At 41.0% G+C, this 144,179-nt stretch overlaps 1 protein-coding gene across 6 annotated transcripts; it reads right to left on the minus strand.

The window, feature by feature from the left end:
* Positions 1-1,401: 1,401 nt before the first annotated feature.
* Positions 1,402-69,531, minus strand: lrrc3ca (leucine rich repeat containing 3Ca). 6 transcript variants are annotated; one of them, XM_063038015.1, is made up of 5 exons: positions 68,636-69,531; positions 59,756-59,851; positions 55,889-55,953; positions 44,178-44,238; positions 1,402-5,169 (listed from the first exon to the last, which is right to left on the minus strand). In XM_063038015.1, the coding sequence occupies exon 5, from the start codon at positions 5,081-5,083 to the stop codon at positions 4,301-4,303; it is 783 nt and encodes a 260-aa protein (XP_062894085.1). In that variant the 5' UTR covers positions 5,084-5,169; positions 44,178-44,238; positions 55,889-55,953; positions 59,756-59,851; positions 68,636-69,531; the 3' UTR covers positions 1,402-4,300. The 6 variants fall into 6 exon arrangements, with proteins under 6 accessions (XP_062894085.1, XP_062894089.1, XP_062894086.1 ...); XM_063038019.1 differs by lacking the exon at positions 59,756-59,851; XM_063038016.1 differs by lacking the exon at positions 44,178-44,238.
* Between the last annotated feature and the right edge of the window lie 74,648 nt (positions 69,532-144,179).

Raw genomic sequence — 144,179 nt, forward strand, 5'->3', positions numbered from 1 at the left:
AAAACTACGGGGGTGCTCTGTACTGGCTGCCTGCTCCCTTTCCCTCTCCTGACAGTCACCCAGGGACCTGCCTCTTACATCTTAGGGGTGACTACCACCCTGTAGCTCCTATCTATCACCTCCTCATGCTCCGATATGAGCTGAAGGTCATCGAGCTGCAGCTCCAGTTCCTTAATATGAGCTCTAAGGAGCTGCAGCTCAATGCACTTCATGTAGATACGGTTAACAGGGAGACTGGAAGTCTCCCAAATTTCCCAAACCTCACACAAGGAAAATACCACTACCACCGCATCCATTCTCAGCGCGCTAGCAATGTACTAACAAAAAAAACTTAATAGAAACTTTCTTACTTACTTACTTCAAACCTCTGCCTGTGCTTGCCCAAGCCTGTTCTCGCCTAAGCCTCTTGAGCCAAAGCTGAACTATTCTAACAATGCCCCTCTCACACAATAGCCACTCCAATAATGGCCGCTCTATTTACATCTATTTTCTTTGTTTTGCCGGGAATACTCCTCAGTATTGAGACAATTGCAAACATTGGCAGGATTCATAAATGAAAAAGTCGTTGTTCTCCAAGAGATTTGCTTCATTAATGTTTCATTTGCTCCATTTTTTCTTGCAACAGGGGTTGTCTGGTGGTCTGAGTGCCCTCCACGTTTTTTCTGGAAAAAAATGTCTAGCCAATTTCCCTTAACCATTCTCCTCATTGAACTTGTTCTTACATGAAACAATTTATCCTTCAACATTACTCATTTTTTCTAGATCAAAGGTCCAGATCCAGACCTAAAAACACTCCATGGTCCCAAGCAACATCTATAATTATGTGGGATATAGAGTCATACAGCACGGAAACAGGACAAAATGCTTATCTAAACTACTCCATTTGCCCACCTTTGGCCCATATCCCTCTAAACTTGTTCCTATCTAAATGGATTTTGGGTGTTGTTAATGTACCTGCTTCAATCACTTCCTCTGGTTGTTCATTCCATAAATTGATTACCCAATGGGTGACAAAGTTGCCCCTCAGGTTCATTCTAAATCTTTCCCCTCTCACCTTAAATCTATGCCCTCAAATTCTTAGTTCCCCTACTCTTGGAAAAAGACTGGAAAACATTTGTGGGCAAGAGTCATGACAAGAGGAGAAAATAGTTATGGATGGAATCCAGTAATGTGAAGTTTGAGGGGGGTTGAAGTTTCCATCCAGCATTTAATTAATGGGACTTCAGCTGAATTTTAACCTTATCAACTCTTGTCTTGGTTCAGTTTTTGCTGGAAGAAATAGGCTCTCTCGAGAGATTTGCAACCTAACTGATTTACTGAAAAGACTTTTTTTATGAGCAATGCACAATTTAAAACAAATAACGCTGATAATAGAATCTTTAAAAACTTTATTGATTAGCCAATTAGTATTACATAGGTTGAAAAATACAATTTGAAAATCACAGACTCTTTCACTGTAAGGCCGAAGTATTGGTTGCAGGGTACTGAGGGGAATGGTTGCAACTCAATGTTAGGTACAATGTCTGACTTTTATAAATAGTTTGTGCAATATTGAGAAATTTTCATGCTGCATTTTCTAGTATGTCCTTACAAACTATACAGTAAGCACAGAAATATTAGATCACATTAGATCCAGATGGTGCAGTTTGAGCTCATTGGAGAAATCCAGACTAATTCTTAAATGTGAAAGCAATTAAAACGGGGGAATATTTATTTAAATAATAATGTCATTTATGATTTGGAAATGCCCCAAAGCATTTTACAGCTGATGAAAAGTCATCAATGTGAAATTCTTACTTACTCTTTTTTTTAAGAGTACCACCTCTCAAAAGTTGCTCCTTGACCAGCAAAGTATTACCACCATTTACTCTTAATGAAATTATATCTTGAAAGGAAATCACTGCTGTAATGTAAGGAACTCAGCACCTTGTTCTATTCCCTTTAATGGGATCAGTCTGAAGTGGAGAAATCAACCTTGAGTCAGCAGCACTAAACACATCTATATGCATTAAAGTCAATGGGACTGAATGTCAAGAGACAATTAGGACCAACAGTTGGTAAATCTCACAAGTATTTAACACTAACAAGCAAAGATGAATTTTCCCAAATTATTCCAGCAGCTGGCTACAGCTTCATTAGTGAGGCTCATCTTCTGTTCTGCATTTGTGGAGTGTTAGTTGAGTCCACTAATGCCAAAGGTTTTTGCTCTCTAAGGGTGCAAGTTTGGTTAATTCTTTTAAAAGCAGAGCTGTTTCAATCTTGGTGCTTTCGCTCTAAAGAGGCGAGCAGGAAAACCATTCCAATGCTATTTGTTAGTTCTAACCTGTCTTCATAACTCATTGGTTAAATGTGTTACACTTGATTACCAAGTGAAACACCAGGTAGCAACAGCTCCAGGTATGGTAATGCCTTACTGCTTCTCTTCTCAAGTTCAAAGCTGTTGGCTTCACCTGTGACTTCTCTTTCCTAAGTTACCATCCCACATTACAGGTCTGCATTTCTTGTTTGCCTGAACGAGCTCTGTGCACCTGATCACTTCCATGACCTTAGATAGTAAACTTATTAGGTCATGATCCATGGTTTTCAGCAACATCTTTGTGTGCAAAAGCATTCTTTTAATTTCAATCCTCGATATCTCCAAACGTGATTTTGAAACCAAGGCAGTGGGTGAGGGTGTGCATGTCACAGCTTCCTGGACTGCAAGGTCATACAGGTGTCTGGATAAGAGTTTTAATGCTGCATGGTCCACTAAATCCTTTCAGCATATTGGTTCATAAACTCAGCCTCAGATTCATATGACCAGCTCTGCATCACTTCTGTCATGAGTGCTATTTTTCATCATCCTTTTCAGGCTGGCCAAAATGAAGCTGGCTATACAGTTGTATAAAGGCAGCTTCTCTGCTCTATTTGTCAGCTGTTCAAGCAAGGTTCAAGCAAGTTAGATGACATCTGGAAGCCATCAGATTTCTGAATGGACTATGAACCCATGAACACTACCTCACTATTTTTGCTCTCTTTTTGTCCTACTTATTTATATTATATTATATAATTTATACATATATATATATGTATAAATTATGTATATATACAATTTCTTTTTGCAATTTATAGTATATTTTATGTATTCCACTGCAAAATAACAAATTTTGTGACATATGTCAGTGATTATAAACCTGATTCTGTTTCTGATTTTGTGGCCTTCAGCTGTTTTGATTAAGAGATTAGGCCAATAGACTGCCAAAAATGTGTAAAATGATGGGAGTTATAATGGAAGATAAGAGTATTTGCCATACAGCGCCTAAGATCGTCTATCAGTATCATGTTCAGAGCCAATTATTACTTTGATGTTTGGTGGGCAGCACGAGAGCGTATAGTGGTTAGCGTAACACTTTTCAGTGCCAGATGTAAGATCAGGTTTCAATTCCCGCCACTGAATGTGCAGAGTTTGTATGTTAAACCCATGACCGCATGGGTTTCCTTCGGGTGCTCTGGTTTCTTCCCACATTCCGAAGACATATGGGGTTAGGGTTAGTGAACTGTGGTCATGCTATGTTGGCGCCAGAAGCATGGCAACACTTACGGGCTTCCCCCAGCACTTCTCAGACTGTGTTGGTCATTGACGCAAACAACGCATTTCACTGCGTGTCAATATTTTGTTGTATATGTGACAAATAAAGCTAATCTCTGTGTAATCTTTAATCTCTGATGCAGTGTGATCTTCCATAAAGAGACCTGAAAATAGCCACAACCTCAAGTGGCCACCTCTGGTTGCACAGGGTGGCTATCATCATCCTGTTTGTCTGTCCCTCAGAAGCATATCTGCAGATTGGACACAGTGGGGAGAGAGACTGGGAGAGAAAGGAGGCCAAGATATTAAACTTGGACTAAGTTAAAACAAAACAATATCTTTCAGGACACATTGAAGTCACAGGCATATTTCCTTTCAGCTACAAACTAATTCCTTATTCTTTCCTTGGTTCTGAGGAGCATATCATCAACAGTACACATTGGACTGTGACCTCTTAATCTGAGTACACTACTGTGCAATGTACTGCCATATCCAATGAATTCATTATTATTTGGTTTTGGCAACTAATTTTTAAATGATTCAGTTTGGTAGATCAGGAGAAGAGGCCAGAGTTATGATCCACTGGTCTAGAAGAACTGATCTTCCCCATTCCACCGTTCCAGTGTCATGGATCATGAGCCAATAGATAGTTGTGTTTTTATGTCACCTTCACCTCCTCCCCACCATTCCCCCACCCCACACACCTCAGTGGCAAGGATTGGAAGTACATTGTTACACCACTGTGCTGATAGTGGAGGATGCCTCTGACTTCCTCTGCTTACTGGGAAGCGACTTCAGGTACTCAAGGTGGCGCCTGGCATCTTCCTGGTTCTGCCTGACGTAGTACACCAAATAAGAGATGACCATGGTGAACCAGCCAAACATGGTGATCAGCATTGCCACGTCGGTCGTCTTTTTCTGAAAGTTACAGAAGTTGACATGGTGGGCGACCTCCAAGAAGGATTTCTTTGTGTGTTCCTCTGGGTAAGCAGATGCACAGATGATGTCATTGGTGGACTCAACCTTGACAGTAACTGTCTTGATCATTTCCTGCAGGTCACAGTTACAAAACCAGGGGTTGTCCGAAAGTTTAATAACTGCTTTCAGTTTGCTGAAGACCTCTTTGTTGACAGTCACCAGTTTATTGTGGGAGAGGTTCAGAAACTTCAGGCTTTCGTTTAGCCCTCGGAAGGCGCCCAACTCCAAGTGCTGAATGGCATTATTGGACAGGTCCAGTTCTTCCAGCTCGTGCAGGTTCTTGAAGACCTCATGCGGAATGGAAGTTATTTGATTGGAATCAAGGTAGAGCTTCCGAGTGTTGTTTGGAATGTCCCTGGGGACCTCCTTCAGGTGCATGTCGCTGCAGCGGACGGTCAGTTTCTTGTCCGGGTCCGAGCAGTAACAGCCTTTCGGACACGTCGTTGCTGAGTTAAAGCAGAAGATCATCAGGACAAAACTTTGTAGGAGCAGCCACATGGCGACAGAGTGCCGCAGGAGCAGGATCCTCAGCTCCATTCCGGGGCACCGGCATAATCCTGGAAATCCTCCAATCCACGACGGAGCCCACACTCTGTGGCACCTCTGGGAACCGCAGCTGCAATCTGAAAGGAGGGGAAACATGCAAGTTTAGTGAAGAGTGTTCCGCAATTGATATATCACAGTTTCGGAATGTTTAAAAGCACCTAACAATGATGCACCCTTGAAGTGCAAAGAAGGAAAGACAGTATTCAATTGTGGCCAAAGTTTATTTCAACCCCATTCTCCCACCTTCTCCCTTTAACCCCCTTTATCAATGAAGAACACATTAATCTCTGCCTTAAATATACCCAAAGATTTGGCATCCAAAACCCTCCATGGCAATGAATTTCACAGGTTCAGTAGGTTTCAAAGGTACAAACGTACATTTAATGTCAGAGAAATATATACAATATACATCCTGAAATTCTTTTTCTTCGCAGATAACCACAAAAACAGAGGAGTGCCCCAAAGAATGAATGACAGTTAAATGTTAGAACCCCTAAACCCCCCAGCCCCCCCTCCCACACGTAAGCCACAGCAAAGCAACGACCCACCAGCAAAAAGCATCAGTGCCCTCCACCGAGCACTTAAGCGTGCGGCAAAGCATCAATAAAGACACAGACTTGCAGTACCCCAAAGACTACTCATTCACACGATAATTCGACATACCACAGGCACTCTCTCTCTCCCTAATAAGGCAAAAGAGGTGTCTCCGTTTCACAGCAAGAGGGGAGACATAACAAAACAATTCGCTGATTTATGGTGTTATGTCCTCTGATTGAAGAAACTTCATTTCAGTTATAAAAGGGTGTCCATTTATTCTGACACTGCACATTCAGATCTGAGACTCTCCTACCAATGGAAGCATCTGCTCCACATCCACACTATGTAGGCCTTTCAATATTTAGTAGGTTCCTCCTCATCCTCTGAACCCCACTGAGTACAAGCCCAGAATTTTCAAATGTTTCTCATGTATTGGGATATGATAACTCTTTCAGTGATGTTGTTTATGGAATACTAATCAGAGTACTGGGGACAATTCAGACAATATTTGAAATAGGAACAGGAGTGGAGGGATTTAGACCTACCAGACTTCCCCAACAGTCAGTAAGATTATGGCTGATCTAACTGTAATCTCAAATTCACATGCTCGTTTTCCCACAGTGAGCTTGCTTATCAAGAATCCATCAATCCCTATAGAACGTTCGAAGTCTTATGTTTCCACTGCCTTTAATGGAGAGATTTCCAAAAACTCTCAACCCACTCATAGAATTTACTTCATCTCAGCTCTACTTGAAAGGGCGACTCCTTATTTTTAAGCAATGGCCCCTAGTTCTAGATTCTCCCACCAGAGGAAACATCCTGTTCATGTCATTCCTTGCAAGAGTCTTCAGGATCTTTTACATTTCAATCAATTCCCTTCTCACTGTTCCAAACCCATGTAGATAAAAGCCCAGTCAATCGAATCGTTCCTCATAAGACAACTCACCCATTCCATGTATCTGCCTAGTAACCTTTATCTGAACTGCTTTCAACTCTTTATTTCCTATCAACATACATGCCTTCTGTTCATGCCAAAACTTCACCTCTCAGAACAATAATAACCAAAAGCCCCAATTGTTACAATTGCCAACTAGAAAAAGAATGAAGACTGGATAGCTGTTGAAAACTTAGATTGTCTTTGCTCTGGTAAATCTCTTCTATTGGGTATACATTTTAAAATGGCTACCATGTATTATGGATCAAGAGTGCAGTTTTCATAATGTGAATATTGAACACAATCTAGACAATCACATTTGTTTGTGGACACATAATAAAATAGGATAGTCAATAATGTAACCATGGTAACTAGAGAAAATAAAATGAAAATACTGAAAAATTCTAACTTTGAATGTCCAAGCATACTGGTTTCTACCAATTTAGTTCCAATTTAGTTGATCTGTTTGGCTGAAAATGTTTTAGTCTAAGGATATTAGATTTTGCCAAACAATAATAACAACTTTACAATCAAGCAACACACATCAAAGTTGCTGGTGAACGCAGCAGGCCAGGCAGCATCTCTAGGAAGAGGTACAGTCGGCATTTCGGGCCGAGACCCTTCATCAGGACTAACTGAAGGAAGAGCTAGTAAGAGATTTGAAAGTGGGAGGGGGAGGGGAAGATCCAAAATGATAGGAGAAGACAGGAGGGGGAGGGATGGAACCAAGAGCTGGACAAAAGGGATATGAGAGGATCAGGGAGAAGAAAAAGGGGGAGGGGGGGAAAACCCAAGAGGATGGGCAAGGGGTATAGTCAGAGGGACAGAGGGAGAAAAAGGAGAGAGAGAGAAAGAATGTGTGTATATAAATAAATAAAGGATGGGGTACAAGGGGGAGGTGGGGCATTAGCGGAAGTTAGAGAAGTCAATGTTCATGCCATCAGGTTGGAGGCTACCCAGACAGAATATAAGGTGTTGTTCCTCCAACCTGAGTGTGGCTTCATCTTTACAGTAGAGGAGGCCGTGGATAGACATATCAGAATGGGAATAGGATGTGGAATTAAAATGTGTGGCCACTGGGAGATTCTGCTTTCTCTGGGGATACGAGAGGATCATGGGACAGGAGGCCCAGAGAGAAGGAAAAGGGGGAGGGGGGAAAAAACCCAGAGGATGGGCAAGGGGTATATTCAGAGGGACAGAGAGAGAAAAAGGAGAGAGAGAGAAAGAATGTGTGTATATAAATAAATAATGGATGGGGTATGAGGGGGAGGTGCCGCCAGAGAAAGCAGGATCTCCCAGTGGCCACACATTTTAATTCCACATCCTATTCCCATTCTGATATGTCTATCCACGGCCTCCTCTACTGTAAAGATGAAGCCACACTCAGGTTGGAGGAACAACACCTTATATTCCGTCTGGGTAGCCTCCAACCTGATGGCATGAACATTGACTTCTCAAACTTCCGCTAATGCCCCACCTCCTGTCCCATGGTCCTCTCATATCCCTTTTGCCTATCACCTGTCCAGCTCTTGGCTCCATCCCTCCCCCTCCTGTCTTCTCCTATCATTTTGGATCTCCCCCTCCCCCTCCCACTTTCAAATCTCTTACTAGCTCTTCCTTCAGTTAGTCCTGACGAAGGGTCTCAGCCCGATACGTCGACTGTACCTCTTCCTAGAGATGCTGCCTGGCCTGCTGCGTTCACCAGCAACTTTTATGTGTGTTGCTAGAATTTCCAGCATCTGCAGAATTCCTTGTGTTTGAACTTTACAATCAATCTTGAATTGAACTAAGAATAACAACTGAATAATTCAAACCATAGAAATAGAAATTATTTCAATAATAAAAATGTTTTCTTTTCAAAATATGGGTATTGGAAAATATCTTGAACTAAATGGGGTGGCACAGTAGTCTAGTGATTAGTGTAATGCTTTTACAGTGCCTATGGCCTGGGCTCGATTCCACCGCTCTCTGTAAGAAGTTTGTTTCCAAAGACATACAAGTTAGTAGGTTAATTAGTCACATGGGTGTAATTGGATGGCATGGACTCAGTGGGCCAGACGGGCCTGTTACCATGCTGTATCTCTAAATAAAATAGAATAAAATAAATCAGAGATTGTATCCTTTCTGAAGAAAATTGAAATCCAGGGTCAGCAACAAAAAGTGTTCCTTTTACCTTTGCAATAAAAGTTGCACATACATAGCAAGCTATAATGTAAGACAACAGCCAAGGAGCTTCATGGGAAACTAATCAGAAAAGTGTTTATACCAAGCCACATAAGACATTTATGCCTTGGTCAAAAAGAAAAATTTTAAGAACAAACTTCAACAGATGGGTAGTTTAGAGAGGGAGCTGGTAAAGAGAGAACATAGTTGTTCTGCTGATGGGCAAGACTAGATCCCCACCATTGAAAGCAGCCCTATCTCCACCCAGGAATGATCTGGCCACAGTACATGGATAGATTCTTGAAGCAGAAGGTTTAAATTGATTCATCTTGCTGTGCTAAGCATAGTTTATTTTTAATGTTATTAGTTTGCATTTCCATTTATTTATAGAATTAGACAAACCCCACCAACATCAGGATATGCCCTCCTCTCATTACTGCTATCAGGAGGAGGTACAGGAGCCTGAAGGCACACACACAACGTTTTAAGAACGGCTTCTTCCCCTCTGCCATCAGAGTTCTGAATGGACCATGAACCCATGACCACCACCGCGCTAGTTTTGCATTCTTTTTGCAACTTACAGTATATTTTATGTATTGCATTGTACTGATGCTGCAAAGCACACATTTCATGACATATGCCAGTGATAATAAAGCTGATTCTAATTCTGATTCTGAAATTGCCCAAAGAGTGAGCAGATTAATGTAGTTCAGAGATGTGAAAATGTTCAAAATAAAGTAAATTTATAACCAAAGTATGTATATGTTACTATGAACTGCTACCTTGAGATTCAGGCAAGAAAATAAAGAAATACAATAGAATTTCTAAAAAAAAATCTTTACATAAGCGAAGACTGACAACAAATGTGCAATAGAATACAAATTGTGCAAATTTAAAAAATACTGAGAACGTGAGTTGTAAAGAGTCCTTAAAAGTGAGACAGTAAGTCATAGAATCAGTTCAGCGTTGAGGTGAGTGAAGCTATCCACGCTGGTTCAGGAGCCTGAGGGTTGAAGGATAATAACTGTTTCTGAACCTGGAGGTGTGGGACCTAAGGCTTCTGTACCTCGGTAGTGCTCCATGTAACTGTACTCAATGGTGAGGAGGGATTTGCCTGTAACGGACTGGCCTATATTCTTCACTTTCTGTAGCCCTCTTTTCATGTGCATTGGTGTTTCCATACCAAGCAGTATCACAGCAAGATTTTAAATCTACTGACCCTTTCCACTTCAGATCCCCTGGTGAGGATTGGCTCGTGGGCCCAGTCCTCATGGAAGCAATAAGCAAACTTGTCATAAGCAAACTTGAATATGACATAGGAGCTCTACTTAGCCATGCTATCATAGGTATGAATTGAGTAAAGAAGGGGGCTAAGCACACAGCCTTGACTTCTCTAAAGCTGATTGACTGGCAGTAAAACACGGGGGCAATCGATGCCCAGTTGGCATCTGGACAGTAACTGATCAGGATGCTTCACAAGTATCATTACTCAAATTAGTCCAACACTCTATGCTCCTGGGTGCATAGATACTTGCTTTTCAATGCTGCTAATTTGCAAATTCAAACAAACTGACATCTTCCAGCAGTGAAATGAAACCAAGATGGAGTTACCAGATTGGAGATATGCTACACACCAACTTCAACGTGAAGCAAGCATTGGCTTCTCCATGTTGGAACTGTCCTGTCATCCCCATCAGAGTCCAAAAGAGGAGTAAAAGCCAGAGGCCATTCTCCTGTTTGTCCACTCTAACCCCAAAGGAAGCTCTTTAAGTAACAAGAAGGGCACATTGTATGTCATTAATGTAACTCTGTCATTGTACGTCATTGTTTGTAATTCTGTTTCTACCATATATAACCGTATAACAATTACAGCACGGAAACAGGCCATCTTGATCCTTCTGGTCCGCACCGACCTCTTACTCTCACCTAGTCCCACCAACCTGCACTCAGCCCATAACTCTCCATTCCTTTCCTGTCTATATATTTATCCAATTTAACTTTAAATGACAACATCGAACTTGCCTCAACCACTTCTGCTGGAAGCTTCAGCTACCACTCTCTGAGTGAAGAAGTTCCCCCTCATGTTACCCCTGAACTTTTGCCCTTTAACTCTCAACTCATGTCCTCTTGTTTGAATCTCCCCCACTCTCAATGGAAAAAGCCTATCCACGTCAACTCTATCTATCCCCCTCATAATCTTAAATACCTCTATCAAGTCCCCCCTCAACCTTCTACGCTCCAAAGAATAAAGACTCAACTTGTTCAACCTTTCTCTATAACTTAAGTGATGAAACCCAGGTAACATTCTAGTAAATCTTCTCTGTACTCTCTCTATTTTGTTGACATCTTTCCTATAAATCGGTGACCAGAACTGTACACAATACTCCAAATTTGGCCTTACCAACACCTTGTACAATTTCAACATTACATCCCAACTCCTATACTCAATGCTCTTATTTACAAAGGCCAGCATACCAAAAGCTTTCTTCAGCACCCTATCCACATGAGATTCCACCTTCAGGGAACTATGCACCATTATTCCTAGATCCCTCTGTTCTATTGCATTCTTCAATGCCCTACCATTTACCATGTATGTCCTATTTTGATTAGTCCTACCAAAATGTAGCACCTCACATTTATCAGCATTAAACTCCATCTGCCGGCTTTCATCCCACTCTTCTAACTGGCCTAAATCTCTCTGTAAGCTTTGAAAACCTACTTCATTATCCACAACTCCACCTATCTTAGTATCATCTGCATACTTACTCATCCAATTTACCACCCCATCATCCAGATCATTAATGTATATGACAAGCAATATTGGACCCAGTACAGATCCCTGAGGCACACCACTAGTCACCAGCCTCCAATCTGACAAACCGTTATCCACCACTACTCTCTGGCGTCTCCCATCCAGCCACTGCTGAATCCATTTTACTACTTCAATATTAATACCTAACAATTGAAACTTCCTAACTAACCTTCCGTGTGGAACCTTGTCAAAGGCCTTACTGAAGTCCATATAGACAACATCCACCGTCTATCCAGATAATTACATATGCCATCTCTAAGAATACCTTCCATCAATTTACCCACCACTGACGTCAAACTCACAGGCCGATAATTGCTAGGTTTACTCTTAGAACCCTTTTTAAACAATGGAACAACATGAGCAATACACCAATCCTCTGGCACCATCCCCGTTTCTAATGACATTTGAAATATTTCTGTCAGAGCCCCTGCTATTTCCACACTAACTTCCCTCAAGGTCCTAGGGAATATCCTGTCAGGACCCGAAGACTTATCCACTTTTATAGTCATAGTCATAGTCATAGTCATAGTCATAGTCATACTTTATTGATCCCGGGGGAAATTGGTTTTCGTTACAGTTGCACCATAAATAATTAAATAGTAATAAAACCATTAATAATTAAATAGTAATATGTAAATTCTGCCAGGAAATAAGTCCAGGACCAGCCTACTGGCTCAGGGTGTCTGACCCGCCAAGGGAGGAGTTGTAAAGTTTGATGGCCACAGGCAGGAATGCCTTCCTATGACGCTTTGTGTTGTATCTCGGTGGAATGAGTCTCTGGCTGAATGTACTCCTGTGCCCACCCAGTACATTATGTAGCGGATGGGAGACATTGTCCAAGATGGCATGCAACTTGGACAGCATCCTCTTTTCAGACACCACCGTGAGAGAGTCCAGTTCCATCCCCACAACATCACTGGCCTTACGAATGAGTTTGTTGATTCTGTTGGTGTCTGCTACCCTCAGCCTGCTGCCCCAGCACACAACAGCAAACATGACCGCACTGGCCACGGAATCATAGAACATCCTCAGCATCATCCGACAGATGTTAAAGGACTTCAATCTCCTCAGGAAATAGAAATATATTCCTTAAAAGTGCCAGTACTTGCTCCTTCTTAATCATCATAGTTTCCATAACTTCCCTACCTGTTTCCCTTACCTTACACAATTCAACATCCTTCTCCTTAGTGAATACCGAAGAAAAGAAATTGTTCAAAATTTCCCCCATCTCTTTTGGCTCCACACATAGCTGTCCACTCTGATTCTCTAAGGGACCAAGTTTATCCCTCACTATCCTTTTGCTATTGATATAATTGTAGAAACCCTTTGGATTTATTTTCACCTTACCTCCCAAAGCAACCTCATATCTTCTTTTAGCTTTTCTAATTTCTTTCTTAAGATTCTTTTTACATTCTTTATATTCCTCGAGCACCTCATTTACTCCAAGCTGCCTATATTTATTGTCGATCCCTCTCTTTTTCCAAACCAAGTTTTCAATATCCCTTGAAAACCATGGCTCTCTCAAACTTTTAACCTTTCCTTTCAACCTAACAGGAAGATAAGGATTCTGCACCCTCAAAATTGCACCTTTAAATGACCTCCATTTCTCTATTACATCCTTCCTATAAAACAAATTGTCCCAATCCACTCCTAAATCCTTTCGCATCTCCTCAAAGTTAGCCTTTCTCCAATCAAAAACCTCAACCCTGCGTCCAGTCCTATCCTTCTCCATAATTATATTGAAACTAATGGCATTGTGATCACTGGACCCGAAGTGCTCCCCAACACAAACCTCCGTCACCTGACCTATCTCATTCCACAACAGCAGATCCAACACTGCCCCTTCTCTAGTTGGTACCTCTATGTATTGCTGCAAAAAACTATCCTGCACACATTTTACAAACTCTAAACCATCCAACCCTTTTACAGTATGGGCTTCCCAGTCTATGTGTGGAAAATTAAAATCTTCCACAATCACAACCTTGTGCTTACTACAAATATCTGCTATCTCCTTACAAATTTGCTCCTCCAATTCTCACTCCCCATTTGGTGGTCTATAATACACCCCCATAAGTGCTACTACACCTTTCCCATTCCTCAATTCCACCCAAGTAGCCTCCCTAGACGAGCCCTATGCTGCCAGAGCACCACTGTAATATTTTCTCTGACAAGCAATGCAACACCTCCCCCTCTTTCCCCTCCGATTCTATCACACCTGAAGCAATTAAGTCCAGGAATATTTAATTGCCAATCACACCCCTCCTTTTTCTTGCTTCTCCCCTACATCTGTTCCTACGCTCTGGTTCCCCTCCCCTCTTGTATCTAGTTTAAATCCACTGGAGCTTCTCTAGAAAACCTACCTGCAAGAATATTTGTCCCCCTCCAGTTCAGATGTAAACCATCCCGCCGGAACAGGTCCCACTGTCCCTGGAAAACTGCCCAATTATCTATAAATCTGAAGCCCTCCATCCTGCTCCATGTCTTCAGCCACGTGTTGATCAGCGCTATTTTATTATTTCTAAACCCGCCTGCACGTGGCACTGGTAGCAATCCTGAGATTGCTATCCTGGAGGTCCTGTCCTTTAACTTGGTGCCTAACTCCCTAAACTCACCTTTCAGGACCTCCTCACTCTTTCTACCCACGTCATTGGTCCCTACATGGACTACGACATCCGGCTGCTCACCCTCACTCTTGAGAATACTGAGAACTCGATCCGAGGTATCGCAGACATTGGCACCAGGGAGGCAACAGACCATCAGGGATTCTCGATCTCTCCCACAGAACCTCTTATCTGTCCCCCTTACTATCGAATCCCCTATCACTACTGCTCTCCTCTTTTCCCTCCTTCCTTTCTGAGCTGAGGGTCCCGTCTCGGTGCCAGAGACGCAACCACTGCAACTTGTCCCTGGTAGGTTGTCCCCATCAACAGTATCCAAAACGATGTACTTATTATTGGTGGGGACGGCCACAGGGGTGCTCTGCTCATTCTGTCTATTCCCCTTCCCTCTCCTGACAGTCACCCAGCTACCTGTCTCCTGACTCTTAGGGGTGACTATCTCCCTGTAACTCCTGTTTATTTCTGCCGCTGCCTCCCGAATGATCCGAAGTTCATCCAGCTCCAGCTCCAGTTCCCTAACTCGGTTTGTCAGGAGCTGCAGCTGGATGCACCTTTTATAGGTGTAGTCATCAGGGACGATTATGCTCGCCCTGACTTCCCACATACGGCAAATGGAGCACTCAACTGCCCTAATTGCTGCCTCCATTGCCTACTCTTAAGGTAATTAGATTTATTCAAGGAACTAACCCCGCCTTGCCTCACTTGGAATGAAGCCCTTCCTCAGCCTCTGCTCGCCAAAGCCTTCCTACTCTGTCTCCCACTAGTTCCCACTACTCCGTCGCGCGCTACAACGTCTGTTTCTGAGACATAGAAGCAAATTCATACAAATTCTGCTTCTAAGACATAGGAGCAGAATTAAGCTATACAGCCCATCGAGTTCTTGATCATTCAATCATGACTGATTTATTATCCCTCTCAATCCTTTTCTCCTGCCTTCTCTGCATAACCTTTGGAGCCGTTATTAGAGATTTAACAAATAAAGCTGATGTTATATGTGTACAGGAAACCTGCTTGAAATGTTGTCTAAGTTTTAAGGTACAAAGTTATGTTGATAATAAGATGTGATCGGAAAGTAGGTAATGGAGGAGAAGTGGCTACCTTTGTCAAAAATGGGATAATACATAGAGTAATCGAAATTGGGGTTGTTTATGAGTCAATTGTGGTTTAAGTTTGGGGAAAGAAAAGTGTGTTGGTGGAAATGGAAAAAATAAGGTCATATGGTATGAGGATTTTAATGCTCATAGTACTATATGGGGTTGTAGTGACACAAATGTGAAAGGGATGGTAGTGGAAGGCTTTCTGGAAGCAAAGTGTTGGGTGTGCTCGAATGATGGTAGGAGCACAAGGATAAATCTAGTTAACAACACTGTTTCTGCTACAAATCTGACACTGGTATCTGAGACTATAGCAAGTCTGTGTAACCGGGAAGTGTATAATGATACAACAGTGGGGAGTGATCATTTCCCCTTTGTCTGTACACTGGGAATAGATGTGAATCAGAGGAAAGGTTCTTGTATCCCCAGATGGAATTTTAAAAAGGCAGATTAGGATGTATTTGATGATTTATGTGAAAGCAGATCTCCTGATCATTTGGTTTTGGAGGATATCATGTTGAGTAATAACACCTTGAGCTCTGTATTCAACTCAATAGCTCTGGAAGCAATTCCCAGATCACTGGGAGATAACAAAAGGAGAGCTGTTCCCTGGTGGACGGAGGAATGTAAAAGAGTTGTGACGGAGCGGAATAAAGCTTTTCAGAAAGTTAGGCAGTGTTACTCCTATTCATTGTTCATACAAGGTAAAACAGCTCAAGCTATAGTTAGAAAAGTAGTGAGAAGGGCAAAGAAAATGTATTGGAGAATGTATTGTGATAACATTGGGAAAGTGATCCAGGTAGGAGAGGGTTGGGGTTTGATACAGAAAATAGGGGGAGTTAGGGTGGGGAGAAGGTTGCAGTTACTAACTCTAAAAAAGCAAGATTATTAGCAAATACATATGTCAGCGTATATAGTTAGGAAAATTTAAGTAAAAAAAAGAGGTCTTATAGAGAAACAGTTTTGCCAAGCAATCTCAGACTGCTGAGAAAAACGGAAGTTCCAGTTCCTGTTTGGATATAGAATTTACATTGTCTGAACTTAAAAGGGCTATTAACAGTGCTGGTCAGACATCACCTGGGAAAGATGATATTTGTTATAATATGTCTACACAGTTATCAGATTCAAAACTTATGCTGTTTTTGAAATTCTTTAATACAATATGGGTGTCTAGGGAGGGGTACCTCTGGTGGGGGGGCCTGCCATGCCCTTTTTCAGGGCAGCTCATTCACCTTCGGTCCCCACCTGGTGCTCAGCTCTCACTTGTGGCTCCAAGTAGCTGTAACATGTGCAGTGGCCACACTCCGGTAAACCGCCTTGGCAGACAGGCCAAACCAGGTGACGGTAGCCACGTGTCTTCGACCCTCGGTGAGGTAGGGGCTTTGCCTATCCCACTGTGTGAAGTCTGGTCCTGGCAGATGGAGTGGAGGAGACCGATTAATTGTCCAACGGTCAAGAAGGCAAGCCAGCAGGTGTTGGTGGAGCGCTAAGAGCACGACAAGGCACTTAGACGTCCTGGTGATCTCAAGAGGTGGTGATCTCTTTAAACTCACCCGGCAATAGGCAAAGGCTACTGCTGTAACCTGCCACGTACAAGATTTCCCAATATGTCAGAGCGGCGTGGAGGGAAATTGTCCACCAACTGGAATTTCCAGATGAGACCTAAAGCGAGCGAGTTGGTACAATATGGGCTGAAGGGTGACTTCCTGCTTCCCGGAGGTTAGCAGTTGTTATCCCTACATTGAAACCTGATAAGGATCAATCAGATCCTTACAGTTATAACCTATTTCAGTAACTTCACATGTCTGTAAGATAATAGAACAAATGGTTATAGCAAGGCTTTCTTATTTTGTGAAAAGTAGTGGAAAATTAGCTGTATACTAATCTGGATTTCGTAAAGGGAGAATGACCAAGGACTCAGTGTTAAGTTTGGAATCTGATATTCCTAAGGCCCAAGTTAATAAAGAATCAGTGGTAGCAGTTTTATTTGATGTAGAAAAAGCTTATGATATGTTATGGACACAAGGATTGCTGCTTAAACTGGAAAAGATGGAAATACGTGGTAGAATGTTCAATCGGATTCGAGATTTTTTATGTGATAGGAAGATACAAGTTCGGGAAGGGACAACATTCTCTAAGGAGAATGCAATAATTTAAAAAATGTATTTGATTGCTTTGGCAACAAAGTTGGGATAAGGAAAAGAACAGCATTTATATAAAATTAGGAGGACAATGGGAGATGGACATAAAAGGAGAGAAGAAGTTATTCTTGCACATTTACATATTTGAAACACTAGGTTGAATAATTCCTTGTTCAGAATTAATATGCATGATGTGGGCATTTGTAGGGAGCACACTTGTTAGGGAACAGTGCAGCATATATTTTTGAATGCAGTTCCCATGAGGTGCGAAAGAAACACCTAATTGCTAAATTGAGATCTTTGCGACAGACACAGCTTAACATGGTAACACACATAAAATGCTGGAGGAACTCAGCAGGCCAGGCAGCATCTATGGAAAAAAGTACCGTCGACATTTTGAGTCAAAACCCTTGGCAAGTTTATTAAGATATCACTGTCATTGTAATGTATATACGTGCATATTTGACTTTCTGAAAAGCAAGCATTAGACTTCTTGATATTATTTAAGGTTTTTTTGCGGGGGGGTTGAATTTCGTGTGTATATTTCCTGTCTCTTTGTTCCATACTCCAGTCAGTAGGTGGCGGTAATGTACTTTACGTTGGTCTCCCAACCGCCATTAAACTTGACAAGAAGAAGAAGAGGTGAAGTTGTTGCTCAGACCAAACATCAGAATGAGGAAGAAATGTGATCTCAGTGACTTTGACCATGGAATGAACGTTGATGCCAGATGGGCTGGTTTGAGCATCTCAGAAACTACTAACCTCCTAGTACCTTTGCACACAATAGTCGCTAGACTTTACAGAGAATGGGGGAAAAAGCAAAAAATTCTAGAGAGCAGTAGTTCTGTGAGTGAAAATGCCTTGTTAATGAGAGAGCTCTGAGGAGAATGGCCAGCCCTGGTTCAAGCTGACAGTAATTCAAATAACCACATATTACAACAGGGGTGTGTAGAAGAGCATCTCTGAACACACAACATGTCGAATCTTAAGGTGAATGAGCTACAGCAGCAGAAGGCAACAAACTTACACTCAGTGGCCACTTTATTAAACACAGGAAGTACCAAATGAGGTGGCCACTGAGAGTATACCCCTTGAAGTGATTTCTCTCTTTATTGCTGTCCCTGATCTATCAACCAGAATCATCTCAGCAATGCTCACCTCATCCCAACTTTTGTCTTCTTTGTTCTAAACTTTTCTTTCGAGCTTCTCTGCATCTTAAAAGTAACTTATGTCCTCTCCTTCCCATTTCTGATGAGAGACCTTTGAAATGAAATATTTACTCAGTTTCTCTTTTCCACAGGTGCTCCCTTGCCTGCAGATTCCCTTCAGTATTTTCAGTTTTCAGAGGTACAAAAGACTACAGATACTGGAACCTGGAGTAATAAACACACCTCTGGAGGAACTGCGCTGATTTTGATTTTGTGGAGGCAAAGGAATGACTGATGTTTCGGGTCATGACTCCTGTATGAGGATTCTGCATTGTTTCTATCTCCTTTTTCCAGCATTGGTAACATTTTTAATATAGTTAAGATGTTCCAAGATCTTTCAGGGCATTTCTTTTTGGAGTGAAAGAGGATGAGAGATAACTTTACACAGGTATACAAGATGATAGGAGGCACAGAGAGCCTCTTTCCCGGGGCGGAAATGGCTAAGGTGAGGGGGCATCGTTTTAAGGTGATTGGAGGAATGTTTGTGGGGGAAATATCAGGTAGCTTTCTTAGAGACGTAGGAACATGGCATGTACTGCCAGGGGTGATGATGGAGGCAGATACATTTGGGTTATTTAAGGGACTCTTACATAGGCACGAGGATGGAAGAAAAATGGTGGGTTATGTGGGATGGAAGGATTAGATTGACCTTACATTGTGAGCCAAAGGGCTGATACTGTGTGTGTACTGTTCGATGTTCACACTTCACAGGAGTCTTAGTGAAAAAAAAATCACAACATCGACCAAGCTGTAGCTTTAAGCCAAGTAAACTTCATATCTAAACTACAAAATCTCAACATCAACCAAGCTGTAGCTTTAAGCCAAGTAAACTTCATATCTAAACTACAAAATCTCAATTTTTTAAAGCATTTAGTCCAATTTTGCAAATTAAACAATGTTAAATAGTTGGTACATTGCCATCAAGCATTTGGAAGCCAGTCCTCATTTTTATGCCCATAATTATAATATCAACAGCTGTATTGTCCTTGTATGTGTGCCAAATGCCCATAGTGAAGGGTAATTTCTAAGATGTAAGGAAAACTTTTTCTCACATTCCTTAGCTGAGACTTGGGTCATGCTGAACAGGGTCGTAACTATTAGCTCCACTTCATTGTCTAATAACAAGAGACTTTCAGCAGCTCCCACCAGGTTTATTGCCAGAAAGCAACCGCAACAGGAATAAACAACAGGAAAATGCATTCGGTAGCTGCACTCTGCCTGAGCAACTGCAAACAGCACCAGGTGTAGTGGAGCACCAATCAATCTGTTGGAGAAACTCAGCAGTTCAAGCAGCATCTGTGTAAGGAAAGGAAATGTCAACGTTTCAGGTTAAAACCCTGCATTAGGTCTGGAAATGGGAGGATTTACGGCCTTCATAAATCAAAGTATTGAGTACAGGAGTTGGCATCTTATGTCGAAATTGTATAAGACATTGCTGAGGCCAAATTTGGAGCTTTGTGTGCAGCCTGGTCACCTACCTACAGGAAAGATGGCAATAAGATTGAAAGAGTGCAGAGAACATTTACAAGGATGCTGCCAGGACTTGAGGACCTGAGTTACACAGAAAGGTTGAATCGGTTAGGACTGTATTCTCTAGAGTGTAGGAGAATGTGGGGAAATTTGATAAAAGGTATACAAAATTATGAGAAGTATAGATGGGTAAATGCAAGCAGGCTTTATCCACTGAGGTTACATGAGACTAAAACCAGAGGTCATAGGTTAAGGGTGAAAGATGAAATATTTAAGGGGAACCTTCTTCACTCAGAGAGGGTGGTGTGAGTGTGGAACTAGATGCCAGCAGAAGTGGTGGATACAGGTTCAGCATCAACATTTAAGAGAGGTTTGGATAGGTACATGGATGGGAGGGGTATGGAGGGACATGGTTGAGATGCAGGTTGATGGAACTAGGCAGGAGACCAGTTTGTCATGGACTAGATGGGCCAAAAGCCCTATTCCTGTGCTGTAGAGCTCTATAACTCTAGAAGGAGTTGTTTGTATTAAGAACAATTCAGTCAGGGAGATGAGTGTTGGTGGAGGGGAACTGGTTGAGTAAGTGGTGAGATCAGCTCTGATGCAGGGTTTGGACCCAAAGCGTTGATGGTCCCTTTCCTCCCGCAGATGCTGCTTGACCCTCAGAAGATACAAGCATCTACAATCTCTAGTGTCTCCATTGTACGCCTGGCAGAGATAGGAAAAAGAGAGTAAGCTACAGGCTGTGAATTCATGTTTGTTCTTGTATCCTATTTGTCCAGTTTTAGAAAGCTTAGTCCATAAAGTTCAAATTCATTTTCCTCTTCATATCCAAACATCTGAATGTTGACCTTACCCGATGTATCCACTGGTTAAACCCTTCAGAACCACAAACTTAAAAGGACAAACAGTTGAAGTAGAAGGTACGAATGCACAGGAATGGATCTTACTGCTTAGTGGATCATGTGCCCAGAATTTATTCAAACAAATGGGTCATAGGCTATCGCATGGACTATCCTTCAATTTCATCAATTTTAATGCAATATCCTAGATTTAAGTGGATTTCATCTGGCTGTTATCTATCTTACATAATGGAAACACTGGGTTGTCTGTGAAAATTCCTCTACCACACCACATTATCTTACCCCTCTATACCACCCCCTTGCATATCCTATGTGTGTAATTATGAGGGGTGCTTGATAAGTTCGTGGCCTAAGGTAGAAGGAGTCAATTTTAGAAAACCCAGCACATTTATTTTTCAACGTAGTCCCCTCCTACATTTACACACTTAGTCCGGCAGTCGTAGAGCATACAGATCCCTTCTTTGTAGAAGTGGTCCACAGCAGGGATCATTGATAAGTTCGTGGCCTAAGGTAGAAGGAGATGAGTTATTAACTTCAAACTTTCTGCGTAATCACTCAAAGAGTTGAACTGCACGTGCATGTAACAAGAGCATCTTGGACCTCCAGGTGGTCCACAGCAGGGGTGATTAATAAGTTTGTGGCCTGAGGTAGAAGGAGATGAGTTATACAGCTCTCGTTACATGCACATGCAGTTCAGCTCTTTGAGCGAAAATGCATGAAGTTTGAAGTTAATAACTCATCTCCTTCTGCCTTAGGCCACGAACTTATCAATCACACCTGCTGTGGACCACTTTCTGGAGGTCCAAGATGCCAACTTCTACAAAGAAGGGATCCGTATGCTCCACAACTGCTGGACTAAGTGTGTAAATGTAGGAAAAACAAATGTGCTAGGTTTTCTAAAATTGACTCCTTCTACCTTAGGCCACGAACTTAACAATCACCCCTTGTAAGTCATACTCAGAGATAAAGGAAGGGCTGAGGAAAACAAGTCACCAAGCTCACAGTTTGGGAGCTACAGTGGCATTGTGTGAAACAGGTAGGGTTTTATCATTGCACAGATTGAACACTGCAATTTTGCAGTGTTTATGCTGACTGTAGTTCTGCTCTTAAACAAAATCCACTACCTTATATCCTAAATGTGCTATTTGTTCTCCCCATCCTAATCTCCCAACAAGGAAATTAAAATTTCAAAGTTCAAAGTAAATTTATTATCAAAGTACATATATGTCATCATATGCTGCCTTGAGATTCATTTTCTTGCAGCCATTCAGAGGAAGATAAAGAAATACAATAGAATTTATGAAAAACCATAAATAACAAAGACTGACAAACAAAAGAATGTTCAAATTTCAAAGTCAAAGTAAATTTATTATCAAACTGCATATGCAGCATATCACCATATGCTACCCTGAGATTTATTTTCTTGCAGGCATTTGGAGGAAAATTAAAAAAAAATACAATAGGATTTATGAAAAATTATAAATAACAAAGACTGAGAAACAACCAATGCGCAAAAGAAGACAAATCATGCAGATAATAATAATAGAAAGTAAATAAATAATACTGAGAACACAAATTGAAAGTGAGTCTATAGCTTTGGAATCAGTTCAATGTTGAGGTGAGTGAAGTTGTCCATAATGGTTCAGGAGCCTGATAGCTGTAGGGTAATAATTGTTCCTGAACCTGGGTGGTGTGAGACCCAATGCTCCTGTACTTCCTGCCTGATGGTAGTAGCAAGAAGCGAGAATGACCTGGATGAGGGGTTGGTCTTTGCTGATGGATGCTGCTTTCTTTTAAATGTGCTCAATGCTGGGGAGAGCGTTCCCTGGAATTTTATTTTTATTTTTTATTTTTATTGAATAGACCCTTCCGTTCTTCAAGCCACACCACCCAGCAATCCCCAGATTTAATCCTAGCTTAATCACAGGACAATTTACAATGACAAGCTAACCTACCAACCGATATGTCTTTGGGCTTTTGGAGGAAACCGGAGCACCCGGAGGAAACTGAAGTGATCACAGGGAGAACGGAAAAACTCCTTACAGGCAGCAGTGGGAGTTGAATCTGGGTCCCTGTACTGCAAAACTTTGTGTTAACCAGTATGGCACTGTGCTGCCCTCATAGACTGGGCACTTCCTGTATTTTTTTCCATTCCTGGGCATTGGTGTTTCCATAATAGGCCATGATGCAATCAGTCAGAATACTCTCAGTTAGTCAATGATAACAACTTTCTTTCTCATGGACAATTTCTGTAGCCTTTATTTTACAGATTTCCCCAAATATGTAACAGAAGTTAAAAGGTTATCTGATGAAGCAGCTAGAGTTAAGAGCTCAATAGTAATACTCACACAGTTATGAATTTATGCAATGTGAATAATCAGTATCACATTTGAACAGCTGTTGGTTTGTAGTCAGTGATTCATTTAGAATTCTATTGCCATGGCATCTTTCACAGTGCTCTATGTCCTGGTGCTCAGGTCCTTTACAGCCTTCATTTTCCAGCCCCGTGTTACTCTAGGCTGACACTTTCAATAGCCAGCCTAGAAATGCCACGGCCTCATTCCAAGAGAACATAATATGCGCTTCATGAAAAATAAATAGAAGAAGAGGAGAAATGCCAGCAGTCGATTGAATAGCCAGAGACATGTAGAATGAGTCAACAAGAAGATATGGGACCGCGGGGATGAACTAGATCAAGGCTCCTTTCACTTTTCCACTTACTTTTGAAGGAAAGCTCAATCATATCTGTAAGCTGTATCTGCCAAGATTACCGAGGAGGAGACAGAATCAAATTCTGTAGTTTCTTATGTCAGGGTGCCAGAGGATGGCATCAATTTTAAATTCACTTTTCTATCTGTCTACACAGATCTTATAAGCCATTTCCAGCCAATCTCTTTGTTCCCATCTTGAGATTCATACATCACAAAAGCATCATCAGCATTTAAGCACAAGATTTCTGGAAGTCACACTGCAGGGTTTGACCCCGACTACCGCTATGGTCACGCAGCCGTCATCATGGCCTGATTCATTTCCTCTTCAGGAGTGTAAATAGCATGAAATGAGGACATTTGACATATATATAAATGGATTTAGAATACAGGCAGAATTCCAGGTTGCAGAATGCACAGAGAAAAGGCTGTGTCATCAGGGTTTACCAGCCTTCATGACAGCTTTCAGACCAGAAACCACCCTGGGAAATGTAAAGACAAATCAGAAAATGTGAATAAAAGTCCATTGTATAGATCAGGCTGGATAGTTCAATAGTCAACGTGCCTGCAGTCCGATAGATTAGACTGCCCTTTGATATTATTTGATGATGAGTTACAATTTTAAAACGTTATCGATAATGGTTTCACTTATACAACACCTAAAGATCTCAACACAAACCTGATAACCAAGGTGAACATTTTGTTGATGTTTTGCTAATATTCAAATCATAACAACACGAATTTAAATAACAGCTCCAGTTATTGTGCACTATTGCCAGGATTTCTGTATCAAATTAGCTTCCAGTGCATCACAATGTATGATACAGTGAGTTGAAATAATCTTGGCTGGTTAAACAAAATGCTGACTAGCGAGTCATAAGCTGGTTATAGGTGCCGTCTTCTATAGAAAATTTGATGTGTAAAATCACTGATGATTTGCCCTCAGTATTGTCTGCAGCTGTTCGCAACGCTTCTTTTTATTCTACCTTTTAGATTTACACTCAGTGGCCACTTTATTAAGTGCACCTGTACACCTGCTTGTTAATACAAATATCTAATCAGCCAATCATGTGTCAACAACTCAATTCATAAGAGCATGCAGACATAGCCAAGAGGTTCAGTTGGTTTTCAGGCCAAACATCAGAATGGGGAAGAAATAGGATTTAAGTGACTTTGACTGTAGAATGATTGTTGGTGCCAGATGGGGTAGTTTGAGTATCCCAAGAACTGCTGATCTCCTGGGACTTTCATGCACAACAATCTCTAGAGTTTACAGAGAATAGTGCAAAACCAAAAAAAGACCTAAAGTACGTAGTGAGCGGCAGTTCTGTGGACAAAAATGCCTTGTTAATAAGAGAGGTCAAAAGTGAATCGCCAGACTGGTTCAAGCTGACAGGAAGGGGACAATAACTTAAATAACTACGTGTTTAGTGGTGTGCAGAAGAGCATTTCTGAATGCACAATCTGTTGAATCTTGAAATGGATAGGCTACAGCAGCAGAAGACCACAAGCATATACTCAGTGGCCCTTTTATTAGATACAGGAGATATCTAATTATTTTCTTGAGTGTACATTCTCAAGAAAAAAACTTTGTTAATTTATGACTTTGTAGATGCAGTGCTGTGTGGATCTGAGTTGTACAGAATCCATGAGGATCTCAGGTTTGCTGACCTCAGCTGGAAAACTAAGATCAATACTCATTGCATTGTTGTATTTAAGAGAAAGGTTGATAAATATTTGTTGTGCTTAAAATAAAAGACTAAGTCTTAATTAATGCTTTCCAACCACAGGGAGTCCCAAACCATTAAAACAGGTATATCTGAACGATAGTCACAATTGTAATGAAGGAAATACAGCAGCTAATTTGAGCCTGGCAAGCTATTACAAGCAGCGATATGATGATAAATAGATTTTTCATGAGTGCTTGCTGCGATCATATTGCTCCTGTGACTGCACTTCAATGCACTTAATTGTTTATAGAGCAATTTGTTTCTATTCTGATGCCACAGTCATGGGATTGTTTACAGCCACACGATTCAGCCTCTGATTTTATATCTGCGGTGTCACAGGTATACAGCGTGGTTAAAAAAAAGCGTCTAGCATGCGAGGCTTCCTCAGTCAGGCCATTAGTTGCAGTTGTATAAGTCACTGATGAGGCCACATTTGGAGTACTGTGTACAAATTTGGTCACCCTAGTGTAAGAAAGACATAGTTAAACTGGAAAGAGTGCAGAGAAGATATACAAGGATGTTGTCAGGACTCAAGAGCTCGAGTTATAGGGAGATGTTGGCCGGGTTCAGTCTTTTTTCCTTGGAATGTAGGAGAACGAGGTGAAATTGACTTACTTCTATTCTATTTGGAAACCAGAGCACCTGGAGGAAACCCACACGATTATGAGAGGCATAGATAAGGTGTTTGGTAAAAGTTTTTCCCCAGTGTAGTGGAGTTCAAAATTAGAGGGCATAGGTTTAGAGCAGGAGGGGAAACCTGAGAGGCAACTTATTCATGCTGAAGGTATTGAGTATATGGAATGCACTGCCAGACAAAGTGGTTGTAGCAGGTACAATAGTACTATTTAAGAAGGACTGGGATAGGTACATGCAAGGGAGGAGTTTAGAGGGTTATGAACAGGAAAGTGGGACTAACTGGTGGGCTGAAGGGCCTATATTGCTCAATGACTCTATCTCATCTGAAGGTCAGCTTCTTCCACACTGGGGTAGTTCAGAGGTAATTTAGACCAATGGTTTTTTGACTGTCACTTGTGTCATAATTGGGCAAGAGTGAAAGAATTTTGTGGGAATTTTTGGAGCAAAACTGACATCAACCATTCATTACCAATCCTTGTTTGCTAAGATAGTGGCACTTAATAGTTTAAAATGAATGTTAATACCAGTGGATGAAGATTAAATTTTGTTATTCAGTCCTTTCATGTGTCAGGAATATATATTTAAGGCTGCAGTTGAACTCCTCACCCAGGTTCTTGAAGAGCAGACTGTAATTGTTCTGCCTGTAACTTACTGACATAATTAAGATTTATGAACAACCATACACAGATAATATTCTCCCATATCACCATTACTCTCCTCCTCTGACGCAAACCATAAATTACAAGACATAAACTAAGCCTGTGGTTACATCAGTGGGATGTCATCAACCTTATCTAATTGCTCAGATTTTAAAGTTTCCAAAAGCATAAATTTTACAAACATTCGCATTTGGGTGTTATTCTCTGTCTATCTCTCTTCCCAAGGTATTGCTTCTTTTCTGGATTTAAAGGTAAACTGAATAACTAGAGTAATCTAAACAGTCACAAACAAGAGTAGATCTGCAGATGCTGGAAGTCAAAGAGTTTGCCCAGCATTTTGTGTGCAAACTAAACTGTAAACATTTTGGACGGTCAAAGCAGGGCAGGACTTTCACAATGAACAGCAGAGCACTGGGCCTGGTTTTGGAACAGTGGGACCCAGGAATACAAGTACATAGTTCCTGGGAAGTGGTGTCACAGGTATACAAGGTAGTGAAGAAAGTGTTTGGGATGCAGGCCTTCATCAGTCATGGTGAGGTTGCACCTGGAATATTGTGTACAGATTTGGTCACCTTGTTACAGGAAAGGCATCATTTAGGTGGAAAGTGAGTGAAGAAACTTTATTGAAATGTTGCCAGGTATTCACAAATATGAGTGGTATAGACAGGTTAATGCAAACAGGCGCGTTCCACTGAGGTTAGGTGAGACTAGAACTAGAATTCATAGGTTAAAGGTGAAAGATGAAATACTTAAGGGGAATATGAGGGAAAACGTTTTCACTCAGAGGCTATTGAGAGTGTGGAACAAGTTGCCAGTGGAAGTGATGGATGCGGGTTCAATTTCAGCATTGAAGAGAAACTTGGACGTACCGAACGGGAGGGGGTATGGAGGTCTATGTTGAAGATGCAGGTTGATGAGATTGGCATGGACTAGATGGGCTTATGGGCCTGTTTTTGTCCTATAATGCTCTATGACTACGTGATTCTATGACTCTATGCAAGGGCCTGAATTATACAGAGAGGCTGGGCAGCTAGGACTTTATTCCTTGGATCAAAAGAAACTGAGGGGTGGCCTTGTGGAGGAGAAAAATCATGACAGGCATAGATGGGTGAATGCACAGTTTTTCTTTCTCCCAGAGAAAGGGGATCAAAAACTAAAGGGCATATGTTTAAGGGGAAAAGGAAAAGATTTAAAAGACACCTGCGCAGAAAATTGTTCATGCAGAGGGTGGTTATCAATATGGACAAGCTGCCAGAGGCAGGTACAATAATAAAATTTAAAACACACTTGGACAGGTATATGGATAGGAGCCAAACACAGGCAAATGGGATTAGCTTCTATGGGCATCTTGGTTGGCATGAACCAGTTGAGCCGAAGTCCCATTTCCATGCTGTATTACTCTATGACTCTAAAAATTGATTACATAGTTGATCATCACAGCCAAATCAGAATCAAGCTTCATTCAATGTCATTTAATGGGTGGCACAGAGGGACAGCAGGGGCTGGTGACACACAGCTCCTTCCACCTCAATTTATCTCTCACCTCTGGCGCCCTCTGCACCCTCCTAGTTTTCCATTCGGTGTCTTGTTTCCCTTCGACTTATCACAAAGACGTGTGGGTTGGCAGGTTAACTGATCCCTGCAAAACTGCTCCTAGTGTGTAGGTGAGTGGTAGAATCTAGGGTAATTGATGGCAATGAATGGAGAAAAAATGGATTTATGGAGGAATTGTGCAAGTAACTTGTTTATCAGTGGGATTCAGTGCCCCAAACAAACTATTTCTATTCCTTATTATTTTATACTCTATCTCCTTGTGTAAGTTTTGCCAGAAGATATTGATGATCAGTGGTTTTTTGCTTTCATTTTCTGTCCCTGAAGTACCAAAGCATTTCTTGTGGCCCTTCTATTGCCAGATCAGCTAATTTATTTTGTAAAGAATGATCATTGACCAAGAACAGACTGAGCTTTCAACAAGGACAAATACTAGAGAGAAATCTACTAAAATAACTCTGAATTATAAACCATTCATAACTGGTAACCATTGACAGCAATACATATTATAACTTCGAAAGGTTTTGTGCACTGGATAATTAAGCCAATCAATAATGTTCTGGGGAATGCAGTTCCAGAGTTCCAGGTCACAACATTCTCAGAAAACAGGATAATAGGATACAGGAGAAAGGATTGGCAGCCAATGTTAGAGTTTTCTTCCTCAATTTTTGACTTATACTGTTCTGATAGGCAGAAGAACAAGACTTGAAAGTCAAATATTTTAGAGACAATTAGAATCTAAGATAAAAAAAACAAGAAATAAAACGTAGAACACAAAAAAGTTGCAGCCGACTGAATAAAAGGTGGTGACGAATCAGCATATAGGAGGGGGATTGAAAATCTGGCTGAGTGGTGCCATAACAACAACCTCTCACTCAATGTCAGCAAGACCCAGGAGCTGATTATTTACTTCAAGAGGAGGAAACCGGAGGTTCATGAGCCAGTCCTCGTCGGAGGACTGGAGGTAGAGGGGATCAGCAACTTTAAATTACTCTTTGTTATCATTTCAGCGGGCCTGTCCTCGGCCCAGTACGTAAATGCAATTACAAAGAAAGGACAACAGCGCATCTATTTCCTTAGGAATATGCGAAGATTCGGCATGGCGTAAGACCATAACATATAGGAGCAGAATTAGGTCATTTGGCCCATCGAGTCAGCTCCCCCATTTCATCATGGCTGATATATTTCCCTCTCAGCCCCAATCTCCTGCCTTCTCCCTATAACCGCGCCCTGACAAACCAAAAACCTATCAACCCCTGCCTTAAATACACCCAATCACTTGGCCTCCACAACCGCACGTGGCAACAAATTCCACAGATTCACCACTCTCTGGCTAAAACAATTACTTTTCATCTCCATCATAAATAGATATCCCTCTATTCTAAGGCTGTGCTCTTTGATCCTAGACTCGTTCACCACAGAAAACATCCTCTCCACGTCCACTCTATCAAGGCCTTTCAATGAGATTCCCCCTCATTCTAATAAACTCCAGTGAGTACAGGTCCAGAGCCATCAAACTCCACATTCATTAACCCTTTCATTCCTGGAATCATTCATGTGAACCTCCTCTGGACCATCTCCCACGCCAGCACATCTTTTATCAGATAAGAAGCCCAAAACTGCTCACAATACTCCAAATGAGTCCTTACCAGTGCCTTATAAAGCCTCAACATTATATCTTTGGTTTTGTATTCTAGTCCTCTCGAAATGAATGCTAACATTGCATTTGCCATCCTCACCACAGATTCAACCTGCAAATTAACCTTTAGGGAATCCTGCACGTGGACTCCCAAATACCTTTTTCAGAAATTTCTCCCTGTTTAGAAAATAGTCCATGCTTTTATTCCTTCTTCTAAAGTGTGTGACCATACACTTCTTGACACTGTATTCTATCTGCCACTTCTTTTCCCATTCTCCTAATCTGTCTACGTCCTCTTGCAGCCTTCCTGCTTCCTCCACACTACCTGCCCCTCCACCTACCTTTGTATCACCTGCAAACTCAGCCACAAAGTCATCAATTCCATCATGCAAATCACTAACATACAATGTTAAAAAGAAGCAGCCCCAACACAGACCCCTGTGGAAGCTGTGTCAAAGTGCTGCATTTCCTTTTTAAATATTTATTGATAGTTTACTTTTCTATGTACGTTTGTAGATAACTGCTCAAAACTTATTATTAAGACGTTTGCTGTTAGAGCAGGTCTCACTAATGTCTCTGGAGTTAGTCAGGAGCAGTTCTTTGCCACTTGCAGCACAGAGCTTAGCTTTCAATTGATACACTGTAAATAGTTAGCTTCTATTATTTATATTAAAATTCACACACGACTCATAAGTAGCCCTTTTGTTTTATCAGCCATGAATAATTCAGGAACAAGCCCACTAACTAGGCAACACAAGATTGGATAATCAATACTCTTCTATTTTGAGCTACCTTTTTGTTGTTACGAGTTGTTAAAGCCTTGCTTTTCAATGCTATTGAAGACTCTGGAAATGGTGGTTGACTTCAACTAATAGCATCATATCAAGAAGAGCAAGTCACTTAGCCCCTCAACTCTTTCCACTATTCATGCAAACTCTGGTTGGTTTGTATCACAGCTTCCAATTTCCTATCTTTGATCCATACTTACTAGATAATTTGGTCCCAACACTCAACCTCAATCTTAAAACATCGAATTCTTCCTATTTACAGCTTTCCAGAGGGTAGGAGTTACTAATTTCCACAACATCTCTTTTGAGAAAACGCTTCCTAATTTCATCTGTAAGTAGCTCTGTATTACCACAGCTTTGCTCCACCCAGAATCTACCACTCACCCACACAACAGGTGAAGTTTGCAGTGAAGCACACATTTGACTAGAGTCATGAAAAACACCATGAAGATCTCATAACAGTTGCATGATACTGGTTGTGAGCCAGTAAGTACTTTATTTATTGTCAACAATAGAGCAAATGCACTCAGTAACAATGGTTGTTTAGACCACAGGGTCATCGCCAAGCTAGGTTGGATTAATTTTTTTGTTTTTTTTTGTTTGATTAATTGTTAGATGCGACAGATTCTGAAAAAATACTTGCAAGATACTTCTTTGGAATCTTGTATTGGATAGATTCCAGGACAGTTGATGGAAAATTAATCTTACAGAAGAAAGGACTAAAAGCTTCAATGACTTCTGATCATTCAGGCCTGTGTATCTCATTGAACTCAATTGTATCTCCTTAACTTTTCAACATTGGCGGGATTTCTCTAGTCCATTTGGTTAAGCAGGGTTGGGATACTAATTAACTGTAGTCAAAGAGAATTCTAGTTGAGGATTGAAGAGTTAAATACATTCTGTTCCTAAAGCAATCGGTCTTCTTGCAACTTTGAATGTACAGCCCACAACAGATTGTGTAGATGAGCCTCAGAGCACTTTCTATCCCTGTGCTTTGCTGTTCTATGTGTAACTTGTGCTTAGATAATCGACCTACCCCATCTGCACCTCTTTGTGATGTGAGAGGAAACCAGAGATTCCAGAGCACCATCAGAGGGAGAAAGGTGCAAACTCTTCACAGGCTGGAGATCAGGATTGAACCCATATCGGTGGAGCTATGAAGCAATAGCTTTACTAGCTGAAACATTCTACCACTTTAAAGTAGCAGAAAGCCACCTTAATGAAGTCCAGCACTCCTACAAAGGTCTGGAATTATGAGATGAGGAATATGTCTAGTCTAAACAGTAGGCAACGGAGAGGGATACATGTAAGGCATTTCTTCAAGGTTTTGTCCACCTCAGTGATGGTATTTAAAGGAAGTGGTATTTAAACAACTAGTAAACAGAAGGGATTGTGCAGTTGCTGGAAATCTTGGGCAACACACACAAAATGCCGGAGCAGCTCAGCAGGTCAGGCAGCATCTATGCAGGAGAAAAAACAGTGGATGTTTCAGGCTGATTCCCTGAAGCCGACTGCTTATTTCCCTCCATAGACTGTCTGAGTTCCTCCAGCATTGAAAATAACTGTCTACATATTAGAACCACAGCGCACACAAACAGACAAGTTAAATTTCAACTTAGCTAATCAATTGTACGGGAATGTGTTGAGTTTCTGCAATGCCGTTGCACTTATTGGATGGTCTATTTAAACTTTGGATTGTGAAACTCTGGGAGATTTTAACCGGAAGTAATTGATGACTGGTTATTCACTTGTGTGAGATTACCCGATACAACATCCTCTCATTTATCTGTTGTTAGGCAACGACTTTTTTAAAAGATTGTGTCGTTTTTAGGAAGATAAATTGAATAGTGAATTTTCTTTCAAATATTATGTATAATAAGTGTGAAAACATATTTAGTTCATTGATTTTATACACGAAGATGAGTATAGACTGACTAACAGCAACATCCTTTGAAGATTTCGCACTTCTGGTGATATTGAGTAGAGGCAGTCAATTGTTTTTTTTTGTGTGGCTGTATCTTACATTCATACATTTGGCCCTAAAATAGAGAATTGCAGTGTAAAACATTATTATTTTAAAGAATAGGGACATGGCATAATGCTGGGAAATTTATTTAAAGATTTATGCATGGAATACTAGTGTATTTTGTACAAAAATATTTTATTTAAGCAATTCTGATGCAACCAGCACTCCCTCCCATTCCCTGTAGATGCTGGATACTATAATTCTGTAGGAGATATGTCACTAGATGCTTATCAATCCAGTGTCCTGCTGTGGGCTAGGCAGAGGCTGCTTCATTGTCTGAATTATGCATAGTACTGACACAATGAAATCATCAACAGTTTCCATTCTTGACTTTCCATATAAAAAAATCAAAGCAGGAGGAGGGTGTGATGTGAAGAAGGATATAAATGGGGAAGTTGGAGCTGGCTTTTCTGATAACACTTCACTGAAGCTCTCATGGAGTGGTGACCTGGGACCACGCTGGTCCATTTACAGCAACCACAATAATCATCACTGGTCGGTTAACATTTTTCAACACTACTTCCGAATTTTAAGACAATGCATCATCACAAGAGTCTGCATTCTCATCCAGCACTCTGAACCCAAAATATATGAAGAGATTAGTTGAATTTAAGGTTATAAGTTGGGCTGGTGGAACAGGCAAATCATACAGCAGATGAAGTTCAATGTATATATTGTCCCTTTGCTTAATAATACCTCTGACAAAAGATTAAAAATGGGTATTTGACGCCGACTGTGGAGTTGGTGGGTTGAACAGTCTAGTTCCATGATTCATTCTTTCATTCCCATTCTCATTCTCTCTCTCTTCCTCTCCCTCTCTCTCCCTGACTGTGTGTGTTAGAGGGTGGGTGGGGATTTTGCTGCTGTTGTTCTGTTTCATTGCTGTTGTTGTGTTGGTATTGTTGTTGCTTGTGTTATTTTGCTGAACTTTGTGAGCATGCTAAATTGGCACCAGAATGTGTAGCGACACTTGCGGACTGCCCCCATCACGTCGTAGGGTGGTGTTGGTTGTTATTTTGATTAGATTCATCTTCAAAATTTTCACCAGAATATTTTAGGTTGAATGGTTCAAATGCATTGCCCCAGAAATTCAGTCGCCTAGTGCTGTTTGTTTAATGCTATGGGATGAGAGTTGTCTTTACCAGAAGGCCATAAGACATGGGAGCAGAATTAGGCCATTTGTCCCAATTGCTTTGCCATTTGATCATGGCTGATTTATTTTCCCTCTCAATCCCATTCTTCAGCCTTCATCCCTAACCTTTGACACCCCTACTAATCAAGAATCTAACAACCCCTGCTTTAAATATATCCAATGACTTGGTCTCCACAGCCGTCTTTGGCAATGAATTCCACAGATTCACCACCCTCAGCCTAAAGAAATTCCTTCTCTGTTCTAAAAGGACATCCTCTGCCCTCTGGTCCTAGACTTTCCCACAACTGGAAACATCCACTCCCCATCTACTCTACCTCGGCCTTTCAATGTTTGGTAAGTTTCAATGACATTCCACTTTCCCACCCCCGCCCACCATTCTTCTCAAGTCCAGCAGAGTCACCAAACCCTCCTCATACATAAACTCTTTCATTCCCGGAATCATTCTCATAAACCTCCTCTGGAGCCTCTCCAATCCCAGCACACTCTTCCTTAGATATGGGGCCCAAAACGGCTCACAATACTCTAAATGTAGTCTAACCAATACCTTATAAAGCCTCCATGGGGCTGAACCACAATCACACCCATTTTTAGGTTGCTGAACATCACTTACTTGCTGGGGCAAAGCATGTTTGAGCACTTTACACAATTGGAGCATTGTAAAAGAAATGAGACACTATTTTCCTGGAAGTGATAGTTGTTGGATGTCCCTGGGGCAAGTAATTCTTTGTGCTACAACACTGGACTTTGGCCCCAGTAAATCCTAAGCATTCCTTTTAAGTTCACATCCTTCCCTTGCTTGCTCAGTAGTACTAGAGAACCTATTTCCAACCCACCAATCTTCCCCCTCACCTTCTGTTGGTCCAGGATCCATCTCCTCACCACAGTATTTAGCTAAATGCATATTTGTCCCAAGCCGCACTCTGGCCTCCCATTTCTGGTTTTCTTTTCCTTCTCCTACTCTACAGCTATCATCCAGCAAAATGTTTAGAGCTTTCTAGAACTTCTAAGCTGCTACGTTATGTGAGTTTGTTTGATTCATCCACTTTAATCCTTGGTAGAAAATAACCCTGGCAGAAATATATTTTTAGATCTTTCACCTTTGTGTTAGATTTGGAAAATAATATTTAAGGAGTGCCTCCGTAGAGTTGACTAATTCGTTCATACTTGAACCCCACCAGATCTCTGACAAGTGCGCAAGTTTGACTTGGGTCAGTATTATCTCCAGATTAGTACTATGTGTAGCTAAAATCCAAAAGACTGTAAGGAGTCTCAGGCTAAGCCAGTGCGGGGAAAATGTTTCTCTGACCTACAGAAGGGACTTTAGCTACAATTGTTTTTGGGTAGGTACAGGGATGGGATAGGTTTAGAGGGATATGGGCCAAGTGCAAGCAAATTGGACCAACTCAGGAAGACACCTTGGTTGGCATCAACAAGTTGAGCTGAAGGGTCTGTTCTACATTGTATAAGTCCATGGCTCTACTGTAGATGGTCAGGTAGATTTTAGAAAATGGAGGGATATCTTTCACAGTGATTCTATCAACCTCCAGCCTGATGAGAAACACATAATTTAGCTCAAAACTGTTTGTGGGATTTCGTCTAGTGTAAAATTAACCACTGCGGTGACTTGCACAACACTCAATGTAGCTGCAGTTGTTATTATCTGGTAAACACTTTTGGATGTTTCTAAGGCAGTTGAAAGGAGTTGTATAAATGGATTGTTTCTGCCTTTTGTAAGTTGAAAACACAGAAAGCAAGTTTCCCTTCAACAGTTTGAAAATAGACAAATTAGAGCAGCATAGCACAGGGATAGAAAGTGCCCTGTGGCTCGTCTGCATAATCTGATCTGAGGTATTTGTTCATGGTTGCAAGGAGACCAATTAATTTAGGAACAGAATATTTGATTCTTCAATCCTCAAGTACAATTCAGTCTGACTATAGATAATTGGTACTCCTGACTATAGATAATTGGTACCCCAACCCTGTTTAACCAAATGGACTAGAGAAATCCTGCCAATGTTGAAAAGTTAAGGAGATACAATTGTGTTCAATGAGATACACAGGCCTGAATGATCAGAAATCATTGAGGCTTTTAGTCCTTTCTTCTGTGAAATTGATTTTCCATCATCTGTCCTGCACTCTACCCAATACAATTAAGTTCAAATGAAGTGTTTTGCAAACTTATTTTTCATATTTCTGTCACCCCAAACAATTAATCAAAGAAAAAAATCTAAATGTTTAATCCAACCTTTCTTGGCAATGATCCTATGATCGAAACAATCATTGTTATAGCACCCACAAAGTCCTTACTGGCCCATACCAATATAAGGCAATATTTAAGAGATCTTTATAGTTTGTTCAAGACTCTGGTCGAACGTGGATTCCTCAGTATATTTTCTGGGCTTATGTCAATTCAATGATTGATCAGTTTGCAGAGGACAGGCACATTATTCTCAATCTGCTTGATCACAGAGTTGCTCTCTCCATTAAGCTGTGTATCTTAAAGTCCAATCATTTCAACGGGCAGCCTGTTTGTCAATCTGGCACAAGTACGATGCATTCAACCTGTATAAGAAAATACTGGCTGCCCATGAACTTGGTAGTTCCTTCCACAGGCTTTTTAATGCCCATTAATCATGGAGAGGTATCTTCTCTCACAGGTGATGGGGTCTGCTTCCCTCTGACAGGTCGCTAATGCATTATCCTACCTACAAATCACATCTGCTGCCATTTGGCTTGGCACAAACATCCCCAGGTACTAAGTCTCTAATCCCTTTGAGTGCTGTGTTTTTCTTACCAACATTTTATTAAAAATGTCTTCTATCCATTGCAACATACACAAATGCCAGAGGAACTCAGCAGATCAGGCAGCATCCATGGAGAGAAATAACCAGCTGATGCTTTGGGCCAAGACCCTACATCAGGACTCCATATGAAGAGTCTCAAACTGAAGCTGAGACTACATTCGCTGCCTTCAGAGTTTATTCCTGCTCATTGATGCTGCCGGACCTGCTGAGTTCCTCCTGTGTTTTGCATATGTTGCTCTGGATTTCAAGCATCTGCAGAATCTCTTGTGTCTGTGATTTTCTGTCTATTTTCTGTCTATTATCATCCTACCCAGTGATAGTCATAGTCATAGTCATAGTCATACTTTATTGATCCCAGGGGAAATTGGTTTTCGTTACAGTTGCACCATAAATAATAAATAGCAATAGAACCATAAATAGTTAAATAGTAATATGTAAATTATGCCAGTAAATTATGAAATAAGTCCAGGACCAGCCTATTGGCTCAGGGTGTCTGACCCGCCAAGGGAGGAGTTGTAAAGTTTGATGGCCACAGGCAGGAATGACTTCCTATGACGCTCTGTGCTGCATCTCGGAGGAATGAGTCTCTGGCTGAATGTACTCCTGTGCTCAACCAGTACATTATGTAGTGGATGGGAGACATTGACCAAGATGGCATGCAACTTAGACAGCATCCTCTTTTCAGACACCACCGTGAGAGAGTCCAGTTCCATCCCCACAACATCACTGATGTTCAACGTTCCAACTTCACAAACTGATTTCTGGCAGACAACTTGCTCCCACCATCCAACCCACCAACAACGCTCAGCCTATCACCTTTTCCCATTTGGTCCTAACCCCTCTACCCACCAATTAGCCTTGACTGTCTCTGGGCCTCACTCCTCAGCAACTCCCTGGATCTGGAGCTGGACCAGCTCCTGTCTTGACCTATTTACTACATAATAGTGGAACACAGGCATTTCTTTTCATGTAAGATCTATTCAAGGGGTGTTACGGTAGCGTAACAGTTAGCTCAACGCTATCACAGCTCGGGGAGTTTGGAGTTCAATCTGGCGTTGTCTGTTGGGGTTTGTACATTCTCACTGTGAACCACATGGGTTTCCTCCAGTTGCTCCAGTTTCCACACACAGTCTAAAGTCTAAAGGCATACCAGTTGGTAGGTTAATTGGACATTGTAAATTGTCCTGTGGTAGGTGGGTTGCTGGAAAGTCCTGCTCGTTGAGCAAAGGGCCTGTTCCGTGCTGTATCTCTAAATTAAACAAATAAATGTCAACTCATGGAGAATTGAAAGTTGAGTCTAATAGAAAAATACTCAGCATCTTCAAGAAAGTAAGTTTCAAGATTCCTGAAACACAAAGGGTGAGGAAGGCAGCAAATGTAGTTGCAGTTTCTTTTTCAATTCAGAATCAAAGTAAATTTATTTCCCAGGTAAGTATATGTCACCATATACTACCTTGAGATTCATATTCTTGTAGAATTTTCATTTGTTTTAGTGCGTCTGTTATGAAATAATTGTATAAATCCTGCTGGCTTCATTTGGCTTTATTTAAACTCCAATCATCTCATCCCAAATAGTTGTTCACTGGCCCTACAACATACCCATACCGTGAATTCCATTCTCCAATAGCAATTGGATCATGGATGGATTCTTCTTTATCCAATTGGTTACTGTAATTTTCAGTCCGACAGTGTTTCTGATCATAGCAGGAAGTTTTATATTACTAATAAATCAACGTGCTCAAAAAATGTGTAATAGTTTTAGCAAAATATAAACTGGTGGTGATAAAATACTGATAAAAGTGGTGGCAATAAGTGGCAACTTGTTGCATGGAGCTCTGATGGGAATCATCAAATATTCATGCTCAGGACAGCTGAAATCCACAATCACAGTCATGGGTGCTTCAGTAAGCAACATCATTTTAAGACATGTAAGAAATCTATTGATATTGATATCTATTTGGCAGATTGCAGGCTACAGACTCAGGTCGTGAGTGCAGTTTCCCTTTAAGAAATGGGAAGTGAGGAAAATATGCTGGGCTGCAAGTAAGATTGAAACGCAGAGGCTTTAGACCCCTACACCCAAATATGCTTCTGCCGAATGTACAGTCTCTGGAAAATCAAACTGAAGACCTCAGATGGCTCTACAAGAGGGTCATCAGGGACTGCTGTGTACTTTGTTTCACGGAAATGTGGCTCACCAGTGCCATTTTGTACACAGCACTATAGCTCAATTGCTTCACCATTCTCTGCAAAGACAGAACAGCTCAGACTTTTAAAGGAAGAAGAGGTGGAATATGCTTTATAATTAACTCATTGTGGTGCAGAGACGTGGTTCTGTCTCAGTCCTGCTCACCTGATCTGGAATATCTAGCAGTCAAATATTGTCCTTTTTATCTGCTGAGGGAGTTTTCCACCAACACCCTAGTAGCGGTATACATTCCACCTCAGGCCGGCATCAAGAAGACGCTGGAGGAGTTCAACACTGTAATCAGCAGGCATGTAACTGTACACACTGATGCCTTTCCTCTTATTGCAAGGTATTTCAATCAGGCCACCTTGAAGAAGTCTCTGAACAACTACCACCAACGTATCACCTGTGGAACTAGAGGAGCCAACACACTTGACCACTGTTACACCACCATCCAGAATACTTACCACGCCATCCCACACCCACACTTTGGAAAGTCTGATCACCTGGATGTACTTTTACTCCCAGCGTATAGGCAGGGACTGAAGACCACAGCACCAGTGGTGAGGACCAAGAAGGTATGGTCAAGGGAGACAGAGGAAGCTTACAGGACTGCTTTGAGTCAGTGGACTGGACAAAATTCAGGGATTCATCTTCAAGTCTGGATGAATATGTCACAGTTGTCACTGACTTCATCTAGGACTGTGTGGATGAGTGTGGGCTTTTGAGAGCATGTCGGACGTACCCAAACCAGAAGCTGTCGATGAACCAGGAGATTCGTAGTCTGCTGAGGGCTCGATCTGTGGCATTCCAGACAGATGATCCAGAACCAAACAAGAAGTCCAGGTACGACCTACATAAAGCTATCTTCAGAGTGGAAAAACAATTCCAATTGAAATTAGAGATGGAATCAGATGCACACCAGTTCTGGCAGGGTTTGCAAGCCATTACTTCCTACAAGGCAAAACCTAACATCATGAATGGCTGTGATACTTCACTCCAAGATGAACTCAATGCCTTTTATGCATGCTTTGAAAGGAAGTGTAAAACTACATCTATGCAAATCCCTGGAGAATCCAGGGACCCTGAGATCTCTGTCTGTCTCAGAGATCGATGTCAGAACATCTTTCAAGAGAGTGAATCATCTCAAGGTGTCATGACCTGAAGGTGTATTTGGGGGTGGGGGTGGTTGGGGAGGGCTCTGAAAACCTGTGCCAACCAACAAGTGTTCAATGACATCTTCAATCTCTTACTGCTGTAGTCGATGTTTCCCACTTGCTTCAAAAGGGTGACAATCATCCCAGTGCCCAAGATGAGCAGGGTGAGCTGGCTCAACAACTATTGCCCATTTGCGCTCACACCTACTGTGATGAAGTGCTTTGAGAGGTTGGTATCGACCAGAATCAACACCCGCCTCAGCAACTTCCTGGGCCCGCTGCATTTTGCCTATCACCACCATAGGTCTACAGTGGATGCAATTTCACTGGCTTTCCACTCGGCCTTGGATCACATGGACAATATTATTAATATTTACGTCAGGCTGCTGTTTATTGATTACAGTTCAGTGTTCAACACAATCATACCTTCAGTTCTAATCAAAAAGCTCCAAAACCTGGGCCTCTGTACAGTACTTCCTTCTGCAACTGGAGCCTTAACTTCCTCATTGGGAGACCTCTGTCTATGAGGATCAAAAATATCATCTCCTCCTCGCTGATAATCAACACTGGCGCAACTCAAGGATGCATGCGTAGCCCACCGCTCTACTCTCTCTACACCCACGACTGCGTGGCTAGGCCCAGCTCAAACACCTTCTGTAAATTTGCCAACAATGCCACTATTGTTGGCAGAATTTCAGATGGTGATGAGGAGGCATACAGGAGCAAGATAGATCAGCTGGTTGAGTGCTGTCACAGCAACAACCTTGCACTCAACATCTGTAAGACCAAGGAATCAATTGTGGACTTCAGGAAGGGGAAGTTGAGGGAACACACACCAGTCCTCATCGAGGGATCGGCAGTGGAAGGGATGAGCAGTTCCAAGTTCCTGGGTGTCAGCATCTCTGAGGATCTATCCTGGGCCCAACACATTGACGCAATTACAAAGAAGGCACGACAGAGGCTATATTTCATTAGGAGTTTGAGGAGTATTGGAATGTCACCAAAGACTCTCACAAATTTCTACAGATGTACCATGGAGAGTATTCTAACTGGTTGCATCACTGTCTGGTTATGGAGGGGCCACTGCACAGGATCAGAAAAGGCTGCAGAGAGTTTCACAATGAGCACTAGCCTCCCCAGCATGGAGGACATCTTCAAAAGGCAATGCTTCAATAAGGCAGCACCTGTCATTAAGGACCCCCATCTCCTTTTGTCATTGCTGCCATCAAGAAGGAGGTACAGGAGCTTGAAGGCACACACTCAATGTTTCAGGAACAACTTCTTCCCCTCTGCCATCAGATTTCTGAATGGACAAAGAACCCATGAACACTTCCTCAGTACTTTTTTATTTTTATATTTTTATTTTTTCCCTCTCTTTTTGCACTACTTATTTAATTTATGTATATTTATATAAATATAAATACATATTTATTTATTTATTTATTTATTTATTTGCTTCTTATTGTAATTTATAGTTTTATTGTTATGTATTGCTTGGTACTGCTGTCAGAAAACAACATATTTCACAACTTATGCCAGTGATATTAAACTTGATTCTGATTCAGGTACACAGTTTTGTACTTGTCTTTGACGCTACAGTTTGTTTTGGGCTCAGCTGCAAGCAATGCATCCTTAATGCGTCATTAATCAAATTAACTTTGAATGATTTGTGCAAACAGGAAGCTTTCTTCCATTAGTGGAGGTGCTCAGTTTTTTCTTTCTGGGTCTCAGTGAAGTGATGCTTGGGTGGGGAGGAGGGCCAAATTGCAGTTTCATTCAGGTAGTGGTCTAGAGGTTTGTGCTCACTGTAATAAGCCACTGGATAGACATATCATGGTCATAGTCCATCCAGGCATTTTTATGGGATATCACCAATAAGGGGGTGGAAACAGGAGTGAGGCAAAAGTTAAAAAGTTAAAAAAAATCACAAGGTAGATTTATTATCAAGTGCACATATGTCACCGAATACTGCCCTGTTATTCTTTTTTTTTTGCAAGCGTTCACAGTAGAACAAAGAAGTACAATAGAATCAATGAAAACTATACACAAAGACGGAAGACTGTGCAAATACAAAAAGAAACAAGTAATAATAACAAATAAACAAGTAAATAATACTAAGAATATGAGTTGTAGAATCATTGGAAGTGGGTCCATAGGTTGTGGAATCAGTTCAAATTTGAGGTGAGTGAAGATGTCCACACTGGTTCAGGAGCCTGATGGTTGAAGGCAGAAGGATCTACTGTCAAGTGGCTCACAGTGTTTGACCCGTGGCAACAATGAGGAGGAAAGTAAGCATTTCTTTAACTTGCACAGAAACAGATCTCACATAACTTTTTGAAACTTGCTTCACCTTTAAAGTTCTTTGGCACTTGTGGTCAACTCCTGTGCAGGAGCATGTTGAATGAGTAGCAACCAAAATTATGTTGAGCACCAATGGATTCCAGAGAGCATGTCCAGTGATTTAGTGCATATTCAAGTTCACAAGCATGGAGGAGCTGAACTGACATTGTGCACGGTCTTAACTGAGATCAGCTTCCATCCCCAATAATTATTTTGTTGCTTCTATAATTTTACATCTAGCTTGCTCGCAGCAGAGACTGGGAGATTTATCTTCAGTTCCCTGTAGACTAAGTTTAGGGTAACACTGGTTGGTTGGCATTCCCACTAAGAGTAAATGAAAATCCATTTTGTTGGATATCATGATACACTGGATTAAATTTAGGAAAGGATCAAATTTAATGAGAATCCAAATTGACATGAAACCAATAGCAGGTGAAAATACAGACGGGAGCGTGACAGACACATAGTTTTGAAATGGTGGTGCTGAAGGAAGAACAGCTGTTCCAATCCATTGCTATCATCATATTGGCTCCCCATGGACATAGCCACTAATACTCTGAACAAAGTCTATGCTTTTCTCAGTGTGACCGAAATCACCTTTTCAAATTCCAGGCGGAAGTTCAAATGTACTTCTAATCTCATCCGGTAACCAGAGCCTCCAGTACAAACTACAGCATTTCTAATCGCTTCCAAGCCAACTTCCCAGTTCCAACAGCATCTCCCAGACATGTGACCTTTGGAACCAAGAGCAACAAGGGCAGGAGGTGCCTTGGAACACCACCACCTGCAGGCTCCTCTTCAAACTGGACATCAACTTGATTTGGAATTATATGTTTGTTCATCATTATTGGGTCTAAATCTTCAACAGCACTATGGAAATATGTTCACCAGAATAACTTCGCCCAACATCTTCTCTTGGGGCTGGCCTTGACAACAATGTCAGCATCCCCAAAATTATTACGGTAATGCCAAAAAGGTAATGTGGAGATGCCCGAGGAAACAGAATGCTTTATATTCTTTGCCATGTTTCCATAGCATAAAAAAAGTTGGGTACCCCCGCTTTAGATAATTTGGTAATTATCATGCTGCTGTTTGTGAATCTTCTCTAGGTGCGAAGCAGTTACTGTACTTCCTCCGTCACTAACCATCAAAAGGAACGGGGGTGGATTGATGGGAGGTAAGTGGCTTGCTTTGCTGTTGTTTTGTTGCTTGTTGTTTTCTGTGTTGTTGTGATGAGCATTGTGGGCATGCTATGTTGGCACAGAAATGTGTAGCGACACTTGTGGGCTGCCTCCCATCACATTGTTAAGTTGTGCTGGTTGTTAACGCAAATGATGCATTTCACTGTATGTTTTGATGTACACGTGATAAATAAATGAATCTGAATCTGTTACAGTACAGTTCCTGCTCCACTAATTTCAACTGTAAGTTATTGTGTACTAGTCTCACCATGAGTCATGAACTCCACAAAAATCTAGTCCTTGACACTCCAGTGCAGTACTGAAGGTGTGCCGCATTGTTAAATCTATCAGTGTACCTCTTTTGTCCCCTAATGTAGAGAATCAAAGATCTCGCAACACTACTTGAAGGAGAGCAGGGCAGTTCTTCCCAATTTCTATACTAGTATCATTCTCAAATTAGTTCCTATGTTCTCTGTATCATAGCATTGGTTGGACTTCAAGTAGTAAACCTGCTTAGAGTGCTTTGAGATGCCTGAGGTCATAAAAGGAGCCACTGAAATCATTTTACTCAGCACATGCTGAAGAAAATAAGAGTCAGCCCCAGCCCGCTCACTGAGTTAGTCTTAGTAATGTTTTCAGCTAGTCTTAGCTAACAATACACAAATATTTATAACGTGATACTTGCCAAGCAAGAAGCAGAGCTGGTGTAGAGAATGGAAAAGCGAATCCACTGTGCACTTCTAAATCTAGGATTAAGCAGACACAGTAAATTCTAATAACCTTTTACACAAGTTAAATGGTGCAATGCAATTTTGTAACTGCTGCCGCCCAAAGGCTGATCTATACTTCTGCGTTAACTGGACGCCGTAACCTACGCAAGTGACCTACGTGCGTTGTGAGCATTTATACTTGTGCGTTGGCGTGTCTGCGCCGCTCTGCAATTTGCGCACGTCACGCATGCGCACTCACCTGCCTGCGCAAGGCTTCATGGTCATGGTAGTCTTTCTCGGGGTAAACAAGACGCAAGCGTCTTTCTTCGTAAAAGCGAAATGTGTCCTCCATAATTTCGGAGGTCTGTAAAGCTTTATGGAAAGCATTGCAGCCAGAGTTCCTTCCCTGCCCTTCAGTCGGCCAATGGGAAGCTATTGCAGCGTAGGATGAAATGCGATGCTACCAAGCGGATCAATCACAGCTGTTGCGTTCTGCGTTGCAGTGACACGCGGTTACATTTTGGGAGAGGTGCACGTTGCAGCAACGCAGGCTCTCGTGTAGGGTTCCGCGTCGGCTTTGCGTAGGGTTTGCGGCGACACAGTACTTATGGCAACACGTTGACGCAGAAGTATATATCAGGCTTTATTCAGTGACCACTTTATTAGGTATCCCTGCTCGTTAATGCAAATATCTAATCAGCCAATCATGTGGCAGCAACTCAATGCATAAAAGCATGCAGACATGGTCAAGAGGTTCAGTTGTTGTTCAGACTAAACATCAGAATGGGGAAGAAAAGTGATCTAATTGATTTTGCCATGGAGTGATTGTTGAGGGTAGGCAGGGTGGTCTGAGCATCTCCAAAGCTATTGATCGCCTGGGATTTTCATGCACAACCGTCTCTAGAGTTTAAAAACCAAAAACCATCCAGTAAGTGGCAGTTCTGTGGGTAAAAACGTCTTGTTAATGAGAGGTCAGAAGAGAATGGCCAGGCTGCTTCAAGCTGACAGGAAGGCGACAGTAGCTCAAGTAACCACGCATTACAACAGTGGTGTGCAGAAGAGCATCTCTGAATGCACAACATATCGAACCTTGAAATAGACAGGCTACAGCAGCAGAAGACCATGAACATATACACAGTGGCCACTTTGTCAGGTACGGGAGATACCCAATAAATTGGCCACTGAGTGTAGTATTGACTAGCTGCTCATTTTTGATACCAGGATGGTTAAGAACACAGAAGGAGGACATATACCCCTGTGAGTCTCTAGCAGCTCGCAAGGAACAATCCAGCGTGTCCCACTCTCTACACAATTCTTTCAATTTATCTACTTGGACAACATCGTCTTGAATGCTACAATTGAATCAGTTTCACTTCCATCCCCAGCCACTTGCTGTATAAAACACTTTTACCTCATGCCCATGTCACTTTCAATTCATTTGTCAATTGTCTTCACTGTGTTCCTTAGTTCTTGACGCTGCCACTGATTTGTACCATATCTATTTACTCTGCTTATATCCTTCAAGATCCATCAGACCCTTTTGTATTCTCCCCTCTTCTGCAGAGAACAAGGCTAACTTCTCTGGTATATCCTTATAACCCTCTTCCCTAGAATCATTTTGGTAATGAGTTTATTTAATTGAGAAAAAACACTCAAGTTTCATGATAATTTAGATTAAGAATGAAACAGACGTGAGATGGGAACTGTAAAAGATATGGTTCAAGAGGTAATACTTAAGGAGGTTCATGAATTGGGGAAAATGAAGCAAGACAGGGAGACATGAGGCAGTTCCAAAGGTTTTGGAAGAGATGACTAAAATGTTTTGGTATTAAGGGCAGAATAAAGGAATGGATGCAACAATACAGAAATGTTTTCTGTATCACAGCATTGGCTGGACTTCAAATACTAAACCTGCTGTAAAGTGTTTTGAGATGCCTGAGGTCATAAAAGGAGTCACTGGTTCCTGCCACTATCCTTATCATAAGAGAATACAGCACTGAAACAAGCCTCTCATCCCACCAAGATGGTGCTGACCACCAAGCACCCACTTATGCTAATCCATTTTATCCTCTAAAGCTCCAATCAAATCCCCCATCGCCCCACACGGATTCTACCATTCACTTACAAAATAGATACCATTCCAAGGGCCAACTGACCCACCATCACTCATGGGAGTATCTAGAAGGAATCCACATGGTCACACGGAGAACAAGCGAACTCCTCACCAACAAAGAAGAGGCCAGGGTTTGACTAGATCACCAAAGCTGTGAACAAGAAGCGTCCTGCACTGGCTGTGTTGAATTAAAGTGAAACTAAATTCAGGTTAAAGCAGCCGGCTACATCATATCCAGATCAATCCTGAATTGGAAGCAGGTGGGAGAGTGGGGCTGGATCCTTCCTGCCAATCATTTTAATATTTCTGCTAACAGTACCTTACAGATATAGTAATATGATTTGCAAGCAGAAGCACAATACTCAGCTAAAACTATTGTTGACCTGCCAGACTGTCTAATTAGCAAAGGAAATATCTTCAAAAGCAAAAGCTTTGTCATTGAAAAATTTGATTATGTTGCTGATTTTGTTACCACGACTAGGAGCCTGGTCCTTGTATTTTCTGAAGCCCTGCATTTCCTTCCACCAATTTCTGATGTTTGTTTCAGTCCTTTTAGACTTCAGTATTTTAATGAAAGGGCTGAGTAGTTTGCTTTCCAGCTTATGATGAAGGTCAGCAAACAGCAAACAGCAAAGATTAGCTGGAGCCAATCTCCACTGAAGTTTTCCTTGTCCTTTAAGCAAACAAGTAAGCAATATGCCTTCAGGTTCTGGATGTGTGGTAGATGGCATGACCAAAACAAGCCACAGTTGGCCAAATGAACATCTACAAAAATGAACTGACTCATTTATAGAAAACTCCAGAGGGGCAATCAGCATAAAAGTCAGTTCTGAGACAAAATTACATTTCTAGGCTAAGCTTCCTCTGATTCAGTTTATTATTCCAAGTCAAAAGCACACTGTTTGGGATATTATCCCTGGTGCAACCACAGACGTGTTATGTTTTAGTAACAGCACCAAAGGGTAATTGATTCCCCTAGCTAGCAGTATCAAGCTGTACAATGAGCAGCAAAGGATGCATCAAATGAGAAATTACAGAGCTCAATTTTTAAAACCAAGGTTGTAAACCCAGCATTGTAAATGGTCCAGGTTGTATAAAATCCTACAAGTTGTAATTGTCTATTACTGTTTAATAACTAATCAAAACTATTCTGGAAAATAATCATTCACCCATATCCTCAGTCAATAAATTGAATTCCAAATGCCAAAATACCATCTTGCACCATCTAAATCCTATATTTTCCTATTTGTCTTTGGTAAGTGAAGCACCTTCAATTACTCCAAAAGACTGAGGTTTGGTAAAAATACTGAAAGGCTTTTATTCGCTGTACAATACGACCTCCACAGTGAGTGTCTGCCCCCGGACTGAGGGGGAGGGGCAAGACGAACACCTTTATACAGGACTCTGTGGGAGGAGCCACAGGGGCAGTCAGCAGAGGGGTGTGTCCAGACAGGTAACCGAGTTACAACATATATACATGGTTTACCACAGTAAGTAACTATGATTAATTGATAGCAGACAAGGAATTTCTGTACAAACATTTAAAAAGCTTCATTTCAAGTCACAACCAAGGTAACAGCATCTCAGCATCTCTTTTTTGGACCTCAATCTCAATGTTCGTTCGTTATTCACTTACTCACAATCCTGCATGCTTGCTCCTTAGTTGCTCTCAATAAAATGCTAATAAGCTGATGAAGTTTCACCAATTGACTCCAGCATGTACAAACGTTTGTATTACAATCTGAATAAAATTCACCCTCTAGTTTAGGCCTTATCCACTGGAGTGAAGAATGAGTGATGTTCTAATATATAGCTGTTGGATTGACAAAGGGAATGATGGGAGCTTGCTTCCTTTATCTGGAGAATCTAGAGGGCACTAGAGGGCATGATTTCAACATAACGACTCAACCACTTGGGAACGAAGTGACGTAAGATTTCTTCTCCTCGAATATCCTGAGTCCTTACAATTCTACCCAGAGAGCTGTGAAGGCAGAATCATTGAATATATTCAAGGGTGAAGTTGATAGATTTTTGGACATTATGACACAACTTTACATTTATTTAAGGGACAGAAATGACTGTGATTTTAGTAAATTGTGGCTCAGGCTCCAGGGGCCATATGGACTGCCTCTTTTTCTAATTACATTTTTATGTAGGTAGACAAAAGAACATAATGTCTGGTACAATTCTATTCTGAGTGCAGACTTCTTGTGTGAGAATTAATTCTCCAAGGGAAATAGAGCTGTAAACTGCAAGGGAGAGATGGCTTATTAATAAGGCAGTGACCAGCTTTCAGAATAAGGTCACAGCATGAAGAATCTTAGTTGGTGACAAGAATCACAAATTACCTCCAGTAATGCTCACTATGCTTTGGAATCTCCATTAAATATTCTGATTAATCCTCCTGTCTTCTGTTTGTTTGTTGAATATAATGGGCATTAGCTGCACTGCCATACCTCCCCGGAGCTCGTGTATTCATCTTCTTGCAGCAGGTCAACGTGCCTGTGCTCACCTTCACAAACTGATGACCAAAACCCTTGACTTTCCATGCTAGCTTTCTGTGACCTCTGTCTCAAGAAACTTTCTGAAAGGAAGAAGGATCTTCTCCCACATGTTTTTTTTAAATGTGTAATGGTTAGCAGAATCATTTGTTTTGTTGTATAACATAGAATATAGAACAGAACAGCACAAAACAGGCCCTCAGGCCTAAAATGCTGTGCCGAACCAATTAAATTAGTAATCAAATAGCCAACTAAACCAATCTCTTCTGCTTACACAATATCAATATCCATTGATTTTCTTCACATTCGTGTGTCTATCTAAATGTCTTTTTATTCTTTCTTTTTTTCCCATTACTGTAATTATTTTTCATCATAATGAACCAGGTTGGAGGAATGTTTAATAGGAACACTAATTAATTACTTTATAATAATATAATTTCCATCAAAATTCCAAGTACATATAACAAAGAAATTGGCCATTCCCAGCAAGCCCCTCTAGAAGAGACACATCCCACTAAGCTTCATTCCTTCTATTAACTAAATGAACTTTCTATTTGTTACGTCCTTGTGTGTTTATCTAGCTAATCTTTGGATTAATCTGTGCCATTTGCTTCAATTAATGCGATGTATATATGAGTAGGAGTGTATTTTTAAGCTCTGTGATATGAATTTTGATATGTTGTTATACATCCCCTATTATTGATTGAATGTTGATATCCTCTATAAAGGATGTTTCGGTGATAGCTCTATCCTTACTAATTGCCTTAGTGACTACAAAATAACTTGTTGGTTCTATAACTAGGGAACTCGCATATTCTAAACACACTTTAGGTGAAGGCGAGCTCAGGCTTTTCTTTTTGAGCAAAAGAAGATGGGAGATGACTTGATAGAAGTGTACAAGATGATAAGAGGCATGGATAGAGTGGACAGAGACGTTTTTCCAGGACAGAAATGGTGAATACTCAATTTTAAGGTGAGTGAAGGAAGGTATAGGAGAGATGTTCTTTTTTTCACATGGCGAGTCGTGGGTGCATGGAATGCACTGCCGGGGTAATGGTAGAGGCAGTTACGATAGAGATATCTAAGAGCCTCTTAGAAAGGAACATAGATGAAAGAAAGATGGAGGGCTATGTGGAAGGGAAGGATTTGAGAGTGGGTTAATAGGTCAGCACAACATTATGGGCAAAGGGCCTCTACTGTGCTGCTCTTCTATATTCTATGAAAATAAAGTAGCTACAATAGACAGCATATAACTCTTAAACCCAGACCTGGGAGGAATATTCTGTAAGTATTGTTGCCTATCCCTGTTGCAAAAGACATTGCTGATGAAATAAAAGAACGAGAGTCTATCCTAAATAGTGTGGAAGCCCATCCATGTAGTTTAATGAGAAACCTGCTGAGCCCAGAGAAACCTTGTCAGAAAAATTTAAGAAGCTTGTTGAAGGATTTCTTTAACCCAAAGCCCAGCAAGATTGGGCAAATGCTTAAGTTTGATTCATATTTAAGAAAACCAGTAAAAACAGTGGCTGAGTTTTTAGCTGAATTAAGAAAGTTATCACAAGACACGATGGTGAGATGTTAAAGGACGGGTCACTGCGCAGGATCAGCGACGAGTGAATTCTGAGGCGGTTGTTATCAAGAGGTGAACCCAATCTATGAGAACACACTGGAAGTCGCTCAAGTGTGGACTCAGCAAATAAAAATATACGAGACTTGCAAATGAGATGTGCTGTTCCAGGCAACAGAATGTACATGGAATCAGCAACAGCAGAACATGTTTTTCTGAATGCAGTAACATCTATAATTCTTGTAGTAATAAATAGCTAAAGGTATATAGCTGATAATTGTCCTGCTGCAAGCCAACAGGGTTTAAGATGTTTGTCACTGTTTTGATCTTTGACAAACACTGTTTGCTTTCTGTATGTAGGGGCTATATCAGCAGATATGTGCGCTCAGCAGGCTTGAAGTAAATAAATATATAAGCTTCCTAAAGGATGAAATTTAGCCTCAACCTTTTTTTATATTAAAGTATAACACATGGAAAAGAGGGTGGGGACAGTAGCACAGCAGTTAGTGCAATCCCTTTACAACACCAGTGATCATTGATAAGGGTTCGATTCCCACCGCTGTCTGAGAGAAGTTTGTATGTTCTCACTGTGACAGAGTGGTTTCCTCTGGGAGCTCCAATTTCCTCCCACATTCCAAAGACATACAGGTTAGGGTTAGTGAGTTTTGGACGTGCTGTGTTGCCGCTGGACGCGTGGCGACACTTGCAGGCTGCCCTCCAGCGCAACACAAACAATGACACAAATGACACATTTCACTGCATGTTTCAATGTACACGTGGCAAATAAAGTTAATGTTTATCATCTTTAATTCATGACAAAGAGTCTGTTTAACCTTTCAAAAGCAGAATCAGAATCACATTTATTATCACTGACACACAGTATGTCGTGAAATTTGTTATTTTGCATCAGTACAATACATAAAATATACTATAAATTATAATAGGAAATATACAGTATATTTCTTACAAATTATTTCCAACAGTATAAAAAATAAATAAGTATGGAAAAAGAGAGCAAACCAAAAATAGTGAGATAGTGTTCATGGGTTCATTGTCCAACCCGAAACAGTTATTTTGACACTATCCCTGTATCCTTCAGTAAATTTCCTGTGTCATTTTCCTCTGCTTTTCCACTCACAGCCTATCCATGGAATATTTCCTCCCCATTATCTTCCCTCCAGCTAAGGGAACAAATTGGGAATTTAGATATGGCATTAAATTCCCCCAACTTTTATATAATAAAATGAAGACTTTGGTATTATGAGGGAGAACAGTGGAAAGAAAAGCTCTGAACTCACGGAAACTACAGGTAACAAAGTCTCCCTCAAAACTACAGACTTCAGGAGAAATGTGTCTCCTCTCCACCCACTCATCATTAACAATTTTACGGTTAACATCTTTCAACATTTAGATTCCTGGGCATTATTATTTTGCAGGACCTCATGTGGGAGAACCATATCTCCTTCATTAACCAAAAAGCTCAGCAAAGGCTGTACGCCTTGCGGCAGTTTGTAAAATGCCATCTTCCCCAGGAGATACTGATGCAGTTCTACTTTGGCATCCTCACATCAGCCATTACTGTCTGGCGTGGTGCAATATCCTCTCGCAATGTATGAAAGCTACAATGAGCTGTCAGGTCAGCTGAAAAGGTCATTGTATGTGCCCAGGACAAAGAAGTGGGAAGGAAAAAAATCATTGCGGACAGTTCCCACCCTGAAAACTGCCTTTTCTAAAAGCTCCTTTCTGGAAAGCTCTATAGGGCTATTAAAACAAAAACTTCATGCCATCTTATAAATTTCTTCCCCCAGGCAGTTAATCTGATCAACCATTCTAGTCAGCCCCCCATGCCCCGATCTATCTATTATCTCAGTCACTGCAAACACCTTAAACCACTTTCTATAAACAAGAGGAAATCTGCAGATACTGGAAATGCAAGTAGCACACACAAAATGCTGGAGGAACTCAGCAGGCCAGACAGCATCTATGGAAAAAAGTACAGTCGACATTTTGGGCTGAGACTTCCTACTGAAGGGTCCTGGCCCGAAAAGTCGACTATACTTTTCTTCCATAGATGCTTTCTGGCCTGTTGAGTTCCTCCAGCATTTTATGTGTGTTACCGCTTTTTATAATGTTGTTTATGCATGCTGGTATTTATGTATTTATGCATATTTTATTGCATATCTATACTTCAAAACACTAACTTTATATTTTACGTAATTCTTTATTCTTTATATTTGTTGAATGTTTGTTGAATTGTTTTTTGTTGCATATCATGTCAAAACACCACCCCAAATTTCTAATAAATGTAAATGTATATGGCAAATAAAGCTGATGCTTGATCATGGCTGGGAGTCTCAATAACTGTTGAGCTGAGGCAGGGGCAGGGTTGGGTTGATGAGGTCACATAGGTGGGAGTAGACTCTCCTGGTGATAGAAAGGTTATGGGGTCAAATAAGAGTATATAGACCATTACCTGGCTGTCTCATGCTTCCCCTGTTCATAGAAATATGCAAGGTAGATCAGTCAACCCTTAACTTGTGATACTAAAACCCCCAACTCATCTGGTACCAACAATTATTCCACAGTCTAAATCATTTACAGTAGATCACATTTCTTCCCCATTCTGATGTTTGGTCTGAACAACAACAATTGACCCTCTTGACCATGTCTGCATGCTTTTATGCATTGAGTTGCTGCCACATGATTGGCTGATTAGATACTTACATTAATGAGCAGGTACCTAATAAAGTGACCACTGAGTGTATTTCATGTGTATGACTTCCTTTTGCCTCCTGGCACCTCTGAAATACATATCATAAATTTTTGATCATAAATTTACTTTGAGCTTTGAACTTTGAACTTTTTTATCAATGCTAAAGGCTACTGATAGACCACCCACATTTAAAAGTGAAAACTATATCAATTTTTTTAAATGTAGGAAAGCATAGTTAAGCTACCATGATTTGCTTTTCAAAAACAGGCTGCCAATCAAACAAAATTTTGTGCAAATCCCATGACACATTCAAAAGTGAATCTGGAGGTTTAGGTGTCAAAGTCAGAACAGAACAATCATTGGACACTCTTGGGATGACTAGATCCTTACTCTCCAGCACTGGACCAGGACCCCACTGAAGTAAGTTTCATATCTACCTTGTATCCTACTAGATCCCCTCTCCCATGTTCCACACCCCTATACTAACACATCAATCTCACTTCCCCCATTGTTCAGTCAAGACCACATTCCCCACACTGTCCCCCAATACTTTGGCCTGGCCTGAATGCCACCAAAGTTTTTCCTAGTGGGACCATCAACAAAATGGTATATCTTCACAGACTCTGGTATATTTCTACAGATGTACCAAGGTACTCTAACTGGTTTTATCACCATCTGGTATGGAGTGTCAATGCACGGGACTGAAAAAGTTGCAGAGGGTTGTAAACTCAGTTGTAAACATCATGGGTACCAGCCTCCCAACCATCAAGGTCATCTTCAAAAGGCGATGCCTCAAAGAGGCAGAATCCATCATTAAGAACCCCCACCACCCAGGACATGCGCTCTTCCCTTTACGAGCAACAGGGAGGAGGTACAGGAGCTTGAAGACACACATTCATTGTTTTAGGAACAGCTCCATCCCCTCCAACATCAGAATTCTGAAAGGCCCATGAACCCATGAACAGTGCCTCACGATTTTGCTCCCTATTTGCACTGCTTATTTATCTTTTAATATTTCTTATTGTAACTTATAGCATTTCTTTACGCATTACACTGTTCTGCTTCCACAAAACAACGAACTTCATGACATAGGTCAGTGCTAATAAATTTGATTCTATTCTGATTCTGAAGCTCTCTGAATGATTCATGAACCCCCAACTACCTCACTATTTTTCTCCTTTTTTTGCACTAATCGTGAAGAATTTTTATATGTCTTATTGTAACTTATCGTATTTTTTATTATGTATTACACTGTACTACTGCCACAAGACGACAAATTTCACGGCATACGTCAGTGACAATAAACCTGATTCTGATTGTCACATTGCTGCTACGTCCACCTATTCAGTACATTCATTGGGCTACGTTGTTTGCACAAATGAGAAGGTCGCAGAACCACCATGATTGTCCTAAACAGACCTAAGGTGATAAGTGATTTAGTTCCCATATTCCTATGAGCAGGGAAGATTAACTAAGGCTCGATGAAATCTGAGTCATGAAAGATTTTGATGGCATAATAAATGAGGAACTGTTTTCAATGGCAGAACAGGTTAACCAGAGATCATGGGTACAAAATGATTGGCAGGTGGAAGAGGGGTGACATGAATATTTTTTCCTTTCGTAACTATGAGTTGATGTGGTCTGTAATATGAAAATTGTACAAATTAAAATGCTAAAATTTTGAAATCAGAACAGAAATACAAAAAACACTAAGTAGGTCAAGCAGCACGTGTAGTCTGCATAGCATAGTTAATGTTTTAGGTTCAAAGCTCAAAGTAAATTCATTATCAAGGTACGTACATGTCACCAAATAGTACCCAGAGATTCATTTTCTTGCAGGCATTCACGGTAGACAAAGAAATACAATCGAATCAATGGAAAACTACACACAAAGACTGATGAGCAACCAATGTGCAAAAGAAGACAAACTGCAAATACAAAAAGAAAACAATAAATATAAACATAAATAAGTACAAAAAATAATACTGATAACATGAGTTGTAGAGTCCTTGCAAGTGAGTCCATAGGTTGTGGGAACAGTTTAGTGATCATTTCAGAGTTGTGGTGAGAGAGGTTGAGGACCCTTCATCAGAACAAGTCTGGAATTCACAGGCGGCAGCAGATTAACTAGTCACATTAAAAGAAGTGAATAAATAAATGAGGAAATGCTTCTCTGTTGTGAGAAGGCGCAGTGGAGGGGGATTAATGAAGTCTCACAGAGCTGGTACAATCTGACTAAACACTGGCACCAAGTGATATACACTGCCTTTCCTCTTTCAGTCACTTCACAATCTGCTCTCTGGTAATTTCCCCAGTCAACTGTTTTTCAAAACTGCATTAATGAAACTCTGTCAGAACACAATTCACATTATCCACAATCCTAAACTAAATTTCTAAATTTAGTCATCCTGACTAATTTAACCTCTATTAACCTATTAATCTCTGTCCTTGACCAAGTCTACAAATCTATAATTACAGCTAATTCATTTCTTTGCAAACAACAGGAATTCTGCAGATGCTGGAAATTCAAGCAACATACATCAAAGTTGCTGGTGAACGCAGCAGGCCAGACAGCATCTGTAGGAAGAGGTGCAGTCGACGTTTCAGGCCGAGACCCTTCATCAGGACTAACTGAAGGAAGAGTGAGTAAGGGATTTGAAAGTTCACTTCTTCTTTTGTTTTAAAAAAGAAAGTTCATTTCAAGAAAGTTTTTTGTTTTAAAAAAGAAAGTTCATTTTAAGAAAATTCATTTCTTCTTTTGTTTTAGGTTCTCTTTGTTAGATTTTTGTTACCTTATGCTCTTCTGAAAAGGGTTCCATTCATCGCTGTATAACTTCCATCAAGTGGTCAGTTCTATCTGTTACAATGGATCATGTCATTAATATAAATTCATCTTACTTTGTGGTAAACCACACTTTCTATACCAGCTTAACATCCCCTGCAACATGCCCCCGTCACCATCAGATTTTCAAAGAACATAGAACATAGAACAGTGCAGCACAGCACAGGCCCTTCAGCCCATAATGTGTACGGACATTTCAGCCTAATCTAAGATCAATCTAACCCTTCCCTCCCACAAAGCCTTCCAGTTTTCTTTCATCCATGTGCCTATACTTCCATTCCTGAAATACATTTCTCGTGTCCTGGAATTGTAAGCTTGTGAAACAATTGCTACATATAGTAAACACTTGATAACAAAATAATGTGTTTTTTTTGTTGTTGGTGATTGAAAATTGACCTTACCCAGAGCAGAATGACCACTCCGGGTCATTTAGCATCATTCCAGAAATTTGGCTAGGCAAATCCCAGAGCAATTGAACTGTGCACAACAAAATAATATTATTCCCCATGCAATGTTCCTTTTCACCCATGTGGGAGATCACAGAGCAATGATTGTTGAGAACTCACAAGAGAACTGGGGCTGCATGGGAACTCCATTAATTTATGTCCCATCTTTACTTTTGGTCCTTTTGATACAAGTTTAGCTCTGAGGTAAATTAAAGAAGTTCAAGGTGTGGGTGGGGTGGGAATGAGTGCAGCCAGTAAAATACTCTGGAGCTCACAGCAGTCCTCTCTGGAAACAAAAAAAATACTGCAGATGCTGAGATTTGAAACAATATCAGAAACTTCTGGAAGAACTCACTCAGTTAAGCAGCACCTGTGGAAAGAGAACCCTCACACAAAACAACATTTTGTTTAACTTTCCACACATGCTGCATGACTAACTGAGGGGCGGCACAGTAGTGTGGTGGTTAGCATAACACTTTTACAGCACCAGCAATCACAAATCAGGGTTCAATTCCCGCCATTGTCTGTGATGAGTTTGTACCTTCTCCCCGCGACCATGTGGGTTTCCTTTGGGTGCTCCAGTTTCCTCCCACACTCCAAAGATGTATGGTTGGTATTGGTGAGTTCTGGGCATGCTATGTTGGCATGGGAAGCATGGCAATGCTTGTAGGCTGCCAGCACAATCTTCGCTGACTTGATTTCATGGAAGCGATGCATTTCACTGTATGTTTCAATGGACAGGTGACAAATAAAGGTAATCTTTATCTATTGTTCTGTCATTCTTGATTTTGCTTCATTCGTCTATGATCCAACCATTGTCATGTACTCATACAGAATAGAAATGGGCCCTACACCCCTCTATGTTCTTGCCAAACTTTTTGCCCATCTACAGTAATCCCTTTCAGCTATATGAAGACCGTTTCCTCCTAATCCTTGCCTTTTTTTAGTATCTGTCTAAATGCCTCTTAAATGGAGTAATTTTATCTGATTTCATCTCTTATGCCAGCATGTTTCAGATATCAGCCACTTCCTGTGTTTAAAAAAACTTACCCGTTTAATCTCCCTCCTCTCACCATAAACCTATGCCCTCGTGTTCTTGATGTCCCTAGCAAGAGAAAAGTATTTTGACTATCTATCCTATCTATGCTTTTCATAAGCTTATGCACATCTATAGGGTCACCCCCAACACCCCAGTCTCCTTTGCTTCAGTGTCAAGGCAATTTTTAATTACATATAACTAAGTGTGTTTTTTTTAACATCACAGCAATTAATTAAATCACACTGAAACCTAGAAGAAATTTCAGTGGAATAGACACCAGGCCTGCTGAGTTTGGCACAGTCCAAATTTCCCAGAAGGCTCCTCAATCAGATTTTAATCACAGACATAAGTCATAGTAACAGGACAAGGCCATTTGGCCAATCGAGTCGGCTCTGTGAACTCCTCATTTGCATATCCAAGTGCACAGTTTTAAATAGCCTGAGATATTACACAACCCAGACTTGCATCATTAGGTCACAGCATGTCAGACCCCAACATTGGAACTCATGTCATTTTGCCCAACCCACCCAAAGGGTTACAAGTACATTGATTTCAATACATTGTTTGCAGATATGTCCAGATTTTTAAGTGAGGCACTGTTTTCTTACTGCTCCTTCCATGTTCACTTTTGCATATTGATTCCACTCTGACAAGAAGTGTTTTCTGTTTTACGAGTAACACACCAGGCATCAAAAATGATTGTTAATAATTTACAAGGCTTTCATTTTACTAATATAAGCTCAGCTTCCCTCCTGTAACAAGACCTCAGCTCACTTCAGATTCTAATATTTCATTTGGAAGCTTCAAGCGGTTCTCCCATTAGCCAAGGAAATATCATCCCATGGATATAGGTCCATAGTTACATCAGACTCCCACTTCCTCGCCAAAGATGTGGCCATAAGCTCTGGTTCAGCAGATCCCTGAAGACTTCCAGTGCATCCGCTTATAGACCATATTTCCAGCATGAGACTAAGGATTCAACAAGGAAGTCCTGTCCTGTTAGAGCAGAGATGAGGAGGAATTTTTTAGCCAAGGAGTGGTGAATCTGTGGAAATCATTGGCGCACACAGCTGTGGAGGCCAAGTCATTGGCTATATTTAAAGCGGAGTTTGATAGGTTCTTGATTATTAAGGATGTCAAAGTCTACAGGGAGAAGGCAGGAGAATAGGGTTAAGAGGGATAATAAATCAGCTATGATGGAATGGTAGAGCAAGCTAGATGAGCCAAATGGCCTAATTCTGCTCCTATGTCTTATGGTCTTTAATTTTCAGTCACAATAGGCACAATAGCTGTGCCAGTTCAATCCTCACATAATGGCCACAGATTTACATTTTTGAACCAGTAATTGTATAGAAAGTCTGGTAAATATTCTTCATGGTTCATAGACTCTGATAACTGCTGCCAAAGCTAAGGTTTATCGGTTAAACACAGGACAGAGAATTCAACTTATAATTTTCCAATCTACGCAGCTCGAAGCACCAAACAGGCGAAAATTTTATCTGCATGAGCCCATCTCATCGAATTTATGATAGTCTCAGCAACAAAGATATTTTTAATCAGTTTTTTTCAACCATTAATATTAACAAAAGCTCTGGATTATTATCTTTTCAACCATTTGACCTCAACAAGGTATCTGTTTTAATAATAACAGATACTTCTGGGTCTGTTTATTTGAAATCATTTATAATGCAGGACGTTATCATGATCTCCTTCAGTCCAGCAAATATAAGATGGAAAGAGAGAGAGAAAAATGAACAGAAAAAAATGCAGAGGTGAATACATATGAATGAGAAAGGGATAGGTAAATGAAGAAAGAGAGATAAAGGGTAAAAATAGGATAATGCATCGTCTAATTGTGTTAGTCTTCCAGTGCCTCACTACACAGGCTTCAAACTTGTGACAGCGTATCTTGAAAAGAATCTACACAGCACAGCAATAAATCTATACTGACAGGCAGACCAATCTACACTGACATTCAATATCCATTATATAATGATTTTCCTGCAGCCTCTATGGTGCATTTGCAATGCTGACTATTCCATCTAGTTTCTTTTGAGAATTTGTTGTAACTACAATGTTAGGACTTCGCATTTTCTATCTCTAATAGGGATCCTAAATTTACAGAGCCTGATGATGACGGAGATTTTTTTTTACTTCATGGTAACAGTTTCATGACTACATCCTGCAACTCTGCTTTCCCCAAAAAATTATAAATCAGTGATTTTCATTCAAACTGTGTGGAAAACACAAAGCATTGGAAATAAGATGATGTTAGATATTTGGGTTAACAGAAACATCAGCTCTTTATTCCTCTCCATAGATGCTGCCTGACCTGCTGAGTTCCTCCAGCATTCTGTGTGTGTTGCTCTGGATTTCCAGCATCTGCAGAACCTCTTGTGTTTGGATTTGTCAGAATAATGTCTTTTTTCTAAAGATTGAAGATAACAAAGGAGATAGTCAAGGATTTTTATAGGATGGACATAACAACGTACTTTTGTCTTTAGTTGTTGTTCCTCTCCGCGCCTTGTGGCACATCGGACAGCAATCTTTGTCACTTCCTTAGCATTTGTCTGTTTTTTTACAAGGCCAAGTTGCTAGTTCAACACTCAATCCAGAACGGTTGGAAAGCATGCAAGGAGCCGGCTGGATTCGAGCCCAGAACCATTCACCTTGAAGTCCGGTACAGATGACACTACACCACTGACCACCTATTACATCTTTAGGAAAGGGTAGAATTGGGGGTCATGATTAGAATATAAACCTGATGAAGAATTCAGTAACACACATAAAATGCTTGAGGAACTCAGCAGGTCAGGCATCTATGGAAAAGAATAAACAGTCAACGTTTTGGACCAAGATTCTTCATCAGGGCTGGAAAGGAAGGAAATCTCGTAGTTCATCAGGGTAGCCTCCTGCCTTATGCCATGATCACCAAGGTCTCCAACTTCTGGTAATATCTCCCCCTCCCCCTTCTTCCTTTATCCATTCCCCATTCTGGGTCCCCTCTTACCCCTTCTCTTCTCCTCACCTGCTCATCACCTCCCTCTGATGTTCCTCCTACCTTACTTTTCTCCCATATTCTACTGTCCTCTCCTTTCAGATTCCTCCTTGTTCAGCCTTTACCTCATCCACCTATCACCTCCCAACTTCTTCATCCTCCCACCCCCACCTACCCACCTTCCCCCTCACCTGGTCTCATCTATCACCTGACAGTTTTTGTACTCCTTCCCTCCCTATCCCCAACTGTTAATTCTGGCTTCTGTCCCCTTTCTTTACATTCCTGGTGAAGGGTCTTAGCCGAAATATTGACTGTTTACTCCTCTCCGTAGATGCTACCTGACCTGCCCAGTTCCTCCAGCATTTTGTGTGTGCTGTTCTGGATTTCCAGCATCTGCAGAATCACTTGTGTTTAATAATTCAATAAAAACCCTTTTATCTCATGATCAGTGAGGATGTAGAACAGAGAGTGGTTGCAGAAAATTGTGCAGAACATTTTAAGGGGAAAGTAGAACATCCCAATGGGGGGAGGGGCAAAGGAGTAGATGGAAATGTAAACACAGTTAGAAGAGAAGGTTTGGAAGGAGATTTGCATGAACCACAAACAGTAGTGTTGGACTATTCGGTCTGCATAAAGCGTAATTAAAGTTTTTATTTAATTTTAAACTTAAATAAATTGGGATTGTGTTCAGTTTTGATCACCTCATTATAGGAAGGACATGGAAGTTTTCAAGAGGGTGCAGGGGAGATTTGCCAGGATGCTACCTAGACTAGCAGGCATGTCTTATGAAGGTTGGTTGAGCGAGCTAGGGATTTTCTCTTTGGAGTGAAAGAGGATGAGAGGTGACTTAAAAGAGGTGTTCAAAAGGATAAGAGGCATAGATCGAGTGGTTAGCCAGAGACTTCTTCCCCAGGGCTAAAATGGCTGATACAAGGGGACATAATTTTAAGGTGATAAGAGGAAATATAAGGGGAATGTCAGAGATAAGTTCTTTATGCAGAGACTGGTGGGTGTGTGGAACGTCCTGCCAGGGATGGTGGTAGAGGCAGATGTATTAGGGGCATTTAAGAAACTCCTAGAAAAGCACATGCATGGAGGGCTATGTGGGAGGGAAGGGGTAGATTGAAGGGCCTGTGTATGCTGTAGTCTTCTATGCCCTATGTACTATGAGATTATCTTTACGATCACCAAAAGAAAAGAGAGTACAATGTAATCTATGTTTTATCAGGGAGGGTGGAGGAGAGAAGGAGAACTCATTTTCCATGCAGTGCACAAGATCTTGTTAGAATAACATGAAATCAGACTGCTCAGTATGGCACCATCTCCCACAGGGACTCAAACTCCTTGACTTGACTAAAAAGGACCCACCTATTTCCGTGTTAAAGTACGGAAAACAAGAGGCAATAAAACCTTAATGTTTTTGATTTTATCCCAGTGGGCGTGCCTTATCTTTACAAATACACAATTCTTAGGGTTCACATGGAAGCCATGAATCATTTCACGCCCAACAGTGACATGGCAAAGCTCAAGTGACTTAGTAGATCCCTTGGCTGTCTGGAGATTGACCTTTCAATGCAGTTAATGGGTGCACGTGAACAATATTGTTCACAAAAGTAATTTACTGCTGAGAAAGTGCAAAACATTTCCCTCTATGCTTTCAGCTGGTGAGCCATTTATCACAAATTAAGAGTACTTTGTTCAAAAGGCCAGTCAATAGCATGGAACTTTGAGTGCTTATATTCCAATATACTTCTCTTTCTAATTAGCCACAACAGTACCTTCATGCGAGGAATCCATGGATGACACAGCAGATTTACAAACTTGACACTCATTTACTTCTAATCAAGATCAAATTGATTTCTACTTTTGGTAGATTAGTGGCTATCCATCCAATATGTTAGAGAACTCAGCAGATCAGGCAGCACCTATGGATGGAACTGAGTAGTCGGCATTTCAGGCGAAGACCCTTCATCAAAATAAATGAAATGTTCTGATGAAGGTTCTCAGCCTAAGATATAAACTGTTCATTTTCCTCAGCTGCTGGGTTCCTCCAGCATTTTGTGTGTGTGTGTGTTGCTTGAGATTTCTAGCTCCTCAGAATCTCACGTAACTAATGTTAACCAACCCAATTTTTTTCTTGAACTCTGATCTTCTCTACCACCATTGATCAAGACAAAGTGGAAGATAAGAAACCCTTCATCAAAGGTAAAAATGGGCTACTGGTGGACCATATGGCTCACATCACATTATGCTTCAGATTGTCATATTTGTTTTGCATTTCAAATAATTCCACACCTATTTCCAAAAAATGATTATCTCCTTGTTTAAGTCCATCCTACACTTTTATCTCCATTCACTCTCATCACAGGTTCATCGGTTTATCAATTTTGTTTCAGTTTCTGAAAAGACCCACTCCCAGTTTTATGAATCTGATTGGTCTGGTTTCAATGACACTGATCGAGCTAGTGTGGCACCCCATTAAGATTAAGTAATTCTGTTGTCTGTATAAAGTCATAGAGCACAGAAACTGGTCCTTCAGCTTGTCCAAGCTGACTGCATTAACCAGCAAGCTAGTTCAATCTGCCCATATCTGGCCCATAGCTCTCTAAATCTCTCCTATCCATGTATTCATCTAGATGGTTTTTAAATATTGCTGATGTGCCCATCTCAAGGCCTTAAGGGCAGCACGGCAATGTAGTGGTTAGTGCAATTGCTTTACAGCACTGGCTGTAAGATCAGGGTTTAATTGCCACCGCTGTCCTGTAAGGAGTTTGCACATTCTCCCCGTGACCGTGTGGGTTTCCTCCCACATTCCAAGGACGTACGGGTTTGGGTTAGTAAGTTGTGGCCATGTTATGTTAGCACCGGAAGCACTGTGACACTTGCAGGCTGCTGACCACACATCTCAGACTGTGTAGGTTGTTGACACAAACAGCTCATTTCACTGTATGTTTCAACGTTTCAATGAATATGTGACAAATAAAGCTAATCTCTTTTATTGTTTAATCCCAACCATTATTTCTGGCAGTTCATTCTAAATACACACCACCCTTCGTGTGTCTTCTCTATACCTTCACTCTCTTCTCCCACAATAAAGAAGCTTTCTTTTTATATAAAGCCCCTTAAAAAACTACTCCATTACATGCACAGAAGTACATTTAAGCACGAGGTTTTGAATGCTGACTGAAAGCTTTGGTATTAAGCCCTGCATTTATCACTGTCGCTCAATGTTTTTCAACAGCACTCCTTTTCTGTCTCAGTAATATGTTTGCATACTCAAAACCCAATAAGCACAATTACCCTGCTGTCCTGTTTCGCCACATCCCAGAGGGTGCTGAGTTATTTTTGGCTGCAAATTCTACTCTAGCATTTCCCAGCACATATGGTACAGAAAGGAAATCCAACCTGGCTACCTTTGCACTTATTTCAGATTCAGCTTTAGAAATGTTTTGTTTTGTTGAATGAGACGGCCAAACGAGCATCCCGATTTTGTAGAGAGGGCGAGAACAGTTTCTGTGCTGATCGTCAATTTAGAGATTTAACTTCAATCCTTGGTTCTCACACTGAAAGACCAATCACCACTATTTCAAGGTGAACCTTTATCATTATTCTCAACGCATTTAGTGGATGGGAGATCTTTCCAAGGTTACTCACGGGTCTTCCTGACCAGAATGAGAATCAGATTCATGGATTACCCTGAGAAATATAACACAAGGAAGCTAAATTTCTCAGAATGAGAATTGGGTTTATTATCACTGGCATGGGTTGTGAAATTTGTTAACTTAGCAGCAGCAATTCAGTGCAATACATAATCTAGAAGAAAAAATAATAAATAAATAAATAAATTACAGTATATGTATATTGAATCAATTAAAAAATTGTGCAAAAACAGAAATAATATATATTTTAAAAGTGAGGTGGTGTTCATGGGTTCAATGTCCATTTAGGAATCGGATGGCAGAGGGGAAGAAGCTGTTCCTGAATCACTGAGTGTGTGCCTTCAGGCTTCTGTACCTCCCACCTGATGGTAACAGTGAGAAAAGGGCATGCCCTGGGTGCTGTGGGTCCTTAATAATGGACGCTGCCTTTCTGAGGCTCTGCTCCTTGAAGATGTCCTGGGTACTTTGTAGGCTAGTAGCCAAGATGGAGCCGACTAAATTTACAACCCTCTGCAGCTTCTTTCGGTACTGTGCAGTAGCTCCCCCTCCTCCCATACCAGACAGTGATGCAGCCTGTGTTTTTTTTTGTTATAAATGTAGGTCCATTTACCATCTATCTGCAAGACCTACTGTGATAACTCATCTATTCTTCCCAAGTATACTAGCTTTCCCACATAGAGAGAGAAACACAGCATATCACCATTTACAAGATCCTCTCCAAGCCTGATTTAGAGCTATATTACTGGTCCTTCAGCACCTTCTAAAACCAGAACTCCCTATTCATAGGCCCATAGAGGGAAAAATCACCTTTTTTTAACCTCTCAGTTTAGAAAACAATGTGTCCTATGTAGAACTAGCTGGGGTTTCCCAACTCTGCTGTGTCATAGCTAAGGTGAAGCACCATTTTCCTTACCTACATTTCCTTTCAAACCTATTGTTTGACAACCATCCCTACTCAAAGGAACTGAGAATCATCTGAATCTTCGCCGTGTTCTAAATAACTCCAGTAGTGGACGTTAAACTAAGAGGAATGAATAGAACAAAATCACGAATGGTCTTTGAAAAGGGGTGTTGGATTATGTTATGTAGCAAATCATTCACTGAGGCATAATATAATCTCTGTAAGTTTGTGCTCATCTAATTTTGCAATAAGTGTTGTGTTTTTTTGAGTATGATATCCTCCTTTATTGTTAAACTGTGAGACTGTAATAGTCGCACAGCTTTGTGCCATTGCCTCCACAGCTAAGCTGAGGGCTTATCTCCATCAGTGGATCGTTAAAATGTATGAAGAACAGAAACACTCCCACCACCCTAGATATCCTACACAACATTCCTCCTCCAATAAGATCATAAAACACTCCTTGTATTTATTTATAATTTCTTACAACTTAAAATGAGGCCATTTGGCCCATTTACTTCTTGCCAGCTCTCAGACCATCCTTGTTATTCCCTTTGTTGCACTTATTTCTCCACATCTTATTTTTCCCCATATTCTTTCAGAGGAGTGTTTGATGGCTTTGGGCCTGTACTCACTGGAGTTTAGAAGAATGAATACACATAATTATTTGGCCTGCACAGCCATCTGTGGCAATGACTTCCACAGATTCACCGCCCTCTGGCTGAAGAAAATGTTCCTCATCTCTGTTCTAAATGGACGTCCTTCAATTCTGAGGCCATGCCCTCTGGTCCTAGACTCCGCTGCTATAGGAAACCCCCTCTCTACATCCGCTCTATTGAGGCCTTTCACCATTCAGTAGGTTTCAATGAGATCCCCCCTCATTATTCTAAACTCCAGTGAGTACAGGCCCAGAACTATCAAATGCACCTCATGTTAACCCAAGTCCCTTTGCACCTCTAATTTTTGAATTTTCTCCCCACTTAGAAAATAGTCCAAGCCTTTATTCCTGTGCCTCCAAGTACTTTGAAACCTCGGCCTTTATAGCAGATTCCAACATCTTGCCAACCACTGAAGTCAGGCTAACTGGCCTATCATTTCTTTTCTTCTGCCTCCCTCCCTTCTTAAAGAGTGGAGTGACATTTGCAATTTTCCAGTCCTCCAGAACCATTCCAGAATCTGGTGATTCTTGCTGAAAGATCACTACTAAACCCTCCACAATCTCTTCAGCCACATCTTCCAGAACCCTGAGGTTGTTACAATGCAACTCATCCCACTGACTGTAATTTTGCCATATCATCTGTCAGTCCTTCCTCACGGTCTAACTACACTGCATATACTTGTATACCAACTGCACCATCCTCAACCTTATCACACCAGTTCACATCCCCCAGCCAAATCACTTTAAGCCTTCCTCAACTTCTTTAGCAAATCTGCCCACAAGGATATTGGTCGCCCTCGGGTTCAGATGTAACATATCCTTTTCGTACAGGTCATACTTTGCCCAGTAGAAATCCCAATGATACAGAAATCTGAATCCATGCCCTTTGCACCAATTCCTCAGCCACACTCATCTGCCAAATCATCCCATTCTTACCCTCACTGGCACGAGGCACAGGCAGCAATTATTACCCTGGAGGCCCTGTTTTGCAGCATTTTGCTTAACTCCCTATATACTCTCTTCAGTACCTCCTCCTCCTCCTGTGTCATCGGTACCAATACATACTACGACTTCTGGCTGTTCGCCCGCCCTCTTTAGAATGCTGTGGGCTCGATCCAAGACATTCCTGACCCTGGCACCTGGGAGACAACATACCATCCAGGTGTCTCTTTCACATCCACAGAATCTGCTTTCTGCACCTCTAATTATGGAATCACCTATCACAACTGCTCTGCTCTTCTCCCCAACACCTCTCCACCCGCTTCTGAGCCAGAAAGACCATCCTCCAGATAGTAAAACAATCTGGAGTGTTTAATGGCTCTGGGCCTGTATTTGCTGGAGTTTAGAAGAATGAGGGGCAATCTCATTGACAATGATCAAATATTGAAAGCCCTAGATGGAGAGGATGTGGTGAGGGTGTTTCTTTCAAGGGGGAATCTAGGACCAGAGAGCACAGACTCAAAATGGAAGGAGCAGAGACGAGGAGGAACCTCTTTAGCCAGGGTGGTGGATCTGTGGAATTCATTGCCACAGATAGCTGTGCAGACCAAGACATTGGGAATATTTAAAGTGGAGGTTGATAGATTCTTGATTAGTAAGGGCATCAAAGGTTACAGGAAGAAAGCAGAAGAATGGGGTTGAGAAATAAAATAAATCAGCCATGATGGAATGGCAGAGCAGTCTCGATGGGCCAAGTAGCTTAATTCTTCTCCTATGTTTTATGGTCTTATGACTCCCCTCTTTGAGCAATTTACAGTAAGGCTTTAACCTGCCAACCAAATTCTATGGTCATGTAACACTGCAAGTGTCCTGGGTGTTGCAGTTCAGTATCTACTGCCTTCATCAGCAGATCTGGTATACAACAGTCTACAATATTTTACTATTCCTGATAGGGTTGTGGCTAATGCTTTACTTTTGGCAGGTCCCCACTACAAACATCAAGCATGGTTAATGCTGCATGAATACCACTAAAGATTTTATAAGTGAGGTTTTAATGGGTAAACTACTTATTGTTGGGCTAGTTTTAATAAGAGAGAAACGGAATTTAAGACCTAGTGGAGAAATAGTACAGGGTTTGGGGAGGTTAGTTGGGGAGGTGAGATTAAATGGATAATCATTTCACAACAGATCAAACTAAACTGAGGCCTCTTGGCTTCATCATTATCATTCTGCTTGAGAAATCTTGCAGTTTCAGACTTGCTGCCTTGTTGTTACTTCCAATGATAAGTATTCCACTATGAGAAACACTGACGCGTTACAGCCTAACGCTAGAAGCATAAAATTTTACAGCGCCGAAGACGGCCATTCAGCCCATTGTTTCCGTGCTGGGCGAAAAACATCCGCCCTAATTCACTCTTATTCCCTAGTACCACAGCCTTGCAAGCTACTGCATATCAAGTGCTAATGTTAGATTTTTTTAAAAATATGAAGAGGCGTTCTCCCTCCATTAGGCAGTGAAATCCCCAGGATGGGGGAAAATATCTAGAAAATGCAGTATAACTACAGGTACTGTTACTGTTATAAGTATTCTTAACACAAAAGATTTGCGAAAAAAAATTGTATCGATTTCCCCCGGAGCTGCTGTCCACGAGAGGTCGCGTTCACGGGTCGTTTGTGATTAACATCAGTTTTGGTTCTGTGAAACAATTTTAAATGAGAGAGGTAGCATTTTTAGTAAAAATACAACAGGACCCTTTTAAAAACTGCTCTACATTGTTGAGGAAACCAACCTTACGTGTTGTGGGGGGTGAGAAGAATGGGGAAGTACAAGCCTCGTTTGGCAAAGTGTTTCCTCCACCGCCTCCCCAATTCCAAGACTTTCCCTTCAACCTACTTTCCAGTGATGCACAACAGGGCGATCGGAGACAGCGACCGTGTCCGCCTGAGAGTGCATCAGCCCAGCCCGGGATCCCAGAGAGAGAGAGCCGAGTCTCTCCCAGCCCCACTCTCCGTTCAGCATCTCACGGCACGGAGAGGTGAATGAAATCTTATTCACTTACCTGTGGTCGCCAGCTCTGGAGAGCCAAGTCGCCCCTATAAACAGCGCAGCATCTTTGCATCTGAAAGGCAGGGCGGTGGAAAGGAGGAAGCAACAGGCGCTTGTTTAATCTCGATCTATTTCAGTCTTCGGTCAGTCCGTCGGTTCGCAGACAGCTTCTGATTCGAGCCACCTCCTCCTTATATTTACTTTCCCCTCTCTATTGCTCAGAGAGAGAGAGAGAGAGAGAGAGAGAGAGAGAGAGAGAGAGAGAAAGCGTTGTTTTCTACATATCTTGCCAACCCAAACCTTCAGTTGCTGCCGGGAGAATTCTTGGTCTGGCTTGTTGTCATCTTTAATGTATTCTCTCTTTCCAGCAACCACCCCCCACCTCTCTTTCCTTGGCTGATTTTTGTCTCTCTTTGTGCAGGCTGTGACTGTGTGTTGTGTGTTTCCGTTGGAACCCGATCCCCGAACTGCTGCAGAAGCCGAGGAGAAGGAATCGCCTCCTCCCACAACTACGAGGAGAGCGCGCTCCTGTTTACAGCATCAGGAGGAATCACCGACTCGGGAACAGCACTCAGCCCTTGCCCCGCTTCAAAGGGCTCTTCATCACCTCTGGGCACTGGAACTGAGATGACAGAATATTCTCTCTTCCCACATTTAATAACTTGCTGAGACAGTAGTTTTAATCCATCAAAATTTAATTGTAGTATCATCAGTCACAGGTATTGATTCCAAAAGAACTTGTCACTGCAACCACAGATGCTGCCTGACCAGCCAGCTATTTTAAGCTTTTACTGTTTGCCATAAGATTCGGTTAGTTTATTGTCATTTACAGCAGTGTGCAATGACATCCCTTGCTTGCATGAAGCTCACGGAGTAAACATGGCTATAATAAATACAATAATAAAGAGAGCAAGTGCAAGACAGCAGAAGTAACCACTAGCTGTGGTCTCAGAATCAGAACTGGGTTTAGTATCATTGACTTAGGTGACGTGAAATTTGTAATTTTGTGACAGCAGTGCAGTGCAAGGACACAACATCACTGTGAATTACAAAAATAGTTAAGTAGTCCAAAATAAAGAAATAATAGGGTAATGTTGTCATTCCTGCCTGTAGCCATCAAACTTTACAACTCCTCCCTTGGAGGGTCAGGCACCCTGAGCCAATAGGCTGGTCCTGGACTTATTTCCTGGCATAATTTACATATTACTATTTAATTATTTATGGTTTTATTACTATTTAATTATTTATGGTGCAACTGTAACGAAAACCAATTTCCCCTGGGATCAATAAAGTATGACTATGACTATGACTATGCTCATGGACCATTCAGATATTTGATGGTGGAAGGGAAGAAACTGTTCCTGAGTCACTGAGTGTGTGTCTTCAGCTCCTGTAGCTCCTCCCAGATGGTAGTAATGAGAAGAGGGCATGTTCCAGATAATGAGGGGCCTAAATGATGGATGCCACCTTCTGAGACACTGTCTTTTGAAGATTTCCTCAATGGTAGGGATAGTTGTACCCGTGATGGAGCTGTCTGAGTCTGCAACCTCCTGCAAGCTCTTGCAATCAATAAGTCTCAATAATAAATTCTGATACATGAGGAGCAGAGCCAATCACAGATTATTTCAATGTAGAGAAAATCTATTTATCCAATGCCCTCCGTCAATGTATCATAAAAGCCATGGACATTCACAGCACTGGAGGAGGCTACTTTGTCAATGTCTGTAAAAATCAACAAGCTTTTGGTTACCTCCACGTGCTCTGCAGCCCTAAATTACATCTTCCTAAGTGCTCATCCAACACTGGAAATGTACTGTAAGTTTTTGCCTCTAGTCAGGCAGCAGAGGTAAACAACGAATGAGAAAAGAATGATCAGCGGGTGGGCATAGCAAGTAGTCAGACAACTTGTTTGAAGGGAACTGCAATTGTCATGGGAGATTCTAATCTACATATTGATTGGATGAACCCAACTGGTGAGGGTGTTGCAGAAGAAGAATTTGTGGAGTATATCAGGGATTCCTGCTTCAAACAGTATGCTACAAAATACTGTAATGTGAGCAATGAAAGAGGGTTACTGAGCGATCTTGTGGTATGGGATGCACTAGAAGCTGGTGATCACAATATGATAGTATTCTAGATGCAGTTTGAAGGTGAACATCAGAATCAGGTTTATTATCACCGACATATATCAGGAAATTTATTGTTTTGTGGCAGCAGTACACTGCAAAACATAAAAATTACTATAGGCTATAATACAAATAAATGACACACATAAAAGTTGCTGGTGAATGCAGTAGTGCAAGAGGATTAGCTATGGATGGAGTTCATGGACCATTCAGAAATCTGATAGTGGAGGGGAAGAAGCTGTACCTTCTTGCAGGCCTTCAGGCTCCGGTACCTCCTCTGAGATGGTAGTAATGCGAAGTGGGCATGTCTTGGATAATCAGGGTCTTTAATGATGGATACCATCTTCTAGAGCGCATTCTAACTGACTGCATCATCATCTGGTATGGGGGGGTGGTTTCGGGGGTACTGTGCAGAATAAAGGTAAGCTGCAGAGAGTTATAAACTTAGTCAGCTCCATCATGGTCACTAGTCTCCATAGCAACCAGGACATCTTCAGGGAGTGATGCCTCAAGAAGGTGGCACCCATCATCGAGAATCCCCACCACCTGGTTCATGCCTTGCTCTCGCTGTTATCATCAGGAAGGAGGTACAGAGGCCTGAAAGCACACACTCGGCAATTCAGGAGCAACTTCTTCCCCACTGCCATTCATTTTATGAATGGACATTGAACCCGTGAACACTGCCTTACTACATTTTTTATTTCTATTTTTGCACTACTGATCGAAGTTAACTATTTGATATGTATATACTTACTGGAATTCACAGGTTTTTCTGTTTTTATGTATTGCATTGTACTGTTGCCAAACTTCACGACATATGCCAGGGATATTAAACCTGATTCTGACTGAGGCACCGCCTTTTGAAGATGTCCTTGTTATGGGGAATCTTGTGCCGAGATGGAGCTGACCGAGCCTACAACTCTCTGAAGCCTCTTTCGATCCAGCGTTTTGGAGCTTCCATACAAAGCCTTTATTTTTACAGGACCAAAGCCACTCTCTTCAACTTCACTAATGTTTTCACTCTTCAGCTTAATTACAATGGTATGAAAGTGGAGTTATTTGAAGTGAGTTGGAAAATAAGCTAAGAGACTGGTCAGTAAGTGAACAGTGGTAGCTATTCAAGCAGCCAGTCCACAACACTGAGCAGAAATTTATCCCAGTTAACAAAAGGGATTCTATGAGAAAGAGGCACATTCTGCGGTTATCAAAGGAGGTCAAGGATAATGCTAAATTGAAAGTAGAACATTCAAAGTGGCAAAGGTCAGTGGACCAAGAATTTTTTTTAAAAAACCATCAGTGAAAGACTAAAAAGTTCATAAGAAGGGAGAAGTTTAATTTTGAGAGGAAGTTTATGATATTGATGTAAACAGTAACAGTTTCTGTGGAGATATGAAAAGGAAGGAGATGGTGTTGGACCTCTAAAGAACAAGTCTGATGCATTTGTAACAGGAAACAAAAGTGGCAGATACCTCAAATGATCTTTTTTTCATAATTCTTTGCCTTGGAGATCAGTAAAAATATCCCCAACATAATGAAAGGATAATTTCAAATAATAGGTAGGAACTTGTAAAACTCCAAATTACAAGAGATAAAGAATTAGAAAAACTTACAGGGCCAAAGGCAGACAAATAACCAGGACCCAATGGTCCACACTAAAGGAACTAGCTGCAAAGATAGCAGACTAATTGGTTGAAAATTTTTCAAAACTGGACCAATTCCAGGTGGGTATCAGAAGCTTGGAAAACCTCCTGACTGCCTTGTTGAAACAGAGGAAAGCAGAAGGCAAGGAAGTTAGTTTAGCATCTCTTGTTGGTTAGAATCAATAATCAAAGAGGAAAGTTAAATAGATCAAACCTAGTCAACACAGTTTTATGAAAGATTATTCATGTTTTATAAATTTGCTCAAAATGTTTGAGAATGCAGCAGAGTGAGTTGATAGAAGGGAATCTATAATGGTAGATTGGCAGGGTAGCATAACGGTTAGCGTAATGCTTTACACTGCCAGCAATCACCGATCGAGGTTCAATTTCCGCCACTGTCTGTGAGGAATTTGTACATCTCAAATCATCACGAGGGTTTCCTTCAGGGGCCCTGGTTTCCTCCTGCATTCCAAAGATGTACAGTTAAGGTTCAGGTTAGCAAGTTGTGGTTATGCTAATGTTGGCGCCGGAAGCACGGTGACACTTGCGGGCTGCCCCCAGCACAATCCTCGGACTGTGCTGGTATTGACGCAAACGACACATTTCACCTGCCACCTTGTACTTCTTTCTCCCCACCCCCCTCCTTCATGCTCTAACTTCTCATCGTTTTTTCCAGTCCTGATGAAGGGTCTCGGCCCAAAACATCGACTGTTTACTCTTTTCCATAGATGCTGCCTGGCCTGCTGAGTTCTTCCAGCATTTTGTGTGTGTTGCTTGGATTTCACTATAAGTTTCAATGTTTTGACATCCTGTACATGTGACAAATAAAGCTGATAGTTAGATTTAGATTTCAAAAGACATTTGCATGGTGTCATGTAAGAAGCAGGTCATGTATTAAGAGGCTGAAGTATTGGAGGAAGTGAGTTGGAAAATTGGATTGAAAAGTGGCTGTCACATTAAAAGGAAGAGTTGGAATAAATATTCAATTTGACAGCTTCCTTCCAGACTGGATGGATGTAACTAGTGGAGGTTAAAGGCTTATTTTACCTTACTATTGCTCTAGTTAGGCTGATTCTGAAATATTACATTCAGTTCATTATAGGAAGGATGCTGAGAATTTGGAGAAGGTACAGAAGAGGTTTACCAGGATGCTGCCTGGATTAGAAGATATTTACTATAAGGAGAGATTGGACAAACTTGGGGTGTGGAGGCTAAGGGGAGATCTAATAGAGGTTTGTTTCTTATGAGAGACATAGATAGAGTAGACAACAAGTATCTTTTCTTAGGAATGAAATGTTTAATACCAGAGGGAATGCCTTTAAGTTGAGAGGGGGCAAGCTTATTACACCAAGGATGGTGGGTGCCTGGAATGCACTGTCTAGGGTGATGGTGGAAACAAATATGATAGACGTGTTCAAGGGGTAGGCACACAAATGTGCGGGAAATGGAAGGATATAGACATTGTATAGACAAAGGGGATTCATTTATTTGGACGCTATTTATAAATTTAATTAGTTTAGCACAACTGAAGGGCCTGTTCCAGTGCTGTGCGAAGGTTAGTTCCAGGAAATCCCAAAACTAACCTTGAATAAAAACATATTCACTGGCAAGGTTACCAATTAACCCATTTGCATTCAATTTGATAGCTTCCTTCCAGGCTGTAGGGATATAAGTAGTTCTTTGCCGTTGATTGTTTACTATTTAGATTAATGACCTGGAGGAGGGAACAACATGCAAGTTTGCCAATGAAAGAAAAATAGGTGGAAGTGCAAACTGTGATGATGACATTGGGATTCTACACTGGTGTATAGATAAATACACCAGAGCAACCGACTGGACAAAAGCCCAGAAAATCCAAGATTCAAGATCGCTTATTGTCATTCTTCAGTACATGAATGTAAAGGAGAACGAATAATTGCTACTCCGGATCCGATGCAGCAGAGAAAAACACAGTAAGCACAAAGAACACAATAAAAGAAACAAAATAAAACACAACAAATATAAATATAAAAGCAATCCTATCCAACACAATGTACAAATAACTGTTATATGCATAGACTGATTGTATGCACATAAAGTGGTGCTGGCTGATGTGTATTTAATGGTGGCGAAGGTGGCGGGGTGGGTGAATGGTGAAGGTGTTGATCAGCTTGACGGCTTGCGGGATATAACTGGTTTTGAGCCTAGTGATTCTGGCATGGATGGTGTATAGCCCCTTCCCTGATGGGAGTGAGACTAAGAATTCTCTGCCCCTGAGGGTGGTGGAAACAAATCTGTTAGAAATATTTAAGATGGAGATAGAAAAATATTTGAAAGATTGAGTAGAATTGAGGGTTAAGGGAACTGGCACAGAAGAAGAGTTAAGGCAGCTGTGATCATTGAATCATGGGGACTGGAAGCCTACATCTATTTTCTTGTGCTCTTGTCAAGGCCGACCTGGACGGAAAAGGCAGTTTCCTGGAGCAAATACCTTTCACCACATTGCGTCCAGATATAATCGTATGGTCTGACAGCAGTGGAGAAGTGGTTATTGGTGAACTCACAGTCCCCTGGGAAGACAACATCGATGAAGCCCATGAGCACAAGTTAACAAATATGCAGAGTTAAGATCAGAGTGCAGAGACAGAGGGTGGAAGGTCTCATGCTATCCATTCGAAGAAGGCTGCCGTGGGTTTATTGCATTAACTCTCCAGAAGTGGCTGCATGACCTTGACTTCACTAGAAGAGAGATCAAGTCAACCAGCAGGGCTGTAGCTGAGGCAGCAGAGAAAGGATCAGCATGGGTGTGGACCAAGTATGTCCAGAGGGGAAGATAGTCAGACAGTGTATACATCTTTTGCAAACCCTTCAGTAGTTGCATAGACACCTGAAGAGCAGACTATCTGTTGGATGGAAGTGACCAACAACTCTGATAGAGGCAGTTTCCTGGAGCAAGTTTTTAAGCTCTCCAGTGGGAGGTGGTGCTTTAGCACTGCTGGCCCACCACCTCGAGGGAGTCTTGATCATAAGCGGGCCGAAACTCCTGAAGACAGGTGGCAGATCAACTGATGATCCCACTGGTGATAGCACAGGACAGTTAACATCTTAGTCCACGTGTATTTTCAATTCTTAATTATCAGATGATAGATTGGCCTCTATTGCAGAGCATTTGAGGTTTGGAAATAGAAAAATTCAGTTAAATTTGTACAGGGTGTTTGTCACCAGACTTAAGAAAGAAGATAGTAACTTTGGAGGTAGACCAACGAGATTCATCAGACCATTTCTTGGGATGGGAGTACTACCCTATCAAAAGAGACTCAAACAGGCTGGGTCTATACCCTCAGAAATTTAGAAGAATGAAGGACAATCTTATTAAAAACATGCAGGATTCTAAGGGGTATATATTGAGATGTTTTCACCAGTGGGAGGATCCCAAACAAAGACATTTGGCTTCAAGACAAGTGGCCAATCATTTGAAACTTATTTTGCAGAAAAAAAGGTAATATTTCACCCTTAATTGAATTTTACTATAAAGGTTGAAAGCAAGTAATGATGCTATTTTCTGGCATATATTGTATGAAAGTAACAAACAGATAGGAGTAATTTGAGTAATTAGCAGAGGGAGTTCTAGAAGTTAAAGGCACATTTTTTTTTCAAGGTTAGTTCTGGTTGGCTGCTGGTGACTAGCGGCGTTCCACATGGGTTGATGTTGGGACCGCTTCTTTACAAGTTGTATGTTAGTGACTTGGATGATGGAATTGATGGCTTTGTGGCCAAGTTTATGGATAATATGAAGATAGGTGGAGGGACCAATAGTGTTGAGGAAGTAGGGAGTCTGCAGAAGGACTTGGTCAGATTGAGAGAATGGGCAAAGAAGTAGTAGATGGAATATAGTGCAGGGAAGTGTACAACCATGCACTTTGGTAGAAGGAATAAAGATGTAGACTAGCAACACACACAAGATGCTGTAGGAACTCAGCAGGCCAGGCAGCATTTATTGGAAAAAGTACATTTTTCCATAGATGCTGCCTGTCCTGCTGAGTTCCTCCAGCATTTTGTGTGTGTTGCTCAGATTTCCAGCATCTGCAGATTTTCTCTGGTTTGTGAAAAGATGTAGACTATTTTCTTAAAGGGAGAAAATTCAAAAATCAGAGATGCAAAGTGACCTGGGAGTACCCTTGTGCAGAATTCCCTAAAGATTAACTTGCAGGTTGAGTCAGTGGTAAGGAAGGCAAATGCAATGTTAACATTAATTTCAAGAGGACTAGAATGTAAAAACAAGAATGTAATGCTGAGGCTTTATAAGGCATTGGTCAGACTGCACTTGGAGTATTGTGAACTGTTTTGGGCCCCTTATCTAAGAAAAGATGCTGTCATTGAAGAGGGTCCCGAGGAGGTTCACAAGAATGATTCCAGAAATGAAAGGTTATCGTATGAAGAACATTTGATAGCTCTGGGCCTGTGCTCTCTGGAGTTTAGAAGAATGAAGGGGGAATCTCATTGAAACCTATCGAATATTGAAAGGCCTAGATAGAGTGGATGTAGAGAGGATGTTTCCTATAGTGGGGGAGTCTAGGACAAGAGAGCATAGCCTCAGAATAGAGGGATTTCTATTTAGAAGAGAGATGAGGAAGAATTTCTTCGATCAGAGAATTGTGAATCTGTGTAATTCATCACTACAGATGGCTGTGGAGGCCAAGGCATAAGGTATATTTAAAGTGGAGGTTGATAGATTCTTGATTAGTCAGGGCATGAAAAATTATGGGGAGAAGACAGGAGAATGGAATTGAGAGGGCTAATAAATCAGCTGTAATGGAATGATGGAGCAGACTCGATGGGCCAAATGGCCTAATTCTGCTCCTACGTGTTATAGTCTTATAGGAAATCCTTGAACTTTGAATAAAAACATATTCACTGGCAAAGTTGATCATTATCCCTTTTGCTTTCAGTTTGATAGCTTCCTAGGCCATTTTAACAGTAAAAGTAAATTTAAAGTTGAGGTATCAAAGTTTATGGGGAACAGGTAAGAATATGTTGAGGCTAAGATCAGATCAGCATTGATGTAACTGAATGATGCAGTATGCTGAAGAATCCCATGGCTAACTCCGGCTCTGATTTCAACTCGGTCACATGGATTCTTCAAGGATGTGGGTGGATTTTTTTCTGTTAGTTAAGTGTCACCCTTGCTGATGCTAGCTTTTTATTTCAGATTTATTTCATTGACTTCATTAAATTACAGTTAATTGATCTGGTGGGGTTTGAACTCACATTTCCAGATCAGTTATCCAGGCTTTCATATTGCTCCTCTGGATTTTAAGTCTTGCTACTACTCTTGATTTAAGGCATTGGAGGTAAGGAACCAGAAGCCCGCACCTCTAAAGGAGATATTATATTTACAGATATTAGTAGCCACGGAGAAAATCAAAAGCTAATCAGCAAATCCTTCACAATTTACAGCCATTATCACATGCCCTCTTTGCATTATTACCATCAGGGAGGAGGTACAGGAGCTTAAAGACCTACCCTCAGTGTTTTGGGAACAGCCACAAAGCAATAAATGTCATGACATATATCAATAATAATGAGCCTGATTCTGATTCTTTGTCCTTGGCTTCACACACCGCTTCAATAAAGCTCCACATGAACTGAAGTAACAGTACCTCTTCCAACTAAACCTTCTGAAATCAACTTTAAGATTAACAGCATTTCTAATGCTCTTCTTCAGATCTTCAGCACATTCCTTTGCTAATTTCAGATAAGTATTCTGTACTTCCTCCTTCTCCAGACTGAGCATTTGCCCCTGTTACCATCTGCTTTCACTTTGCTCTGCCATCCCTTTGACATATAATCTCTTCTACCTTCTGTTCCATCAGAGAGCATCCTTTGCATCTGCCCCACCTCCCTTTTGTCACCTTTAACTACCCCATTCTTGATGTAATGTCATTGACCTGAAATGTTAACTCTCTTTCTCCAGCCAAAGATGTTGCTTGACCTGCTCAGTGTTTCCAGTGGTCTACATTTTTATGCCTGACTCTATATTCCCAACCTAAATAGCATTATATTCTCCATGCATTACTTAAACTCAGCAGCCACCTTCTTAGGTGCCCCATGTACCTAATAAAATAGCCACTGGGTGTATGTTAATGGGCTTTTGTTGTTGTAGAACTTAATTTTGCACGGCAACCATTCAATAGAGAACAAATTTTCACTGCATTTTTAAAAAATCTCATTAAGCTAGTGGCACTTAAAACACATGGGCTGATTTTGGGGCAATGACATGTTCTTTTAGAATTAAGTTCACTAATCCACATCTAGCTGCTGGTATCGGTTCAGTGATTAGATGCAAACTATGTCCTTGAGCTTTTCTGGCCAAGTGTTTTGCATGGAAATGAGAAAGGTTATATGAAATCCACACATACTGTCCTTCTGTGGGCTTCATTTGTTCATAAAAAATGGAATAGGTCACCACTTCCTAAATGCAAACCCAATCACTATGTGTATTTGAAAGTATTTAAATCCATCAATCAAGTATGAGCTAGCCTTAACACTAACTTAGAATCCTTTCTGGAAGGGAAGAAATTGAGGATGTAACCTGTGATAAATTAAAAGATTTAACTAGAGATTAAAAGATTAGCTTAATTTGTCACATGTACATCGAAACATTGAAAAATACAGTGAAATCTATGGCTTGTGTCAATGACAAGCACAGTCCAAATTTGTACTAGAGGCAGACAAGTGTTGTCGAGCTTTCAGCACACACATAGCACACCCACAACTTAGTAACTCGACCCACACGTCTTTGGAATGTTGGAGGAAACCCACATGGTGAGGGGAGGACATACAGACTCCTTACAAACAGCAGCAGGAATTGAAACCCGATCAAAGATCACTGGTGCTGTAAAGTGTTAACACCAACCACCACACTACCATACCATATTAGAGTAAAGTTGTATTAAAATATATAATACATTGAAATAGCTACTGGTATAGCACAATATTGAATGGGGTAGTGGATCACTAATTAGTTTCCGTGGAGCTGGGGTTGCCACGAGGAAGATCCCATAAAATGGGGATCATTTGGCCAAACAGGCATGCTAATGTGACATATCCAGTTGAAGGATTGCATCGGCTCTAATCCAATTACTGGAGATCATAAATTTATTTTTTAATTGCTGGAAATACTCTGCAGGACAGAAGCTTTATAAAGTCACCAATATGAAGCATAAATGTTATTTATCTCTCCAAGGATACTTCCTAGAAGTCATGAGACATAAGATATAGGAGCAGTATCAGGCCATTTGGACCGTTGAATCTGCTCCGCCGTTCCATCATGGTTAATTTATTATCCCTCGCTCCCCCATTCTTCTGCCTTCTCCCTGTATCTTTTGATACATTGACTAAGCAAGAACCTATCAACCTCTGCTCTGTATATCCCAAATGACTTGGCATCCACAGCCTTTGACGTCCCTTGTCCAGCAATGGTTGCCTCATCCTCCTTTTAGAATACTTCTTTATCTTTGGAATGTGTCTAACCTGCACCTTCCAAATTGCTCCCAGAAACTCCAGCCGTTGCTGTTCTGCTGTCATCCCTGCTAGTGTCCTCCTCCAATTAATTTTGGCCAGTTCCTCTCTCATGTCTCTGCAATTCCCTTACTCCACTGTAATACTGATACATCTGACTTTATCTTCTCCCTCTCAAACTGCAAGGTGAATTGAATCGTATTATGATCACTGTCTCCTATGAGTTCCTCTACCTTAAACTCCTTAATTAAATTTGGTTCATAACAAACACCCAATCCAGAATTGCCTTTCCCCTAGTGGGCTCAACCACAAGCTGCTTTCAAAAGGCATCTCAACCTGCTGGGTGGATGTTTATGGCATTTTTATTTTTATTTTGAATATCAAGTATTTGCAGATTATTTTTTGCTTTTGAATTGTTGAGGCAATAATTTGAACTTGGCTGAAAACAATGAAGTTACTTCTCAACTTCTGCTCTGGTTCAAGGGCAATATTAATGGACCACAAACACTCACCTGTGCTGATCAACTGGCTGGAGTGTTCACTGATATCTTTAACCTTTCCGTTCAGCAGTCTTCTTCAAGCAGGCTTCAACTATACCGGTGCCCTGCATGGTGAGCGGCCTCAAGGACTATTGCCCAGTAGCACTTACATCCAGAGTGATGAAGTCTTTTGAGAGGTTGGTGATGAAAGATATCAACTCCTGCCCAATAAGTGACTTAGATCTGTTCCTATTTTCCTACCAGAGCAACAGGTCGACAGCAGATGCCCCCTCATTGGTTCTTCACTCAACCCTGGAACAGCTGGACAGCTAAGATGTATACATCAATGAAGCATTGATCGTGTGGATAGTCAGAGGGTTTTTCCCAGGGCTGAAATGGCTAACACGAGAGGGCACAGTTTTAAGGTGCTTGGAAGTAGGTACAGAGGAGATGTCAGGGGTAAGTTTTTTACGCAGAGAGTGGTGAATGCATGGAATGGGCTGCTGGCGGCAGTGGTGGAGGCAGATATGATAGGGTCTTTTAAGAGACTCCTGGATAGGTACATGGAGCTTAGAAAAATAGAGGGCTATGGGTAACCCTAGGTAATTTCTAAAATAAGTACATGTTCAGCACAGTATTGTGGGCCGAAAGGCCTGTATTGTGCTGTAGTTTTTCTATGTTTCTATGTTCTTTATCGATTACAGCTCAACATTCAATACGATCGCCCCCTCAAAACTAATCAATAAGCTCCAAGACCTTGGCCTCAGTACCTCCTTGTGCAATTGGATCCTCGACTTCCTTATTTGCAGAACCCAGTCAGTTTGGATTGGCAACATCTTCACAATCTCCATCAACACAAGTGCATCACAATGCTGTGTGCTTAGCCCCCTGTTCTACTCACTGTACACTTAGTGCTGTGAGGCTAAGCACAGCTCCAGTGCCATATTCAAATTTGCTGATGACACCACTGTCGTAGGCTGAATCAAAGGTGGTGATAAATCAGGATATAGGAGAGAGATTGAAAATCTGGCTGAGTGATGCCATAACAACCTCTCACTCAATGTCAGCAAGAGCACAGAGCTGATTATTGACTTCAGGAGAAGAAAACCAGAGGTCCATGATGCAGTCATCATCGGAGGATCAGAGGTGGAGAGGGTCAGCGACTTTCAATTCCTCGGACCTGTCCTGAACCCAGCATGTAACTGCAATTATGAAGGAAACACAGCAGCGCCTCTACTTCCGTAAAAGTTTGCAGAGATTCAGAATGACATTTAAAACTCTGACAAACTACTATAGATGTGTGGTGGAAAGAATATTGACTGGTATGAAAACGTCAATACCATTGAATGGAAAATCCTACAGAAAGCAATGGATACAGCCCAGTCCATCAGGGGGTAAAGCCCTCCCCACCACTGAGCACATCTACATGAAACACTGTCACAAGAAAGCTGTGTCCATCATCAGGGACCTCCACCGTCCAGACCATGTTCTCTTCACGCAGTTGCCATCAGGAAGAAGGCACAGGAGCCTCAGGACCCACACTACCAGGGTCGGGAACAGTTACTACCCTTCAACCATCAGCCTCTTGAACCAAAGGAGATAACTGTACTCAACTTCACCTGCCCCATCATTGAAATGTTCCCACAACCTATGGACTCACTTTCAAGGACTCACGTTCTGGATATTTATTGCTTATTTATTCATTATTATTACTTCTTTCTTATTGTATTTGCACAGTTTGTTGTCTGTCTTCTGCACTGGTTGAAAGCCAAGTAGTGCAGTCTTTCATTGATTCTTATTATTCTTTAGATTTATTGAGTATGCTGACAAGAAAATTAATCTCAGGGTTGTGTATGATGACATATATGCACTTTGAGTATAGAGTTAATTTTGAACTTTGAACTTTGGCCTTGTCATTGACATCCAGTTTAGAAATTCAATGGCATGGTAGGTGGATTAGGTCCATTGTGTATCCTACTATGGCAGCTGGAGAAGTTATATTCGGGTACTGTAATTAAGTAAATCTTGAACTGAAATGAAAAGCTGGTCTCAGTAACAGCAACCATGAAGTTATCAGATTTTTATGAAACACGGTCAAGTTAATTAATGTCCTTTGGAGAAGGAAATCTGCCATCCTTGCCCATCTGGCCAGTGTGATTCCATATCCAGCAGCCTATCTAATTCTGTTCAAGAGCAATGAACAATGACAATTGTCAGCAATATCCACATTCCACAAAAAAAATGTGAATGAACAAACATGGAGAAGTAGAGATCAATAAGTTTTGACCCAAAAAGTGGGCACTCCATTTCCCCCCACAGATGCTGCCTGACCCACTGAGTTCCTCCAGCAGCTCATTTTTTCATTCCAGATTTCAGCATCTGCAGTCTCTTCTGTTTCAAGATTCTGGACCCAACAATTTGATGCAATCATGGAGAAGGCACACCAGTGATAATACTTCATTTGAATTTTGAGGAGAGTTGGCATGTCATCAAAGACTCTAGCAAATTTCTAAAGATATGCCATGGACAGCATACTAACTGGTTGCATCACTGTCACTAAGGGCCCCTATCACTTCTCTTCTTATTACTATCATTGGGGTGGAGGTACAGGAGCGTGAAGACACACACTCAATGTTTTCAGAACGGCTTCTTCCCCTCCACCATCAGATTTCTGAATGGACAATAAACCAACCCATAAACAGTACCTCACTATTTTTGCTCTACTTATTTAATTTGAAATGTTATATATATTTCTTACTGTAATTTACAGTATTTGTGTGTATTGCACCGTACTGCTGCTACAAAACAACAAACTTCACAATATATATTTCAGTGATATTAAAACTGATTCTAATTCTGATTCTGATTCCGAATCTTAGAAGCCTCCTTCCCTGTATTCCATGGTCCACTGTCCCCTCCTGTTAGATTCATAGTCATAGTCATAGTCATACTTTATTGATCCCGGGGGAAATTGGTTAAGATTCCTTTCTCTTCAGCCCTTTACTTTTTCCGCCTATCACCTCCCAGCTTCTCACTGCATTCCCCCCTTCCCCACCCACTCTCTTTCCCCCTCACTTGGTCTCATCTCCCAGCTTATACCCTAGCCCCACCTTGTTGTTCTGGCTTCCTTTCCAGCCTTGATTAAGGGTCTCAGTCCGAAACATCGACTATTTATTTCCCTCCATAGATGCTGCCTGATGTGTTGAGTTCCTCCAGCATTTTGCACTTACAACATCTGCAGAATCTCATGTGTTACAGACTTGCAAACTATATATGCACCTGGTGATATCACTACTTTCTTTGGCCACTTATGCATAATCAAATACACCACGCTGATCATGACCTATGAGGCATGGAGTTTAAATGGTTCTTTAAAAACCATTTAAATTCCACATCATTATCTTCTTAATTTCTAAGCAGCTGGTCACAGTGTGAGAAGAAAGATGAGAACTAGTCACCAATGTGTCATACTGTTTTCTTAAAACACCACAGAAAGCATTTTAAAAAGCCCTGGTGGGCCTTAGGGCAACCATCTCTAGTGCATGTTTTAACCTCTCTCGCACAACATGTGAACTACATTCAGGATCTCCAGAGGAGATCACGAGAATTATCCTGGGAATGAAAGGGTTAACATTTGCCAAGTATTTGATGGCTCCGGGCCTGTACTTGCTGGAGTTTAGAAAAATGAGGGGTGACCTCATTGAAAACTATTGAATATTGAAAGGCCTGGATAGAGTGGATGTGGAGAGAATGTTTCCTGTAGTGGGGGAGTCTCGGACCAGAGAGCACAGACTCTGAATAGAGGATGAGTGTTATTATGCGTGCATAATAAAGAACTTCAGTTCCCAGTGGGCAATATGGAACCAGAAGCTACAATGGTGGCCTGGTTGCGCGCACATGGGGTTGAGCAGTTCAGTAATAAAATTTTCTAACGTAAACCCACGCCAAGTTTGCCTTTATTAAGAACAAACATAACATGGTGTCAGAAGACAGTGTGAGGTCCAAACATGGAGAGTAAATGAATAGCGTGTGCGACTGAGAAAGAGACTGCATGAATATAAAAGACACTTGAAACAAGTGAGGTCAAATGCTAGTTACGACGGAGAAAAGCTAGCCAGTGAGGTGAGAGAGTACGTTGTTCCCAAAATTCAGCTGAAAACTGAATTCACCAAGAAAGATTCAGGTTAGAGGCCAAGAGTTCCTGTCATGGGATAACTAAGTCCTCTTGCACCTGTGCAGTTTACCGGCAATCTAACTGATAACTGGAAAATCTTCAAACAGTGATTCAATATATATTTAGCTGCTAGTGAAGCAGGAGGGACTGATGAAAAATTAAAAGCATCTACTTTTCTTGAGGTAATTGGTGAACATGTTTTGAACATCTATAACAGCTTTCAAATTGATGAGACAGTCTTTAAGTTAGACACTCTAATGACAAAATAGAGGAGTATTTTGTCCCAAGTGAAAACATCATGTTTGAGAGATATAAGTTTGTTTTCCCTGTGACCAGAAACAAGGTGTTAGCTTCAACCAATACTTAGCTGAGCTTCACACACTGAGTAAGTCCTGGAGATTTGAGAAACTCATTAGTTCGAGACAGAATAGTTTGCAGAATTCCAGATAATGAACTCAGAGAAAGATTGCTGCGTGAAAAAGATATGACACTGGAAAAAGCTGTGAGCATGTGTAGGGCAGCAGAGACCACACGGACACAAGCTAAGGAGCTGCTCAGGGCAGACACAACAGTGCACGCTATGAAAACAGAGGAGCAGCACACATGGCATTTCTCAAAGCAACAACAAAGCAAAGAGGAAGGCTCAAATAGCAAATGTAGCAAATGTGGAGGTAGGCACATCCCAAAGATATGTCCAACTTATGAAAGTTCTACAATAATTGTACGAAGAAGTATCATTTTGCAAAATGCTTCAAAGACCGGGCTACCAAGAGAGAGGTGCACAGGGTTGATGAAGAAATGCAAGAATTCCATGTGGATTTTCTGCAGACTGTTGGTGCTGGTAAAACAGAATGGATTGTTCCAGTGACTGTAAATGAGACAGTAATTCCACTCAAGCTTGGCACCAGAGCCCAGGTGGATCTGTTATCCATGGATGATTACAAAACTGTCACAATAAAGAGCAAAATTTAGCCAATGAAGTTAAAAGTGACAGGCTACACTGGAGATAACATTCCAGTAAAAGGGTATATTGACCTTCAAGCACAAGGGAGAGCACTTAAAGTCAGAGACATTGATTGTAGAAAAGAGAGTACAGGGCATAGCCAATATTAGGTCTGAATGCACGTGAAAAGCCCAACCTGGTGAAAAGAGTTTTCATAGTGTCTTCACACACCAAATCTGACCACACAACACTCATAGAAGAGTACACAGATGCCTTTGAAGGGCTCAAATGCTTACCTGGTGTCGTCGTCGTGCTATCCCTCGAGGTCGAGGATGATGGTCTTCGTTCTGTTGATCTACTTATGGGCTCTCAAGTGGCCAATGAGTCCAATCTTGGCAGAAGTGGCCCACAGAGTGAAGACGCCTGTGCGTGTATTTGTTTAATGTGTACTTGATGTTGCACTCCAAGAAGCACACGAAACTTCACAAATGATTCCAATGGCATGGAAACCATGACGATTGGAGCTGATGGATTTATTGCAGTCTTCATCTGCCTTCACAGCCGTTGAGTTCGAAATAACTTCGTCTGCCTGTCCCACCGTTGAGGTCTTGGTTGGATTGTTCTTTGTCAGGGACCTCACCCTCGACCTTACCGCCATGGGTGACCCTACCAGGAGCATAGCTCCAGATGGCATCGCTCTTGGGATCACAGGACCACACAAGCCTCTCCACCGCGACAAGGTGACAATCCATGGAGAAGTTACCTGGTGTACACAAAGTTCATACAGTGACTCCCATTGCACAAGGAGGTATTGAGACCAAGGTCTTAGAACTTATTGATTAGTTTGGGGGGAGGGGGCGATGGTATTAAATTCTAAGCTATAATCGATAGAGAACATCTTTGCTGTCCAGATGTTCCAGGGTTGAGTGAAGAGCCAATGAGATGGCATCTGCTGTGGACCTGTTGCTCCAGTAAAATTCATATAGTAACACACAGGGAATGGATAAATGTCATACAGAAAATTGAAGAACCAGCAGATTGGGTGAGCTCACTGCTCATCATGCAAAAGAGAAATAGAGCACTGCGGATATGTCTGGACCCAAGAAATCTCAATAAAGCCATGAAGAGAGAGCAGTGTAAATTGTCAACATGGGAGAAGATCATGTCCCGGTTTGCAGGTGCCAAGTGGTTTAGCAAGCTCAACACATCATCTGGGTTTTGGCAGATGAAGCTTGATGAGGCAACTACGAGACTGTGTACTTTTAACACAACATGGGGAAGATATTGATTTCTTTGGCTACCATAAGGGATTCTGTCCTCACCAGAAGTCTACCATAAAACCATCCACATGATCTTTGAGGGCATTCCTGGCGTCAAGACCATAATGGATGACATCATTGGCAGGGGGTCCACCAAGGATGAACATGATACATGACTGAGACAAGTGCTTGACGTGACTCAGAATGTCAATTTGACATTAAATGAAGAGAGGTGTGTTTGGTGTTAAGACACTGATCTTCGTAGGAGATGTCATATTTGAAGAGGGAGTGAAACCTGACCGAAGAAAAATGTCAGCCATTGAAAACATGGAGAGGCCCCAAAACAAAGAGAAGGTGGGATGTTTCTTGGGGATGGTGACCTACTAAGTTCATCCCTCCACTATCAGCACTACTTCAGTCAGTCCTTGAGCAGCAGAGTGAGTGGATTTGGTCTCACAAGCAAGGAGAGTGTTTCCAGACACTGAAAAGCACCGTAACTGAAGAGCCCGTGGTGAAGTTTTATGATCCAGAAAGGTGTACTAGGATCTCAGCTGATGCATCCTGGTATGGTCTAGGAGCAGTACTATTGCAACAGCATGGTGACACATGGCAACCTGTGGCCTATGCATAAAGGACTTTAACAAGTGCAGAAGCCAACTATGCACAGATGGAGAAAGAGCTTCTCTCCAGCACATATGCATGCAAAAGATTCCATCAGTACATCTATAGACAAGCTTTTGAAGTGGAGAGAGACCAAAAACCACTAGTCTCAATTATGTCTAAACCACTGTATGACTGCCCCATGAGGATACAGTGCATGTTGATAAGGCTGCAGAAATATGATGTGAAAATTATCTGTACACCAGGAAATTATAGGTTTACTGTTGATGCACTGTCTTGAGCAGTTGACAAGAAAGGAAAAAGTGACCAAGAGGTTAATGCAAATGCAAGCAATACAAAATGGGCAAAATGACCTAATTTTGCTCCTATTTCTTATGGTCTTATCGTCTTATGATACCTCATTAGTCACCTTGGAAAATCATTAGTATCTGAAATCCCTGCCAAAAATTACTTCTGTTCTGATTTTTTTTCTGGCAGTTAAGGAAGTTGATTTGCATCATTTAATTATCAGATGTAATTAGAGCAATCCCAGGGTTGGAGGCCTGAATCTGTGTTAGTCTTATTGAAGGGAGGATGTAAATATATTAGAAACAGTTTTAAAAGGATTACTAGACTAAACTCTGTATTGGGGAGTTTATTTGATGAAAAAAGATTGCTCTGGTTGCTTGCATTCTCTGGAGTTGAGAAAAGTGAGAGTGGACAAAGCTAAAACATAGAAGACCCTGATGTGCCTTAAGAGTTTGGATGTGGAGATGAACTACGGGGTAATATGCACAAAATGCTCGAGGAACTCAGCAGGTATGGCAGCATCTATGGAGAGGAATAAACAGTCGACGATTCGAGCCGAGAGCCTTCATCAGGAACTAAGGGGTGACTGTTTAAAAAGCATTGGATCACTTTAGCCTTTGAGTTATTCCATTACTGTTAACAGATCCAAACACAGGGAGGCGAATCCATCCAGCAGTGTTAAACATTCAAAGGTTCATTTTATTGTCAAAGTATGCATGTACAACACAATTCTGATATTTGTCTTCTCCAGATAGCCATGAAATACAGAAAGACCGTGGGAGCTGTTGAAAGAAAATACATCAACATCCCCTCCCCCACTACTTCACAAAAAAGAAAAAGAAACAAAACTAGCAAACCGCAAAATCTCCCATCTCCTACCCTGCAGAAAAAATCAGTGACAATAGCATCAAATCCCCAACCCCTCTCCTGCACACTTGAACCCCCTGAGGATCCCTGGCACCTGCGTTCATTTGACTGCTTCTCCTGTCGCCTCTCCCTCTATTTCTCTAGCTTCCAGTAATTTCCCCCTCCCCTTCCCTTTTCCATTCCCCACTTTGGCTCCCTTCTTACCTCTCCTCTTCTCCTTGCCTGCCTATCACCTCCTCCTGGTTCCCCTCCGCCTTCCCTTTCTCCCATGGTCCAGTTTCCTCTCCTATCAGATTCCTTCTTCTCCAGCCTTTTACCTTTTCCACCTATTAACACCCTGCTTCTTACTTCCTTCCCCCACCCACCTGGCTTCACCTATCACTTTCGAGCTTGTGGTCCTTCTCTCCCCCTCCCCCACCTTCTGTTCCTCTAGCATTTTGTGTGCGTTGCTTTAGATTTTAAGGTTTTGGTTTTCTTGCCTTCTAACTCCACTCCCAGCTGAATCCTCATCAGTAATCACACACCTTTTCTGGTTACTGCTCTCTTTCAAGTATTTTGATCAATCAGCTTATGCTCTTGTCATCATTCTAGCCCTTTCCATTCAATCTTATTATGGATTATAAAATGGACATGTGGAAAGAAGCACTCCTATTATGATCCAACTGCAATAAGATTTTCTTCTTAAAACTCCACCAAAACTCATATAAGTCAAAATAAAATGACAAGCAACATAAACAAAACTGACTATGGCATAGGAGATGAAATTTTTATGACATTTTTCTGTAACTTATAAGCTTCTGAAGCACGTTACATTGTATAGTTTGTTTGCTTTCTACCATTCAATCATGTGCATCAGAGTGGAACAGTTAGTAAAGCTAGCAACTCACAACTTTACTGACCAAGTTCAATCCCGGCCTTGGGTACTGTGTGGAGTTTGCATGTTCTCCCTATGATAGTGTCATTCTCCTTCCACATTCCAAAGATGTGAATGTTGGAAGTTAATAAGCTACAAAATATCCTCCCATACATTGGTGGTAGAATCTGGGAGGGAGTTGGTATGTATATGGGGAGACAAAATTGGGCCCATAAGAGACCGCAGACACTGGAATCGAAAGTAACACACAAAATGCTGGAGGAATAACATCAGCTATTCTGTAGAAGGGAAATGACAGCTGACCAGGTGAAGGGTCTCAACCCAAAAGACCGACTGATCACTTCTCTCCATAGATACTGCCTGATCCACAGATACCCTCCAGCACTTTGTGCCTTATGCCAGAATAAATTGTGTAACACACACAAAACTCTGGAGGAACTCAGCAGGTCAGACAGCATTTATGGAAATGAATAGTTGACGTTTTGAGCCAAGACCCTTCAATCACTTTTTTATTTGCATATTTTGCTCAAGATTTCAGGCATCTGCAGAATCTTTTGTGTCCAGAATAAATTGCGTGTTTGATGGACAGTGTGGACTCAATGAGTGCTTGTTTCCGTGCCGTATGAATTTATGGCCTTTTCAATTAATTGTACCATTGAGTATGAATGGTTTTAGAGAGTATGTGTCCATTTCAAAACAGTCTAATACACGTTTTTTTTTATTAGGTAGAGTATTGTTTAACTTAGAAGCATGTATTTAAAATTACAACCACGGTTGACCTAATGGAATGGTTCAGGTTCAAAGGGCTAAACAGTCTCCCACTGTTCCTGTGTTCCTATAAGTTTCCATTGTGACTTCTGAACCACCCCATGCTACCTTGTGTTGTTTTGCCAGCTCTCCGGGTGTCCACTGCTTTGAGATATTCGTAGCTTGCTGCTGACTTATCCATACTGTACAATTAACCATGAGATTACTGAAATGAGAACTAACTGCTTTGCCTCCGACAGGACTGTGAAATTTATCCATATTGATGCTATGGAAGCATTCTGGCACAAGAAAACTTGTCAGCAGCTGCTCAATTAGTTTTGTGTTGTAAACAGCACTATCCCTCAGAAAAGAAGTGACGTGAAAATGTTGCTAGATTGAGTAATGAGTAACACAAAGTTCTGAGTAAAGCTGGAAAAATGCAAACATTATTCATCTTATTACATTACCACGTTTAGTTAATCCATTCTGAAATAAGTATCACTTCTTTGAAATGTGATTTACTTTTCCACAGCTTGGAGCATTTTGTTTTATGCATGGCTTCATAATTTTATCCTACATGAAGATAGAGAGATCTGAATCATATGAAACTGTTCTGTGTCCAGAACCATAGATGTGACCGTGATTAATTAATCCTCCTCATTGCAGATCTTTGTAACTTTGACGTCTTTTGCTGCTAGGAATGTTACCTTGGAACTAATTTCCCCACATTAGATAACCATGAAAAATCCTGGCAAGTAAAGCTAAAAAGAATCCCAAGGCATTCTGTAAGTATATTAGAAGCAAAAGAGTAGCTACAGAAAGAGGGGTCCCCAGTGGGTTAACTTATGTGTGGAGCCAGGGGACGTGGGCAGCGTCCTAAATATATACTTACCTGTAGTCACCAAGGAGAAGATTATGGAAGATAGACAGGTCCGCAAGGGTTGTGTGGAATGGGTCAGTATTGAGAACAAGGAGTTGGATGCACAAGAGATTCTGCAGATGCTGGAAATCTTGAGCAACATACACAAAATGCTGGAGGAATTCAGCAAGTCAGGCAGTGTCTATGGAGGGAAATAGTCAACATTTTGGACTGAAACCCTGAAACATCAACTGTTTATTTCCCTCCGTTGATGCTGCTTGACTTGCTGAGTTCCTCCAGCATTTTGGAGGTGTTAAATGTTATGGAATACATAATGTTGATAAATACCCAGGACCAAATGAGACCTATTTCAGGTTTCAAAGGGAAGCAAGGTAGAAGATGGGTGGGGCCTGTTGGAGATTTTAATATCATTATTAGCTAAAATGAGGTGCTAAAAGATTAAAGGATGTCTAATATAGTTCTTGTATTAAAAAAGAACAGCCAGGTTGGTGAAGCTTGCATTGCTGGTAGGAAATTTATTGGAGAATATATTAGGAGATAGGATTTATGTACATCTGGAAAGGCAGAGGTTAATCAGGGATATTCAAAATGGCTTGTGTCTCTCTGATAGAGTTTTTCAGAAGCTGACCGAGTAGATTGACCGGGGCAGGGCTGTAAATATTGTTGATACTTACTTTAGTAAGGCTTTTGATAAGGACACATGTAGTAGGTTGCTCCAGAAGTTTAAGTCATATGCCATCCAACACATGCTGACTAATTGGAGCAAGTTAGTCTGGTGTCAGGAGACAAAGGGTAATAGTGAGAGGATGCTTTTCTAATTGGATGTGGCCGGGAGTGTAGTTCTAGGGTTAGTGTTGGGAAGCTCCTCATCTATGAGCAAACAGCAAAAAAATTACAGATGGTGTAAACCTGAAATAAAGTGGCATTTTTCAGAATTTTTGTATTTATTTATTTCTTATCAATAAGTATTGATTAATCAAAAAGTACTCTGTCAAATACTGCAAACCAGCAATATCATGAGAAGATCAACTTTCTTTCTGTTGAGTCTGTCTTTTTTATATAGCTTTATTAGCATTCTAACTAATTTATAGAGGAGGACCATTGAGAGTGTCCTGACCAGCTGCATCACGGCCTGATACAGGAATTGCAAGGCATCTGACCGCAAGTCCCTACAAAGGATTGTGAGGACTACTGAGGGGATCATCAGGTCTCTCTTCATCCATCAGAGATATTTATCCAGAGTGCTGTGGACACAGGGCCGTAGCGTTGGCAATGACCCCTCCCATCCGTCCAACAACCTCTTTGATCCCCTACCATCAGACAGGAAGTACTGTAGTATTAAGACTGGGACGGGAAACAGCTTCTTCCCCCAAGACACCACCCAGGTCTCATCACATATGAGGGACCGGTAGTGTTATACCCTTTGCTTTTTAACTTGTGTCATAAATGCACCTTATTATTTCCAAATTTATTTGTAGTAATACAGTGGATTCCCATTAATTGGGACACATCAGGACCAGTTTGACCCAATTAGCTGAAGTTTCATGGATATAGTTAAAAAAAGGTATAAAAAAGACAAACATATTATGTGTTTGAATGAAATACAGAAAAAAATAGAACACTACCAATGGTACTACCATACTATAAAACTATGTATTAGCTGTACAAACTGGCTGTGTGGTGAAAAAAGCACAACAGTGCCTTTTTCACCTCAGACAGTTGAAGAAGTTTGGCATGAGTCCCCAGATCCTATGGACTTTCTACAGGGACACAATTGAGAGCATCCTGACTGGCTGCATCACTGCCTGGTATGGGAACTGTACAGGACTCTGCAGAGAGTGGTGCGGACAGCCCAGCGCATCTGTAGATGTGAACTTTCCAGTATCCAGGACATTTACAAAGACAGGTGCGTAAAAAGGGCCCGAAGGATCATTGGGAACACGAGTCATCTCAACCACAACCTATTCCAGCTGCTACCATCTGGGAAACGGTACCACAGCATAAAAGCCAGGACCAACAGACTCCGGGACAGCTTCTTCCACCAGGCCGTCAGACTGCTTAATTCATGCTGACGCAACTGTATTTCTATGTTATATTGACTATCCTGTTGTACATAACATTTATTATAAATGCCTATAAATTGCACATTGCACATTTAGACGGAGATGTAACATAAAGATTTTTACTCCTCCTGTATATGAAGATGTAAGTAATAAAGTCATTTTAATTCAATTCAATTCATTCCACATTCACACCGCCCTCTGAGCGAAGTCTTTGAGTACACTTAATGAAGTCCAGGGAAGGGCTAAAGGCATAGGCGCCAGCCATATATTAGACAAGAAGTGTGGTAAGCCATGACTCATTGAATGGCAGGACATGCTTGAAGAGTCTTGTCCTGCAAGTACTGCTTCAGTTTCATACGTTCTTACTCATCCACATTTAAACTCAGCACCGATCATTTCATGTTTTCTGAATCATCCATTCCTCTACAGATTTAATCCTACAACAAATCTGAGAATGATTTTGTTTCAGTCCTCCAGAACATCATTAATGAAAATTATGTAACAGCCCACAGAACAATGAGGATCTCCAGTTGTAATTGAATTGTATTCAGATAAATCCCTTTAATATATAACTATTCTTCAAACAGTACCTGTAATCCTATAAACTCAAGTGAGGGATTTTTTTCTCTGATAGCCGCAGACAGAATACACTGTTAAAAATATAGTTAAGACGTCAAGTGTTCAAGAACAGCTACTTCCCAAGCACGTGGTTCTAGAAATTACCTGTACAACCCTTAAAACTGGAGTTTAGCAATAATATGACGACTATGAACGATATGACTTTGAAAACTTTGCACTAAAATGGAGACATTTTTGTTCTGATTGTGTTCTTGTAAATGTTGTGTTTAATTTATGATTCATTCTTATGAATAATGCTTAAATGATGTTACCTGCCTATGATGCTGTAACATGTAAGCTCTACATTACACCTGTGGCATACATGCACTTGTCCAACTGACAATAAACTCTACTTTGACATTGATCTTGACTCCAGCTTTATCCTAAACACAAGAGATTCTGTAGTTGCTGAAAATCCAGAGTAACACACACAAAATGTTCGAGGATCTCAGTAGTTGAGGCAGCATCTATGGGAAGAAATAAAAGGTCGATGTTTCGGGCCAAGACCTTCACCAAGATTCTATCTACATTCTCAAGTTGAGCCATGTCCTCAAATAAGCTTTAGCCCAGTTGATGAGGCAGCTCTCTGCTGTGGAACTATTTTGATTGCCAGCAAGTTCCTCAAGTAATTAAACAACACATCAAGTATAATGCTTTTCTCTCATTCATATCCATGGGACAATCAATTTCAAAGACGGAGTTTAGTTTTCTTTTCCCATATAAACAGAACCAGATGAGCCTCAATACCAACCAACCGATCAATGAAATATGGAATGTACATGACTTTCAAAATACCCCTTTTTTGTAATAAATGGCTTGTAGTACTGCAGTAATATCATAGAGGGTTGAGAGGGAAAATAAATCAGCCATGATCAAATGGCGGAGCAGACTCAATGGGCTGAATGGCCTAATTTTACTCCTATGTCTCATGGTCTTAAGCAATCTATGACAGTTTGATTTGGTGTTGGTATTGGTTTATTATTGTCATATGCAATGAGAAATAATGAAAAGCTTTCGTTTGCATGGCTTCTAGGCCAATCATGCCATACGTAAGACAATAAGACCATAAGACATAGGAGCAGAATTAGGCCATTCAGCCCATCAAGTCCACTCCACTATTTCATCATGTCTAATCCCATTTAACCCCACACATCTGCCCGCTCACCATTTCCCTTGATGCCCTGACCAATCAGGAATCTAACAACTTCTGCTTTGAATACACTCACGGACTTGGCCTCCACCGCAGTGTGTTTCATAGCACTCCGCAGATTCACTACTCTCCGGTTGAAAAAATTCTTCCTTATTTCTGTTCTAAAAGGTTGCCCCTCAATTTTGAGGCTGTGCCCTCTAGTTCTGGAAACCACAACCAGAGGAAACATCCTCTCCACATCCACCTTATCTAGTCCTTTCAATATTCAGTAGGTTTCAATGAGAACCCCATGCATTCTTCTAAATTCCAGAGAGTACAGGCCTAAAGCTGCCATATGTTAACCCCTCCAGTCCTGGAAAAATCCAGCCGGAACCTCCTCTGGAGCCTCCAATGACAATACATCTTTTCTGAGATAAGGGTCCTAAACCTGTTGACAATACTCCAAGTGCAGCCTGACTAGTGTCCTATAAACCTTAGGCAATATCTCCTTGCTTTTATATTCTATTCCCCTTGAAATAAATGCCAACATTGCATTTGCCTTCTTTACCACAGACTCGACCTGTAAATTAACCTTCTGGGAGTCTTGCTCGAGGACTCCTAAGTCCCTTTGCACCTCTGATGTTTGAATTTTCTCCCCATTTAGGTAATAGTCTTCACTGTCATCCATTTTACCAAAATGTATTATCATACATTTCCCAACACTGTATTCTATCTACCACTTGTTTTCCCATTCTTCCAATTTGTCCAAGTCCTGCTGCAATCACATTGCTTCCTCAGCACTACTTACCACGAATATGGAGTGACATTTGCAATTTCCCAGTCCTTCGGAACCATGCCAGAAACAAACGATTCTAGAAAGATTATGACCAATGCATCCGTTATCGCTTCAGCAACCTCTTTCAGAAATCTGGGATGTAGTCTATCTGGTCCAGGTAACTTATCCATCTTAAGACCTTCCAGTTTGCCTAGGACTTTTTCCTTTGTAATAGCAATGGCACTCACTCCTGCTCCCTGTAATTCACGGACCTCAGGCATACAGCTAGTGTCTTCCACAGTGAAGACTAAAGCAAAGTACTTACTAAGTTCATCTGCCATTTCTTTGTCCTCCATTACTACCTCACCAGCATGATTTTCCAGTGGTCCAATATCAACTCTCAACTCCCTTTTATTTTTTATATAACTGAAAATACTTTTGGTATCCTGCTTTATATCATTGGCTAGTTTGCCCTCATATTTCACCTTTTCCCTTCTTATTGCTTTCTTCATTGCCTTTTGTTGGATTTTAAAAACTTCCCAATAATCCAATTTCCCACTCACTTTTGCTACCTTATATGCCCTTTCCTTGGCTTTTATGCAGTCCTTAACTTCCCTTGTCAGCCACAGTTGCCTAGCCCTGCTGTTTGAGAACTTCTTCTTCTGTGGGGCACCTTGTGAACTATTCCCAGAAACTTCAGACATCCCCACCAATCCACCTGGGCAAGCTCCTCTCTCATGCCTCTGTAATTCCCTTTATTCCATTGCAACACTGATACAAGCAACTTGCGCTTCTCCCTCTCAAATTGCAGTATGAATGCAATCATAAGTACACTGAGGCAATAAAAAGAAAACTGAACGCAGAATATGATGTCACAGCTACAGAGAAGGTTCAGAGCAAGTACAGGTACAAGGGCCCACAATGAGGTAGATTGGGAGATCAAAGATCCATCTTTAGGTGCAGCAACCCCAAATTCTGTCATAAGAAGCTGTTAAATTGTGCTTGAAAACTCTAATAATTCAATCTCCCTTTAGAAAATCACCATTATTATAAAATTACAACTGGTTTTATAATGCTCTTTGGAAAGGATCCTCCACCTCTCTTGTCGACTGCTGGTACAAACCACTAAGTAATGTAAATGTAGAACAACAAAAGGCCATGAAATTAAATGGTAGCACCAATGACTTCTACTTCTCAAGACGTGCACTCATCATAGTTAAAGCTACATCTGCAAATATTTCTGATTTTGACTCGAGATTTCTATACTGAGACTGTAACGTCACATGGTTTCATCTTTAGGAGTGAGGTTGTTAGCCTCATCTATATTATCATATGTATCCTGACTAATCTCTCAAAGGAGCACAGAGCCTTTAAAAGCCGTAAACATTATGAAAAAGCCTTGCTATCACTGAACTTGCCCACTATCTTATTCATGAAGCGGTTTTTAGCACTGCCAATAAAAGCTTTAGTCATCCTTGGCAATTTATTTATATCTGTCCCCATCCTGTTGACATTAGGTTGGAGTCATTTGTTTTAAAGCTTTATTTCTGTACAAATTCTCTCTACATAGCTAATTGTTAGCTGAACTCTGTATTTACTGTCGGTAAACAAGGCTTTCTTGACCTTAAGCATGCAATTAAAAATAATCAAATTTTCTATAAAATGACAATCATTATTACCCACTGAGCTCCTATTACCCATCACTTTATTATAACCCACTCCACTGATTCCTCACCAGTGAAATTTACCTTTCCACAATGAGGTAGGATGCATTTAATAAGAGTACCAAGTAGCAATTAAAATGTGACAGTTCAGGAATAACTGCGCACTGAGCATCACTATAAAGAGATCATGTGATGCCTCTGGGTTACCCTCAGATACGCTATATGTTGTTGAGTATGGAGGTTATACACATTATGCAATCCTCGATAGAAACATCTTTTCTCTCTCTATCTATGTTGTCCCAGAAGACAACAGCATGTGTTGAGGATTAATTTCTGATCAAGCCTAAAATTTAATGGCACGGATGATGTGTGTGTCCAATAGTAACACTGGACAACAAAAAATTTTGCTTCCTGGATATTTTTGGCTGTGTCTTGTAGACTTTGGGCTGCTGATCATGAATGTCACCATGACATTTCCCTATCGTGCACCATCTTTTTGTAATTGCCGATATTTGTTATTTCAATTCATAACTCAAGACAATTAAAATGTTACCTACAATGTAAACTGGAAAGTTTTCTATTTTGTCTGAGCATTCCTAGGCAGGGTGGATGCTGCATGGCAGGACAGGTTTTAGAAAGGCTACAAAAGCATCACACACACACCGTTCTGTGCATCGTGTTTACATGTAAATCGGTTTGCAATCACGTTGATGCGCATGCTCTACGCCCATAGCATATTGCGTGGACTCACTTTAATAAAGTAACTGTATTTTCAGGAGTATTTGTGATAGAAAAATGTCTCACCAGTGTGGCAACAGCTGCAATACTTTCTGCATATATTTGTGCTTAAATCTCAAAGACGGAGCATGACTCCTCTTATTAAGCAAGCCTCTAATTTGGGTGTAAAATTGGTGGCCAAGACAAAGCGTGGGCTCCTCACATTTACTGTGCATGTTGCTTGGCTCAAAGATACTTGGATGTCAATGCTGTTTGCTGTCCTGATGATATGGTGAGAGCAGAAGGATCACGTGACAGACTGCTTCTTCTGTCTGACCAGTGTGTCTGGTTCCTCTGCTAAAAACAAGAAATCCACTGAATACCCCAATCTTTCTTCAGCCATGAGACCCGTGCCACATGTTGATAATCTTCCAGTACCAAAGCCACCAGAGATATGGAGTCAAGCGGAGGTAGATGAAGATGTCATGATGCGCGAGCCAGGAATGGAAAGTGACGGATACTGATACAGATTTTGAACCCTTTATGTCAAGTGAGCCTCATCTGATAAATCAATCTGAGTTAAATGACCTGGTCAGAGACTTGGGTTTGTCAAAGGCAAAAACAGAATTACTGGGTTCAAGACTGCAACGATGGGATCTGCTGTCACCAGGCACAAAAATTTCCGTGAAGGATTTCGATATTTGAGACAGACGGTTCCCAGAGTACTGATGCCAAGATTACGGATGGCATTTTTGTTGGCCCACAAATAAACCAGATCATCAATGTCAGGCAATTTGAAGAACTTCTAGTGGGACCGGAAAAAATTGCATGGAAGGCATTCAAGGATGTTGTTGGAAATTTTTTTGGCAACTACAGAGCACCAAACTACATGCAGCAGGTTGACAACATGTTTCAAGCATGCAAAACCATGAAGTGCAACATGTCACTAAAGATTAATTTTCTGCATTCCCACTTAGACTTCTTCCCTGTAAATCTTGGCACTGTCAGTGACGAGCATGGTGAAAGGTTTCACCAGAACATTGTGGTCATGTTGAAACAGAATCAGGGCAACTGGAATCCATTAATGCTGACTGATTATTGTTGGACACTAAAGCGAGAAGCCTCAGACACTGAGTACAAATGAAAATCATCAACAAATCATTTTAGCTTAGTTGAACCATTGCAAAGTGTCAGCACTGTTATGCAATTAAGTGCATTATATTCAATAAAAGTTAATTTCTTGTCTCTACAAATTTCTTTGTGATGCAAGTAGTCTGAAATTATACTTGTGTTCAGCTTCAAGCGGTCTATCATAACTACAAAACATTTCTGAGGAAGTAACACCTTGGAAAAAAGTTGCTGTTCAGTGTAATATGTCCAAAATTATAAATTATTATAAATTACTATGATTGCGCATTGCATATTTAGACCCAGAGATGTAACGTAAAGATTTTTACTCCTCACGTATATGAAGGATGTAAGAAATAAAGTCAATTCATTCAATTCATTCTCAACTGCAGTTTCAGTAATTAACACGCATAATGCTTTCTTAGTGACCCAACAATTACAGAAGTAACACACACAAGATGCTGGAGGAACTCAGCAGGTCAGGTAGCATCTTTGGAAATGAATAAACAGTTGATGTTTCAGGCAGAGACCCTTCTTCAGAACTGGAAAGGAAGGAAGAAGACACCAAAATAAAGAGTACAGTCGACCTTTCGGGCCAAGACGTTGACTGTACACTTTTCCCAGATGCTGTCTGGCCTGCTGTGTTCCTCCAACATTTTGAGTGTGTTGTTTGGATTTCCAGCATCTGCAGATTTTCTCTTGTTTGTGGGGGAGAGGTTAAGGAGGATAGCTAGAAGGGGGATTGGCACAAAACTTTATCAGCTATATGTTTAGACACATCAAGTAGAAATCAGAAATAGCAATTATTTTGAAGATCTCTAAGATCTCTTTTATGCTGGCATCTTAAATCTGTTATTTACACATTAGCAATAAAGAATTCTCTTCCTGCCTTATGTAGTTCACGTTATGTAAGCCAACTTGATTTATCTAATTGGAATTAAATTCTTGTTATTATGCCCTAGATTTCCTTAATCCTTAAAGAACAGTCAAACAGTCCGGATTGGAAGCAGCATCTCCAACACCATCACACTGAGCACGGGGGCCCCCCAGGGCTGTGTGCTCAGTCCACTGCTGTTCACTCTTCTGGCCCACGACTATGCTGCAACACACAGCTCGAACCACATCATCGTTCGCCGATGACACGACCGTGGTGGGTCTCATCAGCAAGAACAACAAGTCAGCATACAGAGAGGAGGTGCAGCGACTAACGGACTGGTGCAGAGCCAATAACCTGTCTCTGAATGAGAACAAAACAAAAGAGATGGTTGTTGACTTCAGGAGGACATGGAGCAACCACTCTCCGCTGAACATCGACAACTCCTCCATAGAAATCATTAAGAACACCAAATTTCTTGGTGTTCACCTGGCGGAGAATCTCACCTGGTCCCTCAAGACCAGCTCCATAGCAAAGAAAGCCCAGCAGTGTCTCTACTTTCTGCGAAGGCTGAGAAAAGTCCATCTCCCACCCCCCATCCTCACCACATTCTACAGAGGCTGTATCGAGAGCATCCTGAGCAGCTGCATCACTGCCTCGTTCGAGAATTGCACCGTCTCAGATCGCAAGACCCTGCAGCAGATAGTGAGGTCAGCTGAGAAGACCATCAGGGTCTCTCTTCCCGCCATTACAGACATTTACACCACATGCTGCATCCATAAAGCAAACAGCATTATGAAGGACCCCACACACCCCTCATACAAACTCTTCTCCCTCCTGCCATCTGGAAAAAGGCACCGAAGCATTCGGGCTCTCACGACCAGACTATGTAACAGTTTCTTCCCCCAAGCCATCAAACTCCTCAATATCCAGAGCCTGGACTGACACCAACCTACTGCCCTCTACTGTGCCTATTGTCTTGTTTATTATTTATTGTAATGCCTGCACTGTTTTGTGCACTTTATGCAGTCCTGGGTAGGTCTGTAGTCTAGTGTAGTTTTTGTGTTGTTTTACGTAGTTCAGTGTAGTTTTTGTATTGTTTCATGTAGCACCATGGTCTGAAAAATGTTGTCTCATTTCTACTGTGTACGGTACCAGCAGTTATGGTCTAAAATGACAATAAAAAGTGACTTGACTTGACTTGAATACCCTCAGCACCTATAAGTTACTTCCCAATGTTACTTCCTTTGCTCAGAGCCTGTCTTTGAACATAGAAGTTATTGGAGAGTAACTCATTCTCCAGAGAAAGTTATTTACTTGTTACAACCAGTAGTTTTATCAATCCTTCCAGTGACTGGTGTTCTATGCCTAAATTTGTTCCCTGGTAAATAGTTTGGAAATGACACTGTCCTAGCTATTATACATTTCATACAGATAAGTAAAACAGTTTCCAAAGTATTTCCTCTCTTTCAAGCCATTCATCAATGAACCATTATATCATAATCAACCCTGAGATAGTTCCATTAAAAGATTTCTCACGTTTTTCAGCACAATGGTATCTCCAACTAATAAAACAATGGCATTTAAGTGCTTATTTTTGTACTTCAGTCCGGATGTTAACTGTGTTGAAATTTTATCCTCACTTTCCATTCTAGGTTTGTGAATAGTTAGGCAACAAGCATATCAGATGATGGGAAGCTGAGAATTGTTCTTAGCTCGACAATAAGTAATTTGATGAGAGAGGAAAGAGGGCTTAGGAACTGTGAGCAGTGGAGTAATTAAAGACTTACCAACGCAATACAGTAGCACAGCGGTTAATGCAACACTTAACAGTGCCGGATGTAAGACTGGGGTTCAATTCCCGCCGTTCTCTGGAAGGAGTTCGTACATTTGCCCCGTGACTGCATGGGTTTCCCTCGGGTACTCCTGTTTCCTCCCATATTCCAAAGACGTATGGTTAGGAATAGTGAGTTGTGAGCATGCTATGTTGATATCAGATGTGTGGCAGCACTTGTGGGCTGCTCAGCACAGTCCTCACCGATTTGATATGATGCAAGTGATGTATTTCACTGTATGTTGCGATGTATATGTAACAAATGAAGTTAATCTTTATCTTTAAGGAAAACATCAAGACCATTAGACATACGAGCAGAATTAGGCCATTCAGCCCATCAAGCCTTCTCTGCCATTCCATCATGGCTGATTTATTTTCCCTCTCACCCCCAATCTCCTGCCTTCTCCCCGTAACCTTTGGTGCCTTTACTAATCAAGAACCTATCAACTTCTGTTTTAAATATACCCAATGATGGCCTCCACAGCCATCTGTGGCAATGAATTCCACAGATTCACCAAGTTCTAAAGAAGTTCCTTCTCATCTCAGTTCTACAGAGACATTCTTATATGCTGAGGCTGTGCCCTCTGGTTCTAGACCCCCCCCCCCCCCACTATTGGAAGCATCCTCTTTAAAAGTGGCAGCCATCAGCAAGGATGACCATAAAACTACAAGATCTCATTCACTAATGTCTCTCAGTGAAAGAAACTATGTTGAACATTCTACCACCTGACAGTTTTGACTTCCATGGAACCAAAACTGGAGTATTTAGATAAAGAGACGATAATGGTTCCTTTTAGGCCTTCCCCCATCTCCTTCCTCCCTCTAACAGTAAAAACAGATGCTGCATCTGCATCTGTAGAAGCTTTTGCCAAATTCTTGTTCCCAATCATAGATTTAAGAATTTCTCATAACATGGCTGTTTCCCTGCATTATTCCTGTTTTATTTCTACATTCTATACATGATTATTTGTATTATTGCTGTTATATTAACACAAAATTGGCCAATTGATTGTTGGTGCAACTCAAATACTTGTCTATAAATTAGTTTGATGCCCAAAAACTGTGGTGTAATGTATTACTGGGTTTCCTGAAATGTTAATTTGAAAATGCTGCAGTTTTCAGCCTTTAGGTCAGAAATGCCCAGCATTAAGTAATTAAATATATATATTTTTTTTCTTTTTGAGCTTGATTCTTCACGTCAGCTAAAATTTTGGACCTCATGAGAGTCTTCTCCTTGGATAGGTGGGGGAAGGGTAGTAAACCATCTCATTGAAAACTATTGGATGTGGATAGGATGTTTCCTATAGTGGATAAGTCTTGGACCAGAAGGCACAGCCTCAATCAGAGGGATATCCATTTAGAACAGAGATGAAGAGGAATTTCTTTAGCCAAAGGGTGGTGAATCTGTGGAATTCATTGCCACGGATGGCTGTGGAGGCCAAGTCATTGGGTATTTTTAAAGCAGAGGGTGATAGGCTCTTGATTAGTAAGGGCATCGAAGGTTACAGGGAGAAGGCAGGAGAATGGGATTGAGAGGGATAATAAATCAACCATGATGGAATGGTGGAGAAGACTTGATGGGCCGAGTGGCCTAATTCTGCTCCTTTGTCTAATGGTCTATGGTCTAATTAACCTTCCCCAGTTTCACCAAGGACCATTTCTTTCCTTATCCACAAAGTTCTTAAAACTTACAGAATTCTTAAAGAGCTGCTGCATTGAAACTTCCAGCACCCAGACTTTTCCCTTGTTGAACAATCTACATTCTTTTTCACGAATCCTTCCTGGATACACATCACAAATTATGCTCCATCTACTCCTCTGGAACTAGGGGAGTCCCAGTCAATACCTGAGCCCAGGCTATCTTTAGCTTTCCCTGATAACATACCTGTGGATCCTGGCACTGTAGCTTCTTTCAGCACTCTCCCTCAAAAGCTAATCCTCCCATTACCGTGGTGTCTTTAACTCTTCAATGAGTAAGGTATTTTCTGTTGCTAGGCATTTCTGTGTAACTACAAATGATTGCTTAACTTCTGTTTATGTTTAAATACTTATAATGTAATGCAAAATATGCCTGCTCTAAAAAAGGTGACATGGAAGTGTCATGCAAATCAATAAATGCATGCATAACTATTGATAAATAATAGTAATTTAGCTAATTGTAATGTTTTTTCCTTGGATAAAGTCTGTCTGCCAACTTTGATACAATGTGTTTAAACTCTAAAATGATAACTATATTTTCACTTTATCTCTGGGTAACTAATTTGAATATTGAATTCAGAATACAATTAGAGCCACAATTGCAGTAATTGGTCTCTGAATAGCAATCAAATTGCAGCAATTTATCTCTGCTTTTCAAACTTCAAAAAAAATGAATCCAAAGATTTGATGCATTGCCAAATTCACTATTTAATAGGAGTTTTAAAACCATAATTTGATAAAAATCAAAGCAGCTTTTTACAACCAGGGCAAAATAAAAAGATAGATTCTGGAAGTCTGAAACCAAAGCAAAAAAAAAAATGTACTGGAAGTATTCAGCTGGTTAAGTGGCATCAGTGGGGAGAGAAACTAAGTCAATGTTTCATGCTGTGCACTGGAAAGCGGGAAACTCAGGTGGGTTAAGTTTCAGGAATGGAGAGAAGGAGTCACTGTGATAGAGTGGAGACCAAAGTTGTTCAGAACATAGAACATAGAACAGTACAACACTGGACAAGTCATTCAGCTCACAATGTTGTGCCAATATTGATGCCATTTATACTAAATATCCTCCTCCTGTGTATCATCCATATCCCTCCATTCACTTCATATTCACATGTCTATCCAAAGCCTCTTAAATTTAGCCTGATTCCACACCTACTCCTGGTATCTTATTGTAAGCACCTACCATTCTGTGTGTAAAAATCTAGCCCCTCATATTGCCTTTAACTTTCCCTCCTTTGTTGAAAGGGGATTTTGGATGATAAAAACTGGAGGGCTATGTGGGAGGGAAGGGTTAGATTGATCTTAGAATAGGTGAAAAGGTTTGCACTACATCGTGGGCCTATGCTGTGTTTAATGTTCTCTGTTGTAATGTAGGATTAGTGTAAATAGGTGGTTGATGGTTGGTGTCACATAGTTGGCTGAAGGGCCTGTTTCTTTGTTCTAGGTTTTAACCTTAAGAGCATGTGCTCTGGTATTTAACATTTCTACCCAGGAGAAAAGATTCTGACCTTCTTCTTTATCTGTGCCTCTCATAATTTTAAAAAGGTCTATGAGATTTCCCCTCATCCTCCAACACTTTGCAGAGAACAACCCAAGTTTATCCAACCTCTCCTTATAGCTCATACCCTCTTATGCAGGCAACCTCCTGGTGGACTCCTTCTGCACTCTCTGTACAGTCTCCACGTCCTTCCTATAACGGAATAACCATAAATTCATGCAATACTCCAAGTTCAGTCTGACGAAAGCATTGTGAAACCAATAAAAGAGAAAAAGAAAAGGTACTGCCACATGTGGTGAGAGAGAGGAAAACTATCTTGGGCTTACACAGAACATCGAGGGAGCAATGTCAAAGCCAGAAATGTCAGACTGAGAGCAGGGCGAGGAATTAAATTGCTGGGGAGCTCAGTCTCACGCTTACAGATTTTATGGAGGTATTCTGCAAAGCATTTGGTTTCTCCAGTGTTAAGGGTATTACATTGAGAAAAGCAAATGCAATTTCTAAATTGGAAGAACTGAAAGGACTGTTTGGGTGTTTATCAGATGGTCAGTAGGGAAGAGGACTTTTTACAAAAATATGTTAACAATTTTTCCACCATCCCTTCACAAAAACAAAGCCACATCTTAAGGATTTAGACTGGATCATATACCAGTACTTAAAGTAAGCTGAGAATTTCTCTCAAGTCAGCCATTACTGTCTGGTTTGGCACAGCATCCTCTCACAGTATGTGAAAGCTACAGCAAACTGTCAAGTCAGCTGGAAAGGTCATAGGCTGCAGTCTACCATCACTGCAAGATCTGTGTGAGTCCAGGACAAAGAAGCGTGCGGAAAAAAATAATTGCAGACACTACCCGTCCGGCAAGCTGCCTTTTCCAAAAGCTCCCTTCTGAAAATCACTATCGGGCCATTAAAACATAAACTTCACGCCATCTTAAAAATTTCTTCCTCCAGGCAGTTAATCTGATGAACCATTCTAGTTAGCCCATCACTGCATTGCACCATAGACACTTTAAACCACTTTTTATAATGTTGTTTACATTATAAACACATGCTAGTATTTATAAACGCAAACACGAGGAAATCTGCAGATGCTGGAATTTCAAGCAACGCACATAAAAGTTGCTGCGTTCACCAGCAACTTTATGTGTGTTGCTAGCATTTATGCACATTTTATTCCCTATCCGTACTTTAACCTAACTTTACTTTTTGTGTAACTCTTTATTCTTTATAATTACTGAATGTTGTTGCTTTTTGTTGATTGCTGCGCAAATTCCTAATACATGCAAATGCATATGGCGAATAAAGTTGATCCTTGTATCTGGTCTGCCATTACATTTGTTCAGCAATATTTGTTTTTTGTTTGTAAATCTATGAAGGACCCTTGTATGTATAAGATACTCTACGATGAGAGCAAGAATCTCTCAGGTCTACACCTCTGTCAAAGGTGTTGATTGGTACTAAAAAAACAGTAAGTGGAATTCAGTCCAGAGAAGTGTGAGGAAAGTCAGGGAGTGTACGATCATTAGAAGAGGAGAGGAACAGGGTGATTCTGGAATGCATGTCCACAGATCTTAGAAGGTATCGGACTTATGTATTGGTAGTTAGGTAGGCAAATGGCATGAATGGAGCTTGTAAGTTCTCCCCATGACTGTGCGGTTTCCGCTCACATTCCAAAGATGTATGGGTTAGTAGGTTAATTAGTTCCGTGGATGTAATTGGGCAGCACAGGCACATTGGGCCAGAAGGGCATGTTAATATGCTGAACCCCTATATGTAAAAACATCGTACCTGTCCCACCCACACTTACTTGTGCTTGGTGAGCTGACTGTCCACTTTGGGGACTGAGCTGTGGGTGGGCTCCAGGACTGGCACTATGACTGTGTGCACAGGTCGCGTGTTAATTAGTGGTAAGCCTAAGCTGTGCTCATCAAACATGCACAAGCAGGCATTTCTGGCAAGGATTTACCTGATAGCAAACAAGAAGGACCATAGTTGATTCATCTCCTTCTAGTTCAAGGAGCTTTGAAGTAAAATTGGAGAGCTTCCCTGAGTGCACTAGCTACGATCAGCTAATGTTGTGCTAAATACAGCTGTCTGTTTTTTTGATTGCAGATGCCAATTTTTTTTACACTGGTTCCAAAATGTGTATAATAATTTATTTCAAAGCTTAACGACTGTAATGGAAATGTTCTGGCTATATTATTCCTTCTCAGGGATGGTGGATGGACAGGGAAAGCTCTAAACAAGTTGCATTTCCCCGGGGGGGGGGGTATTTCAAGTGCACCATTTTATTATCTGGTTCTCCACGTTGACATGGGGTGATTTGCCTATGACTCCCTCAGAGTGAACCCAGTGTACAATTTGAGCAATTTAGAATGGATATGTCAGCCAGAGTACAGTGCTTTTCCAGAGGCTGGATTCACATCATTCCACATCTGGCGTAACCCCTGGGAATGCAATTTAATAATTGTAGTAAATTGTACAGCTGCTAAGCAGCTGCCACTTTGGCCTGTACCTCAGACGATCACATCATGTAAGAGGTATGGTCTTACTCCTTTTGCCAGTAATTTTCCCAAACAATGTCAGCCTGTTGCTTAAGATTTTGATGTTTTAACAAATCTTTGCAAACAGTTCCTTCAAATTCTCTATCATGGGAGAAAATTGAGTGCTCAGTGGCCACTTTATTAGGTACACCTGTGCACCTGCTCCTTACTGCAAATATCTAATCAGCCAATCATGTGGCAGCAACTCAATGCATAAAAGCATGCAGGCATGTTCAAAAGGTTCTGTTATTTTTCAGAACAAACATTAGAATGAGGAAGAAATATGATCTAAGTGACCATGGAATGATTGTTGGTGCCAAGCAGGGTGCTTTGATTATCTCTCGAAACTGCTGATCTCCTGGGATTTTCATGCACAATAGTCTCTAGAGTTTACAGAGAATGGTGTGAAAATCAAAAAAAAAAAATCCAGTGAGCAACAGTTCTGTGGGTGGAAACACCTCGTTAATGAAAGAGGTCAGAGGAGAATGGTCAGACTGGTTCAAGCTGACAGGCAGGTGACAGTAACTCAAGTAACCACACGTTACAACAGCGGTGTGCAGAAGAACATCTCTGAACACACAACCCATCGAACCTTGAAGTGGATGGGCTACAACTACCAATCATGAACATTCACTCAGTGGCCACTCTATTCGGTGCAGGAGGAATCTAATAAAGAAGCCACTGAGTTTGATGAGGACAGCTTAGGCTTGCCATTAATTAACCAGCAAACAGTGCACACTTGCAAGGCACCAAGTCACAGTGAGATCTACCCATAGCCTGATCTCCAAAGTGGATAGTCAGCTCACCAGGTACAGTGTGGGTTGACAAATTCTGTAGCGTGGGTAAAAATTGAGGGCTGCAGAAATCTACTGGCTAGGGTCGAGCTCTGTGTGTATAGTCATGGCAAATGAAATTCAGTCTTGATGTGTGAGAGGAAAGAAAATATGTGATAATGGTAGGATATCAGAAGAGTCATGAAACAGCAGGGCCTTCAAGTTTACATCCACCGATCCCTGGAGGTAGCAAGAGAGAATAATGTGGTTAGGAAAGGATACTTCCCTTCAATGGTGAAGTTAACAGCAGAAGTGTGCTGGAACTGTACAAAGACGTATCTAAGCCACAGCTAGAACACTGTGTGCCCTTCTGGTCGTCAATTAATGTCACTTAGTGGAATAAATAGTATTCGCTAATGCAGTCATGATTACTAAAATACTTCCAGAGATATTTCATGGAATGGAAAATATGAAGAAGAAAGAGAAGGTTTGTTTTGGAACATAGAAGAGAAGATAAAACTCAGGTGTATAAAACTATAAGCAGCCTTAACAGTCTTATCTTATTGCAACCTACCGAATGTTAAAAGGACTAAATACAGTGGATGTGGAGAGGATGTTTCCTATGGCGGCGGTATCTAGAACTAGAGGGCTCAGCCTCAAAATTGAGGGGTGACCTTTCAGAACAGAGGTAAGGAGGATTTTTTTCTAGCCAGAGAGTAGAGAATCTGTGGAAAGCTCTGCCACAGACTGTGGTGGAGGCCAAGTCCATGGGTATGCTTAAGGCGGAAGTTGATAGGTTTTTGATTGATCAGGGCATCAAAGGTTATGGTGAGAAGGCAGGTGTGTGGGGTTGAATCAGCAGACTCTGAATGGCCTAATATTACTCTATATCTTGTGGTCTTATGGACTAAGAACAACGGCGGGAGGAGAGAGTGCAGCGCGCCACGCGTGCACAGCCCTCCGGTGAAAAATGATATCGTATCCGTTAAATAGGTGCCGTGGACAATTCTGATTTTATGGAGACAGACGTGAAAGCACAGAGGAACATCTGGAAAAATTTCTGAAACGCCCGTTCGCTGCTGTCATTACGGCGCGATCGTGAATCTTCCGAAGGGAAGGCCTCAAAATCCCCGGCTTTGCCTGCTGTTGGAGACCAAGATTGAGGTCGAATCGTTCAGATAGAGATGGTGCTCAGTACTCGGCATTGGAGAGCTGATCAGAGGCTCGAAGTTTTTGGACGACTCAGAGTCGGACTGGGGTCGGGCATGGCAGGGAGAGTTTTTCTTCCTTCTCCCGTCTGCGTGAGATGTGAGACATTTGAGAGACTTTGGACTTTTTACTGTGCTCATGGACTGTTGTTCATCAAGTTATGGTATTGTTGCACTGTTGTAACTATATGTTATAATTATGTGGTTTTGTTAGTTTTTCAGTCTTGGTCTGTCTTGTGTTTTGTGATATCACACTGGAGGAAATATTGTATCATTTCTTAATGCATGCATTACTAAATGACAATAAAAGAGGACTGCGTGTCTTCATAATCATAAAAGGACCTGTTTTCCTAGCAGAGGGCAATAATTGAGTGCCGTGGTAATGTAGTGGTTTGCGCGACGCTATCATAGCTCGGGAAGTCAGAGATCGGAATTCAACTCAGTCGTTATCTGTCAGGAATCTGTATGCCCTCCCTGTGGAATATGTGGATTTTCTCTGGGTGCTCCAGTTCTCTCCCACAGTCCAAAGACGTACCAGTTAGTAGATTCATTGGTCATTTTAAATTTACCTGTGATTAGACTAGGGTTAAATTAGAGATTGCTGGGCAGCGTGGTTCGTAGGGCCAGAAAGGGCCTATTCTGTGCCGTATCTCTACTGTAAGTAAATATAAATAAATAAAGGGCATTAATTTAATTTACCTATGTAGAAGGATTAGAAAGTCACAGAGACATATATCACATGCATCACAACCTGGTATGGGAGTTGTCCTGTCCAAGACCGAAAGAAGCTGCAGAACATCGTGAACACGGCGCAGCACATCACACAAACCAATCTTCCGTCCTTGTACTCACTTTACACCGCACGTTGTCGGAGCAGTGCTGCCAGGATAATCAAGGACACGACCCACCCAGCCAACAGATATTTTGTCCCTCTTCCCTATGGGAAAAGGCTCAGGAGCTTGAAGACTCATACAGCCAGATTTGGGAACAGCTTCTTTCCAACTGTGATAAGACTGCTGAACAGATCCTGACCCGGATCTGGGCCGTACCCTCCAAATATCCGGACCTGCCTCTCAGATTTTTTTTGCACTACCTTACTTTCCCTTTTCTATTTTCTATTTATGATTTATAATTTAAATTTTTAATATTTACTATCAATTTGTACAGGGAGCATGAAGAGCAGAATCAAATATCGCTTTGATGATTGTATGCTCTAGTATCAATTGTTTGGTGACAATAAAGTATAAAGTATAAAGTATGCGCAGGCCCTTCGGCACAATATGTCCATTCTAAACATTATGCATATCTTTACTAGCCCTATCTACCCACATTTCGCATTCTTTGCCTTGACAATTCAAGCACTCATCTAGATGCTTCTAAATGGAGAGGTCTGGGACTCCCCTCCAGAAGAGATGGTGCAGATAAAAATCCTTATCCTGCTACAAAATAATAGTAGAGCTATAACCTATAAATCTGCAAATGGCAATTAGGAAGTAGGAAGATAAATAGTTACTTTTGGTAGACAGGAAAACACTAGGCTGAATGGCCTTGCTCAGTGTTGTAAATTTCAGCAATTGCACGATGCAGTCACATTTTATCCAGTCAAAAACAGAACAAGTATACTTGGCCCTGTATAACAAGGGTGTCTGATCTTTCCTTCACAAAGCCAAGCAACTTCCCAAGGGTTCGTCTGGTCAAAACAGAATAGTTTCCATTGCAGTAATTCTACCATATCCCAGGGAACTTTTTTGTTCTTTACTTATTTATTTTTGTTTAATTTCAACAACAGACTTTATTCGTAAAATATATATATAAATACAATCACACAGTGCATGGCTCTCTTTCCATCCTAAAGGAATGAATTCTGGTTAAAGAAGGGACTTTAATTTGAATAGCACCTTAATTCTAGGAAGCCTCAAAGGATTCATAGAACATAGAACAGTACAGAACAGTACAGGTCCTTTGCTCCACGATGTTTTGCTGGCATTTTAACCTACTCCAAGATCAATCTAACTCTTTCCTCCACATAACCCTCCATTTTTCTTTCATGCCTATCTAAGAGTCTATTAAGTGTCCCTAATGCACCTGCCTCTACCACCATCCCCGGCAGCTCATTCCATGCACTCATCACTCTCTGTGTAAAAAACCTACAACTGACATCCCCCCTATACTTTCGTCCAATCACCTCAAAATTATGCCCCCTCATATTAGTAATAGAGATTCTACAGACTCTTGTGGAATATTATTAGATAGACAAGCTAACACTTCTAGTTGGTCGCAAACAACAGACGAAGGGTCTCAGCCTGAAACGTCAACTGTACCTCTTCCTAGAGGTGCTGCCTGGCCTGCTGCGTTCACCAGCAACTTTGATGTGTGTTACTTCTAGTTGGTCCTTGTCCTCCATATCATGGCATTTTCTTCAAAACAGTGGAGGTGTTTTCATTGTACTCATAACTATTGATGTGCATGTCAAACTGCAACTCATGGAGATATAAAGAAAGAGGTGATTAATTGATTACATGATTGCCATAAAATTCTACAAGAAAGGCTTCACAAAAGGCAGTAAACAGAACATTAATTTATTGCTTGCACAGTGATAGATAACAGATAATGAATAATATATAATAGGTAATGTGGCACATTAAATATACCAGGTCACGGAGTGCTACGAATGTTGTTCGAGGATATCACTTGGGGAATACTGGTCTTTCTAAAGATTGTAACTTCCCATTGCAAATGCTGGAAACCTAAAATAAAGCAGGACAATGATGGAAATACTCAAGAATTCAGGCATCTTTTCCAAATGAGAATCCCCTTCTCCCTTTTCTCCACTCCTGCCATTGTGAGCAGTGTTAAGAAATATTCAGAAACTTGCATTGATCTATTACAGTGAAGGTGCAGTGATCAAAATTATCTGTATAAACAAGATCCAACAAATGGCAATAGCTTAAATGAATAATGTTTTATTTTTCTTTGCACTGAGACTACCTGATCTACCCAGAATTTTAATATGTCAGTTATGCGACAGAGAAACAGGCCATTCAACCTAATCAGACATGCTGGGATTCATGCACCACTTACGCCTCTTGCCACCGTCCCTCATTGAGATCTATCAGCATGATGCTCTTTCCCCTTCCCCCTCACACACTTGTCAAACCTCCTCCTAAACCAGTCCCTGTGGAAGCAAGCTCTAGGCCTCTACTCACTGGAATTCAGAAGAGTGAGGTGTCACTTAGTTCACATTTCTTCCCCATTCTGATGTTTGGTCTGAACAACAACTGAACCTCTTGACCATGTCTGCATGCTTTTATGCATTGAGTTGCTGCCACATATTTGGCTGACGAGATGTTAGCATTAACGAGCAGGTGTACAGGTGTACTTAATAAAGTGACCACTGAGTGTATTTCTCCATTAGCAATGTTCTCTGTTTAGTTCTGTTTTTAATCAGAGAATATGTGTTAAAATGTTAGAACAGAGAGCATAGAACTGTATAGCACAGTACAGGCCTTTTCAGCTCACAATGTTGTGCTGACCTTTTAATCTACTCCGGCATCAAACTAACCCTTCCCTCCTACATAGCTGATGCACCATCAATGACTCCAAAAGACTGGAAGTAGAGTAAATACTGAAAGACTTTTATTCGCAGTAAAATGTAACCTCCATTATGCTGTGTATCTGCCCCTGGACTGAGGGAGGAGGAGCAATGGCGAAATCGCCTTTATTCAGGGGTCTGTGGGAGGAGCCACAGGAGCAGTCAGCAGAGGGGCGTGTCCAGGCAGTTAACCCAGTTACAACATATATATATGGTTTACCACAACAGCTCACCACTTTTCCTTCATCCATATGCCTAATTAAGAGTCTCCTAAATGTCACTAATGTATCTGCCTCTACCACAACCTCTGGCAGTGTACTCCATGCACTTATCACTGTCTGTGTATTAAAAAAAAAACGACTTCTTAATCTGCCCTATACTTTCCTCCAAAAAGCTTAAAAAAATGTCCTCTCATATTACAGTACTGTGTTACCCTCTGCTGTTCTATGAAAAAGTTTCCGGCTAACCACTATATTTATGCCTCTCAGTTTATACAGCTCTATCAAGTCACTTCTCATCCTCCTTCACTCCAAAGAGAAAAGCCCTAGTTCACCCAACCTTTCCTTATAAGACACGCACTCTGCTCCATGTGGTATCCTAGTAAATCTCCTCCTCACCCTCTCTAAAGTTTGCGCATTATTCCTATAACCAGACGACCAGAACTAAACACAATACTTTGCAAATTTGTTGAAAGCATTTAACTCCGCCATGGACAGTCCTAAGCCTGGCTGCAAAAGGAGGAGGGTTGGGCATCAGGCATCCTGGAAAAATCCGGAGCAGAAATGCTAATAGAAGCTCAAAAGAACTCATCCCTGGGAGAGGAAGGATCTTCGCTTAGAAGACATATGAAATTGTGTGATGAAAGCCTCAAATTCGTGGAAGTCATAGGGCCAATCAACCTTCTAAGAGAGGCTGGCCAAAGAACACTTGGCAATGCAACCTTGAAGCTGACACCAAGAAGATGGACTACTCCCAGGGACAACTTGTAAGATTTACCAGGGCAGAGGACTCTGGCAAGCTGTTGTTCATGTCTTATATCCCAGTAGGGGTGCTGGATTTAATTGACATAACTAGCCATCAAGCCTTTGCAGAAAATCTTTTGAACCCATTGCTGATATTTAATAGCTGCAGTTATTTAGAAACTTACCCTTGGGTTTTTACATGGTGCTTTACTAAAGCAATCTGTTCAGTAAATTGTGCTTTGTCTTCCTATCCTGTCATCCCAATCCTTTATACCTGAGGAAAATTTAGTTCCCTAAAGTTAAGTTATATTTATTGGTTCATTAAAGTGACAAATTCTCATACCTGACTTAAATTACATCTACTGGTGAGTTATGAAGTAGGGGGCCTTCTAAATGACTGTTAGATACTCTCCCAAACAAGGCTTTTTGGACCATGAAAAATATTTCTTTTGAGCTGCAAATTAATTTTTACGTTATCATCTAACTTGTTGTGGAAAGGATATTTCCTATAGTGGGGGAGTCTAGGAACAGAATACAAATATGTGTCTTTGGAACAGAGATAAGGAGGAGTTTCTTTAGCCAGAGGTGGTGAAACTGTGGTATTCATTGCCACCAACAGTGTGGAGGACAAGTCATTGGGTATATTTAAAGGCAAACAACAGGAATTCTGCAGATGCTGGAAATTCAAGCAACACACATAAAAGTTGCTTCGTAGAGTCCTGATGAAGGGTCTCGGCCTGAAACGTCGACTGCACCTCTTCCTAGAGATGCTGCCTGGCCTGCTGCGTTCACCAGCAACTTTTATGTGTGTTGCTTGGGTATATTTAAAGTGCAGGTTGATAGGATCTTAATAAGTTATTGTGTCAAAGGTTACGGGGAGAAGACAGGAAAATGGGGTTGAGAGGGATAATAAATCAGCCATGATGGAATGGCAGAGCAGACTCAGTGGGTCAAATGGCCCAATTCTGCTCTGATGTCTTATGGTCTAACTGCAATGTTTTAATTGACCTGTTTTATTCATTTCCAAGATCTGGGAATTGTTGGCAAGGTCATGTGTGTGTTGACCATTCCTAATTGCCTTTAAGAAGGCAGTGGTGAGTTTTCGCCTGTAGTGCTCCCACTGTGCTATTGTGCATGGAGCTCTAGGACGTAGACCCAGTGTTGACTAAGAGCCTCCAATATATTTTCAAGTCAGGATGGTGTGTGACTTGGAAGTGACCCTGCAATACGTGATACACTTGCTGCTCTTGGTGATGGAGGTTGTGGGTTTGGGAGATGCTGTTGCAGTAGCCTGGCGAGTACGCATATTGTATTTTGTATATGGTACACAGCCACGGACAGAACGTACAAGCTCCTTACAGACAGCAGAGGAACTGAACCGGGGTTGTTAGCACTGCAATAGTGTTATGCTATGCCACACTTTGCTCTGGATGGTGTCGAGCTTCTTCAGCATTGTTCGTGCTCCATTCATCAAACAAATGGAGAAAATTCCATCACCCTCCTGCAGATGATGGAAAAGCTTTGGGTGTTAGAAGTGGATCACTCATCGCAGAATACTGACGTTCTCTGTTAGTCACCACATTTATACAGCTGGTCCAGTTTAGTGTCTGGTCAATGGAGATCCCAGGATATCAATGATGATATCTTGGTAAATACCATTGAATATCAAGGTGATCAGACACTTTCTTGTTGGAATAGAAATTGCACGGCTCTTCGCTGGTATGAACATTCATTGTCGCTGATCAGTGCATACCTGAATGCCATCCAGCTCCTGCAGCGTACAGGTATGAGCTGCTTCCTTGCTGAGGAGCTGCAAAATGGAACTAAGCATTTTTCAAACATTGGCAAACATCCCCATTCGTGACCTTATAATGGAAGAATGGTCATTGGGTTGGGCTAAGGGGATGGTCCTGAAGAACTCCAGCATTGAACTTGTGGATCTGGGCTAACATCTCTAACAACCACAACCACATTGAGGACAGGAGTTGGGACATTATGTTGCAGTTGTACAAGATGCTGGTGAGGCCACGCTTGGAGTACTGTGTACAGTTTTGGTCTCCCTGTTTTAGGAAAGGTGTGGTTAAAAGTGGAAAGAGTAAAGATAAGATTTATGAAGATATTGCCAGGTCTAGAGGGTCTGAGTTAAAGGGAGAAACTGGAGGGGTTGGAGTCTTTACTCCTTGGAACATAGAGTGTGAGGAAAAAGGTTACTGAAAACATTACAAGTGTGAAATCAAGAGGCTGCCAAAAAAAGCAGACAGTGAATATAAAATACTTCTTATTTTGATTATACTGTTCCTGAATCCATAGCGACAAAGGAGTACTGAGAACAGTGGAGTCTTTTCTGGCTGTACCAAGGCAGTGCCTGCAGACATTAAAGGAGCAATGGAACATGTCTTCTCTACAGCAACGCAGAAGATGACAGGCACTTCATGTTGGGAGCAAACAATAACACAAATTAGCTTTTGTAATGATGACCATGGAAACAATCAGATTGTCCATTTGGTTCATTAGTGCCCTTCAGGAGAGAAGACTTGCCATACTTACATGTTCTGACCTCCATCTGACTCCAGACACTTAAGTGTCCTCTGAAGTGGCTCAGTTAAACTACCATGGATACATTCAAAAAGAGAAGAAATAAACATAGACGGACCATCTGGCATGGATGCAGGCACCAAATTCATCACAGCAAAATTGTTCCCAGGCCAGTTGATTGTAAAATATCTGGCTCACATACATCTGTATTTATACAAAGATTATAATCCTCTTAACATTCTTTGCTTCAGCGATTATAAAGGCATGACTATAGTATATTTTCATTTTATTTCCCTTTGCTTGCAAAATGCCTTTCAGAGAGAACTCCGTGCACTTGCACTTTTCAGTAACAATTAATGGATTATTATCAGTAATAGAAAAACCTGTTTGAATTCACTTTTCGGAGAGAGTGATATGGTGCCTCGGAATTTGGGATTAACTCAGGAAGGTTGAGAAATCCGATTAGAAAATACTCATGCAGCACAGTTTACAAGATTAAGCGCAGCATCACTGAGAGACATTTTGAGAGCAAAGACAAATAAGATGAGAATATATTATAGTCATGCCTTTACCATTGCTGAAGCAAAGAATGTTAGGAGGATTACAGTCTTTGCATAAGTACAGAATTCCCCCAAAAAGTATGAGAGCTGACTTTTAATTACCATTTTATCAATCTCTTGTTATTTTGTCTAGTGTAGACTTTAAAATTAAAAGTAGATTGGGCAAATTTGCAAACAATCGGTGGAAATGCCATTTGTCATTTAACCTCTAACTTTAACTTTTATATAATTCTTTTTGTTGAATGTTTTATTTGTGTTGTATGTCACACCCAGACCAACACACCACAGTAAATTACTAGTACGTGTATGGTGAATAAAGTTATTTATTCATCCTTGATTTTTGGAAAGCAAAGCTATCCTGCAAGGCGACTGCACTCAAAAAATAGAACAGGTAGATAAGTAGAAGCAAAAGTAATCTGGGCAAATGTACAAGCTTTGAACATTTCATATAGATTCTTTAATGCCTTTTTTTCCTTTTCTTCCTTTGCTTGCATCTTCAGAAACAGCTCTATTTCTACCTTCATTATCTTTATTTTTTCCTTTCAGGGTTCTTTTGAAGACCCTGACCTGGAGTTACACACAGGCTTTGGTTCTTTGCGGGAATGGGACCCGTTCTCAGGGTTCTATGACTGGCCATGATTCGACATGCCAAGGGTTTGGCCTAAGAATCTCGATCGTGTTCGGAAGCCTAAGATCTCGAGGCTCTGGAGATGAGTGGATCGAGGGTCGATGTCACGGCCAGAGACTCGTGTGTTGTCAGGGAGGCTGGAAAATCTTTCGCTGTGGGCCCGAAGACCTGAGGTCTTTGCGATCTTTAGGCACAGAGCTTGTAAAAAGTGACAAAATGGACTTTTAAGATCGTAAACCAGCGGGTTGTTGTTATGTCTCCCGCTCGCTGTCAAAATGGGGGACACCTCTTTTTGTCTTGCCAGGGAGAGAGAGAACCTGTGGGTTGTCGAATTCAGGTGAAATACGAGGCCTTTGGGGCAACATTGGTCTGTGTCTTTGCTATCGTTTATCACATGCTTGGGTTCGGTGATAGTACCGATGCGTTTTTTTTGCTGGTGGGAGGAGGGGGATCGTTGCTCGCTGCAGCTTCCGCGTGGGAGGGGAAAGCTGGGGGGAACTTTGGGGTTCTCACTTTTAACTGTCGTTCATTCTTTGGGGCACTTCTCTGTTTTTGTAGATGTTTTGTGAAAAAAAAGCATTTCAGGATGTACATTGTATACATTTCTCTGACATTAAACTTGACCTTTGAGCCTTTGAAGGCAACCAGCCTAGAAATTCATGATTACCTAATTTTAAGACATAAGACTTTGGAGCAGAATTAGGCCATTCGGCCAATCAAGTCTGATCTGCCATTCCATCATGTCTGATTTATTATCCCTCTCAACACATTTTCTTGCCTTCTCCCCATAATCCTTGACACCCTTACTAATCAAGAACCTATCAACCTCCACTTTACATATACCCAATGACTTGACCTCCACAGCTATCTGTGGCAATAAATTCCACAGATTTGTTGCCATCTGGTTAAAGAAATTCTTCCTCATCGCTGTTCTAAAGGCACATCCTTCTATTCTGAGGTTGTGTCCTCTGGTCCTAGACTCCCCCTCTATAAGAAACATCCTTTCCAAGACCATTCTATCCAAGACTTTCAATATTCGATTTTGCATCAGAGTATTAGTATCTCCTAAGTGCCTCCTGATAGGAGCTCATTTTCAGGGAGCCAGAAATAAAATAAAGCATGTCTTCAGGAAAGTTAAGTCTAGTTGGGAATAGGGAAGGAAGGATATGTAGTACTTTGGATTGATGGACATAGAAACACAAATTTAATAGATCAATTGATATCAGCTCGCTTGGAAAATATTGGTGTTATGTTACTTCTGTTTAAATGTACCGTGGGTTTACAGTAAAGAATCATATTCTGGAAGAATTAGAGAACTTTCATTTACAGTAGTAAACAAACATTTCTTAACCCCACCACGTGCTGAAACATTCTGGCAAACCTCACGCATGCTTAGTGCTGTGTCCAATCAGGTAGTGGCACATCATTGCACGTGATATCACCACATCTTCCTTTCCTTAAAAAGTAAAACAATTAACGTTATTCAAAGCAAATACATAATTCAACACGAGGAAATCTGCAAATCTGCTGGAATTTCAGGCAACACACATAAAAATTGCTGGTGAACGCAGCAGGCCAGGCAGCATCTATAGAAAGAGGTACAGTTGACATCTCGGGCCGAGACCCTTCGTCAGGACAAATTGAAAGAAAAGATAGTAAGAGATTTGAAAGTGAGAGGGGGAGGGGGAGATCCAAAATGATAGGAGAAGACAGGAGGGGGAAGGGATGGAGCTAAGTGCTGGAAAGTTGATTGGCAAAGGGGATATGAGAGGATCATGGGACAGGAGGCCTAAGGAGAAAGAAAGGGGGAGGGGGGAAGCCCAGAGGATGGACAAAGAGTATAGTGAGAGGGACAGCTGGAGAAAAAGGAGAGAGAGAGAAAAAAGATTAATAATAATAATAATAAATAAATCAATAACGGATGGGGTAAGAAGGGGAGGTGGGGCATTAACGGAAGTTAGAGAAGTCAGTATTCATGCCATCAGGTTGGAGGCTGCCCAGATGGAATATAAGGTGTTGTTCCTCCAACCTGAGGGTGGCTTCATCTTGACAGGGAGACCGTTTCGCTGTAACACAGGCTGGGAGACGGTTTCGCTGAACACCTATGCTCTGGCTGCCAGAGAAAGCAGAATCTCCCAGTGGCCACACATTTTAATTCCATGTCCCATTCCTATTCTGATATGTCTATCCACGGCCTCCTCTACTGTCCTCCTCAGCAATCTGCTTCCCTGCTTCTGTTTGGACTGTATCTTTTCTAATTCCTTCCACTTCCATTTGTAATGAAATATGAATCTTTTCTTCATCTAATTCATTCATTAACTGTGCAATCTCTTTTTAATGCAGAGACTTCATCATTTCAATAAAACTTGTCAATTCCATTACTTGTGCTTTCACTTCTTCCTTATACTGTGCCCACTGTGAGCGTTCTTGCTTTAGCTGGTGATTAGACTGAATCTCATATTCTGTCAGTGTCTCTTTCATTATCGCTTGCATTGAAGCAACCTCCTCCTGCCATTGCTTGTTCACATCATCAATTGCCTCCTGTTTGGTCATCTCAGACACTGCAGCTACTGCTCTTATATTCTCCATGTCAGCATTTTCACAAAGCACATCTTCATAAAATTCCTCACGTTCATCTTCAATCACTGCATTTACTTGTTTTGTTTCAGTTTCCTTCTTTCTACTTTAGATTAGATTATGAAGACACGCAGTCCTCTTTTATTGTCATTCAGTAATGCATGCATTAAGAAATGATACAATATTTCCTCCGGTGTGATATCACAAAACACAAGACAGACCAAGACTGAAAAAACTAACAAAACCACATAATTATAACATATAGTTACAACAATGCAACAATACCATAACTTGATGAAGAAGTCCATGAGCACAGTAAAAAGTCCAAAGTCTCTCAAATGTCCCACATCTCACACAGACGGGAGAAGGAAGAAAAACTCTCCCTGCCATGCCCGACCCCAGTCCGACTCTGAGCCGTCCGAAAACTTTGAGCCTCCGATCAGCTCTCCGACACCGAGTACTGAGCACCATCTCTATCCGAGCGATTCGACCTCAATCTCGGTTGCCAACAGCAGGCAAAGCTGGGGATTTTGAGGCTTTCCCTCCGGAAGATTCTCGATCGCACAGTAACAGCGGCAGCGAACCTGCATTTCAGAAATTTCTCCAGATGTTCCTCTGTGCTTTCACGTCTGTCTCCATCAAATCAGAATTGTCCACGGCACCTATTTAACGGATACGATATCATTTTTACCGGAGGGCTGCACATGCACGGCGCGCTGCACTCTCTCCTCCTGCCTTCTACAACAGTGCGAAAAATGATTAATCTTATCACAGTTGTAGCAAATTTTGCCATATGCAAAACACTGATTTGGACGGTGTTCCCGCGCACAGCAATCACATGACTTTTTTTTCAAATGCCATCTTGTTCTCTGTCGGGTCGACGTATTATTATATTTCTTGATATAGTCGCGCTGTTTTACAGCGTTTACATTACAGTTTTCAACAAAAAGCTCTTCAGCCTGCGACATTACGGTCTCAGAAGCTTTGCAGAGCGCGAAAGCTTTTTCAAAATTTAAATCTTGCTCACGCAAAAGCCTTTCTCTCAGTGCGTTATCTCGAATGCCACTAAGTAGTCTATCTTCAATAAGAGAATCTGCGAGCAATCCAAACTCGCACGTTCTACTACGCTTTCTTAACTCAGTAACATATTGATCAATTGTTTCAGTAGCTCTCTGCGCGCATGTGAAGAACTCATATTGCTCATACATTAAATTACGCTTAGGTATACAAAATACTTCAAACCTGTCCATTATCAACTTTAAATTGAAATTATCTCCATCTTCAAAGACAAAATTATTGTTTACCCCTACTGCATCATTTCCGATTACATGGAGCAGGATTACAGCTTTGGTTTTGTCTGCTTTTCTGTCAGCTCTGATCAGCCAATAAATATATTTCAAACTGTTGCTTGAATATTCTCCAATTCTCAGCTGCATTGCCAGTCAGCTGCAATTTTGGTCGGGGTTGTAAACCTTTCACTTCACCGATTACCGTTCGAACTTTTTTCTTCTTTTTTTTGATTATCTTCGATTTTCAATTCTCCCGTATTAATTTCCCAGAACCACTTCTAACACCATGTTATGTTACTTCTGTTTAAACGTACCGTGCGCGAACAGTAAAGAATCATATTCTGGAAGAATAAGAGAAATTTTATTTACAGTAATAAACAAACACGTCTTAACCCCGCCACGTGCTGAAACGTTCTGGCAAACCACACGCATGCTCAGTGCTCTGTCCAATCATGTGCTGGCACATCTTTGCACGTGATATCACCAAAGTTGGGATATTGTAAATCAGCACCACTTTCCAAATGGCCAGTGCACATTTCTAGTTCTATTGTGAAAATCCAGGTGATGTCTTTTATTGATGAATGGCAATTTGATTTCCATGCTCTCTCTTCACAAAAGCCACTTTGAATGAGAAGCTGGACATGGCTGCTGGCAGACATGCAGAATTAAGGGAAGAGGGAGATTTGGGGTCTGTGGATGGGGGGGAGGGGGAGTGCAATTTCATGGTGGGAACCAGCGAGAATGAAAATAGATTACAGCTCAGGATACTAGATCTAACTTACTTCTTGACACCATACCCAAAGCATACAGGTGTCTACCAAACCATAACTTACCTTGTTTCATATACTTTTCAATTTTTTTTCAGTTTCTGTTTGTCTACCTCCACCTATCAGTCACTGTCCAGTCCCTTCCGCTACCTAGACAACCTGCCTATCAATTTACATCCTTCCTCTGTCCACTAATCACCCAGTCTGCTGTCTTGCTACTCTCCTTCTCTTCTTTACACTGGCCATCTCACTTCTCCACTCTTGTACTTGATGCAGGGTTTTGACCCAAAACATCAACAACTCCTTTCTTCCCACAGCTACGGCTCGACCTGCAGAGTTCCTCCAGCCGATTGTATGCTGCTCCAGATTCCATCATCTGCAGGCTCTTGAGTTTACGTAACCATTAGTTTGATTCCAGAGATGAGGGAGCTAGCCTATGAGGAGAGATCGAGCCACCTGGGACTATACTTACTGAAACTTAGAAGATGAGAGGGGATCTTATAGAAACATGGTCAGGAAGTGACCCTTTGCAGAAATTTGTATTTTCTGTGATGTGATAAAAAATCTTGATAACAATCAGCCAGAACAAGAATAAAACCACATTAACTCAGCTTGACTTACCACAGGAATGCATATTATCTGCAGATTGTCAGATCTGTAGTGCGTAGCATGTGTGCAATACTCTCACAATATTTTGTCGAATATGTCATAATCGGTGTGGACCACATACACAGAAGACTAATCAAATTACACATTGTTATCGATAATGAGTTTTAAATGCACTGAACTAGACCACAAAAGGAGAAACCTCTGAAAGCATGCAGGAAAGAAAAATGAAAAACATTCTCAAATTCTTTGCTTTAGAAAAATACAGTTAACCATTTCCCTTTTACTGTAATCGTAAAGGTCTCTGTATGTCATATATAAAATGTTATAGACTTCCCCATGTAGCCTTTTCCAAAAGCTCCCTCCTGGAAAGTGCCATAGGGCTATTAAAACAAAAACATCATGCCATTTTAAGAGCTTCTTCCTCCAGACAGTTGATCTGATTGACCATTCTAGTCAGACACCCTCATACCCCTCTATCTATCACAGTCACTGCACTGCCCTATAAACACTTTAAACCACCTTTTAAAATGCTGTTTACATTGTAAATATATCCTAGTATTTATGTATTCATACATATTTTATTCCATACCCATACTTTAACTTCTAAGTTATTTTTGACTGATTCTTAGTTCTTTGTAATAGTTAAATGTTGTTGTTTTGTGTTGCATATCACACCAACACACCACAGCAAATTCCTAATGCACGTAAATGTATATGGTGAATAAAATTGAACGTTGATCCTTAAAAAGAAAAATGCAAAGCATTCTCAAGATTTTGTATTGGATGGAGGGATAAGAAAAATAACCACTTTCTTTTTACTATGTTAGTAAAGGTTGCTGTACATCGTATAAAATTTTATAGACTTCCCAATGAAAAATTACACCCTGGTATATTTTTCTTCATTTTCCTGTTTGGATTTCGGTAGCAATCTTTCCTCCTCCTCTATTCCACTGAAAGTATGTTTTCCATACGAATGTTTCTTCAAACCTTTAAAGCAAAGGTCATTCCTGAAATCAGTCGTGAACCCTCAGCTTCTTTTTCTGCAGTTTTACCAAAGACTGTTTTTATTTAGTTGAAAAACATTCAATTGACCTTCTTGATTCCACATTTCCTTTCTCTGACCGGGCTTCAGTCTGTGAAGCCTGCTTCCACATCATAACTGTCATGCCATTTACAGCATGAACTGTTATCCTGAGAACAAAGAAGCCACTTGCAAAAGAAATTATTAAACTGATCGTTTTTTTTAAATACCGTTGCTCAGGGACAATAAAGCTTCGCTTTTGGCTAGCAGTCTGGTCTGTTATATATGATCTGTATTCAGTTCCAGCAACTAATTGGATCAAAATAACTAGCAAGGCACAGAGCAGGCAAACAATGCGATCCCACCCACAGTGCACAGTTGCAGATAATGAGTTTCTGTCCCAGTGAACCATTAGTTAGACAGGACTGAATGAATTGAAACCTTTCAGAGTTACACTCATCACTGTCTCCTATTTGCCTCCTATTGTCAATATTTTTCTTTCTCTGAGGGATTCAGATCAAGGGAGTTGCCCACCCAGCATAAACACTGCATGGTCAACCATAATGATGAGGAATAAAATCTCTTCTATCCAGCCATAACTGAATTAGAATTTTTTTAGAAACTTAAAGTGCTAGGAAACGTGGAAAGGGAAATCGAGATGGCATTTCAGATTGACAACCTTTCATCAGAGCTTGATGAGAATGTTGAATCCTTTGGTTGCTCCCCTTCTAGAGTTCTGTACACACCACATTTCTGCCATGGTCTCTGATATCCTCATTTGTCACTGGCTAGCAGATGCGTCCTCTCACTCTCCAGAGGCAATCACTCACTTCCAGATTTCGTTATCCCTTCATAGACTGGAATTGATTTACCCTTTCAGCTCTTGAGGATCAGGCCTCCTTGAGCGCCCAGTTCATTTCTCCTGTGCAAATGGTCAAAGAATAGAATAGACTTCTTATTTTTTTTTTAAAAATACTGTTTTCATTTTGTCTGGATCACTCATTCCAGACATGGCTTTTATCATTTTGTCCAGTAGCTCTCAATCTTCTACTTGAATGTACAAGTGATTTGAACACGTGATTTAAGTTGATTGTCTCCTCAGTGTCCATTGCCTCTCATGTGTCCTTAAGGTAGGTTCAGTTAACTATGTTAATGATAATAAAGAGTGGCTCTATTCACATGTGATTGAGACATCAGAACATACTGCACAGTGAAATCTACGATCGACACAGTCTGAGTTTTGTTCTGGGGGCAGCTCACGAGCGTTGCCATGCTTCCAGTACATGCCCACAACACACTAGTCCTAACTATACATCTAGAAGGGACATGCCTGTCCTAGCATGCAAAGTCTGCTCTGTGGGATTGGGCAGATGAGATCTAACGGCTAGGAAAGCAATACTACAACCCTCCCTGGAGAGGGAAGGGCATGATGACAAGATACAGGAGATGTCATGGTCATCCACTGCAACCAAGGAGGACGTTGGTTTGTGACACTGTTCATATCACTGGATTCAGACTCCAAAGGTTGAGAGAGTGGAACTACTCACTGCAACGGCTTTTCCACTTTAAAAGCTCCTGCACAGTCCTCCTGTCATCATCAGATACTATGGACAACCACCAGAGACATCTTTGGAATGTAGGAGGAAACTGGAGCACCTGGAGGAAAACACATGCAATCGGTGAAAGAACATACAAGCTCCTTACAGATCTCCAATGGTTTGAGATCAGTGGGCAAATGTGCAGTTATCTCATATGTGTGTCAATGAAAATTCTACAGATCAACATAGTGCCTCAATTTGTGCTTGTTGTATCAACCTGTCTGTTGAGGCTCTGGATGTATATATTAACAGCTGCCCTCTGGCAAGATAGCTGTTCCAAGCGCTTTATCTGTGTCTGCCAGAATGTCAGATCCTTCTTATTATCAGAGTAACATCACTCAGTCTCGGCTTCATTTAACCATTTGTTCACCCAGCATCATTCCCTATTCTTCTTAGTCAGCTCTCGCACCACACACTCAGAGGGGACAGCGGAAGTGTATCCTCCTGCAATATTTTTTTGGCTCAGCGTATTGTTTAGCTGTCTTCACTTTGGCTGAATCTGGTCTTGGACCATCTCTGTCATAGTTACGGAGTCACAAGGATGATACTTGGACTGGTGAGCTTCAGTTGCAAGGAGAGACAGAATACACTGGGACATTTTTCTTTGGAGGGTAGGAGGCTAAGGGGTGATTTTCTAGAGGTTTATAAAATCATAAGGGGTATAGATAATGTGGAAGGTCACAGACTTTTTCTCAGGGTAAATTGAAGATGAGAAGGAAAAGATTTAAAAGGGGCCTGAAATGCAACCCCTGGAATTCGGGATGCCATCCTGTGGTTGATACTAAAGATCAAAGACTGAAGGTCGATTGGAAGTCCGGAAGTCAAACCCCAATGGTCGAAGCCCTGGGTTTGCGAGACTGAAGTCCACTGGGGATGTCGGAGACTCATTGTCCACGAGTCTACTGGAGGCCCAGCAGCCTGTCCTGGGGTTTGGGGGACTGTTGGTGTGTGTCTGTGGGTGGGTGGGAAAGAGGAAAGGGGCTCGTTTTGCTGTTGTTTCGTTGCTTGTTGTGTTCTTTTTTTGTGTACTCTTTGTTGTTCTGCTGAACATTGTGGGCACACTATGTTGGTGCTGGAATGTGTGGCGACACTTGCGGCCTGCCCCCAGCACATCTTTAGTTTGTGCAGACTATTAGCACAAACGACAGATTTTACTATATGTTTCAATATACATGTGATTAATAAACGAATCTGAAAATGAAGGTCATTTCATTGCTGTCTTGATTCACTGTTTCACCTTCAAATAACATCTCCCAGCGGGTATCAGGGCAGGTAGCTTGTGCATTGATGGCACATGAGTTTGTTGGTTTTAAACTGCACTGGCTCTGACTTGATGGCTTGATTTTTGAGGCCGTTGTATGTTAGTCTTAAGTGAAGGTGAAGTGAAATTGATCATCTATGCACGAGTCATTTCCAAGAATTGGGGATTCAAAAACTAGGGGGCATGGGTTTAAGTTGAGAGGGGAGAAATTTAATGGGAAGCCATTAATTCACTCACATAATTGTTAGTATATAAAATGAGCCAGTTTAAGTGGTTGGGGCAAGGACATTAACAACATTTAAAAGATAAGCACATGGATAGGACAGGTTTAGAGGAATATGGGCCAAATTATGAGCACCTCAAAGATTAGCTTTACTTGTCATTAATACATCAAGGCATACAGTGAAATACATCGTTTTGTGCCAAATCAAATAAGCAAGGATTTTGCTAAGCAGCCTGCACATGTCACCACGTTTTCAGTGCTAACATAGTAACCACAACTCACTGACCCTGAATGTACGTCCTTGGAATGCGGGAAAAAACTGGAGCAGCGAGAGGAACCCAACACAGTCACGGTGAAAATGTACCGAATCCTTACAGATAGAGGTGGGAATTGAACCCTAATCTTACAGCTGCCACTGTACAGTGTCACCACCAACCACTACGCTACCCTGCACCCAGACAAAATAGCAGAAGATGGTTTTGATCCATCGACCTCTAAGTTATGAGCCCTAGTGCACTCCTGCTGAGCCATTCTGCTGTTTAGGCCATTTAGGCCAAAGTTGCTGTTTCTGTGCTGTATGACTTTATGATTCTATGACCAATATCTTCACGTAAATACATCTAGCAGGTGTTCCTTCTATTGAATGAACTTCCTATAGCACTATGAAAGCTGTGTTCAGCTCAAGTTCCCTGAATCTGCTGCTATTTCTATCACTGTAGGATTCAATAAACTTCCCACACCCTGTCCATAGCCCGGTGTTTTCAAGACTGACTTCCCAATCCACATCTCACACATAATTTTTTTAGCGCACAGCATTTCTTTTCCAGCTGGTCATTTCACCTTCCACATTACTTGCAACTTCTGAACAACCTTGGCTGCACTTTCCTTGGTCCAGTTTTTGACTCATACTTCCCTGAAGTGTTTCAGATTTGCAATCTGAAAATGTCTTTCTTATAAAATCATTTTGATAGCAAAGACACTCGCAGCTCTCAGCGGGATATTAAAGAAACCTGAGGCAGAACAAATACACATTTTAGATTCGACAAGATCTGTCAACCATAGCCTATTGGAATTTCCTGCAAATGCTTACAACGCCTCTGCTGGTGTGCCTGTTTGTCTCTCAATTTCTATCACATTTCTTGTCAGGCTTGTGTATTCCTATCAAAATGACCTGATGCAGATTGAGTTCACTTCTCAGCCTACCTAAGATAGGACAGTTTGTATGTGACAACAGGAAAGCATTGCAATAGAATTTTGAAATTTTAAGGGGAAACCTCAGTTAATCTGAGCAGCAGAAGAGGGAGCTTTTAGAACACTAGAATACTTTTAGAGTACAGAACACTACAACACAGTACAGGCCCTTCAGCCCACAATATTATGCTGACCTTTTAAACTGCTCTAAGATCAATCCAACCCTTCCCTTCTGCTTTATTTTTCATGTGCTTATCTAAGAGTTCTTAAATGTCCCTAATATATCTGCCTCTACCACCACCCCTGGCAGGGCGTTCCACACACCTCCACTACCTGTGTAAAGAACATACTTCTGACAGTCCTCCTGTACTTCTCTCCAATCCTCTTAAAATTTTGCCCCCTGATATCAGCCATTTCCACCTTGGGAAATAAGCTCCAGCTGTCCACTCGATCTATGCCTCTTATTATTGCAAACAAGAGAAAATCTGCAGATGCCGGAAATCCAAAGCAACACACACAAAATACTGGAGGAACTCAGCAGGCCAGGCAGCATCTATGGAAAAGAGTACAACCGATGTTTCGGGCCGAGATCCTTCAGCAGGACTGGAAAAATAAAGATGAGGAGTAGATTTAGAAGGTGGGGGGAGGGGAGGGAGCAACACAAGGTGCTACGTGAAACCCGGAGGGGGAGGGGTGAAGTAAAGAGCTGGGAAGTTGATTGGTGAAAAAGATACAAGGCTGGAGAAGGGGGAATATGATAGGAGAGGATAGAAGGCCATGGAATAAAGAAAAGAGGGGAGGAGCACCAGAGGGAGGGAATGGGCAGGCAAGGAGATAGGGTGAGAGAGGGAAAAGGGGATGGGAAATGGTGAAGGGGGTGGGGGCATTAGCAGAAGTTCGAGAAATCGATATTCATTCCATCAGGTTGAAGGATACCCAGACAGAATATCAGCTGTTATCCCTCCAAACTGATTGTGGCCTCATCACAACAGTAGAGGAGGCTGTGGATTGACATGTCCAAATGGGAATGGGACGTGGAATTAAAATGAGTGGCCACTGGGAGATCCTGCTTTCTCTGGCGGATGGAGTGTAAGTGTTTGGCGAAGCGGTCTCGCAATCTATGTCGCATCTCACCAATATACAGGAGGCCACACCAGGAGCACTGGACATAGTAAATGACCCCAACAGACTCACAGGTGAAGTGTCGCCTCCCCTGGAAGGACTGCTTGGAGCCCTGAATGGTAGTGAGGGAGGAGGTGTAGGGACAGGTGTAGCACTTGTTCCATTTACAAGGATAAGTGCCAGGAGGGAGATCAGTGGGCGGGGACGAATGAACAAGGGAGTCAACTAGGGAGAGATCCCCGTGGAAAGCAGAAAATCGGGGGAGAGGGAAAGATGTGCTTGCTGGTGGGATCCCGTTGGAGATGGCAGAATTCCGAAGGATTATGTGCTGGATGCAGAGGCTGGTGGGGTGGTAGGTGAGGATAAGAGGAACCCTATCCCTGGTAGGGTGGCAGGAGGATGGGGTGAGAGCAGGCATGTGTGAAATGGAAAAGATGCGGTTGAGGACAGCATTGATGGTGGAGGAAGGGAAGCCTCTTTCTTTGAAAAAGGAGGACATCTCCTCTTAGTATTGTGTACGCCTCTATCAAGTTGTCTCTCCTCCTCCTTCGCTCCAAAGTGAAAAGTCCTAGCTCGCTCAAGCTCTCCTCATAAGACATGCTCTCTAATTCAGGCAGCATCCTGGTAAATCTCCTATGCACCTTCTCTAAAGCTTCCATTTCCTTCCTATAATGACCAGAGCTGAACACAATATTCCAAATGTGGTCTAACTAGGGTTTTATAGAGCTGCAGCATTACCTGGCGGCTCTTGAACTCAATCCCCTGACTAATGAAGGCCAACACATCATATGTCTTCTTAACAACTCCATCAACTTGCATGGCAACTTTGAGGGATCTATCGACAATGACCTCAAGATTCCGCTCTTCCTCCATACTGCTCAGAATCCTGTCATTAACCTTGTATTCTGCATTCAGATTCAACCATCCAAAGCCCCTGCTGTTTATTGTGAAAATCTTACCTAGACTTGACTTTCAAAAATGCAACGCCCCACATTTATCCACACAAAACTGCATTTGCCATTCATTGGCCCACTTACTCAACTGATAAAGTTCCCCTTGATAAGAAATCACCTTTTTCATTGTCCACTATACCACCTATTTTAGTGTCATCTACAAAGTTACTAACTATGCTTTGTGCATTCTTATCCAAATCATTGATACGGATTACAAGAATGGGTCCTACACCTACCCTGAGTCACACCACTAGTCGTAGGGTTCCAGTTTGGGAAACAACCTTCCACTATCACTTTCTGCATTCTACCTTCAAGCCAATTGTGCATCCAGTTAGCCACCTCTCACTAGATTCTATGTAATCTAACTTTCCAGATCAACCCATCACGTGAAACCTTATCAAAGGCCCCACTGAAGTCAATTTCACGTCATTCCCATTCTAGAGTGCTTAAGGAAGTAGCCCAAGAAATAGTGGATGCATTAGTGATAATTTTTCAAAACTCGTTAGATTCTGGACTCGTTCCTGAGGATTGGAGGGTGGCTAATGTAACCCCACTTTTTAAAAAAGGAGGGAGAGAGAAACCGGGGAATTATAGACTGGTTAGCCTAACGTCGGTGGTGGGGAAACTGCTGGAGTCAGTTATCAAGGATGTGATAACAGCACATTTGGAAAGCGGTGAAATGATCGGATAAAGTCAGCATGGATTTGTGAAAGGAAAATCATGTCTGACGAATCTCATAGAATTTTTTGAGGATGTAACTAGTAGAGTGGATAGGGGAAAACCAGTGGATGTGGTATATTTGGATTTTCAAAAGGCTTTTGACAAGGTCCCACACAGGAGATTAGTGTGCAAACTTAAAGCACACGGTATTGGGGGTAAGGTATTGGTGTGGGTGGAGAATTGGTTAGCAGACAGGAAGCAAAGAGTGGGAATAAACGGGACCTTTTCAGAATGGCAGGCGGTGACTAGTGGGGTACCGCAAGGCTCAGTGCTGGGACCCCAGTTGTTTACAATATATATTAATGACTAGGATGAGGGAATTAAATGCAGCATCTCCAAGTTTGCGGATGACACGAAGCTGGGTGGCAGTGTTAGCTGTGAGGAGGATGCTAAGAGGATGCAGGGTGACTTGGATAGGTTGGGTGAGTGGGCAAACTCATGGCAGATGCAATTTAATGTGGATAAATGTGAAGTTATCCACTCTGGTGGCAAAAATAGGAAAACAGATTATTATCTGAATGGTGGCCGATTAGGAAAAGGGGAGGTGCAACGAGACCTGGGTGTCATTATACACCAGTCATTGAAAGTGGGCATGCAGGTACAGCAGGCGGTGAAAAAGGCGAATGGTATGCTGGCATTTATAGCGAGAGGATTCGAGTACAGGAGCAGGGACGTACCACTGCAGTTGTACAAGGCCTTGGTGAGACCACACCTGGAGTATTGTGTGCAGTTTTGGTCCCCTAATCTGAGGAAAGACATCTTTGCCATAGAGGGAGTACAAAGAAGGTTCACCAGATTGATTCCTGGGATGGCAGGACTTTCATATGAAGAAAGACTGGATGAACTGGGCTTGTACTCGTTGGAATTTAGAAGATTGAGGGGGGATCTGATTGAAACGTATAAGATCCTAAAGGGATTGGACAGGCTAGATGCAGGAATATTGTTCCCGATGTTGGGGAAGTCCAGAACGAGGGGTCACAGTTTGAGGATGGAGGGGAAGCCTTTTAGGACTGAGATTAGGAAAAACTTCTTCACACAGAGAGTGGTGAATCTGTGGAATTCTCTGCCACAGGAAACTGTTGAGGCCAGTTCATTGGCTATGTTTAAGAGGGAGTTAGATATGGCCCTTGTGGCTACGGGGGTCAGGGGGTATGGAGGGAAGGCTGGGGCGGGGTTCTGAGTTGGATGATCAGCCATGATCATAATAAATGGCGGTGCAGGCTCGAAGGGCTGAATGGCCTACTCCTGCACCTATTTTCTATGTTTCTATGTTTCTATTCTCCTGTCTTCTCCCTGTAAGCTTTGGAACCTTGAACAATCTAGAAACTCCACTTTAAATATACTCAATGACTTGTCCTCCACAACCATCTGTGGCAATGAATTTGACAGATTCCCTACCCTCTGGCTAAAGAAATTCCTCCTCGTCCCTGTTCTAAATGGATGTCACTTTATTCTGAGTCTGTGCCCTCTGGTCTGAGACTCCCCCACTACAGGAAACATCATCACCACATCCAGTCTATCTAGGCCTTTCCATATTCAATAAGTTTCAATGAGATCCTCCATTATTCTACTAAACTCTAGCAAGTACAGGCTCAGAGACATCAGATGCTCCTCATACGTTAACCCTGTCGTTCATGGAATCATTCTCATGATCCTCCTCTGGACCTTCTCTAATACCAGCACATCTGTTCTTAGATGAGAGGCCCAAACTGCTCAGTATACACCAAGTGTGGGCTGAATAATGCCATATAAATCCACAGCATTACACCTTTGCCTTATACTCTAGTCCTTTCAAAGTGAATGCTAACATTGCATTTGCCTTCCCTACCACCGACTCAACCTGCAAGTTAACCTTTCGGGATCCTTCTACCACAGTGCAAGACCTTATATTTCCCTACACAATATTCCATCTGTCACTTTTTTGCCTATTCTCTCAAACTGTCTAAGTCCTTCTGCAGACTCCCTGCTTCCTCAACACTACCTGCCTCTCCACCTATCTTCATATTGTCCACAAACTTGGCCACAAAACCAATAATCATTGACAAACTGTATAATGTGAAAAGAAGTGGTCCCAACACCAACGCCTGCGGAACACCACTAGTCACCAGCAGTCAACCAGAGCAGGCCCCCTTTATTCCCACCCCTTTCCTCCTGCCAATCAGCCAATCTTTCATCCACGCTAGTCTCTTTCTGGTAATACCAGGGGCTCTTATCTTGTTAAGCAGCCTCATGTGCGGCACCTTGTCAAAAGCCTTCTGAAAATCTGAGTAAACAACTTCCACTGACTCTCCTTTATCTATCCTACCTGTTATTTCCTCAAAGAATTCCAACAGATTTGACAGGCAAGATTTCCCCTTAAGGAAACAATGCTGACTTTTGCTTATTTTATCATGTGCCTCCAGGTACCCCAAAACTTCATCCTTAATAATAGACACCAGCATCTTCCTAACCTTTAAAGTCAGGCTAACTGGCTTATAATTTCCTTTCATCTGCCTTCCTCCCTTCTTAAAGAGTGGAGTGATATTGACAATTATCCAGTCCTCCGCAACCATTCCAGAATCTAGTGATTCGTGAAAGATCATTACTAATGCCTCCACAATCTCTTCAGCCACCTCTTTCAGAGCTCTGGGATGTACACCATCTGGTCCAGGTGACTTAACTACCTTCAGACCTTTCAGCTTCCCAAGCAACTTCTCCCTAGTATAGCAACTACACTCACGTCTGGTTCCAGACAATCTCAAATTTCTGGCACACTTCTAGAGTCTTCCACAGTGAAGACTGATGCAAAATACTTATTAAGTACATCTGCCATTTCTTGGTCTCCCATTATTACCTTTCCAATGTCATTTTCCAGTGGTCTGATATCCACTCTCACCTCTCTTTTACTCATTATATATCAGAAACATTCTTTGCTATCCTCTTTTATATTATTAGCAAGCTTCATATTTCACCTTTTTTCTCTTTATGACTTTCTTAATAGCTTCCTCATCCTCTCTTTTGCTTTTATGCTGTCTTTGACTTCCCTTGTCAGCCACAGTTGCCTAATCTTCCCTTTAGAATACTTCTTTTTCTTAGCCTATGCTTTCAGAAATGCCCCCAGAAACTCCAGCTCTGCTGTCATCCCTGCTAATGTCTCCTTCCAATGAACTCTAGCCAGCTCCTCTCTCCTGCCTCTGTAATTCTCTTTTACTCCACTGTAATGCTGATACACATCTGACTTTAGCTACTCCCTCTCAAACTGCAGGGTGAATTCTAACTTATTGTGACCATTACCTCCAAAGGATTTCTTTACCTGAAGTTCTCTAATCAAATTTGGTTCATTACACAACACCCAATCCAGAATTGTCTTTCCCGTAATAAGCTCAACCACAAGCTGCTCAAAAAAGCCATCTCACTGGCATTCTACGAATTCCATCTCTTGGGATCACCTCTTTCTAAGGATTTGATTTCACGTTTTATCAACAGAGCTACTCCACGCCCTCTGCCAACATGCCTGCCTTTTTGATATAGTGGATATCCTTAGATGTTAAGCTCACAACTATAATCTTCTTTCAGCCACGACTCTGTGATGCCCTCAATGTCATACCTGCCAATCTCCAACTGCACTACAAGATCATCTACAGTATGTTATTTGGTATACTGATTGCATTCAAATATAATACCTTCAGTCCTGTATTCATCACCCTTTTTGATTTTGTCCTCATGTTACACTTCAACTCATCCCACTGACAGCAATTATGCCCTATCATCTGCCTGTCCCTTCCTGAAAGTCTCAACACACACTGCGTATATTTGTATATCAACTGCCCCATCCTCAGCCCTATCACTGTGATTCCCATCCCCATGCCATATTAGTTTAAACCCTCCCCAACAACTCTAGCAAACCTGCTCAAAAGGATATTGATCCCCCTCAGGTTCAGGTGTCACCTGTCCTTTTTGTACAGGTCATGCCTTCCCTAAAAGAGATCCCAATGATCCAGAAATCTGAAACCCTGCCCCCTGCACCAGTTCCTCAACAATCCATTCCTCTGAGACAAATTTTGTCTAACTGTATTAGTTCATGGTGTTATAAGCTATCATTCAGCAATTAATTTGCTGCTAGAGCCTGGAGGTCGAAGACGGCCTATCCTGGGATTGGAGAACCGTCTGTGTGCATGGGTAGGTGGGTGGGAGGGAGGAATGGGCCTTATTTTGCTGCTGCTGCTGCTTGTTTTGTTCTGTGAACATGGTAGACATGCTATGTTGGCACCGCAAATTGTGGTAAGAGCTTGCAGACTGCCTCAGCACATTCTTGGGTTGTGCTGATTGCTAACACAAACGACACATTTCACTGTATGTTTTGATGTGCATGTGATAAATAAATGAATCTGAATCTGTTATTGATTATACTCTGGTTATTTCCTTCAAGGGATATCAGTTGCCTTTGCCATCTGAGAACCTTAAGGTTGCCACATGAGCTATCATACCAGGTCTCAATCTGTCAGTGTGGCGTTTTCATTTCAAATCATCTTTTTTCTTTCAATTTTTTTTATAAGTTTCTACATAAAAGAATACAGAGTACAAGAAAGTATACATAAATGTCAACGTATCAAGAATAATGAGGAAAGTTTGTTGGCTCAGGAAACGGAAGTAAATGAATTGCAGAAGCCTTGAGAAAAGCAATCGAAGCCCAATGAAAAGTTAAGACAGAAGATTATCGACCTAGAAGATAGAAGTAGAAGGAACAACTTACGGGTTCTGGGTCTCAAAGAATTAATTGAAGGTAACCATACTACGGTTTTTTTGCAAACTTTTTGCAAGAATTATTTCCGGAGATTTTGACATCTGTGCCTATGATCGAATGAGTTCACAGATCTCCTGCGTTTAGGTCTCCTAATGCTCAGAAACCAAGATCAGTAATAATCTGCTTTCATGAATTTAAAACAAAGGAACTCTTAATTCGTGAATCTCATCGAAGAGGCATGATTGACTATAATGATGGCAAGTTTAGAATTGTTGAAGATTATTCGCCTGAGGTTATGCAGGAACGTGTTGAATTCAAACAAGTTATGTCTGAGTTTTTTAATATGGGTTTCAAACCTTCCCTTCACTACCCAGCCCGACTCAGAATTACACTTAAAAACGGCTCTTTCAAATGGTTCCGCTCAGCTATTGAAGCACAAAAGTTTTTAAAATCTGAAGGTTAAATCCCAAGGTCTAACTGTTTAATTTCTCCTTACGTGAAGACATAAGATTAAATGAGAAACTTTTAATTCGCAAATCCCGTCAAAGGGGCATGTCTGGTTATAGGATGGAATATTAAGATTCTCAAAGGTTATTTGCTTGAGGTTATGCAGGAGTGTGATAAGTTTAAACAAGCTCTGTTGGAATTTTTTTTTAACAAGGGTTTTAACCCATCCCTTGGCTACCCAGTTTGACTGAGAATCTAATTAAAGATAGATCCTTCGAATGGCTTCGTTTGAATGTTGAAGCACAAAGATTTTTTTAAATTTGAAAGCTAATTGCTTAGTCTGTTTTTTCCATGAAGATATAAGATCAATATTCAATATCTATCTGTATGAATAATTGTATCTTTTACTTTTGGTAAACCTTTGTAACTAATTTCTTTTAGTATTTTTTAATACTGTATTTTTGATATACGAGACTTGTTAGGGTTTTGTTTAGTCTAGGTTGGAATAAAAATATCCTTGAAACTAATTGGAGCGATCACCAGGTTTTTTGGGGGGTTTCAGTAGTTTGTAGATGCCGACTTTCTATTGGTCGGTTTTCTTTCTTTGGGAGGTGGCGGGGTTATGGTTTTTTTTCCTAGAAGCTGTTTCCGAATTTTTAGCCAACTTGTTGCTTGGTTACCATTTCTCAAGGCTCATGGTTTGGTTTTTAACTTACATTTAAACCCTTCCTTTAAATAATATTAAAAATGGACAAAACTATTAATTTACTCAGTTTTAACATGAAAGGGTTAAATCACCCTATTAAACGTAATAAAATTTTTGCTTATATTGGATTTTGATTATATTAGATATAAGATTTTGCTCTCCTGGCAGGGAGATTTGTGAAGGCTACTGGGGAGACTTTAAACTAGAATGGTTGGGGGGTGGGAATCAAATTGAAGAGACTAGGAGAGAGGAGGTTAGTTCACAAATAGAGAGAGCTAGTAGTCAGTGTGTGAGGGAGGATAGGCAGGGGACAGAGAACGGGAGCGCTCAGACTGAAGATGTAGGGGAAAAGGAAGAAAAAGATAACAAAGTTGTTTGACCATTAGGGATAAACAGAGAGTAAGAGGTGGAGAGTTTCTTAAATGCATCTATTTTAATGCTAGGAGCATTCTAAGAAAGGTGGATGAGCTTAGAGCATGGATTGATATCTGGAAATATGATGTTGTAGCTATTAGCGAAAAATAGCTGCAAGGAGGGGTGTGATTGGCAACTAAATATTCCTGGATTTCGTTGCTTCAGGTATGATAGAATCGGAGGGGCAAGAGGGGGAGGTGTTGCATTGCTTGTCAGAGAAAATATTACAGTGGTGCTTTGACAGGATAGATTAGAGGACTCATCTAGAGAGGCTATTTGGTTGGAATTGAGGAATGGGAAAGGTGTAGTAATGCTTACAGGGGTGTATTATAGACCACCTAGTGGTGAGCGTGAATTGGAGGAGCAAATTTGTAAGGAGATAGCAGATATTTGTAGTAAGCACAAGGTTGTGATTGTGGGAGATTTTAATTTTCCACACATAGACTGGGAAGCCCATTCTGTAAAAGGGCTGGATGGTTTGGAGTTTGTAAAATGTGTGCAGGATAGTTTTTTGCAGCACTACATAGAGGTACCAACTAGAGAAGGGGCAGTGTTGGATCTTCTATTAGGGAATGAGATAGGTCAGGTGACGGAGGTATGTGTTGGGGAGTCCTTCACAATACTTCACAGTGATCACAATCCCATTAGTTTCACTATAATTATGGAGAAGGATAGGACTGGACGCAGGGTTGAGATTTTTGATTGGAGAAAGGCTAACTTTGAGGAGATGCGAAAGGATTTAGAAGGAGTGGATTGGGGTAATTTGTTTTAACGGAAGGATGTAATAGAGAAATGGAGGTCATTTAAAGGTGAAATTTTGAGGGTGCAGAATCTTTATGTTCCTGTTAGGTTGAAAGGAAAGGTTAAAAGTTTGAGAGAGCCATGGTTTTTAAGGGATATTGGAAACTTGGTTCAGAAAAAGAGAGGGATCTACAATAAATATAGGCAGCTTGGAGTAAATGAGGTGCTTGAGGAATATAAAGAATGTGAAAAGAATCTTAAGAAAGAAATTAGAAAAGCTAAAAGAAGATATGAGGTTGCTTTGGCAAGTAAGGTGAAAATAAATCCAAAGAGTCTCTACAGTTAATATTAATAGCAAAAGGATAGTGAGGGATAAAATTGGTCCCTTAGAGAATCAGAGTGGACGGCTATGTGCGGGGCCAAAAGAGATGGGGGAGATTTTGAACAATTTCTTTTCTTCGGTATTCACTAAGGAGAAGGATATTGAATTGTGTGAGGTAAAGGAAACAAGTAGGGTAGTTATGGAAACTATGATGATTAAAGAAGAGGAAGTACTGGTGCTTTTAAAGAATATAAAAGTGGATAAGTCTCCGGGTCCTGACAGGATATTCCCTAGGACCTTGAGAGAAGTTAGTATGGAAATAGCAGGGGCTCTGATAGAAATTTTTCAAATATCATTAGAAATGGGGATGGTGCCGCAGAATTGGCGTATTGCTCATGTTGTTCCATTGTTTTAAAAGGGTTCTAAGAGTAAACCTAGCAATTATCGGCCTGTGAGTTTGACGTCAGTGGTGGGTAAATTGATGGAAAGTATTCTTAGAGATGGTATATATAATTATCTGGATAGACAGAGTCTGATTAGGAACAGTCAACATGGATTTGTGCGTGGAAAGTCATGTTTGACAAATCTTATTGAATTTTTTGAAGAGGTTACTAGGAAAGTTAACGAGGGTAAAGTGGTGGATGTTGTCTATATGGACTTCAGTAAGGCCTTTGACAAGGTTCCACATGGAAGGTTAGTTAGGAAGGTTCAATCGTTGGGTATTAATATTGAACCAGTGAAATGGATTCAGCAGTGGCTGGATGGGAGACGCCAGAGAGTAGTGGTGGAATAACTGCTTGTCAGATTGGAGGCCAGTGACTAATGGTGTGCCTCAGGGATCTGTACTGGGTCCAATGTTGTTTGTCATATATAGTAATGATCTGGATGATGGGCTGGTAAATTGGATTAGTAAGTATGCAGATGATACTAAGATAGGTGAAGTTGTGGATAATGAAGTAGGTTTTCAAAGCTTGCAGAGAGATTTAGGCCAGTTAGAAGAGCGGGCTGAAAGATGGCAGATGGAGTTTAATGCTGATAAATGTGAGGTGCTACATTTTGGTAGAACTAATCAAAATAGGACATATATGGTAAATGGTAGGGCATTGAAGAATGCAGTAGAACAGAGGGATCTAAGAATAATGGTGCATAGTTCCCTGAAGGTGGAATCTCATGTGAATAGAGTGGTGAAGAAAGCTTTCGGTATGCTGGCCTTTATAAATCTGAGCATTGAGTATAGGAGTTGGGATGTAATGTTGAAATTGTACAAGGCATTGGTAAGGCCAAATTTGGAGTATTGTGTACAGTTCTGGTCACTGAATTATAGGAAAGCTGTTAACAAAATTGAGAGAGTACAGAGAAGATTTACTAGAATGTTACCTGGGTTTCATCTCCTAAGTTACAGAGAAAGGTTGAACAAGCTGGGTCTTTATTCTTTGGAGTGTAGAAGATTGACGGGGGACTTGATAGAGGTATTTAAAATTATGAGGGGGATAGATAGAGTTGACGTGGATAGGCTTTTTCCATTGAGAATGGAGGAGATTCAAACAAAAGGACATGAGTTGAGAGTTAAAGGGCAAAAGTTTAGGGGTAACATGAGGGGATCTTCTTTACTCAGAGAGTGGTAGCTGTGTGGAACTAGCTTCCAGCGGAAGTAGTTGAGGCAGGTTCAATGTTGTCATTTAAAGTTAAATTGGATAGCTATATGGACAGGAAAGGAATGGAGGGTTACGGGCTGAGTGCAGGTCGGTGGGACTAGGTGAGAGTAAGAGTTCAGCACGGACTAGAAGGGCCAAGATGGCCTGTTTCTGTGCTGTAATTGTTATATGGTTTATATTAAGAAATTTAAGGTCCCTATTATTTTTTTTACAAGAAACTCACATACACAAATGTGATAATCTATGGTTTTTTAGCCATTGGAATGGACTTTGTTTTCACTCTTCCTTTCAGGCCAAATCTAGACGAGTTTCGATTCTTATAGATATAAACATGAAGTAGTGTCTGATGCTAATGGACGTTTTGTTATAGTCTCAGAAAAACTAGATAATAAGTTAATAGTATTTGCCAATGTGTTTGCCCCAAATGTAGATGACCCAGGATTCTTTGAACATTTTAACTGTTGGCTAGACCCAATTCTAGACCGATCATCTTCTAAACCAGCGTCTCTTAATAATCAGTTTTGTTTATTCAATCCTTTTTATTGAAGTGTGGTATAGTTGATGTTTGGCATTTCCTACATCCTTAGATAGGGAATATTCATTTTTTTCCTATGTTCATCACACATGCTCCATTTTTTTTATTGATAGTCAAATTTATCTCATCAGTTTGTTCCTGTGAATATAAAGATATTGCTGTTTCAGACCATTCTCCTATATTTTTATCTTCTAAACTCCCTGGTCTGCTTCAAACCAACAGATTCTGGCGTTTGAATACAATTTTGTTATCTGATAAGGAATTTTTTAAATTTCTAGAGAAGCATATTATTTTGTTTTTTGAAGAGAATAAAAAGGAAGAGACTTAATTTTATTGTATGGGATACTTTCAAGATCTATATTAGGGGACAAATTATTTCTTATACCGCGAGTGTTAAGAATAAAGCTAATAAAGAAAGAATTGAATTAGCCAATCAATTAAAACAATTAGATCAAAAATGTGCTATAGCTCTGGATCCTGTTTTATATAAAAGACATGTTGAAGTTAAAACTAAATATGATCTTCTGTTAACATATCCAATTGAAACTCAACTTCTTAAAGATAAAACTCAATTTTACATTCACGGAGATAAATCAGGCAAAGTGTTGGCCAACCAATTAAAACTTCTGTAGTTAAACGACAAATTAAAGAAATTTGCAAAACTCATGGTAATAGGTCAAATGATTACTCTAAATTAAAGATACTTTTAAAGAATTCTATTCTAAGCTTTATAGTTCTGATTCCCCTAAAGATAATATTGTAATGAACAATTTTTTAGATCAATTTAATATCCCTGCACTTTCTGCAGATAATTGCTAATAGATGGATCAACCCATTTCTTATGAGGAAATAGCCAAGGCTATACGTTCATTACACTCGTGGATGGCTCCGGGTCCAGATGGATTTTCTGGAGAATGTTATAAGGCTTTTTCTTCATTAATTATACCGCAGTTACACTTAGTCTTTTTGGATTCTTTCAAATTGGGTAGTTTGCCTCAATCTTTTTATGAAGCTTCTATTTCGCTTATCCTAAATACAAACAAGGACCCAACTGAATGCTCTTCATATAGGTCAATTTCATTACTTAATGTAGATACTAAAATTCTTTCTAAAGTTCTGGCTTGTAGGATTCAAAATATTTTACCTTCTATTATTTCTGATGATCAGACTGGATTTATTAAAAACCGACATTCCCATTTTAATATACACCGTGTATTAAAAGTTATTTACTCTCCTTCTCAGGAGATATCAGAATGTGTGATATCCTTAGATGCTGAGAAGGTCTTCAATCGGGTTGAATGGGAACTATTTATTTAAAACCTTAGAAAAATTTAATTTTGGACCAGATTTTATTCAATGGATTAAATTACTTTATTTATCTCCTTCTGCTCGAGTTCTTACTAATTTTCAAAATTCCAAACCATTTAAACTTCACAGTGGAACTAGACAAGGTTGTCAGTTGAGTCCATTGCTTTTTGATTTAGCTTTAGAACCCCTTGCTATTGCTTTTCAAGATAATCTAATGATATCTGTGGTATTTTAAGGAGAGGTATCACCCACAAAATCTCGCTTTACGCTGATGATATATTGTTTTTTATCTCTAATGTTGGATTTCGTTACCTTGTGTACTTTCTTTTCTCTCCCGTTTTAGCCAGTTTTCAGGATATAAATTGAATCTACATAAGAGTGAATTATTTCCTTTAAATAATTTGGTATCAATTAATACTAATCTTCCTTTTAAAATTGTTAGGAATCAATTACTTATTTGGGTGTAACAATCACTAATAATTACAAACACCTGTTTAAAGAAAATTTTCTTACTTCATTGAACCATGTAAAAAAGATATCATTAAATTGGTCACCTCTTTCAATATCATCGATCGGATGAATTAATTCTATTAAAGTGAATATTCTACCTAAATTTATATATCTTTTTCAGGCTTTACCTGTTTTTATTCCTAAATCTTTTTTTTACTCTCTTGAATCTATTTTATCCTCCTATATATGGAAAAATAAACGTCCTCGGTTAAATAAAGTTCATCTTCAAAAACCTAAAAAGTCTGGAGGTTTAGCCTTACCTAATTTTAGGTTTTATTATTGGGCAGTTAATATACGATATCTTACATTTTGGATATATTCGTGTAGACTGTCACCACGGTATGGGTTTCTTTAGAAGCTAATTCTGTTAATAAATTTTCTATTATTTCTCTTCTTGGATCCTCACTTCCTTTATTTGTAAGTAACTGATAATTTAATAGTTTAGCATACTCTGAGGATCTGAATACAATTTAGAAAACATTTTGGTTTATTGAGACTTTCCCTTTCTAGTCCTATTTATTCTAATTTTTTTAAACCATCCATGACTGATTTAGTTTTTAAAAAATGGGACAGGTTGGGTATTAAATGTTTTTGGGATCTGTTTGTTGGAGAAAATCTTTTTTCATTTGAGCAATTGCCAGCTAAATATAGCCTACCCAAAACTCACTTTTTTAGATATCTACAAATTAGAGACTTTCTAAGATCTCAATTATGCACATTTCCTATAAGCTCAGATAAGAACTTACTGGATGTAATTTTTAATTTGACACCTTTTTATAATGGTTCAATATCTAATATTTATGGTATGTTACTGGAGACAAGGAATGTTCCTCCAGACAAAGTTAAGAACCTCTGGGAACAAGACTTACAGACATCAATATCTGAGGAAACTTGGAATGAAATTTTTAAACTGGTTAATATGTCATCGCTATGTGCTCGCCATTCCTTCGTACAATTTAAGGTGGTACAGAGAGTCCATGTGACTAAAGACAAGCTATTTCATTTTTATTTGGATACATCTTCAACTTCTATCTATCTTCCTACTGTGACAGATGTAATAATGGAGAAGCTTCATTAATTCATATGCTTTGGACTTGTGCATGTCTTGAAAAATATTGGAAGGAAGTTTTTCAAACATTTTCTTCACTTTTCTTTTTTTTTGTAATTTATTTTTTATTGAATTTCATCATCAAACAAACATTTCCATAAGATGTATTTCAGTACTTTTCAAGGTCAGTTTTAAGCCTATTCCTCTGATGGCCCTATTCGGTATTGTTGCTGGACAAGATATCAAGTTGAAGTTATTTTTTGTTTTTTTTTACACGGTAACACATCGAAGCTGCACCCTCTCTAACATGCTGGTAGAGAGAGTTTTATTTGGGTTTTTAGCGCTGGAAATAGTTACATTCTGACACGTCTCATTAGCAGGGCAGAGGCATGGTCACATTTATTCCAGGGACCAGTTGATTGCGCTTATGCCGGCCGGTTTAGCGAGCAGAGCAGTGGACACTCCTTCTGAAATCTGGAGGAAAACACACAGAGGATGCAGAGGGGGATCACAAAGGCGAGGAAAGAGGACTGGATCGAGACAACAGAGACTTATGGAGAAGAGGAGTTCAGTGGGTAATAAAATGGACGAGTTCACGGCGCTAGCCAGGCATCAGAGAA

The sequence above is a fragment of the Mobula hypostoma genome, chromosome X1 (assembly GCF_963921235.1).
Source record: "Mobula hypostoma chromosome X1, sMobHyp1.1, whole genome shotgun sequence".
NCBI classification, from domain to species: Eukaryota; Metazoa; Chordata; class Chondrichthyes; order Myliobatiformes; family Myliobatidae; genus Mobula; species Mobula hypostoma.

What these genes read in the sequence shown, in the direction of transcription:
- lrrc3ca (XM_063038018.1), bottom strand. Translation starts at nt 5,083, where the DNA reads ATGGAGCTGAGGATCCTGCTCCTGCGGCACTCTGTCGCCATGTGGCTG.